The sequence below is a fragment of the Impatiens glandulifera genome, chromosome 9 (genome assembly GCF_907164915.1).
Source record: "Impatiens glandulifera chromosome 9, dImpGla2.1, whole genome shotgun sequence".
NCBI lineage: Eukaryota > Viridiplantae > Streptophyta > Magnoliopsida > Ericales > Balsaminaceae > Impatiens > Impatiens glandulifera.
Genome location: NC_061870.1, coordinates 33550826 through 33661443, shown reverse-complemented (window position 1 = coordinate 33661443; position 110618 = coordinate 33550826). Strand labels below are relative to the sequence as shown.

Genomic DNA, 110618 nt, shown 5'->3' with positions numbered 1-110618 from the left:
TTATTTATTACTTTAATAATATATGGAGTAAAAAAATATACTTTTCTTTTCCCATTTGTAAAAGTTTTTACCCATTTTGTCCTTCACCGCCATTGATATGATAGCTAGGTGATGTTAATGTTTTTTAATTAAATTGATTTCATAATATTATTGGAGAAGATAAATGTTGATCCTATTAAATAAAAAAAAAAAAGTAAAAAACAAAGCATGTCAGCTTTTAAATAAAATGATTGAGTAATATATATTTCCATTATTTAATTATTATATAGAAGTAGTTACATATTAAATTATATATTAATAATTTCTTATTTCCAAACGGACATAATTATTCTTCATGATAAAGTAGTTGTGAATTGTGATTAAAACTCTCTTTCTTTCTCTCTCCCCATAATTGAAAATGGAATGAATAAGAAGGGGAACTCGAGTTCGGACAGTCGGTGCAGATAAAACTACGGCTCCGGTGATATCTCCGGTGAATCTCCGGCGACATTCCTTCCACCGTCATCTCTTCCGGTAACAATGGCCGCTACTCATAAAGTCATATATTACTGACTCATTTGCCCCTTCACCATTCAATCATTACCAATCAACTTCTCTCACTACAATTTCCTTAGTTTCTCCGTGAAGTCGCCATTACTATGAGATGATAGCTGGAGGAATCAAACTTTACTCTCTAATTCTGCTCGCCTTTTAACTCTTACTTTGCCTTTTTCCTGTTTCGTCCTTTTTATCTCTCCGATCTCGTTTTTCAAGGTAATATGGAATCTGATCCTCTCTATCTCTTCTCTTCTCTCTGTATACCGAATAACTTTACTTCTGCTAACTGCTGTAGTGTACAGGCTTTGCAAATTGCAAGTAACTTATCTTTGAAGTTCGGTTCATCGTCTTGTTGATTTGTTATCATTTTACACGATTTCTCGTTTGAGCTCTACCAAATTTACCTAAAATAAGAGATGAACATCCTGATTGATTTACGAGGCTATGATTAGTCTTTACTGTCCGAGATGATAGAGTAATTCAATGTTATTTGGCTCATTGTGAGTAATTGATCTGAACTTTCATGTGAACATGCTTTAGTTTCCCCTGCAAAGCATTTTCCCTTGCGTCTATTTCTTTTTCTTTTAACCAATGGATCGTTGCACTGCTTTCTCTCTCCATTTCCATTCCTCTTCCTTTTTCTTCTCATTTTGTCTTGTACTGGCGAAAAAGTTTCTTCACGGGGTGTCTTGTACACGTTATTTGCTTCTTTTTTCATGTTTTGCTGCGTTAAACGCAGGCTAGACTGGCTAGTTATAATACGTCATCCCAATTTCTACAAAAGTATCATATTCTTCTGTCATTCTAATTAGCTGGAGATGGGAATATAAATTGATTATTTGGATGACTATATATCTCTCCTATGCGCGCAGAGATGAGTGAATATTTGAACAAGCAAACCAGAAACTCCGAGAAACCATTTCCAGGATGCTTGAGGAGAATGGTTAATCTGTTTGATTTGAGCACAGCTGCTGGAAATAGGCTTCTCACAGACAAAGCTCATCGCGATGGTAATTCCTTGTTAGCTATTATTATTATTCATTTATTTTAAATAGGGCAATATTTGAAAGCCATTGTTAGCACCTTGAGAGGGATTATCATGAAATCTTACTACATGTATAACATTTAATATCTCTACTCATCTGTAGCAGTTGATTCTGCCTGCATTCTAGCAGACTGTATCCTTTAAAGAAAGTTCGGATGAAGCAGATGTATTGAATATTGTCAGCGAAAGTTATTACTAGGCTAAACGCAATTAAAATTGAGGATTCATACAATTCACGCAGTTTTTGACTTAACCCACATTGTGATCATTTATTTGTTTTGAACCTGTGATTCATTGTTCTTACTAGACAAGTTAATACGAGTCCATTTTGCATTTAAATGCTATTCAATGTGATATTTCACACAATCAATCATTTTTTACAAGAATGTGTTGTTTTTTTTACCAGCACAGTGTATCTAACCTGGTTCGAGGCTTAAGCATGCTATACCAACCTTAGATATCCTGTAATTTAGTTATTCAATTTGTATTTTATTGTTTTCTTCTTTTGTTTCTCAAAATCTTGATTGCAGCTGGTTAGTAGAATTGGGAAATTAAAGCTTGTGAGTAATATTGCTCTAGATTCCAAAATTTAATTCAAATCTCGCTTGTTGAAACAGGTCATCAGATATCCAGGAGTCAATTAGGTGCTGCGGTTAGGACAAGCCCTTTGGAAGATCAAATGGTAAAAACTATATTGACAAATAAAATTATTGAATATTTGAGCATTTTGTTTCCTATTCAGAATTAGTAACTATCATTATTATGCATACTCTCATCCAGATTTACTGTTTGTATGGATTGCAGATAATGACTGATCCAAGGAGGAACCCTTCCTGCAGGAAGTTAAATGCGACTCCAGTGAAGATGCTCATAGCTGAAGAAATGTCTAAAGAAGCTGAGACAATGATTAAATCACCTTGTCTAGTTGCTAAGTTGATGGGGCTTGATGCACTCCCACAGTCTCAACTCGATTCCAGTGCCCAAATTACACATTCAAGAGGTCACTCAAGGAGTTATTCTGCAAATTCCTTGGGATCTTGGCAGCAAGACAATGGGTACTTCCCAGAACATGTTAAATACAAAGACGCAGGTGACACTTGGAAGCCATTCCAAAAAAGTTTTAGAAGAGATAAATCACCAGAAAAAGACAAGCATAATGAGGGTGTAGACGAGAGAAAGATGGCTCTTGTTCGCCAGAAGTTCCAAGAGGCGAAAAGCTTAGCTACAGATGAAAGACTTCGCCAAACCAAGCAGTTTCAAGATGCACTAGATGTTCTAAGTTCAAACAAAGATTTATTACTCAAGTTTCTGCAAGAACCTAGTTCTCCATTCTCTCAACATCTCTATGATAGGCAGTCTGTCCATCCGTCTACTGAAACTAAGCGTATTACTGTTCTTAGACCAGCTAAGATGGTGGAAAGTAACATATCTGATGGCTTTGGCAAGAAAAATGAGGCTGTGGTTTCAAGGTGGGATAAAGCCACTGAGTTAGCGCCTCCAGTTACATGGAAAGAAGATAATTATCAACCCACCAGAATTGTGGTGCTAAAACCTAGCCATGTTATGGCTCATGACATAAAGGCTGATGTTTCTTCTCTTTGCTCGTCTCCTAGGGTATTGCAGAATAACAAGGAATTCTATGATGAACCAGCTGAAGAGATCACCAAGAAGATGCGTGGAAACCAGAGTGGGAATAGAAGAGATGAAACCTTACTCACTTCTGCCTTTTCAAATGGATATATTGCTGATGAAAGTTCGTTTACCAAGTCAGAAAGTGGATATTCAATGGGGAATCTCAGTGATTCAGAAGTTATTTCACCTACTTCTTCTAGGCATTCATGGGACTATATAAATAAGTATAGCAATCCTTATTCGTCTTCTTCCTTCAGCCGTGCATCTTATTCTCCTGAATCATCGGTATGTAAGGAAGCAAAGAAGCGATTGTCTGAAAGATGGGCCATGATGGCTTCTAATGGAAATTTTCAGGACCAAAAACATGTGCGAAGAAGTTCTAGTACGTTGGGTGAGATGCTTGCCCTTTCTGGTTCTAGAAGGTCTGAAAAATACCTGACAGAAAGTAGTGGTAAAGGATCAACTTCAAAGTTGGATGATGATAACAGTGATGGCTCTCCAAGGAAACTTTTGAGGTCCAGATCGGTTCCAGTCTCATCCAATGATTTTGGAACAAGGCTCATTGTTGATGCTCAAGAGCAAGTGAGTGATAAAGTGGATGCCCCAAAGGAGAGGAAGAGTAATAATGTAAAATCAACCTTTAGAGGAAAAGTTTCAAGTCTCTTTTTTTCGAGAACAAAAAAATCTCACAAAGAAACTTGCATTGCATCCCAAACCACTGAAAAATCAACAGAATCTGATGAAATACATTCTCCGGTCTCGTCGCTATGCACTATGAGCACAAGAATTCAGGATGGCTCTTCACCTAATCTGGTTTTCGCTGGATTGGGACCTAAATCAGGCGTGACATCTGAGGTATGCCACTATATTCTTTCATTTTTCTTCTCTTTGATGAGGGTTTATTCATGTATGCCACTATACTCTTGATCATGGTTTAGATTTTCTTGTATAATTAGGGATTGTTCTATTATCAATCATGATATGTTATCTATAAGCATTGTCTTAGCTCTAATTTGTGTACAAACATGTTTGTAAGGGTTTCTTTAAATTTAGCTTCCAGTTTGTTGCAACTGAAACAAACTAGCCACTGCATACTTGGTGAGGGTTTTAAATTGTTCATCACTCTAATCTATCGGACCATAATTCAGTTAGTACACCTACAATTGCTTGCGTTCATCACTAAGAGCTTTTTTTTTTAACATTAGGGAAAAAAAGGACGAAAGTGTATTATTTGTGTTAAATCTCTAAAATATCCTTGGTATTTATTATTTTAAAATGTTATCTGTATTCATTATGCTTTTTTTATATATATATATTTATATATATATATATATATATAATTTGTTTTGGTAAAGATGAAGAAGGGTTGATTCCTGTTTTCAAATATTATTGTGTGCAGGTTGACCCCTTTGCAACAAAGTCTGGAAATACAGGAGAGAATCATAGCCAGCCCAGTCCAATATCAGTTTTGGAACCACCATTTGAAGATGATGATAGTGGAACTGCCGAATCTTCTTGCAATGTCAAGTTTCAAAGTCTGGGTATGCTATCTGCTTTGTCTTCTTTCGCCATTGATTTTCATTTTTTATTCTTTTTGCTACAATTTCTCGATTGATTTGGGGTTGGTTTGATGTATGTTTTCTGAAACACTCCGATTTTTATTTAATTTAAAATGACAAAACTATGCTTTTATTTAATATTTGTTATAGAAAATAAATCGAGGGTATTTTAATTAACGATTTGAATTGTCAACATAACAACAACAGGGGAGCATAGGCCAGTTCATGCCAACAGATCCAACCTCGTAGACAAATCACCACCCATTGGATCGATTGCCCGGACACTGTCATGGGATGATTCCCGTGGAGAAACAGTGTCAACTAATCAACCTACAAGAGAAGAAGAAGAAGGAGAATGGCTCTTATTTGTCAAAACATTATTATCACAATCAGAAACATGCTTTCCCAAATGGCACTCACCGGAAAGCCCATTGGATCCATCCTTGAGAGACAACTACATTGACACAAACGACAAGATGGTTTTCGAGGCAAGAAGGAGGCAGAAAAGATCGGGTCGTAAGCTTGTATTCGATTATGTAAATGCGACTCTATCGGAGATGACAGGGTATGGTCCTGAGACGAGCCTGTGGGCGGCTGTATTATACGGTGGTGGTAGGCCTATGAACAAGTCAACCTGCCAATTGGTGCAAGATGAGGTATGGGACCGGATGAAAGAGCAGGAGTGGTTCTCAAGTAAGAGGACAGAAGATAGTGGGGACAGAAGCAGTATGGTGGTGGATAAGGCGGTGACTAAGGAAATTGCTGGAAAGGGTTGGTCAGAACAAATGGGATTGGAAATCGATAATATTGGACGCGAAATTGAAGCGAATTTGCTTGACGAACTAGTTCGAGAGTCTGTGATTGAGTTTACGAATGATAAAAATATTGCGATCGAGTCTTCTTCTTTATGATTGTGTGTGCGTGTTTTTGGGTGGTGATTGTGTTTATTACTTTCATCTAGTTGTAGTAAGTACGTAGATATTTAGGGAGATGAATCTGAGGTTCTTGTATTTTTCATGTTTACTACCAATCCAACACCACGGGAATGTATGTATAAATGGTGTCTTTGTTGATCCTTTTAGCCTTAATTATTATTATTATTATATTATTGTTTATACCAACCATTAGCTTAATGATGGACACCTAATTACTTAATTTACAAACAATAATGATCACACTTAAAGCCACCGGAATTAATTATATCCAGCAAACGACGACGTTGATGGCATCCTTTAATTTGTCTTTACCCTCCCTCCCTTGGGTCATATTTATTTATGACCAAATATTGTGTGTTTTGGTGGCCTGCCTTTGTCATGATCAAGTTTAAGGCTTTATTGTTTGGTTACAACTAATTAATCATCTTGTTCTTGAATTTAATGTCTTTCTTTAACTCATCCTCTTAACAAACATATTATGACGAGACATTCAACCAACCATCCAACCAAATATTTATTTGAGTTCAGTTAAATTGGTCTTTTCATCAGTTAATTCTGAGTCTAACTAAAATAATAGTTCAGAAATTAAATAAAATTGCCTGCCAAAATATTTAACAATTAAATATAAGAAGAATGTCTCCTTTTTTAAAAATAAGGATTATGTTAATTGAAAAGTATTTGCTTAAATATAATGACAAATATATAATACCCATCCTGTGAAAAATAGAATTTTGCTGTGAAAAAATTATATAATGTTGTTTCTTCTTTGCTTAAATTATAATAATATTTTATAAATCAATAAAATATATAATTATTATATATAAAATGAACATCTATCCATATACATTATACATAGAGTTCTAATTTATAATTACTTAGAGCTGTAATCCATGATTAAGAATCTTACAAAATTCAACAACATTATGAATATTTTAGAATCTTTCTAATAAAATAAAACCTAATAAGTCTTGGCTTATATGAATTCTTGGACAATTTAAGAATTGATATTTTATTTTTATTGAATTTTACTATATATTCTCAAATTACTCTGTAATAAATTATTTATGGTATTATTTCGTCTTCTAGTATAGTCAAAACAAAAGTTAAATATTCTCAGACTTCTCAGGTTATAAGTAATAAATTTAAGTTTAGCTTATCATATTAATTGGTTAAATGTGTTTGCGAGCTATGTGCTTAACTCTTAATATGAAATAAAAGTGAAACCTAACCTTTAAAAAAAAAATCATTTATAATATCTATTAAGAAAATCACATAAAACAAAAAAAAAAATCTTAAATATATAAATTAAAATCTGTTTTGTTGGAAAAAATGATCTTTCCTCCTAATGAGTAAGTCCACGTGTCATCTTTATAAAAGCCTAAGCTATTAGTAATAAAAAAAATAAAAATACATGCATATGCCATTTCCAGTTACACACCAAACTCTCTCCACATTCTCTTTCTACTCACTGTCTCACAGCTCCACTCCAAGCCTCCGCCATCATCATTTCCTGCCATAGCAATCATCAAATTGATCATATCTTCTTCCATTCGATCCCGTTAGGATCCATTCCATCCATACTATCCATATCTGAACTCTACTAACTAATCGAATGGAGGAAGCGATAGAGATGGCGCGGGCAAAGGACAAGAAGGAGAGAACGGCAGGCGTGGAACGACTCCATCAATTTCTCGAGTCTTCCATAAAGAGTCTCTCCTCTTCAGAGGTTACATTACTCGTTGATTGCTGCCTGGATCTCATGAAGGATACCAACTTTAGGGTCTCTCAGGGGGCTTTACAGTCTCTCGATTCCGCTGCCGTGCTTTCCGGCGATCACCTGAAGATTCATTTCAATGCAATAGTTCCTTCTGTTGTTGAGAGGTTAGGCGATGGAAAACAGCCTGTGCGCGATGCGGCGAGGCGGTTATTGCTAACTCTTATGGAGGTATAAGATGTAGATTGGCTGGACTTACTTTATCTTCCTTTTTTACAATAGGTCAGAGTTGATAGATTATAGAGATGGATTTTAATTTCTTTAGCAGAATTAAGTTCACTATAAAACAGAAGTACAATCTCCAACAATCATTAGCATGTATATGGAATATGGATGAAGCATGAAATATATATGGACTAAAAAATAATAGAATCTATGGACAGGTTTCATCTCCAACAATCATTGTTGAGCGAGCAGGTTGTTATGCATGGGCACATAAAAGTTGGAGAGTGCGAGAAGAGTTTGCCCGTACCATGGCATCAGCAATTGCTCTTTTTGCATCTACTGAGCTTCCTCTTCAGCGTGCTATTCTTCCTTCTGTATGTCCTTTAATATGCACTGAAATTTGCTTGACCCTTTGAATATGTTTGTCTTCTTATCTTCTGCAAAGGAGATTCATTGACTTTCCTATTTTTCTTTGGTTGTTACTAGATTCTGCAGATGTTGAATGATTTCAATCATGCTGTGAGGGAAGCAGCTCTACTATGCATTGAGGTTTGTGAAGCTAATTTTTCTCTATGCCGTAGCTCTAAGTGTTGTGCTGCCTCCTTAGAACAACGTTGCTTAAACTATCAAACTTAATTTCTCACAGGTTTGCCTTTGATATTTTTATTTCTTATAAAACCATATGGTGTTTTACTACCCAATTATCCTTAATGACTTAGAGAATCAAGGGAATAGTGCTAGTGGAGACCTAGTTAAGTCATTTCTAAGTTTGTCATCCGTCAAGTTTTGTAGTCCCAAGCATATCAGCACACTTGTTGACACAAACATTTTATAGTTTATTTGCTTGGAAAGTACAAATACGAGCACATCACATTTACTTTATGGATGATATTGCACAAAAACTCCAAAATCTCAAGCTTTAAGGAAAACTATTTCCTTTCTAGAGGATGAGGGGAAAAAAAGGACACATTAGCATGCACAAGTAGCGTATAAGCTTAACTTGCTTATTACACAATTGCACCAATTAACTATGCAGCTGACATTTTACTTTTGCCTATTAAAAAAGAAGATAGTTTGCACCCTAGATTATTAACATAATCTAGCATGTGTAACTATCTATAAACTACCATATTGACAAAATGAGCTCATAATGTGTTTCTACAATATGACAACTTACATGTTGTCTCAAACATTGTATGATCATTAACGGTGAGTGTTGTGGATGCATTTATGAAAACAACCCAGTTAATACTCATTTAATGTGCAAATTCCATGTCACTTTCTGTGTCAAGGGATATTGTAAGAAGTTTTTCTAGAAGTTACTTAAATTGCTCAAAAGAGATCACCATACAACATGTGAAGGAAGCCTTAGCATGATAGATATGCTAGGTTTTGTGCAAAATTTAAGCACCTGTCATTTATTTCCTGGTTATTTAAAATGTTATCAGTTCTGTGCTTTGTGCTCAATCATGTGTCATGGCCACCTTCATGGGACCATGGTTTGAAGAGAATATTTTTAGGGCTGCCTAGGGCACATAATTTTGATAAAACAGGCCTAATGTATTAGCTGGTGACTGATAGGTGAAGTCAACCTCTTAGATCTGATTATTATTATTATTATTATTATTATTATTATTATTTTTTGCTAGGATCTTAGATGTGATTCACATCTGAAGCTCATTGATTTTTAAGTCTTAATACTGTAAATTTCTTCTAACCTTATATGTCCAAAAACACTGTTGTTTTCTTTCTTTGCTTAAATGTAAGCCTATGATAATGTGATTAATCAACCAAAACTGAGATAGACAAGGTGCGGCTCAAGAGCTTTTCTTTTAGTATTCTAGCAACCTAACTTTATATTTCCTTCAGGAAATGTATACTCAATTGGGACATCAGTTCCATGATGAACTTCAACGTTACCATCTTCCCGCATCAATGGTAAGTATTGGATGTAAGGAGTGATTGTTATGCTGTTACTACAACTTTTCATTTTCAGGAATTACAGGAGGTTGAAATGTTTGGATGTGCAAAGAAACTTAAAGATTTATTCAGTTGATATAATCATCTACTGCAGTTAAAAGATATAAATGCCAGACTAGAGAGAATTGAACCAAGAAATCACTCTTTAGATGGACTTGCGAGAAATCATATTGTTATTGATGTTAAGCCGGCCAGTCTCAACCCCAAAAAGAGCAGTCCTAAGGCCAAGAACTCCAACCGTGAAGTGTCTCTTTTGGGAGGTTTGTCTTTAATTCTTTATTACCCATAGATTTGATATTTTTTAATGGATTTGTTTGATTTCCAAACTACATGTGATTCTCAATCTGATCAAATCAATTATGTTAAGTAGAGAAAGGTTTATCGTTCCATAACAAAAGTTGAAGCAGAAGCTGATAAAAAAGTGCCGACAGGAAAGTCCAATTTTTCCTGCAAACATTTTTTCTTAATAAGAGAAGCAAAAATTGATATGAAAGATTGTTTTAAGGATGCCAGAAGTCCTGAAACAAAAACAAAAATAATACAGGGGTTGGGTTGGCTTTCCAGAGAACTTACATCCACGCACTAGCATCTTGTATTTTATTTATGTTTGGAGTGTTGTGTGTTCTGGATACCGGAATTCTTTGGTGGATGTTGCATTGATGCATTTATTTTCATGTTTACCTTCAACCTCAGTATTTCTTTAAAAGTCCATTGGACAACTACTTTACTTCTTTCTTCTTTATCGGCGTTTTGAGTGTAACTAAGTTTAATGTTCAGTGATTTTTAACGTGTATGGGTAACAAAAGAAGGTGTGTAATCGAGTGCTGGGTTACACGTGAAACAGCCATTCTTTTCACTTCTTCTATTTGGTAATGCTAATATGCATAAGGAAGACATTTCTTCCACTTGTTACTCTAGGGTCTTGGAACATGCACTTTCTGGCATTTGTAATTGGTTAATTATAATAGGTTACATTTAATGAAAAGTTGACTTTCTTAAAGAAAAGAAAAAATTATAATAGGTTACTGAGTGTTTGTACCTATTAGTGGTTATTGACAAATGACTCCCTTATAGTTGTTGCTTGTGACAATATTCAGTTCGGAATGGGTGAATTCTTTTATTGACAAATTTAAATCCCACCATAATTCTAGTGCAAATGCACCTTAGCTGTCATAATGATTGTCTTGCATGTATTGTCCTGAAAATCTTCATGAAAAATATAAATTCCAGTGACAGTTACCATTAAGCTTTGTATCTATTTTCTTTGACAATAATATGTTATGCGTACTTTCATATTAAGATCAAGTGAATCATTATTGGTAATGCTTTAGTTTCTCTGCAGGAGATGATGCCACTGGAAAGCAAATTGAGCCAGTCAAAGTTTACTCAGAGAAGGAACTAATTAGAGAATTCGAGAAGATTGTATCAACATTTGTTCCAGAAAAGGACTGGTCCATCCGTATTGTTTCTTTGCAGAGACTTGAAGGTCTTATTATTGGAGGTTTGGTCTTTATTAATTCTGTATCTTTCATGTTCCGCACATATTTTATAGTCATGTTCTACCCCACTGTTGTATCTTAATCTGCCTAGTCTTGTTTCTTGTACAGGACTTGTACTTGATCATGGTACTTGTTCATTTTTTTTTTTACATTTTCATCCATTTTTTCATACCAGGTGCAGCTAATTACCCTTGTTTTCTTGGCCTTTTGAAGCAACTCATTGGTCCATTAAGCACTCAATTATCTGATAGAAGATCCAGCATAGTAAAACAGGTGAGGACGCCATTTCCTGAATGTGTAACATTAGTTTAGATTCTACTTACCCTTCTTTTATCAGGAGGCAATTGTTACATTTCTTTGGAGCCAAAGTTCTCTTATATAATGTGATTGTGTTCTTGCCTTCATTTTCTTAACTTTCTCACTGTCTGCTGTTATTGGACATTTCACCCATCTTTTTCTGCTAGGCATGCCATTTGCTGAACTTTTTATCCAAAGAATTACTGGGAGATTTTGAAGCATGCGCCGAAATGTTCATCCCAGTAAGTAAATTATTGTTTTTCTGATTGTTTGGTTCAAAACATCCCCAAAATATTCTAATTATGATCTCATATAGGTCCTTTTCAAGCTAGTGGTGATAACTGTCCTTGTGATTGCAGAGTCAGCAGATAATTGCATAAAAACAGTATGTGGTTTGTTTTGTGTATACTTGTGATTATAACTTTTTTAGTATATGAATCTTCACTTAACATTTGACTTTCCAGATGCTGCGTAACTGCAAAGTTGCTCGAATTCTTCCTCGCATAGTTGATTCTGGAAAGACCGACCGCAGCGCTATACTTCGTGCCAAGTACACTTCTGCTTCTTTACTCTTCCATTTTCTATGAATGCCAACAAATCTATAATTCCACTGCAGGTGTTGTGAGTATGCTCTTTTGGTACTAGAATGTTGGGCTGATGCACCTGAAATACACCGTGCTGCTGATCTTTATGAAGCTCTTATAAAGTGCTGTGTTGGAGATGCAATGAGTGAGGTATTGATATTCTGCAGATAATTCCGTATTCTTATTATGCCTAGCTGGAACGATAGTACCTATATTTTAGATTTTACATGTATCAATTACCGTATTTTAATGAAAACCTGGTTATATGGAATATTGGTGAACATGCTTCACGAAGGAGGTTATGCTGTGCATCATGTATATGAATTAGTGAAATGAAAATGTTGCAGCAGAAAATATGTTTGACGGTCTTATGAGATAGTTACTGATGTATGGTCAGATATCCCTTCTTTGACAGTGCTGACAGTAAAGCATTATATGATTCAGGATCAAACATGTTAATGACTAAAATTTGATATTATCTGATGGAGATGTTTGCTAATAGGATGTTATTTCGTTTTGGTTGTCGTCCACCTTTTTATCATTTAAGGAAGGTTTTTACAAGTCAATATTTTTTTATGGTCAGTTAATGTATTGAGTATAAATTATGTTCTTGTTGAGACTGTGTTCAAGCAAATTACTTTTGACAAAATTGAACAGGTCCGTGCAACTGCTAGAGCTTGCTACAGATTATTTGCTAAGACTTGGCCAGCACGTTCTCACAGGCTGTTTCTTTCTTTTGACCCTGTTATTCAAAGGGTATTCTCTCGACAAAAGTGTCTTATTTTCTCATTCCAATATTTTGCTATCCTAAATATCTTACTCATTCCATTTATGCAGCTCATAAATGAAGAGGATGGGGGGATTCATAAAAGATATGTTTCTGATGTTCATGATATAGGTTCGCAAATGTCTTTTACCCCTCAAGTATCTGGTTCTTCAAATCTTCACGGATATGGTACTTCAGCTGTTCCTGCTAAGAACAAAAGTTCAAGTTTGTCAACTGGTGCATCCATGTCTTCAGAGTTGCTTTTGACTCAAGAAGTCTTTTCCCGTAAAGATTCTGAACGAAGTCTGGAAAGTGTTCTTCATTCAAGCAACCAAAAGGTTTCAGCTATCGAAAGCATGCTTCGAGGTTTGAGTCCTTCAGATAAGAATGGTACATCAACTTTCCACTCAGCAAGTTCAAATCTTGGTAAATACTACTTTTAATTGTTGTGTCTGCAATCTATCTTTTCCTTATTGATAGCAACCATGCATTACAAACTAACTTTTGGTTATTATTGTTCCGCAAAATTTAGTATTTGCCATTAACTCTACATTGAACCTTTTCCATTTTGTCCCTAGAGCAGTTGACCCTCCATCTTCTCGTGATCCACCCTTCCCACCTGCAGTTCCTGCTTCAGACAGTCTCCCAAACTCAACACTAATTCAATCTACCAAATTCACTATGCCTGATATCTTTTCCATACCAAATGGAGGTTTGGTTGTATCTGACGTTATTTACCAACTCCAGGCTTCCAAAGACCAAAATAAATCATCTTATTGCAGTGGTGACGGAACAGATTCTTTATTTTCCTTCTCATCTTACTCAACTAGAAGATCTTACCAGAAAATACATGACAGAGGCTACACTGAGGAGGTTGGTGATTCTAGGGAGGACAGACAATTTATGAATTTGCATCTTGATAGACAACATATGGACACCACTTATAGAGATGCACATTTCATGGATTCACATGAAAACTATGTACCAAATTTTCAGAAACCTCTTTCGAGAAAACATATAGGTGGACGTGTAACTGCACGTCGAAGGAGTGTTGAAGAAAGCCACCTAACCATTAGAGAAGTGTCCAACTGCAAAGAAGGCCCGACTTCTCTTATTGACGCTTTGAGCGAAGGACTTAATCAAAGTTCAGACTGGAATGTGAGGGTTGCTGCATTTAGTTTCATCCATTCTTTGCTGCAACAAGGGCCAAGAGGCGTTCAAGAAGTTACACATAATTTTGAGAAGGTAATAAAGTTGTTTTTCCAGCACCTTGATGATCCCCACCATAAAATTGCTCAGGCAGCTCTCTCCACCCTTGCTGATATTATTCAGGCTTGTAAAAAGCCTTTTGAAAGTTACATGGAGAGGATATTACCTCATGTTTTTCCACGCTTACTTGATCCAAAGGAGTCCGTGAGGCAACCATCCTCCACGATTTTGGAGATTGTTGGAAAAACTTACTGCACAGATTCTTTATTACCTGCTTTGCTTAGATCATTGGATGAACAGCGATCACCAAAGGCAAAACTGGCTGTCATTGACTTTGCTATATTAACATTCAATAAGCACATACAGAGCTCAGAAGGATCCACTAACAGTGGCATTTTAAAACTATGGCTGGCCAAATTAACACCATTGATCCATGATAAGAGTACAAAACTGAAGGAAGCAGCTGTTACCTGCATCATATCTGTATATTCCCACTTTGACTCGGTAGGAGTACTAAATTTCATTATTAGTTTATCCGTGAATGAGCAAAATTCCCTAAGGCGAGTTGTGAAGCAATATACTCCACGTATAGAAGTAGACTTGATGAACTTTCTGCAGAGCAAGAAAGAGCGGCAACGATCTAAGTCCATGTATGATCAATCAGATGTCATGGGAACTTCCTTTGACAATGGTTGTGTTGGAGTCTCAAAGAAGAGCTATTTCCAAGGATACTCATCTGGTTCTGGGGATAGTTCTGGGAATACATTGCAAGAAATTCAAGTTATTGACTCTGTTGGTTTAGGTGCATCTAATGAAACTCAAGAGTATCTTTATCAAAATTTTGCATCTGGAGCAAATAGTGAGGTCCTGATTTCCAAGAGTATGGATCTGAACTACATGGTTAATATTGAGAACAGCGACACTGAAGCTTCATACACACCCCGTCTGGATCTGAATGAACTCGAGAGGTCTGACCACAGTGATATCAAATCAGTTTTGGGGCTCAATAGTCAAACTCCATTGGAATCAGAATGTACAAAACATGCTGCAGTGAAAGTCAACTCTGATCTTGATGCAGGTCTAAGTATTTCTCAGATTCTCCATCTGGTGAGTCCTTTTGAAAGCAAAATTCTTTGTATTGCTATTAACTTCCATATACTGAAGGGGTTGTTACCTGCATCTAACTGACTAGTTTGGTGGTCAAAATTCTTGCTTCCCCTCTAACTTTAGATATCCAATGGCTATGATGGAAGTTCTATTGGTAGCAAGTGTGATGCACTTCAGCAGTTAGCTGAAGCTTCTATGACTAATGATCATTCTATTTGGACCAAGGTATTATAATTTTCATTCTCATTGTTCTTAAGCTTTGGTTTATGTATCATTGTTGTGTTAATTCAGTTGGTCTAGAATTTGTTGGTCCCTGATTTACCTTTGAAGCCATTTTCCAATTTGTGAAGGATGACTTTGATTTTACCTTTAGCTGCATGTTTGCTGCATTATGTTATCAGACAGTTAGTTACATGTAACATGTTGATATCCCTTTTTGGGAGATCTCAACATCATCAAGTAGATATACTATGAGGATAAAGGATAGACCCTAGTAAAGAAGTTGAGAGAATAATTAAGAGGCACTTAATTGAAGGAGGGACTTAAGAACAGTTTCCCCAGAAAGGGAAATCTGGTCTGTTGATAGGATTACACCAGAAAAGATCAAACTGGAAGTCAAACTTTTTTTTTTGGGAAAATAGACTGGAAGTCAAACTTGGTGGAGGAAGAAAATAGAATTATGCATAGGAATTTGTAAAAATAACTGTACTTGGAACATAAGGCCAATATCTTGTTAGACTTAAAGTTCTGTGGTATGTTCAAATTGAGATCTATAGTGTTAGCCGTTTAGCTCAGTGGTAGAGTGCAAGGGTCATGGTCAGAAGGTCGTGGGTTCAAGCCTTCATGACCCTTTTCAAAAAAAATTTAAGCCATTTTATAAATTACTCAAAGTTTACGTTGTGTGATAAATTAACTCAAAAAGTTTAATGAGATGTTCATATGCAGATACAAAGTCGGTCAGTATTTTTTAATTAGGTTATGATTAACTGTGGTTCTTAATGATATTAAAATACTTAAACTAGCACGACTATCAAATTTTAATAGGACCTCAAGCTGTGAGAGATTCAAATTTAGACCTAAAATTTATTTGAATTCACACTAAGGCTTAAGATTTTTAAAATTTATGTCTCAATTTTATTTCTTCTTGCAATTGATTTAAAGATTTTACAAAATTTGAGGTCTCATTTTGGATTTTCAGCGTCTCATTTGATCAGAGTTAATATTCCGTAAAAAAAAACTCAATTTAAACATTTATAAAGTTTGAGTTTTATTTCAAACCTAAATAAACTTTAAGTGCCAATTTAATATCTTGTCAAATTTGATATCTCAATATTTGTTTTGGTTAATAACAATTAGTGTTGAGGATTGTTAGGACTAGGCGAATTGGTCCATGAATAGGTTGTGGTTAATAAAGTGTTGAAATTCTTAAATGGAAACAGTGTGAACAGCATCAACATAGCGTATTGCTAAATTGATGTGATCTTACAATGTGAATTCCACTTTAGCCTTGGTTTTCTGAACATGGTGGAGAATTCTTCAAATTTGAAGCTTATTTAGCTTGGTTGGTGGGAGTTTAGGTATCTATAGTAAAGGCCTTAGCCTACACATTTTATGTAGGGGTTGATAGTAGCACCTTTATTCCTTATTTTTCTTGAGGTAAGAGTGATATTGAATTCGGATAATTTGCTCATGCGGGATAGTGACATTGAATTCGGATAATTTAGCCTACAAATTTATGCATTCTCATGTTAATTAATTATGTCTGTATTCTGTACTACGTTTGTTTTTTCCTTAGTTTTGAGAATTGTTTTTTGTGGCAGTATTTCAACCAGATTTTATCTGTAGTTCTTGAGGTATTAGATGATTCTGAGCTATCTGTTCGAGAACAAAGTCTAACGCTCATGAGAGAAATGCTGAAGAATCAGGTTCATTTTACGTTTTTAGCCCATCTTCTTTTCTTTTTGCTTACTTTTAAGAAAAAATACTCCTTTTATCAATGTCAAAAACACTCCTATGAATTGGATGTTTTCCCGAGGCTGTTTTTCTTTTGAATCCCCTTTCATTTGTCAACTGATGTTGTTTGGACTTTTCCCCCCAGAAAGATACTATGGAAGATTCTGTTGGACTTGTAGTTGAGAAGTTGCTCTTTGTTACCAAAAGTGATACGCCTAAGGTGCCTACCTACTTTTTCAGGATGACTTCATTTGCATATATCATTTTTTTTCTTGCTTTCTCTCGGTTAATTCCTGGTATGGAACTCCTGTTTCAGGTTGCAAATGAAGCAGAGAACTGTCTTTCCATTGTTCTGTCTCAGTATGATCCCATCCGATGTCTAAGTGTGAGAGTCACTAACTCTGTTAATGCATTATTCTCATGGGCACTGCTCTTTTATGGTCTTTCATTGCTATACTTGTTATGCAACACTTCATGGAATACAGGTTATTGTCCCCCTGTTGGTTACTGAAGATGAGAAAGCTCTTGTTACTTGCATAAATTGTTTGATGAAGGTTAGTGTGTCTTTTTAATTTGTTCAACATGGCTTATTACATCTTTTACTTTTATATCCTTTAGATGATGAAATTTGCATATATGTTAGTAAATAGAACTTCAATTAAATTACTCTGGGCATCCTGCTTGTTAATTTGGGACCTAAATTATTCTTGGTATTAAGACTTGCTCATAGGAATCTTGTATAATAAGAGAATGTAATGCTTGTTTGATTGAGGTGATTTACTTAAAAAACAGATTTAAAAAAATAGGAAGTTTGATAAGATATGAGATAAATTTAGTACTTTAGTTGGTGATTTGAATGGTTTGGTTGATGAAGTGATCGGTGATGGAATAAGGTGTTATTTCCAAATAACTTATAATCATCAAAGAAGGCCCAAGAGTATCTGCAAAGGTCTATTAATGCTTCACATGAAATTATATGGTTTTTGGTGTTTGGTTGCTTAGGATCTTTTAGGAGTTTCAGTTAATTAGATTGGTGAAGAAGACATTGTGGTCAGCATATTTTGCTTCTAGTTATGGGACTTTTGCTCCTATTCCATATAATTGATCTTAAGATACTTTCTTTGTTTATCTTTAATATATATATATTATATTTCTTTAATATACACATATGTTTAATTTATTCTCCCTTCCTCTCATGTATTGAGTCTCCTATTCTTCTTCTGGAAATTTGGTTCCCATGAAGATAACTACTTTTATTATTAGTTATAAGATGACATATAAAAGCTTCTGCAATTTTGTATTCAGTCTACTGTGAAATATTTAAAGCCAACTGTTCAATAAATTGAAAGAATAACTCCCCTGCTTCGCCTTGCGTATTGACAGAAAATTTGAGGATTTCCTGCATTGCATAGATATATATTTTCATATAGTGAATGAAATGAAACAGTTTTAACATCTACTTGTATTTATCTCTCTTAATTGTGCCATGTCCTCTACTGGATCAGCTTGTGGGTAGACTAAATAAAGAAGAACTGATGGCCCAGTTACCTTCTTTTTTGCCTGCTCTCTTTGATGCGTTCGGAAACCAAAGTGCTGATGTTCGCAAGGTAAATTTACAAGATTCCTTCTGTTATCGTGATTTCAATTAAATTTAAAAAAATACAAAAGCACACTAGTAATGGCTTGAGTTTAATTATTGATATCCATGTAGCTAAATTGAAGTTTATTATTGATTTAAGTAACATGGTTTTGGTGTTGTTGACACATGACAGAGTGTTGTTTTCTGTTTGGTGGACATTTATATTATGGTTGGGAAAGCATTTCTGCCTTACTTGGAGGGTCTCAATAGCACACAACTGAGATTGGTGACCATCTATGCTAACCGAATCTCACAAGCGAGAACTGGTACCCCAATAGATGCTACCTAACTCTACTCTACTCTACTCTACTCTTTCGGAATGGAAATTATTATGCTTGATCAGTATTAAATCATCAGCCTTTGAATAAAGACCATGTTTTATGTGGCATGGTGTGTGGGTTTCTTTTGGAGTCATTCATTGCTGTCTCTTCTGTAAATGTCTTTTTAAAATGTGAATTTGTTTCAAGGGTTTTTTACCTTATTTTGTAATGTTTTGCATCAAATATAGTAACTACAGTTGTATAATTTTCTATATATATCTATATATATATATATATATATATATATATATATATATATATATATATATTGACGTCAATTGATAGAGACAATTTTTTTTTTTTGTTTTAGAATTGATAAAGACAGGGAGTAATTAGTTTATAGAATGGAATATGGAATGGTAGTAAAGCTGTCAAAATCTCGAGTTGACTCTTAAAATCTTACGATTTTACGATTTCACATTAGGCTAACGAGTCTGATTTTAAGTAAACTCTTAAATAGGTAAACTCTTACGATTTTAAATTTACGATAATAAGATTTTACGATTTTACGAGTTTATAAATAATTTCGATTTTACGATTCTATACGATTTTACTATAAAAAAAATAAATTTATATTTAAAAATTTAAAAATAAAATTATTATTTATTTAAATAAATTAATTAATATAATTATTTTGTAAGTATAAATATTTATAGTGTTATTTGTTTATTATTAATTTTTAATTAATCTTATATTAAAATATATAATTTTTTAAAATTGGTTAAGTATAAAATACTTAATTATAAATATAAATAATAATAATATATAACTATTATTTTTTTAAATGAAACTCTTACGATTGAATGTAAACTCTAGATTTTACGAGTTTATAATTAGATAACGATTCGACGTAAACTCTCGATTTTGACAACCTTGAATGGTACATTAACCTAATGTAATGTTATGTTATGCCTCAATTAGAGGAGGAAGAAGATCATGGGCCGAGAGCCCACAATCCGTATCAAGAATATGGGCAACTAACAATAAGGGGAACCATTTGGGCCCCATTTTGGACATCTCTACCTAGGGCTCCCAAATTTGTCGGATATCGGGAAAGCATATCGCATTGGGTAATTGCCACGTCATCAAGTGCAACATTTGCCACGTGTAATTTCCCAATGTTGGGTTAATACCTTAAGTTTGTTTTTGTGTTTGGGATCCATTTTGATCATCTGATGGGTTTTGGTTACTAACGCCAAAGTCTTTCACGTGATCAATTATTCATAATTACATGCATCACTCCATAGTCTCCACCTCAATCTAAACCCTACATCTTAGGCCTCCTCTCTTCTATCAAGGTTATTTAAAAATAATTTTGGATGAGAGTGAATTTTTGTTTGGTAAAAATTATGATAAAATAAAAAATATATATATTTTAAATATAATATATTTTAGTTAATGAACTAATATAACTAATAAAGATGTCTATCTTAATTGAAGCTTGTTGAATAATTCCTAAATGACATGTCCAATATATTTTTGTATCGTTGCGGTCTCTTTCTAACCACAAAATAATTAGTACTCTTATTGTGATTTTCATTACATGAGTAAAAATAGGGACAAAGAGCCATATAAATTTCATAAAGCTCCGACTATCGAGCATTTATTAAGGGCGGTCTTTTATCCACCCAGCGCTTAGGAACTTGTTGTATGAAGGCGGAATAGAGTTTCTTGTTGAAATTATGACTTTTGGTGTGGTCAATCTTCAAGTTCAATGATAGAATGCTTAAATAATCTCAATTCAAACAAAGTAAAAAATAATTATTAGAGATCCAAATAAAACAGTTGTTTTGTTGAATCATAACTAATTTAAAAATTGTTGAATACTTCAATTATTAAGATTGAAAGAAAATTTTACTTAATTATTTATAATTAATTATGCTTGATTTAAGAATTTCAATATTATTTATAATATATTATTTGGCTATTCATATGCATAGAGCCCACATGTTGCAAGGCCGCCTGCGCAACTATGAATGCACCACCATTCGTCTTTTTCCGCACATTTATGGCTAGTTTAATTATGATTATTCTTTATTAGTTAAACAATAAAATATTTATTTTATTATTTTACTTTATATTATTTGGCTTATTAGTATATTTTTTATTTTATTTAAACAACTTACAATCAAACTAGTCCTTGAGAGAGAGAGCGCGGGAGAGAGAACGTTATATTTATTTTCAATGCTTTCGTAAACTGCAATAATAAAGTGATCCGTAGAGAAAGATTAGTGTGTGAACTTGGATCGATCATCGCACCGGAAATAAAGAATCTGTAATATACAATCTGTAGCTAAACTCTTTGATTCATCCAGATTCCGTTCTGGTAAGTATAATATAGTATAGATTCTCTTTGGACTTTGATCGATAAACAAGTGAGGTTTCTATCTTTATAATCTCCTGAATTTGAAGAAACAAATCTAATCTCTCGTTTTGAAGTGATTTCTCAATTAGTATATGTGTTAATTAATAGTAATTGTTTAGAACAGGCGATAATTGATGATCATGGAGTCCCGTAATACATACGGTTATATGGATGAAGATCGTATGAATATTCCGTCATCTTCAGGTCTAGTTCGGCCGAAGGAAGCATTAACACAAGCCTCAGTGTTCGTTTCTCTCTCTCTCTCTCTCGATGTTTTAAGTTATTCTGTTTGCATGTGTAACTGATTTTCATTGAACAGGGCCGGGGAAGAAGAGTTGGCGGAGTTATTAGTTACTCGGAGCCAAAACGAAAGGTCATTAACGAAAACTGCCATTGATGAAGATGAAGATGAAGTAGCAACGTGGCTACACTCTCTTCCTTTGGATTATTGTTCAGATCTGTACTCTGATATAGTGTATCCGCAGCAGCCGTACGCCGCCGTCCTGGCAACGAGTTCAAAGGTTGTCTCCGATGCTCCGATAGCCGAATTCAATAATCCGATGCAGCCATCAGGGGAACGTCCGCCTATTCCTTCCTCTTGGCGACAAAAATTGGAAGTCTCAAGGCACAGAGGGAGGATCTGGAAGGAGGCAGGAACGTCAGGTTTGAACGAGCCGGTGAAAGAATTTAATGTATTTGAGTCCAGTAAGACGCATGCTGCCGCTGTGGCGACGAAATATAGGGCTCCAAGTGGCGGCATCCGCCGTAGGGTGAGAACATCAACTGTGGTGGCGACATCTTTAGCTGCTGCAGATATTATAGAGGCGAACGACTTGACCGGCTCGGGACCAAATGTGAGTGCAGCCGATTCCGATCCGGTGCTGCTGAGGCCGTCTATGATGGCGATGGATCTAAAGCGCAAGGGAAGACAAATCGAAGACTCGGATAATAGCGAGGCAAGTAAAACACAATTTCAATTTCTTCTATTACTTAATTAGTTTGACTGATTCAAACTGGCAGGTTATTGCCGCCCTTGAATCTCTTGATCTACAAAATAAAGCAAGTAGTAAATCATCATCATCTTCTTCCAAGAAATCTCGGTGTGCAGAGGTCCACAGTCTCTCAGAAAAGGTTTGTTCTTCTTTTAACTTCAAACTATAAGTATATTGCCTTCAAATAAATCTCTATCTCATTCAGAAACGTAGAGAAAGGATAAATGAGAGGATGAAGGTTCTACAAGAACTTATACCTCGAAGCAACAAGGTTATAAATTACTCTTTTACGATCTGGTTTCAAATTTTTGGTTCCAATTCTTCTATTAACATGTTCAAAACCCTTGAATTGTAGTTAGATAAAGCTTCTTTATTGGACGAGGCTATTGAGTATTTGAAATCACTTCAATTACAAGTGCAGGTATGTAAATGCTATTCATCTTCTGGTTTCCAAGATATGAAGTATTTCTTGCTGCATTCATTCACACCCACATATGACTTGTATGAACACAATCCGAAAATGCCATAGTCTCTAGTTCCTTAAAACTAACAGATTCACCACCTTTGCATACATTCTAGGACTGAGAACACAATCTGCGAGTTCAAGGTCATTTATGTACGAGAAAACTAACAGAGTAACGAGTGACAGTACCATATCTATATATGTCTTTAATAACATTAATCCATGATGCTTGCTTAATCCATATGGCCTTTTTTTATCAATCTAATCTGAGTGATATGAATATTATGCAGATCATGTCAATGGGGTATAGTATAGCCCCTATAATGTTTCCAGGAATTCAACAACTATACACACCAATGACGACGACGACTCCTCCATTGATGTCATTTCCTCAAGTTGTTCCTGGTTTGAATTTGCTAAATCCCGCTCAATTGGGTCCAAGTTTCCCTTTACCAGCAGCAGCCTTCCAAATTCCACCCAGGATGAACACCACCACTATGTCAGTTCACTCTCATCAACAACATTATGGTATTGGTCAGACACCAAATACATCAAGACCTGATCAGGTATTTGAGAATATTATATTTTTTATTCATTTATTTATTGTTAATGTACTTGGCTATAAGATTATGATTTTTTTTCTCATTGATTAGCCTAATTAAAATATTCTATAGGATCAGCAGACCAACACAAACAATGGGAAAGAATTTTGATCCTTAACAACAAATAAGCAACCAATCGGTAAGATAATAGAGATGTATCTATGTTCAAATTAATAAATATATTAACTGGTGAGTATGGTTTTTTTAGGATGTTCTGAATTTTTTTATTAAATAATATTCAATTCAAAAGAGCATACATATTAATTTATTTTAAATAATTAACCTGTTTTAATAAAACTTCCAAATTTAATTTATTTGTAGCAATTATAATTTTGATTTCATAATAAAAATTTTAAAACATTTCAAATAAAAGTTTATTATAATAACTTGTAAAGATTTTGAAAATAAAAGAAAAGATATTTAATTTATTAGTAATATTTCTTAATTATTTAATTTTTAATTTAAGAAAAAAAATTAGTTAAAGTTAATTCAAATAAAAAGTTATATATAAAAAAAATTATATTGTAAAATAACATTAGTAAAATCAAAACAACTAAACAAAAATTTAAATATGAAAAATTTATATGATTCAACATTTTTTTTTTAAAGTGTCTCCAAACATTTGTAACGTTTAAAGTAAGTTAAATAAATCAATTAAACAGTATGAAAATCTCAACCAAATATTGGTAATAATAGGAGAATACATGTAAGAGAAACTCTAATTAAAATATCTAATTAAAAAAATATCATCAAGGCAGTTGAGGAGGGTGAGAACGAAATTATAATAGACTAAATAAAATATCACACCAAACAAAAACACAACACTAAATTAAAAATGAGTGATAGAAAATAAAAATAAAATATCATTTATTGCTAAAATATGAAAGAAATAAGAAAAAATAAAAAGTTAAATGCTGAATAGTCCCTGAAGGTTTGGATATTAGACTATTTGGTCTCTAAACCAAAATAATAGAACCCGTTAGTCCCTGCCGTCCAAAACGGTTAGTCAAAAGCCTTTTGACTGTTAAATAATGACCATTTTGCCCTTACCTTTATTTAAAATTAAAAATAAATTAAATTAAAACTTAACCTAAATCTAATCGGGAAATTTGATCAAATGACCCTCAAAAGAGGGGTCATTCCCATTTTTAACCTCAAAAAATCAATTTTTATTTTTAACCTTTTTTTAAATTTTTTTCTATTTTTACCCTTACGAACCTTTTTTTTCTTTTTCTTTTTCTTCTTCCTTTTCCTTTTCCTTTTCATTTTCCCCCATTTCTCCTTCCCTTTTTCTCTTTTCTCCCCATCTCTTCCCCGGCGACTCCTCAGGCGACATTGCTCCAGCCCCAGTCAGCCATAGCCGTCGTCCCCCTATCTTCCCCGGCGACCTTGCTCTATCCCCAACCTCCGTTGCTCCTTAGAATCACAAACAGGCCGACTCCCGACGATCGCCAAGCCCCGGAGACGCTGAGCCCGACGTTCGCCCAGCATCACTGAGGTTAGTAATGCTTAGTTAGTTCTACTCTCCAATGATTTTTCCATTTTTTGCATGTTGAGTATGAAGTTTTAGGGTTTTAGGGTTTTAGTTTAGGATTTAATTAGGGTTTAAGGTTGAAATGCTTAGTTAGTTCTATTGTTTTGGTTTGAAATGCTTTGATCCGAGAAATGTAGTTTAATCTGAATGGTTTGTGAATGGGGCGTGGATCGTGGGGGTGAGGCGTGGGGTAGTGTGTGGGCGTGGGCGTGGGCGTGGGCGTGGGCGTGGGCGTGGGCGTGGGCGTGGGCGTGGACTTGGGCTTGGGCTTGGGCTTGGGCTTGGGCTTGGGCGTGGGCGTGGGCGTGGGCGTGGGCTTGGGTTGGGCGTGGAGCGTGGGTAGGGTGTGGATTTAATTGCAATTCAATTGCGTACCACGCAATATGTAAAATGAATTTAATAAATTTATTAATAAGCGGGGATAACTTAGTTGGGAGAGCGTTAGACTGAAGATCTGAAGGTTAGGTGTTTGATCCATCTTCACCGCAATTTTTTTTTCTATTGGAAATTTTAAACAAACAATGTAACATCCCTGGTAAAACAGAGTTGTTATGCTGTAATGGATTCCTTATCTAAAACTGCAGATATTGAGACTGGTGTTAGTGGGTGTATTAGTGAGGAAGAAGATGAAGAAGAAGAACAAATGGCTGTTTATTCCAAGACTTGTTGCAGGTCTCTGGTAAGAACTGATGGATCCACTGAAACAACTATGAACAGCAATAGCAACGTTCATGTTTTGGATGATGTGAAATTGTTTGAGACAAGAACTAAAGTAGTTAAGGAGAAAAAAATGTCTAAAAAACCTTCAAGGCCTCCTCGATCTTCAAAACCTTTCTCAATTGATGTTGCTGATCAGAAGCTAATCATAGAGATTTCTCAACTTATAATCTTGAAACGGGCTAGAGTTGAGAGAATCAAAGCACTCAAGGTTAAATCTGCCAAAGCTGCTTCAACATCGGTTAATGGCAATCTCTTTGCCATGATATGCACAATCCTCTTCTGTGTCGTCCTCATCTTCTAGGGTCTGTAAAATTGGTTGCTTTCCTTTCAATTTATTTCCTTCTTCAATATGTACTACATAAACAAAATCATCATACGTGATTATCCTTTTACTTCACAGGAGTTTCCTTTGGAAGAAGGATCGATACGACGACGCGCTTTCAGAGTTCTCGGGTATCGTCTGAAATTGTCAGTTATGAGTTGCCAATTCCACCACTAAATTATGACAGTATGAAACCCAAGGTTGAAGAAGATGCAGATGCTACAAGTTGTTTTATGTGTTTTAAATAGGGAGTGTATTTTTTTCTCATTTTGTTCATTGATTGTCCAGTCAAAATTGCAGTATATATTATTTCAAGCTCTCTTGGTGATCCATAATCTATTCTTGTGATGATAATAATTTGTTGGAGATTCCACTCCGACTAACATTTGAACTCTTTTAAACAGAGAGTCTTGTGCTTTAATTTATCGGAATATATAGATCCACAAATACAAATTCTAAGCAATTTTTTAAAAAAAAAGTAGAGAATACAAATGACAGTGAAATTGAAAACTGGATAAGAGTGTGCTTGCTCATTCATTCTTCTGCAGCACTGGCTGCACTTAGATCCACACTAATATCTAAGACCTGCAATGAACTAAATCAGAAGCAGAGTTTTAGTATAACCTACATTCTTTGCTAACTAACTACACTATTTTAAGAAATTAAACTTAACCAAGAACCATATTACTTGTATTATTTGAATTCAGAAAAGGAAAAAAAACACACTTGACATGTGCAGTTTTCATGCATCTTAATTATGGGATGCATAACAACTCTGTTTTACCAGGATGTCACATGGTTTGTTTAAAATTTTCAATAGAAAAAAAAAATCGGTGAATGTGGAACGAAGCTCTCCCAACTAAGCTATCCCCACTTATTAATAAATTTATTAAATTTCTTTTACATATTGCGTGGTACGCAATTGAATTGCAATTAAATCCACGCCCCACCCACGCCCAAGCCCACGCCCAAGACCACGTCCAAGCCCACGCCCAAGCCCACACACCACGCCCAAGCCCACGCCCAAGCCCACGCCCCACCCACACACTACCCCACGCCGCACAACACCCACGCCCCACCCCCACGATCCATGCCCCATTCACAAACCATTCAGATTAAACTACATTTCTCGGATCAAAGCATTTCAAACTAAAACAATAAAACTAACTAAGCATTTCAACCTTAAACCCTAACTAAAGCCTAAATCCTAAACTAAAACCCTAAAACCCTAAAACTTCATACTCAACATGCAAAAAACGGAAAAATTATTGGGGAGTAGAAATAACTAAGCATTACTAACCTCAGTAATGTTGGGCGAACGTCGGGCTCAGCGTCTCCAGGGCTTGGCGATCGTCGGGAGTCGGCCTGTTTGTGATTCTAGGGAGCAACGACAACTGGAGTTGGAGCAAGGTCGTCGGGGAAGATAGGGGTACGGCGGCTGTGGCTGGCTGGGGCTGGAGCAATGTCGCCTGAGGAGTCGCCGAGGAAGAGAGAGGCAGAAAAGAGAAAACGGGAAGGAGAAATGGGGAAAAGGAAAAGGAAGAAGAAGAAGAAGAAAAAAAGGACAAAGGTTAGTAAGGGTAAAAAGGGAATTTTTTTATAAAAAAGGTTAAAAATAAAATTTGATATTTTTGAGGTTAAATATGAGAATTCACCAATCTAATCTAATCTAACCTAAATCCATAGTCGAAGAGATCTCCCGTCGAAGCCAATCGAACCCCTTCTCCCAAATCGGGATTTAAAGACGAATCCACAGTGCAAGCGATTGACGACGACCTGGGCAACCTCGACTGGGCGACTGAGGCGAGCGACGGAATCCACAGTGGTGCAGGCGGCGAGCGAATGAACACATGGACGAAATCGAACAAATAACGACGTGCTTTACCCCCAAGCCAATTAAGTTCTTAGAGTTTACCCAGACGTTTACGATTGAGTTGCAGTGGAAAGAACGGAAGACGGTGGTATATGATGTCGATGGAGATAAAGTTAGCTTACTAGATTTGCACAATTGGGCTTATCAGCGATTATTAGTAAGTTCTTCAACACTTATTCGGTTTAGAACTGTAAGTGGGTTGAAAATAGTTAGTGACTGTGACTTACTAGATGTACTATTCATTGTTGAGGGGAAAGAATTTCTGAAAATATTGGTAGAGGAAGAAGTGTTGGTTCCTCTATGTTACATTTCATGTGTTGACATTGAGGTCAATGAACAAACTGATGGTGATTCTGTTCAGGATGATGCAAATGTGGGGCTAGATGAGGCTGTTGGGCAGGTGAATGTTGGACTGGATGAGGATATTGGGCTGGAAGATGGTGTTGGGCTGTAGGGTGGTGTTAGGATAGAAGAGGCTATTGGTGAGGAAACTGATAGTGAGGATGATGATGATTGTGGTGAGGAAACTGATAGTGGTGATGTTGGGCTGGAAGAAGGGGTTGTCACTGATAGTGAGGATGATGATTACATCTTCGGAGAGGAAGATGTAGAAGAAGATCTAGATGAGGAGGATGACAAGTGGTCTGATATCAGTAGTGGGATTGAGTCATCAATGCAGGAGAAAGATCGGGTTGAATTTCCAAAGAAGAGAAAGAGGACCGATGTGGATGGAGTTCCTTTTCATGTCAATGGTGATGAGGAAATTGAATTTGAAGTTGGGCACATGTTTGATGGGCAAGAAGAATTTAAGGCTGATTTGAAAGACTATAGCATCCAAGGTGGCTACAAGCTTAAGTTCTTGAAGAATGATCGTGCACGTGTGACAGTAGTATGTAGTAACGGTTGTCCCTGGCGAATTCATGCTTCAGAGGTTGGTGAACAGGTGACATTCACGGTGAAAACTTTAAAGAAAGAACACACATGCTTAAGATTGAGTAACAATAAGACAACAACTTCTAAATGGATTACTACTCAACTTGGGGACTTACTTGAAGCTAATCCTGATCTGGATAATGCAACAATGAGAGCATTCTTGGATAAGTGGGGAGTGGAACCTCAAATTTGAAAGATGCAGCGGGCTAGAAGAATGGCCAGGGAAAAATACTAGGGCAGTTTTCAAGAGTCCTATGGAAAATTGCACACATATTGTACTTTACTTTTAGAATTGAACCCTAGGAGCACGGTTAAGCTACAAGCAATGGACAGTCAGGACCCGGACGAGAAGAAGAGATTCTGGAGAGTATTTGTGTGTCTAAATGCAAACAAAGAAGAATTCCTAAATGGTTGTAGACCTTGGATTGGAATTGACGGATGCAATTTGAATGGCCCATTTGGAGGGACTTTGCTGGCTGCAGTTGCACTTGATGGGAACAACAAGGACCTTCGAGTTAGATGTTAGTTTTTGGGTAGTGGTGAAGGCTCTTCTTTTTGGGGTTTTGTGTAGTGGTGAAGGCTCTTCTTTTTGGGTTTTTGGCACTTGTGGGTACAACTGTTAGTTTTTGGGTTGGGTCTTCATTCCCCCTTCACTTGCAAAACATGCATACTGTAATGGAATTAGTCCCACTTCTGATTGATCTCTTTCAAACTAATAGACCATGCTTTATAATTAATTGCTGAACATAATCCTTAGGTCACTTAGACATAAACCATAACAGATCATGCTTTATAATTAATTGCTGAAATAGAATGTCACATACAATCCTTAGGTCACTTAGACATAAACCATAACAGACCATGCTTTATAATTAATTTCTGAAATAGAATGTCACGTACAATCCTTAGGTCACTTAGACATAAACCATAACAGACCATACTTTATAATTAATTGCTGAAATAGAATGTCACATACAATTCTTAGGTCACTTAGACATAAACCATAACACTTAAATAGATAATTGTCGATTACATTGTGAAATAAACACATAGAACTATAAATACATTGCAAACTATCAAAACCATGGTGATTTCCTTCCTTGTTGTCACCATTTTCTCCTTAGCTTTCACATCGACTTCCAATGACATGTTCACGATCTTAAATCTCTCTAATTCTTTCTCCAGGTTAGCTACCTTCAACTGCTTCCCTTCAACAAAGTGTTCATCTTGGTTTCTTGAATCCGACCTAAGGGTCATAGGAATTGCAGATTCTTTGGACGCGCACCATCCTAGCCATGAACAACTATTGTATACACAGCTATAGTACAACTTACCTTTATTTTTCTCACTTTCCGATATCTTCACAGCAGCTCTTTTTTTGGGGAAAACAGCTTAGTGCGATTTCATTAAAAAAACCCAAAGTAGGGAAAAAAAATACAAAAGCTTAAGATCAAATCTAGACAATTTTTAGATTTGACAATGAAACAATAATTGAATTACAGACAATAACAATAATCAATTAGCGTCTAGAATATTAATAACAAAACAAAATTAATAATTAATTTTGATTTAAAATGATCATAATTAATTAAAAAATTTAATTAAAAAATTTTAAAAATTATTTATAAATATTAAAAAATAAAAATAGATTTATAAGTTACATTTTAATTATTAAAATAAAAAAAAATAAAAAAAATTATATTAATAAATTAAAAACAATAATATTTAAATTACAATTAATATTATAATTAAATATGACTTTTAATAAATATATTTGATAAAAAATACATTTTTCTTTATTTAAGTTTATAAAAATATTTAATTATTAATAATAAAAAAATAAAAATAAAAAATAATCAATTAGAAAATTAAATATTAGTTTAAAAATAATATTTGTATATTAAAAACTGAAAAATAATATATATTATATGATAAATTTAAAATATAAAAATAAATAATTATTTTTATCTTTCATATATATATATTATATTTAAAAAACATATAATACAGTGTATTTTAAATATAAATATATTAAAAATGAGGAATATTTTTTTTTGTTGAAAAATAAAATAAACAAATATTTTAGTTATTGTGTTTTCTAACATTACATATTATAACTAATATTTTTTATATAAAATATGTGTTCTGTTTAAAAATATATTAAAAAAATTTAATAAATATATTTATAAAAACATTTAATAAATTAAAAAGAGATATATTAAGTTTAAATAATAATATTTTTATAAGAAAATTTATTATTATAAAATAAAAATATTTTTTTATTTTTTTATTTATTATTATTTCAAAATTTTATTTAATTAAAGTTTTTTTTATATTATAAAGGTTTCTCAATATTATTAAACAATGTTTTCTGTTTTTTCATATTACATAAAGAAATATGTGAGCAAATTTTTAAAAAATATATATATTTATACTAAAAAAAGTTAATTAATTTTTAAAATAAAATAAAATTATATTATAATTTGTATTTTAATATTTGTGAAATATAAATTAATAACATTATATTTATTTTTGATAATTAATTTTGATTTAAAAGGTTAATAATTAATTAAAAACATTAATTATAAAATTGAAAAAATAAATTTATAAGTTATAAATAATAATTTATTAATAAATTAAAACAATTATATTTAAATTAACAAAAAAATCCTTAATTACAATAAGTTTTAAAATTATTTAATTATTAATAAAAAAATGACATTATATATATATTTATTATAAATTCATGAAATATGATTTTAAAAATAATATTTATATATTAAAAAGTGAAAAGTAATATATATTATATGATATATTTAAAATATATTAAAAAGTGAAAAGTAATATTTTTATCTTTTGATATATATTATATATATATATATATATATATAATAAAATGTAAATTAAATATAAATATTAAAAATGAGGAATAATTTTTTTTGTTAAAAATAAAATAAACAAATATTATAGTTATTATGTTTATTAACATTACATATTATTAACTAATTATTTTTTATAAAAATATGTGTTTTATTTTAAAATATTTTTTAATTTGAAAATTTTAAATCTAAAATACTGTTTTTAAATATAAATATGTATATATTTATATTAAAATATTTAATGAATTTAAGTAATAAATTTATAATAAAATTTAATGAACTAATAAAACTAAATATATTTAGTTTAAATAATATTTTTATAATCAATTTATTTTTAAAAAAATTGTATCATAAAATAAAATTTATGTATTGATATTAAATAAATTTTATAATTTTATTAATTAATTTTTATATTATATATTTTTATTTTTATTATTATTTCAAATTTTAACTAATTAAAGTTGTTTTTTAATACTATTTATAATTATTAATTAAAAAATTATACTTATTTTATTATAATTTAATATTGTTTTTAGTTAAATTAAAATAACATTAAATTATTTTTATTAGATAGTGATAGTGTGTTGAATTAGTGTTTCACCGATAGATAAAAAAATATTTTATTTTATTTTAATTTTTTTTTATTAATTTTCATTTAAAATTTTATTAATTCTTATTAAAAATATATATTTATTAATAATATATAATATTAATAAAATCTTCAAAAATATATAAACATATATATCTAATTAAAATTAATTAGATATATATGTTTATATTAAAATATTAATATAATTTTCAAAAATATATATTTATAATAAAATTAATTTATTTTTAAAATATAATTATATTATAATTTGTATTTTAATATTTTTTGAAATATAAATTAATAATGTATATATTTTTTAGTAAACATATTTTAAATTAAATTACAAATTCAAAGATTAATTTAAATAATAAAAACATATTTAATTATGAAAATATTATTTAAATAAATATTTTAAGAGTAATTTTATTATTTTAAGAAATTGAAATAATTGTTATTATTTAAAAAATTGAAATAATAATTATTATTTAAAAGTAATAAAAAAATATATAAAAAAATTGAAATAATAATTAATATTTAAAAAAAATTATAAATTTTATAAATTTTATTTATATAATAATTTTATTAATAAAATTTTAATATTTAAAAAATATATTTTTAATAATAACCATAATTTCAATAAATGATATATATAAAAGTTACAAAATAAAATATAAAATTTAGATCAATAGATTATTTAATTACAAAATAAAAAAATAGTAATATATTATTCAATAATATAAATGTTCTTTAACAAGAATTATATGTTTAATATTTAAATTTAAAATATAGTAATGTTTTATTGTAATATGCTTTTATAATAAGAAATAAGTATTTAATTTATTTTAAATCTAATATGAAACTTTAAAAAAAATTTATTAATATTAAACTAACTAATAATTTTATTTTAAATTTTATTATTTTTTATATATAAAAGTGAAGTTAATATATGTACTCATATTATATTCAGAATAATCAACTTCTAGGTGAAACTATAGTATAAATTTTTAGAGAAATTAGAGAGTGAAAAATAATTCTGCTCTCTATTATATATTTCCCTTTAAAAATATATATATAATTTTATTAGAACTTTAATATATATATATATATAAATTTTTTAAAATATTCATAATAAATATAACTTTTTTTTAAATAAATTTGATATATAATTATATTATTTAGAGTGAAAATATGATAGAAGTGGTTAAAAAACGAGTTAAATATTAACATTTTTTAATTTATATTATCAAAATCATATATTCCTTTTTCTTTTCTTTTGAACTACTACCTTAGTAATATTAAGGGATTGAACCTGTCATATATTCATCAGCTTAGATAAGAATTCTAATGCAACAACATTTGCAGCAGAAGTTTTAATTCTCCATTGAAAACATAACTTAAAAAGGATGAAATAATTAAACCAAGAATGGAGTCATTAAGTAGCAGCAGTACACTGAAACTAAGTTTCTTCTTCTTCTCTCCAACCAACCAAGAAAACAGAACATATAATAAATCTCAGAAACTATGAAACATAAGAAGAAGCATCCAACAGCCGTTGTTTGTCGTCTTCACATGTAGAGTCCTTCAGGAACACCCTCTTTCTTCTTGAACATTACCTTGTCCTTGGCCTTTTTAAAGTCCCCATGCGTAACCTTACAATATATATAGCATATTTAACTTCAATTAAAAGGTGATTTTAAAGCAAGGAATTTGATCCTGGGTAATGAAACAAGTATAGTGGGGGCGCAAAAGAAAATCTGTATATAATAAGATTGACCTACCTTCATACGTCGCTCCCTTAAAGCAAGCAAACCAGCTTCGGTACATATTGCCTTTATATCAGCTCCCGAAAACTCATCCTTTGTCATAACAAATTCTTCTAAGTTTACGTCGTCAGCTAGCGTCATCCTTGATGTGTGTATCTGAATTTAATTTAATTGTTATCCCAATGGAATCAAAGTGAAACAACAGATTCCCCAATCATAATCATAATAATAATAATAATAAATGAACACGCACCGTGAAAATTCTCCTCCTTGTCTTGATATCTGGAAGAGGAAATTCTATTTTCCTATCAATTCTACCAGGACGGAGTAGGGCAGGATCAAGGCTTTCAATTTTGTTTGTAGCAAGAATCACTTTAACATCCCCTCTTGAATCAAATCCATCTAGCTGATTAAGCAATTCCAACATAGTCCTCTGAATTTCTCGCTCACCACCAGAATGAGCATCATATCTGCATAATAGCAACTTCAATCGTTATTTTACAATAACAATTTTAAAAACATCAATAATTTCTTTAACAGATACTTTGGAGCTTACCTTTTAGTACCAACAGCGTCAATTTCATCAATGAAAACAATTGAAGGTGACAAGTCATCAGCAACACGGAAAAGTTCCCTAACGAGTTTTGGACCATCGCCAAGATATTTTTGAATCAGTTCACTTCCAACAACACGTAAGAAAGTGGCTGATGTAGAGTTTGCCACTGCCTAAAAGATGGAGGAGATTAACAAATTAAAGAAAGCATCAAGTTACTTCAGCCTACAAAATACAACAAAGGCCTTGTTTAATTATTGTGGGTTATTTGAGATTACTTTTAGATAACCTACATTCCAATCATTCAAATCAAAATACCCAAATATCTTCTATTTTTTTCTTCTAAAAAACAATATATATTCATTCAAATCAAAATACCAAATATCCTCTACTTTTTCTCTTCTAAAATACAATATATATTTATACCCCTAATGTCTTTTTACCCAAACAAAAATATTTGGAAATAACCACTTGAATATTCAAATTACCCAAGATCAAACAAAGCCTAAATCATACAACTAAATAACTGTTTCAAACAAATATGAGCCATCTAAATCTCGAAGATGTTTGATATTTATGAAAACTTGCTGTATGAGCACAATCCAGCTGTAAGTGATCAAATAGAGCATGTGAATCAAAGTAATAATGGCATATTGAAAGTTAAGAAGGGATTAGAAATGATCAAATACCTTGGCAAGCAAGGTTTTTCCAGTTCCAGGTTCCCCATAGAGTATGACACCTTTAGGAGGTTTAATACCTATGTCTTCATACAACTCGGGATGTGTCAGTGGAAGCTCAACTGCTTCCTTAATTTCTTGTATCTGTGCGTCTAATCCGCCTATGTCTGCATATGATTCTAAAGGAGCCTTCTCAACTTTCATTACAGACACCATTGGATCCACTTCATCTTGTAGAAGACCAACGACAGACAAAACCTGGGAAGTAAAGTAACAGAATTATAGAACTTATGGAGCAGGGAGGCGGTGGATGATATCGATATGAACTCAATACATTTCCTAAATATTTTATGTTGATATAGGTCTATTAGTAACTGATATAATAGTTACACATGAATTAATATTGACAGCAAAAAGCTATTGGTTCCTCTCATTCCTGGCACATACTTAGCTAATACACATTTCCAAAGTGATGAATTCATTTCCCTCTCTCTGACTTACAAATCGGATCGATTATGAGAAGAAATCTGAAAGATGCTTCACTTCAGCATGAACTTCAAGTTGTAATCAAATAAATTCTTCTAATTAGGGCAATTTCAAAGTAGCAATTCGCTAAGACACTGGAAAATTGGCAAAACAAATCTAAAAAACGAAAGAATCTAAAACCCTAAAACATCACATTGTATACCGATTCCAATGAAATGAAAACCCTAAGACAACATAATCACCAGTAAGCAATCATAAAGAGAATACGCACGCACCTTATTGTGCATCAGAATGGAACAACCGGGCTCGAGTTGATCTTTGTCAACGAACGACATAATCCCGACATAATATTCCGGCCCTACAGAAGACGAAACAATAGCGTGATTCTCATCGATGAGCTCCTCGAGATTTCCTACACTCATAGGAGAACCTCGGAGATCGTCGACCTTGGATCTATCTTCTTCAGTTTTTTCCTCCTGCGGTTTCAGCCTTTCTTGATTGGTGACAAATTCTTCTTCCATTAGAAGGTAATCCTTGATTCGATCGAGCTTCAAGAGCCTGAGCTTGCACTTAGTCAACGGAGTAACAGTCGGAAGCCTCGAGGCGGCCTCCGATCCCTTCTGCTTCCGTTGCTTCCGACCAACTCTTGCTGGTGGCGCTGCCGGCTCGAACTTCTTCTCTTTCTTATCACCTTCATTCTTCCGATCACCTCCCTGGCCTTGCCTGTTCAAACCACCGGGAGTTCCCTGACCCATTATTTACTTGCAAGTAAAGACTAGAGTTGAGAGAGAGAAGAGACAGACAATCGAAGGGGATGAGGGATTGATTTGGGAAATGAGATTTGTACTGTTTTCTAGGGCCTAATTGGGCCTTTCTCTTGGACTAACGTAAGATGGGCTTAATGTTATAGGGAATATGAGACTTATGAATTAAGATAATAATTGATATACATTATATAATTTTAAAACTGGTAAAATCCAGATATTATATACTATTATTATTATTATATATATATATATATATAATTGAATATTTTATACATTATAATTTTAAAAAATATATATTTAAATATAAAATTAATAATAAGTAAATTATATCATAAAAATATATATTTATAAAATTAATTATATTAATTTATTTATTTAGATAAATAATATTTTTTTATCTATAAATATAAAATTGTTTTTTTTAATGTAAAATTGTATAAAATAGTAAAATTTAACTCATTTATAGTAAAATCTTATAATCTTAAATTTCAAATGATAAAAGTTAAACTTTTTATGAATTTACTAAAATCAAACTAGTTAAATAAAAATTAATAGTCAATTCTAGATTTTAATATTTGAATTCTTTTAAATCATTGTTATTATCCATCTACTATTTTAGTTGTTTAGATTAAGTTTTTTTTTTAATTCTTGTCTCCCAATTAATCTTTATTAAAATTTTCTTATTCTCTAATACAAAATTTAATTATAAGAAATAAATAATTTATGAATTTTTTATTAGTTAATCGTTCTCTAATTAAATTATTGAAAGTCTTATATTTATTAGATTGTAAAGATCAAATAATAAGAAAGAAAAACTGAATCATATTAAAAATTAATTCTGTTTTAATCTAATCATATATTAATTAATAATTATCACGTGACTTTTAGAAGGTAACTCTAATCATAAAATTATATAAGGGAGTTTCATTAATATTCATAACCTTTAAATTGAAAAATCTTCTTGTCTCTAGCTAATTGATTAATCAATCAATCACAAGAAAGAGGGAGTAAATCTATCAGAAATTTTCGAATTACATGTTTTCACTTATTAAATGAAAAAAAAGCCCTTGTCTAGATAAGTTTTGAGAAATCTGGTTAATTTATCATACAACAAAATTTCTCCAAATTTAAAATAAATAAATAACTCCTGAAATTACTAGCTAGTGTAAGCATATATAGCAAGTTTCCCATGATTTTCAATAATGTTGACATCAATAAGTAGTCATCTATTATACATAATTACAAACATATTTGGTGACATAGATTACAAGATAGATCAAGGTATTTTGATAATGGAAACAATATATATCTATATAGTTATCTACAAAGATATAATAATTATAAAAAATACACTTGTATAGTAAAATTATAGAAAATGGACAATAGAAAACAAGACCTTGATTTACTTTCTCATCAATTTATGTATTCTTTTCTAAGACCGACAGTGCGGGAGTCAAGTAGTTGTTTGCTTTGTCGGGTAAATGCGCTACCTGCAACAATAACGAGTTAAAACTTGCGCTGTTAATTAAGTTAAACTTAAAAGTCATTATGGATGAAACTGCATACCAGTTCATAGAGTTCCTTTCCTGGTTCAGCCACATATTCATAACAAACCTACACGAAAAATAAAACAAACTTAAGAAGGCATTCGATCGAATTACATTGACAAGTTTGCGCTTTAAAAGGTTTAACCAACATCAAAACTCTTGTTCCTTGCAGTTGAATCATGCAATGCCTTAACACAGATATCAGCCACATCTGCACAGCTAATGCCCTGCAGTTATTTTGGTAATTAGATATTTAATGAAGGAATTTATTTAGTATATATGGATTTTAGTCTAACAATATCTTATTGGTTTCGCACCTGGGATATTCTGTTTCCCTGATCAAATATTAGAGCTCGCTGTCCACCAGGTTCTTCCTGAAATTTATATAAAAAAAGGATGATTTAGTTTGCAAATTCATAGTATTAATCAAGAATATATCGGGTTTTTTACCTGCAAGGGACCAGGACGAATTATTGTATATCCAATTCCTGATCTTCTCAATGAATCCTCCCCCGACTAGATAAATACGAGAGTTAAAAAAAAAAGATCCATCTTTGTAGAAAAGAAAAAAGTTATGACTGCTAACCTTCTTGGCTCTTAGAACTTGCTCCCTTCTTGAAGGTTCTATTCCTAGTCCCGTGCATGAAACTAGGATGAAGTCTGTCTCTTGTCCAGTCTGAAAATACCCATTATCGAAACCAGGCAGTTATTTTTAAATAAATCTGTTCGAGGTAGGTTATAAGAAATCAGACTATCTTGGGTTATAATATTAATATATAATGAATAAATAATTTAAGGGCATATTGATATTTTTTATTGGTGATTTGAATGATTTGATTAATGAGTATATTGTTGATTAGATAGTTGATTATTTTGATAAAAAAAAATTGCAAAATGGTAGATATAGGATTACTTACTGGCAAGGCCTTTACGTATTCCATAATAAGTTTAAAGCTTCTCAAATCTTGATTTACTCCATCAGCTCCTTCGATAGGCCTCTAGCAGAATCCAGTGAGATTCAAATAATCAGAAACAAAGAGTCATTTAAACATGGTCATTCAGTCTCAACGAGAGCTAAATTTTATTTTGAAAATCGAGAAAAGGATGAAGAGACATGCAGCTAAAGTTACAATTGCTCAAGTAAACCCCACAAATAAACAAAAGGAGAAAACATAAAGATAAATTGAAGGAAACCTGTCTTCTCGGCTCAAAACGAATGGTCATAGTGTGTACAAGAAATGGGTCTAATGGAGGATCATCTGGCTGCACTGATCTAAAGGAGGAAAACGGTACTCTTACCTGTTCAAAAACAAGTATGAGAAGTTTTAAAATCTACACTTTATGACATGTATAAATTAAGAACAAACAAAATGTAAATTCATTAACATACCCTGCAAAACCCCACTTTTGTGTTAAATCGAGCAAAGTACATTTTACTTTGTGTTATATCGCCAGAAGGTCCAGCTTCAAGAATCAAGACATATGATCTTCCATTCCCGCCAACTGAAAGTACAAGACCTTCATACCTATATTATATAACAAGGTCCAATATTACTTGCACCGATGAGAAAGATAGAAAAAGACCCACAAATTTATCAACGTGTAAACATGCCTGTCAAGGGTATAACCCAAAGGAAGAGAAAGCCTTTTTGATAACTCCACATAACCTCCTCTAGTGAAAACATATCCTGAGAACGGACAAGTATGCAATTTGAATTACCTGTTTCTTATGGAGTTGCAAAAGTCAGCTAATGAAATAAAGGAATATGTCTTACCTGAGAAAACAGCTTTACCATCCTCAGTGAACTCAAATTTGGCATCCATTCCTCCATCGTACTTGGCGGTCATCCCATCCTGGAAATAAGTTCCTTCCCGAACCTCCCAACCATCCAGTGACTCGGCTGTCTGGAATTTAGCAAGTAAAAGCTTGCTTTTGCTGCTTTTTCCAGCTCGCAGTTGTGCAAGTTTATTGTTATAGTCCTGCACATATATGAAGCCATAAGCATCTATGCTGACAGATATTAAAAATGCTAAAATGCCAGTTCCCATAAAGCCCACAAAAGAGAGCGTTCTAGAGGACCTGTAATTTAGTGACTTGTGATGCATTATCCAAAAGGCATATTCTGCGAGCTAATAGATTTTTCGAGGAAAAAGCTATATTCGATTTCATATTTTTAACATGACATTTTGGAGAAGAAATGCATACGGGTGATGAGACACCTGGAATGCTTTTGTTACGTTGTAGACGCCCTGGTTGTCAACTCTGTTCAGGTCCACAGTGACAGAAGAACGAGCAGTGGCGCAATAGATAATCTTACTGCAACCTTCAATTGCGTTATTCAAGCTGGATGGATCACCAACATCCCCAATAACCAGTTTTACAGACGTAGGCAGCATGTTTACAACATCTTCATCATCCTTCCTAACCAATGCCTGGTAAAGAAATCAATCAGAAGGAGATAAAAGAACAAAATCAATTGCAGATTCAATGGCTGGCCCCTGCCTGGATTCAAGTTAGTAAAAAATTGTAAATGCAAATCGAAAGTTTGCGGTTATCCTAAGTTGAGAAAAGTTTAACGTGATTAACACCAAACAGCTGAGAGATCATCTAAATGTAAATAGAGAGTTTGCAGTTAACAACTGAGAATAGATTAGAGTTGTATAGAGAATAGAAAGAATGAAAAAGAAGAAGAAGAAAACCTTGACGGTGTAGCCTCTGAGCATGAGTTTCCGAACTACTATACGGCCAACACGACTGGTAGCGCCGACGACCAAGACGGTAGTGTTCTGAGCACCTGGAATAGCGAATTCGCACATCGGTCCTCCTTCGCGTATTAGAAGTTCGACCTCGTCATCGGAACGATTTGTCCTGGAGATCTGCCCCAATCCGGAGAACTTACGCCATACCTCGTCGAATATCTGCCTAGACCGCCTCCCTAGCCCTACCGGATTGACGTCGTCCAAACTAATCATCGGCTGCTGCGTTTGTTGTTGATTATCGATTTCGGCAATATTGCTATTATCAACAACCTCACTGACGCTTTCCTCCCCTTCCTTTTCCTTCACTTCATCATCATCGTCAATCTTCTTCTTCCTCTTCGAATTCCGAGTCTTCTTACCCTTCTTAGGTGTCTCGGCGGTAGAAGAATCGGCGGATTTCAACGTGGAGGCAAGTGATAGGTCCGAACCGGACCGTCCGCGACGTCGATGAAGTGCGGACACAAGATGATCGTGAACATTGCTTGCCCCAACGGAACTGGAGGTGAAGGCAGCGTAGGTGGAATGTCGCCGGAGAGGTATCAGGCCGAGGCGAAACTCCGGGGATGGCTTGGATATCAATGTTTGGACGCACGGTTGGCAGCTACGGCCAATCGCGGCAGTTGTTGTCTGAGATGCCATAGACTATAGTAGTGCAGGTATGAGTGAAAAGTTAACTCAATTGAACCATTTCTCTCTCTCTATGTGATGTATGTATGTATGTATGAAAAGTCTGATTCTCTATAATTGTTGTGGATAATGAGTTAGTGACAGATGCTAGTTTGGACCTCAAGCTTCAGGTCCCTGGAGGAGAAAGCTCTTCCATTCCATTTTCTCTCGTCTCTTACAAAAAAATATAAAAAAAAAATAACCATTATAACTACTTACCTTGCTAAAGCTAAGTAATTTCACCATATTTAGCATAAATAAATAAACTAACTTCGTAATATAACAGTTAAAAAGTAATATAATTATTATTCCCGGGCTAAATAGGCAGGCAGTCCAAATCCAAACTGCTATAGAGAGAGAAAGAGAAAGATGATTCCACAACCACACAAACGATTCCGCCTCAGGAAGTTCAGATGTTGCCACGTAGAAACTTTCACTCCTCTTATCTAAATGTGACTTCTTTTTATTTATTTTTTTCAAGACCATATTTGATTTTGTTTTTTTATGGATTTTTTATTTTTGTCTGAAAACAAGTAAGTTATTTATATTTTATTTAATTACTAAAATATATATTTATAAAATAAAAATAATAAAAAATATATATTAAATTAGGTCCAAATAGTAAAATAATTAAGTTTTTTTTTATTTAAATATAAAAAAATTGTTTAAACACAACGATAAAATCATGATATGAAAAAAAAAAATTATGTACAAAATGATTACATTAGAATAATTAATTGACTCGGAGATCTTCAAGAAAGAAAATAAGATCTCCGCACGAATTCATAGTTTTTCCGGATCTAATCTATGACATCGTCATGATAATAGCATTTGAATAATCATTAACGGCCTATTTTCGTTGTTAAAAGTTCTCCGATTTCTTTCTAACCAGATAATCTACCAGAAAATTATAGGGATAGAGACTCATCTTCTAAGTCTCGCATTTTTAGTCGCCCCATTCCATGCCTCCCAATTGCCACTAACAGTTTTCGGCATATCACATTGTATTTTTAGTCAAATTCCACAAAATACTTCGTATATACTTATAACAATGTGACAATGCAAAAGTAGATGAGAAACTGTCTAAATCTCTTTATAACACATACGACAACGACTCACAATAATCATGTTTTTTTCCATACATTTATCGTCAGTGAGAATTTCGCCGTGAATAACACTCCAACCAAAAAAAATCTTAGTAGGCATCTTAAACTCTCATAAATTTCCCCAACAAAGATCAATCGGGCTAACAAAGTGTAACAATGTCCCACATGAAACTTATTTAGATCACGACACCGCATAGAATCTCGAGAAGATAAATTTAACTCTTTATTTTTAACCATTAACAAAAGTCTATGATGGAACATGTTTACTCCTTTTTCAATCTTCTTCTATATATTATATAATTAGAAATAATTAAGTTATATATATATTTCTATATTTTGTATAGAAAACTAATTTGATTCATAGTCGATTTTCATTTATATATATATATATATATATATATATATATATATATATATATATATATATATATATATATATATATATATATATATATGTTGATTTTCAAATTTCTTAATTTCCAAATAAAATTAAGTACCCAAGGATATAAAATTAGATTTTTGGCTTAATCATACTCGATGCAGATTTTTGTTAGATTAAAATTCACCCAATATTGCTCATTAATTACTCATTAATTTTTATTTATTTTTAAAATTTAATTCACTATTTATTTCTCTAATTCATATAAAAAAATATACCTTTATTTACTCTTTCATTCATAATTTTGTTTTGTTATATATTTAAACCTACTCAAAACTTTGTTTGATGTCTTACTTAAGTAATATCTTCTTATCTATCCAACTATTGTTTTAGAACTTAAAATAAAAAAAAAAGTTAAATACTTACAACTAGTTATCATTATAATTATTATAATTTTATTTTATAGTTATTATAATTATTTGTTATTGTAATTTTTTTTTTATTATTTAAAATATAACATAAAGTTATTTAATTTTTGTTATTTAAATAACTAAACAAAAAATCACTCTCATTTCCCTTTTTTATGAGAAATGATTAGGTGAGAGAATTTGGTGAGGGAATGACGTGGCATAATTTTATTCACTGAAAAAATCAAATAATTTCTCTTTTTTCTCTCTTTCCTCCTACTTTTACATTTTCAAACTATTGAAGGTGATGCCACGTCATTCCCTCACCAAATTCCCTCACTAAATTCCCTCACTCTATCACTCCTCCTTTTTTATATATTAATTCATTAATTAAAATACTTTTTATTTAAAATTATTATTTTTTATTTTATTATTATATATTAATATTGTTCAAAAAAAAATTATCAAAAAAATCTCCACCTTTTTTAAAATCATTACTTTTTAATTCAACTATAATTAATTTCTTTCACTCATTAATTTCATACTTGATTTATTAATTAAAATATTAAAATACTTTATATGTCTTAAAATATATATATATATATATTCACATTTTAAATATAACTTATTAAAATCAGCCCCTTAATAAACATTTCTGAAATAATGCAAGAATTCTTTAAAATATCTTTATATAAACAATCTCTTATTTTCTGAAATAAGTTTGTTCTAAACTCAATAGTCACTCAGAGTGTAAGTCAAATAAATCGAAACCAAAGGATTAAGATTTTCTAAAAAACTAATACGTTTGATTCAGTATTTAAATGTATAAACTGCCTTAAATTACACCCTTAACACTTATAGTCATGTTTCAAGTTAAGAATAAAACTTTTGAGATATTTAATATTTTAGATAATCTCTATATATAAATACTTAATTTTAAAGGGTTTGAATTACTGGGGTGAGAGTTATGCTTAATTTATATATATATATATATTTATTTATTGATATTTGGGTCGGATTGTGAATTTATCCGGTACATAAATTTAAATCGGTTAAAAATAAAATAAAAAATGATATAGTTTTGTTTCGAACTTGCAACCTAACAAAAATAAGTACAACTCTTTAACAGAGTTTTTAACAGAGTGTGATTGAGATGTGGTTTGTCAAGGAATAATAAGCTGATATTAATTGAAAGTGGTTAAAAAATATGAATCAAATATTTGATTGATAAGGTCACGACTCAAATATGAATCAAATATTTGATTAATCAAAGTGAAAGTGTAATTAAAAATTAAAAATATTTAATATATATTATTATTTTTATTTTTATTAAATTTATTTTATTTATATTTTTTATCGAGCTTGCGTCACTCTAAAATTAGGATAGTATTTTTTAATAACTAAAGAAAAATAATTGGTTTGTACTGTACTATGCTGCTAAAAAGAGAAAAAAAAAAAATTTGTTATGGATAATATAATATATATTTGCTGCTATCCGGTCTAAACCTATATATCAGGATTGGCTGAAATATAAAGCTCTTGGGGACTAAAATCCTGCCATGACATTGAGAGAAAAACAGCAACTCACTCGTAGATTCATTCATGTGCAAACACACTCAAAGAAGTCGCAGATAATAATATATAGGAGGCGGACCTGAAAGAAAGATGACTTCTTCATTAATCACTCGAACTCTTCTTTCTGGCGGCTATGGCCAGAAACAACCAGCTCTATCTCACAACCCTTGTCGCTTTATTTCTTCAAACTCTCATTTAGGGCTAAAGCTGCACTCTCCGCCTTCTATCACCATACTCAAGAAGAAGAAGAAGAAGAATCTGAGAACAACTCACATTGCCATTCGTCCTGTTCTCGCTGCCCAATCCAATTTCTTTAAAGGTATTTCTATATATATATATTTCTGTATCACTAACTTCAGAAAATAACCAGGACTTGATTGTCTGCTTTGCTTTAGATTATTCTCAATACAAATTGGTTCTAGCATTTGGAATTCGGTAGTAAAATTAGATTAGGATCAGATTGGAAATGACTGGATTTTCTATTAGATTATGAACTAATTTTACACATGATGATGTGAAAATAGTTGTGCAAAGGGTATTGAAAGTAGGGAAGGATGGAGTTGAAGCTGGAACCAACCTGGTGCCTGTGAGTTCAAACTATTTCTCTCTTTTATTATTCTTTTGGGGAAATTGAAATTGAGACTTATTTACAATGGGTGGGTGAGGGGCAGAATTCTGTTCCCAGACCAATTGCTCGAATATCTGTAGCCGTTGTTGCGGGTACCCTTGCATTGTTCGTGTTTAAGTCCATCTTATCTACAGCATTCTTTACACTGGTAAGTGTGTGTTTTCCGCAGCTGGGATTCCGATTCCAATTCCAGTTTCATCATGGATTATGGTAATAAATAACTTGTTTGGTTTTGGAACAGGCAATGATGGGACTAATATACTTCACATATATAGCTTTGAACAAGGATGAAGGTGGTGGTGGTCCAAAAGGAGGTGGAAAGCGGCCTCAGTCCACCGACGATGCTCTCGATGAAGCAAAACGAATCATGGACAAGTACAAATAATAATAATGAACTTACTTCAACAATGTAAGGTTTTGAAGGAAATACAGCTTCTTCTTTTGTTGTTGAACAACCTTAAATCAGGCTTGTTTGTTTGATAAGTTGCAGGCAGAGCTGTAGCATGAAAATTGTTCACAAAATATTAATTAAAATAGTTTTTTGAGTTGGCTCATTTGTGTAAGAAATCTCTAAATTGGTAATATTGATACTATAAAAGATCCCAAAATAAAACTTGAATAGAGACATAGTATAAACATGATGGTAGTACTGTAAAAAGGTCAATAAAAAGAATGGATATTCACACTATTTTCTTCTTTTAGTTCAAGTATACAAAAAAAAAAAATACACAGACAACAAGGGTTGAAGAAACCATGGATGCAAGACAAATGAAAATGGGGCACAATGGTCGGAGATACAAAATAATAACCTAATCACTATGGACATAAAGATGGATTATCCTCTCGCGAAAAATTACTATGAACAACCGAAACAATTCCAAAACGAGAAGGGACTGGAGGATGGAGATGTCGGTTGTGGTGGTGGTGGTGGTGGCGGGTCCTGGTCCTCTTCTGTCTTTTTACGGGGAAGCTGCTTGAAGAAGGCATTAACTGCACCAGTTACACCATCTTCCTTCTCCATCTTCTTAGCAAGTTCTAAAGCACGTTCTTTAACCTGCACCAATATAAAGAATATTGCAAAAAGAACATTTTTTTTTTTGTATCTGTAGACAAAAGTAGGAAATAATATTATTAACAGAAAACTATGTTACCTTTGGATCTAGCATATATGTTATTGCGTCAACTAACTTTTGAAGCGAGAACTCCTCAACTGGTATGGGTGGAGGACCGACTCCTCTTGCATGAACTCGCTCCCCCCAAAAGGGCTGGTCACCAAAGAATGGCACAATAGTAGTGGGGCACTGTATTTAAGACACCAATGATTGGTTTAGTAAGGATTAGGTCCTGGTTTGATTTAACAGGCAGCTTTTGATTTCAGATCAAGTTCTCTTCTATATTAACAATTCAAATTCCAACATTATCAAAGCTAATTACCGCAGCTTTAAGACCAGCAGCAGTTGTTCCAGCACCACCATGATGCACCTGGGACCAAAGTATTATTAATTGCAATAGCTAAACCCCAACTGAAAGTGTTGGAACAAGATTTCAGTAATTTTTGTCCCAAGCTTTTATGTTTGTAAATTGAAAAAGGTAGAGATTTGCTTCTCATGATCACCATGTACAGACCACTCATAGCTATGAAATGATTTCACTGTTTCAAACATCTGGCTTGAACAAGTATTGAAGCTAACTTAAGAAAAATACTCTGGCCTTGTTTGATAAAACCTTATCTGGATTTCATCCTTATTTCCCTTGCTTTTTTTTCACCTTTTATTTCTTCCAAAAAATGTTTTTTTTTTTTTTTTAAAACTACATCCAACATGGTCTAAATACACAAAAGCTATATTGTTTAACATAACACTGTCAAAAAAAAAAATCTTAAAGTGATGTAAGGCCTTACAACAGCTGCACATTGAAGGAACAACCAGTCATGAGGGACGTTGTCAAGCGTGTACACAAAATCCTTAGGTTCCTTCACTGGAGATAGATTTAAGCATAAGAAATTAGAATGAACCATTTCTTAGGAGAACTAGAAGAACAGAGAAACATAACTTACAGTCACCAAGGCCTCCCCATCCCTTATTAATAATACCCCTTTGGCCAGTGATTTCTAATGCTTGCACAATAATTTGTGTCATTTTCTCTGGTCCTTGAACTGGCTATTCCAAAGTAAACAGTAAACAGTAAACAATATAAGAATTGAGCAACAAACTTCCTACTTCCTAATCGAATGAATAAAATTACAAGTAGAAAATATAAGGGAACTCACAAGGCTTCCAAACCCAATATAAATAGGCTTTGACCCAGTTTTCAGCCAGTCTACAAGTGGTTGAGGAGGCTCATAATTTGAAGCAAGATCAAGGAAACAAAAACCTACAACATCAACTTTAGGGCCCCAATCTGCACAAAGTATAAGAGCAGCAGTGCTGAGGTTATTATTCAATTCACGCAAAGAGACACTGCGAGCAAGTACTATGAGACTATAAAACACACAGCTAGAGGCTTCCTAAATTCATGATACAAAGTTATTTATCGACAGGCCTCCATCCAAGGAAAGATTCCGGACCAATTTTTTAGGCTTTTGCAGTACTCAAAGAATAATTCAGAACTGTTAAATCCCCAAACAGGAAGATTTAAACGCACAAGGTACTGGCGTGTTTTATACTGTAGCTTTTCTTAGGAAACTCATCATTGCTATATTTTGTTAAATTACACGTGAATTTAATTAACAAGGTGCAAAATCAACTGTTTGTTAAATTTAATGCAATTTATAAATGTAAACCACCATGAATTTGCCTCAATTCCTAGAAGAAGAGGGACAGTGAGGCAAGAGGTTACGGAGATTGGTAAACGGAATCGTTATCTACGTTAAATAACGATTATTTTTGCACCTTAATAATAAGTTCACGTGTAACTTTTTTTCTTTTTCTTTCTTTTTTTCCCCTCTCCATCTTTCTGTAATGTTTGAACGCAACTTGTGTTCTTTTTAATGAAAAGTTGACCTTTTAAAAAATAATAAATAAGTAGATATTTTAGCCTAATTAAAAATTTCATGTGTAACTTAATCATTTTTTCCTTCAGACAAATACTGAGCTATAACAAATGAATAGATAAATAAACAAATGACAACAGATAATATCTATTATTAAATATGGACAATCTGGTGACCAATAAACATATTGAAACAGCTGTAACAAGGAAGGATCATTTTTTTTTTTGAAACAGCTGTAGCTACATCATAATGTGAGTAACACCCAACCTACAATATATGTAGATAAAAAATATTTTTCAAGGAGAACGCCAAAGATCTTTGCCTGGCTAACACCCTTATACTTTTCTCCAACAGGATTATTGACACTAGCATTTTTTTAAGTCAATTAAGGCAGCAAAAATCATTTGATTTGGAGTTATTGTCAATAAAAAAATCTGCAGACTTGTGAAAAGCAATTGTTAGAGTATTTTAGTTAAAGAGCATGCACAAGAATGCTAGCTTTCAAGTTAACTGTCAGACCAAATTAATAAAATCTAACCAGAAACAGATAAATTTAAGCACCCACCTTTTGGTTTTGGAACAAGATCAGGACTCCAAATGTATCCATGTGGGGCATTACTCTCCGAGCCTTGTGAACCACTTAAATAGGTAACTGGTCGTAATTTCAACTTCTTTTTTCTGAGGTCGTTTATCATGTCTCTTATACCCAGCCATATCAAAGAGTCAACAATTTGATATGAGAGCTGCAAAATTCATAAATATAGATGAAGTATTAAAATATCATAAGCTTGAAAAACAAGTTTTACCAAAAAATGGCGCAGAATTTCAAACATTCACAGGACTTACCCTGTACCCTGCTGGTTGTCTAACACGGGACAAAGGATGTGGAAATTCACTGGTTGGTCTGGCCACAAAAAGAGAAAAGTTATTTAAGAGAAAAGCTATTTTCACACTTTCATTTCTTCTAAGAAGCAGCAAATATAAACCAAAACACACTTAAGAACAAGGGAAACAATAAAAGTATGATGTAAAATTTAACAGGTGTACAAATCTGATTACTAAAATAACTTACGTCCATGGCATTGTAAAAAATACATGAAGCGGAATCTTCAAAGCCTCTGCAACATGTACATGCCCTGAGAAAATAAAAATAACAGTGAGGACAGAGTAGCAACATTGAAAATAAAAAGCTAATTGTGTTCCTGCCAAGTGATAATGAAATATACACAAAATGATTATTCAGTAGATAATATCCAATATGATCTACTGCTGCCCCCTAAAGTTATCCATACACAAAACAGTTTTCTGGCATTGCCCTAAAGTTATCCAATATGTATTCATCTCAAAGCAGATCAGTAATCCTCGAAGGAGGGGTAATGGATGGGATCTACATATTTTTGTAGGCGTGTGCAAGAGAAAGAGAGAACAAGGAGGGCGCAGATAGAATCAACAGAGTAGTCAATCCGACAAATATTAAATTACATAGAGGATTCAAAGCTTGTTAAATTGCAGGTCACAGGTACTTCTAGGAGCCATTTTTCTTCAATTTGAAAAGACATTTTCACAAATAGCTTTTGGGAACACATTTATACTCTTTCCAAGTTTTCTAATGTAAACTGACTGTTAGAAAAATAGATTGTTCTAGAACAATGAATTGCAAAAGAAAAATGTAAACAAGCGTAACTTGAATCTCATTATCTTCATTATGTCTAAGAATACAAAGAAAATGGGCATAGCATCTTTAATCGGGATATTGCTGCTCTTCAAACCCAAATAATTTGATGAAAGAGATAATGAAGATATAGATGCACAACCACATGTAAATATTAGATACCAGTAACTAAAGCTAACCATATGCTGGAGGATTGGCAATAATTGCATCTGCTTTGAAAGGGATGCCAGTAGCTGGGTCAGGTTCTTTACAGGCAGAGGGTAAAGAGAAAATAATCTCCTTTAATTGATGTCGCTGCACAGGTATTTCTGAAGGTCCTGATGGAAGGAATCCTTTGTTTTTAACCATATCTGCAACCATAGAAATGAGGAATTAATAACCTTCTAACATTTACTATGTTGCTTGACCAGTTTGACCATTAATCTATATGCTGAATTGCTCTTTCAATAACAATTCCAGCTTATTTGTAATGTAAGAGAAACAAGATGAGATAGAGGATAGAAAAAACCATCTTATTTTTAATGCAAGCATGGATTATGAGTGGCAGTGGCAAATGGACTAGACAAGAAGGGCCTATAATCTCTAATATTATGCTCAATGGATCATGCAGTTCCAACACAAGTACACATCACAGTTGTTTTCAGTATCACAAATTTAAGATACCACCAATGCTAAGATGTCTAGAGTATGTTCCACCTGTCACACTAGAATAATGGTAGTTGAAGTGGTATGTTCATTTTTTTTACCAATACGCTCCCTCCCAGTACTTACTGACGTGGAAAAAGATCTTTACAAGAATCTTTGCACATAATGGATTTGACCACAATGCTTTGTAAAAGCAGCTACAGCCATAGGTAAAGACAAACACTCTCAAGAGAGAAGGATTCGTAAATATACATACATTCTGCAAGAACCTTGGGATCTCCTCCTAATGGATAAAACTCCAGTCCAGCAATCAATACAAAATCCTTAAAATTCGCATGTGTAGCCAGTCTAACACGGTGACCATAGTCCTGTATCACAAACACAACATAGTTCAGCCATCACAGATTCAAGCAAAAATCTTTATGTATTTGATACAATGTTTTTATTATCTCCCTTCCCCAATCTTCACCTTTATAAACAAAGAATGATAAATTCATGAGAAACCATGAGATAACATGAAAAACAGAGACATAAAAAATAAATTGGATTGGTAAGTGAAACACAATGAGATGTTGGTCATTGTAACACAACGGAAGCAACAACAGCATAGACGAACAAAAACATAAATGGATAACTAATAATAATGTATGATCAATGAGAGACAAAAATAAAATTAAATGTAGTAGATGAGGCAACAATAACTCCACCATGAAGATAGTTTTTCACCTCAATTAAAAAAAAAAAAATGTGAAAAATAAGCTTGGATTAGATGCTGGTAATTACCAAAAATCTGGGATTACTGTAAGTGCAAGCCTGTGAGCATTTGAATAGTTTGACCATGAAAATAAATTCACATAAAAACAGTGAGCATCCTGAAACAGGAGGTTTAATTCCATATAGTTAACATGGCTATCTATACCACGATTCTATGACATACTCTTACACATTAATAGGCTCATAGGAACAAAAGATATAGAAAAAGCAGTGTCACTTTCAGGAAGAGAGATCTATCTAATGAAATGGTATCATTTAGCTATATAGCAGCTAGGTAAGCAACATTAATTTAATTTCACATAGAGCTCATGTATACCAGGACACAAGTCTGACATAGATGAAATGAAAAAATTTATATGTTCCGTAAATAACAGGTCCAAAGTCACAAAATAATCTCAGAAGGTTAAAAAACAAGAGTTAATAGTTAAGCAAAGAAGGAAATAGATGAAGTAATGCAAGAGACCTGTAAGCGCTTGCCTATTGCAATAAATGGTTGCACATCGCCACGTGTTCCAACAATAAGAATCACAATTTGCATAGGCGGTATACACTGAAGTTCATTTGAGTCAATAGGTTCAATGTCTGCTTCATTGTAAACGATATCAGGTCCTCCCCCAAGTACATGAGGTTCAAGATCTGGTGGAACTTCAAATACTACACTTCCATCATGTTTCACAGTGGCTATTCTGTTCAACAATTTAAGCTGCAATTTTTATATGTCCGGAAAAATGTCTCAGTGTTTTAATTACATTAGCAATGAGGAGGCTATAGCTGAAAAAAGAAAAGAAGCAGACTGACTCGGTCTTCAGTAATAGTAGGCTAGATGATTTGTTTAGATAAATGACTCTTTTACTGAATTGATACATGTCAAAATGACAGGAGAACTTGTTTTACTAATCTTCAGTTACTTTAAATTAAAAGGCATTCGGTTGTGTTAAGAGTGGTACATAATAAATAATGGCTCTTGAATCAGGAATAAATCATCAAATAAATAGAAATGTAAAAAGGAAATATACCTTTTGTTGCAGAGGAATCTTGTTATCAAAAATCATGGCTGCATCTTCAGGATGAATGTTATTGTGTCCCTGCCTTTCGGTTTTTGATCTTTCCAGTTTAATCCTGCTTGATGGCGCCTCCAATTTCTCAGAATCTGAAATCTCAATTGGCATAGTAGAAACTCTCGAGAACCTGCCAGCACCGCCTGCAATTTGATTCAATCCAAATAGGGAACCTATAAATATCGTTAAGATACTGGGTTTGACAAACAGCAACTGATGATGTGAAATATATTATCCAAACATGATCTTGACTGAAAAAGAAAGCGCCGCACTACCATTGTACACCTCAACCATAGGAGTCAACAAACTAATGTTTGACCTAGTTTAATGAGCAGTACTGTGGTAACCATGAAGCAGTTCATAAGAACAGAATGCCTGAAGTAAAAATATATGATTTCCTGGTAGAGAATAATGCAGTTTAGTGAACCAGATGGCCAATGACTCCAGGGACCGAACTCTATTATAGAACAATTCAGCAACATTAGCGGATTGATCAAACTTCTAATATATCAAATTTAATTTTGTTGCATCCTATTAGTGTATCCTTCGGAAAGAGAAACAAAGGAAGAAAAATTACTTTACTTAAGAATAATAGTTCGTCAAGCAAACAAATTAACAGTCAAAGCACATTCAAACAAGTCTCCCTGTACAAGTATGATCGCACAATTATGAAACAGTACAAACCTAAAGAGATATTACCGTTGTTTGGTAGGGAAGGAGCAACAGCAGTCTCACCCCTATCCAATTGCCTTTTAACAGTAACTTCTTCATCCGACTTCAACTGAACTTCAACAGAAGACTCCGAAGAGCTTGCGCCTCCATTTTGGTTGTCCTCCATTAGATTTAGATGCAATATGATTATAATGAACTCTGTTTATTTTCAATCCAGATCGGAAGAATCATCCATGAAAACTTCTCTACAATTATATAAGCAAGTATACAAAAAAAACTATGTCAAGATTACACTGTTGAGCTAAACTTGTGAATCAAAAAATCATTGTCTGGCAAGGCGGAAAGAATGATCTGACCACGTTCAGAGAAGAGATTGGGGGCTATGGAAATGTGCTCGGACGGAGCACGCTACCCAAAACCGCCACCAAAAGGTAGGAGGAGAACCAACGTGTTTATTTTCAAGCTTCAACCACGTGGATCGAGCGGTAATTATATTATAATAATATATATATATTATCATTATTATTAATGAAAGAAGCCTAAAGTAAGTCACTACAACGCATCTGAGTTGTCGCAAGCAAATAGTACTATAGATAAAGTTTTTTTTATTATTATTAAAAAAAAAAAAATTGTTGAAACTGAATTATTTTATTAACAAAAAGTTATGATATCAAAAAATTAACAAATTTATCAAATATACTATGCATTCAAACCTATAACTGATTAAAAAAAACAAATCAATTATATACCCTGTATATAGATATTTATAATTTTCTAAACATTTGGTTAATATATTAATGTAATAATTTTAATTTTGTTATTTTTTATAGTGATTATATTTTTTAAGAAAATAAATATCATAAATTTAATTTTTATTTAAAACTCTTAAATAAAAAAGAGAGTTATGATAGATTTCCTTATTAAAAAAAATAGAAATAGAATAAAATAAATTTTATTAAGTATTTACATAAACTCACCCAACATTGATAATAAATATTTAAATTTATGTATCATGTATTGAACTTGGATTAAATTTATTATTAAAAAGAAAAAAGAAAAAAAAAACTAATGTAGTTAATATGCTGTACTAAGGTAGGTTAAACTGGAATTCTCAAGAAAGCCGGCTACCAGCATTTAACAATTGTGTTAGACATGTACTTTATTTTTTAAATTATATTATTTATTAATATTATATAATTTTAAAAATTCAATATGATTTCACATTTATATTAATATTATTTTATATATATTAAAAATAGATATCTAACATAATATAGACTATAGCTGGCCAAATGAAAATTTGGAGAACTTAAATCGTTTTATCAAAACATAGCTCAATTTTTTAATATCAGATTCGAACTTTAAATTTTTTAATGATATTATTTTTTTTTACTTTAACATAATACTTTTCTTTAATTAATTATCACATTAAAAAAAACAAAATAACAATAAATTTTTTTAAAATTTTCAAATTATTTTCAAACATTACCTATCTTTTAAAACATTCAAAGACCATACATAAAATTATGTCATTATAATATTTTATTCAAATTTTCTCAAATCTTTCTTATTAGATTATACCTTGTTTTACTCATTGAAATCAACTTTGACCATTTAGAAGGTATAAATCCTAAAAACATTACACAAGTATTAAAAATACGCTAAAAACGTCTTTAAATATCATTTTATTTAAAACGTGACAAATTAATTAAAAAATTTAAAATTATACATTAAAATAATTTGACGAACTTATTATATATGTGAGAATAAATGAATATTTGCATCGGATTATGAGTTGATCCGTTATAAACTTAAAACTGGTTAAAAATAAAATTAAAAATGTTATAGGTATGTTTCAAACTTGCAACCTAACAAAAATAAGTGCAACTTTTTAACCAAATGTGATTGAGATATAGTTTGTCGGGATAATAGATCGGTAATAATTGAAAATGGTTGAAAAATATGAATAAAAAGATTAGAGGTTCATTGAAAAAAAAAATATGGTGACATATGTGAGAAGATGAGTTATTTTAACTGAAGTGAATAAAATGTGAATTAAAAGTGTTTATTTTTTATTTTAATATATTATCGGTGTTTATTAAGAATTTTAAATATTATAATAATTTTTTTTATATATATTTATATCCATGTATATCTCTAGAATTTCCTAATAATATATTCTTATATTACATATTAAGCACAAAATTAAAGTATATATAATTTATAATAATTATTATATTTTAAATAAAACAGTATATTTATCATCTATGTAAATAGCTTGTAATATTTGAAGTTCTCTCATCCGGGTACCAGAAATTCGGAAAATGGCGTTTCTCCACTCATGCTACCATCTCTCGCCTCCTTCTCCAGCTTCTCGCTTGTACACTTTCAGAAAATCGACCTTCAATTTCCTCCTTCCTTCATCTCCACACCTCTGCAGCCTCCCGCTGAGCCGCCGTCTATCATCTACCTTAACCGCCAGCCTTGCAGTTCAACATCCGGCCGCTCCCGGCACTGTCGGAAGCGATGATTCTCCCAAGCTTTTGCTTGAGGTCAAAGACCTATCTGCCGTAATTGTGGAGTCAAGGCAGCCGATTCTCAAGGGTGTAAACCTTGTCATCTATGAAGGGGAGGTCTCTTTCTAACTTCAATGAAATGCTTATACATATTGTTCCTATACATCTTTAACTGTGTCGTTTCTTGTAAATGTATGTAGGTTCATTTTGAACATGTTTCATTTCCGATTTACTGAAAATGCATAATTTATTGTTGCTGCTCAATTTGTTCCATTCTAGTAGGTTCATGCAATAATGGGAAAAAATGGTTCGGGGAAGAGCACTTTTGCCAAGGTTGGTAATTTATATCTTCATGAATCCATGTCCATTCCTCTTTTGAAGTTTCTAACTGTAGCCCAAATTATTGTAGGTGCTTGTTGGCCATCCTGACTATGAAGTTACAGGCGGCAGTGCTGTCTTTAGAGGTGAGAATTTGCTTGAGATGGATCCAGAGGAAAGGTCCTTAACTGGACTTTTTATGAGTTTCCAGTCCCCAGCTGAAATCCCTGGTGTAAACAACATTGACTTCCTAAATATGGCATACAATGCACGGAAAAGAAAACTCGGTCTTCCAGAACTAGGACCAATTGAGGTGTTATTATCTAGCCTACAGTTCTATGATTGCTGGTTTTCTGTCTGTTTCTAATATAGTTATGAACGGTGCATTTATGCAGTTCTATGGGTACATCTCTCCCAAGCTTGAAATGGTGAATATGAAAATTGACTTCTTAAACAGAAATGTAAATGAAGGTTTTAGTGGTGGTGAGAGGAAGCGCAATGAGATTTTCCAGCTTGCGGTATGGTTTTAATTATTTAATTTTTCAACTGTAAATCAATATGAATCCTGCTTTGGAGTATTTTTTGCTTTGGCTGTTACACTAGGAGGAAATGAAGCTTTCATCTCAAATAGAAGGCTCTCCTTTCCAGAATTAGAAAGGGATTTCAAAACAACTAGGTTTGGGAGTTTGTATATGAAATATGAGGATCTGTTTAATCCTTGACCAGATTCTGGAGTGAACATGTCATGAATAGATATTGGTGTCTCTTGGAGAACATTCTTAAATTAGTGGAGGCTTATATTGGTTGGTCAAGATAATTGTTGAAATATAAGGGAATCCTGATCTGGATCGTGAACTTCTGCACCTCCATCTCTTTTACAAGAAAAAGGGAAAATGATATAAGCTCATTTAACTTTCCCAAACTTGTATCAAAAGCTTGGTTTGCGAAAGGAAAATGTTCATTTGATAATTTATCATGAATTGTTACAGGTTTTGGGTGCAAAGTTGGGCTCTGTTGGATGAAATTGATTCTGGGTTAGATGTTGATGCTCTTCAAGATGTCGCTAAAGCAGTGAATGTGCTACTGACATTAAAGAATTCGGTTTTGATGATTACTCATTATCATCGGCTATTAGAATTCATTAAACCCAATTATGTTCATATTATGGTGAGCATTTTTTTTAATCAGACTTGTGGATACTTCAATCTAATGTACATATCTGATTATAGTTGACAGGTTTTCTCAGAATTATTTTTCTAAATGATTGATTATTTATTTCAGGAGGATGGTAAAATAGTAGAAAAAGGAGATGCATCTATAGCAAGACGTGTTGAGAAAGATGGATACAAAACAACTTCATCATCTGTGTAGTAAAAGTTTCTGGTTTTCAGGTACTTTTTAATTTTCCCCGAAGGAATTTTTGTCAGTTCGAGCTTTCTGTTTCAGAATATTTTTATGCTTTTGCCAGGAAATACAATGAGAGAATAAACTTAGACGGCAACACATTATGATTTCCTTGACAAAGACCATTAAGTGTGCATTATTGGTTCGAGAAAGAGTAATCCAAAACGACCAGTTACTTCCTAGGCAAAACCCTTTTGTTGTGTTTTTGTTATGTGTGAAGAAATTGTATGGAGTGAAATGATCAGCCAAATTAGTAAATTTTTGGTATTTTATTTTCATCTTTACCAGTTCAAGAGTATACATGTATATTTTATATTCATAACCTGAAGAGGACCAATAAACAGTGAAGGATAGCAAAGATATTTACAAGGTTCTTCTTCTTTATTGTACTTTTGAAAACAGAATAAAACAGATCATGCTGAGTAATGTCATTAAATTTTTTAAAAAAGTAAAGAAAATATTATCACAAAATAGACATGGTAAAATTTCAGGTATCAAATTGGTCCCGAAAATAGGGTATTAAACTACCCAAACCGAATAGGTTGATACTTGATTCAAACTCGTTTAACAATATTTTTACTTGTTTATATTGATTTGATCAATTTATCGTTTTTTACCTTATGTTAAAAGGCTAAAACAATAGTGAATACATACATAAAACAATAGTCTACTCAATACATACACAAATTTAATATTTCATTACTTATGTACTTATGATAAAAGGTTGTTAATAACAAATTTTATGAAGATCCATCAATAAAACAAGTCAATGCATACATAAATTATGTTTAACAAAAACAACAATATGTATGGTGGGTTATGAGTATATTCTTAATTAATTAATATTCACATATAAAACAAAATGAATGGAATAAAAATAATGCATATGCAATGATACCACACATATCGGTTATTGTTATTCATGGGTTGTTAAATGTGAAGAGGGTAGGTTCATACACACACCTAACAAGTAAATATAGGAGAAATTAAGACAGACAGGTTCGGCTGGAGCACTTCTTAATTACAAAATACCTACCTCATTTTTTACCACATAATTATTTTAGTGAAAAATAAGATCTCAATGGTATATATCTAAACTCAATTGAATACAAATTCATTTAAGAGTTATATTTATTTAACTTATGATGATGGATGTTTGTGTTAATGATAATTATACAAATAAAGATAATTTGAAATTTGTGTAATAAAAAGGGACTTGAATAAATTAAATATTGTGACGATAAACAGTAATTTTTAACAACCATCTTTATAGGTGAAAAGTAGATTTAAAGAAGGTGATTTTTTAACCACAATTTTTTGCCAAATAATTTATTTTCATATTTTTGTGTGTGTATGTAATAAAAATGTGTTTCCAAAATAATAATTGACTCCAGTCAAAATATAAAAAGTTCATTTTCATTATTAAAATTCATAAAAATAAAATAAAATATAAACTAATGATAAAAATATATTTGGTGGAACAGAAATGTCAATTTTTTTTAAAAAAAAATGTAATAATTTTTTTTAACATAATTTAAAATTTTATCAAAAAAACAACTTTATTATTCTATTCGATTTTTATCTAATTCTATATATATATATTGATAATTTAATGTCACTTTATTATTAAAATCAAATAAAAATACTTCCTCTTTTTATTTTGATACTTTTAAAAAGTTTGATAAAATAAGACTTTTGAATAAGAGCTCATTAATTAACATAAAGAAAGAAGAAGACTGAAGAGAAGACCCTCGTCTGAATTTCTTCGTTGATACTACGTACTTTCCGTCAGTGGACCGGACCGAACCGGACCGGTGGTTATATATATATATATATTTACTACATGCATTATTACTCTCTCTGTATCGTCACTAATCGAGAGAGATAACCAGACAGAGAGAAAATGGAGGCAGCGAATTACAGGCAGAGAATCCTTCTCAATCATCTTCAACCTTCTTCGCCTTACTCTAATCAACGAAGCGACGAATCATCCCTCTCTGTATGTTATATTAATCAATCATTATTTTCGTAGATCTTTACTTCTGAACTGATTCGCTTCTTCTACTTATGCCTTAATTTGCTGATTTCATTTGTACGATTCGTAATCTAGTCAATCCTTCTGTAGTCTATACTTATAACTAGATATCTAGCTTACTGATTTAATAATAACTCGTCGTCTGTAATCTGTACTAGTACGAGACAAGCATTTTGCTCTTTGCTGCATGATTTAGTCGAGGTTCATTCTCATTTGAAAACGTTGACCTGACGTATGTGTGATTGTTTGTCATTATCAATAAATTTCCATTTCTTGCAAGCCATGTCGCGATTAAATTGGTTTTCCAGGCATATTACGAACTGAAACTCATTGATTCTCCAATTTATGCACTCAAAGCTTGACTTATAATGCAAGAACACCTGTCTAAAGTTTTTTAACACTCTGTTACATCATCTATGTCCATGTTCTTAACTAGGCTTCCATCTGTCTGGCTGGGGACAATACTGCTTATAATCGGCAAGCTGATTTTGGAGATGATGTAGTGATAGTAGCGTAAGTTGCATCTTCTGTGAAAAAGAAACAAAACACTTTTATTGCCCTGCTGTTTTGGATGTATTTTCTATATTTGATTCATGTACTCAATTTTTTAATGTTTGTTTTGCACATGTTACTCCAAACAGTGCATATAGGACAGCATTATGCAAAGCTAAACGTGGGGGTTTCAAGGATACACCTGCAGATGATCTTCTTGCTGCTGTTCTCAAGGTGGATTATACTGATTTATGAATCCATGGAATGTTAATTTTACTTGTTGAGATTTGTTTTCCAAACTTATACTTGTGTTTATTAACTGGTTTTGTAGGCAGTCATAGAGAAAACCAATCTTAACCCAAATGAAGTGGATGATATAATTGTTGGTAGTGTTTTACCTCCAGGTTCTCAGAGAGCCATTGAATGCCGAATGGCTTCCTTTTATGCCGGCTTCCCTGGTAATTTTACAATTTAGTGACAAAAGATCAAAACAAGATTTTTGGTTTCTTAACTCTACGTGGTCTTACATCTACAGAAACTGTGCCCATCAGAACTGTTAATCGGCAATGTTCGTCTGGCCTCCAGGCTGTTGCTGATGTGGCTGCTTTTATAAAAGCAGGGTTTTATGATATAGGTGAAACCAAATCCCAGCTATTCCACCAAAAAAATCATTTATTCTGTCCACGTCCATATAACTTATTCCCTGTCTTTGCAAACAGGCATTGGCGCTGGATTAGAGACCATGACAATAGACCAGATTCAAGAAACACGATCAGTTAATCGAAGAGTATGTCGAAAATTATAATATTTTGGTCGGATTTTCCTCAAAATTGTTTACAAGTTCTATAAGATATTGAACAGGTTGAGATTTTTTCTCAAGCCCGTGATTGTCTTCTACCCATGGGGATGACATCAGAAAATGTTGCCATTCGTTATGGTGTTACAAGGGAAGAGCAAGATCATGCTGCTGTGAGCACATACTATTTTGTCTTGTTTATTTAGTTCTTTAACACTAAAAGCAAACTTCTCTTTGTTTGAGTGAAGAGTTAACCTTCTAATATATGTGATAGGTTTTATCTCATAAACGGGCTGCTGCAGCAACTGCATCTGGAAAATTCAAAGATGAGATAATTCCAGTCTCCACTAAGGTAAAAAACTGGGAAATCTTTTGACATTAAATAATGTATATTTTCTTATTGTTCACTTATAGTCCTTTTTTCCGAAGATTGTTGACCCAAAGACAGGTCAGGAGACATCTATTATTGTTTCTGTGGATGATGGTATTCGACCAAACACAAATTTGGCAGATCTAGCAAAACTGAAGCCTGCATTTAAAAAGGATGGCACTACAACTGCTGGTACTAATAGAGCTATATCCACATTTATTGATTTGTAAATTGAGAGAAGTCATATTTGAGATTGAAAAGTATTTATAAGAGAATCTTAATTACCTGGATTTAGGGAATGCTAGCCAAGTGAGTGATGGAGCTGGAGCAGTTTTGCTTATGAAGAGAAGTGTGGCTATGCAGAAAGGACTCCCAATTCTCGGTGTTTTCAGGTACATATTTTGTTTTACAATGTTTGATAAGAAAAATAATGTGGGAGGGATCAAAATAAGGATTGATTTTGTACCTTAATTGGCCATGCTTCATATATTGCACAAATGGGTTGTAAATTACAGTTGGTTTGCTCTGAGGAAGGAAGGTGTGTTTAAAGTTTAAACTTGCCTAGTTAAGTTAATCCATCGCCTGTATACCTGCAGGAGTTTTGTGGCAACTGGAGTAGATCCATCTGTTATGGGAATCGGTCCAGCAGTTGCAATTCCAGCTGCAGTTAAAGCTGCTGGCCTCAACCTAGATGACATTGACCTCTATGAAATTAACGAGGTATCGTCTGTTCATTGTATGCTGAATTATAAATCCATCTTACAGCTGAAATATAATTTTATTCTTTTTCTATGCAGGCATTTGCATCCCAATTTGTATATTGCTGTAAGAAACTGAATCTTGATCCCGAAAAAGTCAATGTCAATGGTGGTGCATTGGCTCTAGGTCATCCCTTGGGTGCTACAGGTAATAATTTGTTTCAAAAATTACCTGCCAGTAATTTATATTTTACAAAGTCCTTTCTGCTCTAAACTGGTTCCTTCAGGAGCTCGTTGTGTGGCAACTTTACTGAATGAAATGAAACGGCGTGGCAAGGACTGTCGGTTTGGTGTGATCTCTATGTGCATAGGTCTGTTGCCCATGAAATGAAATGAAACTTTTGTTTTGTGGACATTTATACATTTGAGTAGAAACTAATCCCGCTTATAAAACTGCAGGATCAGGAATGGGTGCTGCAGCTGTTTTTGAAAGAGGGGATTCTGTGGATGATTTGTGCAATGCACGGGTTTGTAGCGACAAGTAAGAATCAACTAATCCGGTTCTGGCAGTTCTTAATAATATATATGGCGCAGTAGAATTCTGCCAGTCATTTTTTATTTATGTACAACGTTTAAAAGACAAAGACTCTTAAAGTGAGATAATAAAGTTTGACTATTGTATTTGGTTTAAACATTGTCTTATATTTGAGCATCATCTAGTATGATCACAAATCCAAATGCAACATAAAAAAAAACTATCTGCCAATATAGGGTTGTTCTTAAACATCCTTATACAACAACTGGAACCTGGGAATTCGTTGAGGAGGCAAGGGACATGGAACTATCAGCTTACCTTTCATAGCCCCTCTGAAGATTGCCTGCAAGAATCAAGCAAATGCAATATACTTTTAGCTTGTTAGGGCATTCCAAATTTCAAAACTACATTTCTGTTTAATTGACTTTTGATGAGATCTCGAAAGGGAGTTTATTACGACACTACTATATAACAACCTCATAAATGAGTAGATACGAACCTCAACAACATCAATGAAGTCTTGTTTTTTGTAGAATGAACCAATCCATTTGGTATGATCTGCACTCCTGTAAAAGACGACGAATTATTAAGTATGGAATGACTTGAAGCTCTCTCTGCAGCTGATACTAAGGTGATATTATTTCGAAATAACTCATTATCCAATCAACACCTCATATATATTATTCAAATCATCAACCAAAATACTATATATATTTATTCTCTTTTAATCTAAATAACCTACATTAAGGGTTAATTGAATAAGATAAATGTACCCTGAATCCATCTTCATGTGATGGGCATTGAAGAAGAAGACAGTGGAGGGAATCAGGGTAATGTCAAAGTAGTTGACGTAGACTTGAATATCTTCAGAATCAATATCTACTAGAGCCACATGAGAGAACTTGGACACCTCCCTCGATGATTTAGAAAGCTATCCTTCACAATGAAGAAATTAATTCATCAGAGATGTTAATTGATAGAGAGGAGGAAAGAAAGAAAGAAAGAAAGAAAGAAAGAAGGAAGGAAGGAATGTTACAATATCGTCGAGTTGTAGACAGATAGCGTCTTCGGCTCTACCGAAGCGGAGAACGAGAACTTTGTCAATCGTATTTCTGATAATGGAATCGACCTCTGCCTTCTTCGTCAGCATCGGCAATAAGTAACTCATCTCGTCTTCTTCTACGCTTTCGTTTTACAAACTCAGGAAACAGAGGATTCTTTAAGAAAGAGTTTCTAGTCGGAAGCTTCGACTTCGCTGGAGGACGATGGTGGCTGCGATCTGCGCAGGGAAAGGATATTCGATAACAAAAAAAAAGAAAGAGGGATGGAGAAGGAGCCAATGATAAAGCAAATAAAAATAAATTTACAGGGTTAATAAATAAATAAAATAGTTTTCACGAATAAAAAATAAATAAAACAGTGCACAACTGTTAATTTGAATTATATTCAATTTCAGAAAACAAATATTATTCAAAGTTTATGTTTAGAATAATATATTGTTACCAACAAAAATCAAATAAAATATCCCCTAAAATTTCAGGGAAATTTGACGAAAAGGGTTATTTCCAAATTTAGTATAAATTAGATAATTTTTTCAAATTTAACTTTTTGCCCATTAAAAAATACTCTTTTGCCCCTCAATTAAAAAATAATATTTTTTTTTCTTTCCCTTTCTGTTTTCCCTCTCTCTCCTCTTTTCATATTTCCAAAACAAAGTAACCACCATCTTCTTCTTCTCCTCTCCCCCGACGACGAAGCTGAAGGAACCAACGAAGCCACCATCATCATCTTCTTCTTCTTCTTCTCCTCTCCCCCGACGACGAAGCCGAAAGAACCAACGAAGCAACTCAGAACGAAGTCACCATCATCATCTTCTTCTTCTTCTCCTCTCCCCCAACGACTATCCGGCCCCCGACGACGGAAAAAAGCAGAACGAACGAAGGTTGAGGTTGAGGTTGAGGGTGAGTTTTCTCCGAAGCAACGAGCTCCGAGGTTGAGCCCCCGATCCTGTCGCAGACGAATGCACATCTGTCGCAGACGAATGCGCATCTGCGACACAGCCTGCAATAACCTTCGACATATGAATTTTAAACCCAAAACGATTCAGTCAACCAATAAACCTAAACCTAAACAATAAACACTAAAACCCTAAACCTTCGTTCTAGTCGTTCGTTTTGCTTGGACAGTCGTTCGTTGTCTTGGATCGTCGCTCGGTTAGTCGTCGGGGGCTCAGATAGTCGTCGGAGAGGTGGGGTTTGGGGGGTTGGATCGTGTCGTCGTCGTCGGGGGTTTCGGGAAAGAGAAAGAAAATGAAGGCGGTTTGGAAATATGAAAAGAGGAGAGGGAGAGAAGAAACTGAAAGGCAAAAAGTCTCTTTTTTATTTTTTTATTTGAGGGTAAAAAGGTCTTTTACCATAGGCAAAAAGTTATATTTAAAAAAATTATTTGGCCTATGTTAAATGTGGAAATAGTCCTATTAGGAGGGTTATTTCGTTAAATTTCCCAAATTTCATGAATTGAAAAATCAAACTTGTAAAAGGGATTTTATTAATAGAAGATAAATCTAAAATTAAAATTGATTGGTCATAAAATTTTAAAATAAGATTATAACAAAATCCATTATTTTGTATATTTTAATTTAAATTAAAAATTATAGTTTGTCAAGATATAAAATTCATCATAGAATTAATGAATTGAAAAAACAAACTTTTTAAATATAACTTTTGTTCTATAAATAATTATCCAATAAACTAACAAAAACGAGGATGAAAATGGACGGTTCGGAGTCGGGGAATATATTTATCATCCCTGTCCCGTTTTAATTTCGGGGATTTTTTTAATACCATCCCCGTCCCGTTCGGATTTTTTCGATTTCGGAGAATCCCGCAGGGCACCTTTAATAATTTTTAAAAATAAATAAATAAAAATTATACAATAAAATTATATAAACAAATTTTTTAATATAATATATATTGTAATATATTAAAATTTTATATTATTATATATAAATAATTTTACTACTCTTATAAAATATAATGAATAAATAGATATATTGGTGATTTAATATATTTAATTATGTTCGGGATGAAATCGGGGCGGGGCACATATACCATCCTCGTCCCATCCTTGTTCGGTTTCAGAGAAAATCCGTCCCAAATGGGACAATTCGGTTCGATTTTCGCGGGACGATTTCAAATTGTTATTTTATGAGAGACCAGTACTATCTATTAACATTAACTCATAATTAATTGCTATGGATTATTCTATATAATTTTTGCACCAGGATAATTTTTTTAAATCTCGTTCTTTGATGGAGCATTATTCAAGATGTAATTCTTACGGATGATATTTGCATAAAAAAATGTTATATTATAACTAGTCAATGTCGTATGTGCCACAAAGAGGTTAAATCGATAACTCACTTACTTTTACATTGTCGATGGGTGACTAATATTTTTAGAGTCTTTTGTTATTTAGAGTTTTGTGAAATATTACTAAGATTCAATAGGTGATTTCCGAGTCTTTGAGTAGTTATTAGGAAATTTGGATTAATGAGGCTACATAGCAAGCCTACATATTTAGTTTATCATCCCAATTATTTTGTGGTGACTATCTAGTTAGAAAGATCGTTGAATTTTCATCAATTGTTCGTCCGATGCGTATAGTTAATATTTTTTCTCGAGAAATTACGAACTCGATAATTTATTGAGTTCTGATAATTTATTGAGTATTGTTTATTTATTTATTTATTTATTTTTATGTTACTTCTTATTTTGTGCTTAAACAATATTTTTTTATTAATTTTAATATATAGATGGCCAAAAAACTTGTATGAAATATGACTAAATTTATTTGGATATGACTAAGTTTATTTGAATAAAATGAGTTTTGGGACAATTAATCTCGCAGTTGTTAAAAATTACGTGGCGTGTCACTAAATACAAAAGTACTGGATGTGATTTAATAATTTAAATTGATAAAGGTAAAATAATATTTAAATAGAGAAAAAAAAAACTAAATTTAATCCCAACAAAAAAAAATAAATAATAAAAAAAATCATCTAAGACAGGCCCAAATCATTTAGGACTTTCTTCAAATTCAGAAAAGAGAAAAAATAAGATTGATTCTAAGTTTAATTCTAAATAATAAAATAAAAATATAAGAAAGAAAAATCTGAAATTACATGAATAGATATAATTTTCATAAAAGTTATTTCAAAACTAATATTTTACCATAAATAAAACTACTTTTTAAATTTGATAAAGTAAAAAATAAAAATAATTTTGTTTTTATTTAATATAAAAGATGTAATGAATCTTTTTAAATGTAAAGTAAATGAAAACATATTTTTAATAAATTTTTAGATCAAATTAAAATTAATAAAATTTTGATATATTTATTTATTTTAAATCTTTTTATCTTCTTTTCCACTTTAATTAAAGGTTTTATTATAAAATATAACTAATAATTAAGGGTGAGTGTCAAAATAGAAGAATACTTGAAGGACTTATTTATTAATTTACTCTGTATCTCCAACCAGTTAAGTTTACAGTTGTCATATTGTTATAGATTTGTTGTTCAGTTATCATCGCATAAGTGGTAGAAACGAAATTCCATTTATGCCCTTCTCCTTTATTTTCAATATAATTTCCTCTGTATCGTCTCTGCTGAGAGGTTTAACATGCAAAAAGGGTTTTGGTGATTCTCTCTCTAAATCGTTCCTTATTTCTCATCTCTTTTGTCATGGATCGCTATCAGAAAGTTCAGAAACCGATACAATGTTCGCCTATAAACGATAATGAAATCCGAATCACCGCTCGTGGTTTGATCAGGAACTACATCAGCTATGCTACAAGGCTTCTTCAGGTACCTTCATTTGCTGAAACTCACGCTATCTAACTTGATTGTTCTTTCGCATGTCTAATTTTGTAGGTCGTTTGCTTTCTTGGACGATTCTTTTATGAATTATTACTGTTTGCTTATCTTGCTTCTAGCTTTACACGATTCATGATGTTTCTATCATTTTAAGTATCGTAGAGTATAGAATCATAGAAATGTGGTAATTGTATTGATGTATCGATGATCGATCATCGATCCTTAGTGCGATGTCTTCATTGGATCTTGTCCTTGAGTGGAATTATATTCTCAAGGGGAGTACTGATGGAATCTTGATGGATTTAGAAGTTTAATTTGGATTTTCTGAGTCAGTTTCACAATGTTACCATATTATGATTACTTACTTTAATGAATCTTGGATGAAGGAAAATGAAGGAAGAGAAATTGTGTTAAAAGCTATGGGGCAAGCAATTAGCAAGACAGTTGCTGTTGCAGAGATCTTAAAGGTGTTGAAAACAAAAATGATTCTATTTGAAATTCCTTTTGGCTGAGATCTTAAACCTTATTTTCTTCTTTGTCCTGAAACAGAGGAGATTTCCTTGGCTGTACCAGGATAGCACCATCAGCTCAGTAAGCGTTACTGATGTGTTTGAACCCATTGAAGAAGGGCTTCAAATGTAATAAACAACATTCAATCTCTCCTATGTTCTACATATTGCTGTTATTGTTACTTGAATGATATATATAATCTGAACTTTGATATGTTTTCTGATGAATTCAGTGTGGAGCAGACTCGAAATGTCTCAATGATTTCCATCACTTTGTCTTGTAAAGAGCTAGATGCCAACTCCCCAGGGTAATTAATTAATCTTTTATATATATTCTGTTGTCCAAGAAAAATATGATTTCAATCTTAGTAATATAACATGTATATGAATGAATATGATCTTATTAGGTATCAAATGCCAATCTCAAACAAAAACCCGGGAAAAGAATTATCAGTAGCAGTAGCATCTACTACCCAGACAAGCTTGTGCCCCTGTTAATGATGATGGTGAGTCTGATCAGGAGAACAAAAATGAAGCTAACATTTGTCTTGTTTGTTTGAAATATCTTGAACATGTTCACTAGTGTTTGTAATCTCTCTCTTGAAGAAGAAGAATCTCTTTTGTTGCTTATATCTGATTTCTCAACTCTTTAGGACTTGTGCTTTGCCTCCCCCTTCATACTATGAACTGTTTCTGTCAATAATTTTTCAATTTCAGTTTCATATCATAATTGTTCTAAAATGTTTACAGGGTTTTGTTGGTTGGTTTGAGTTGGGTTACAAATGTTTCATTCTGATTTAGGGTTTATGGTTAACATCTTTTTTGCTAAATTAAGGTTTTTGTTTTGTTAAGTAAGGTTTTCGGTTATTTATAAATAACCTTGTTATGGTTGATATGTAGGTTGGGTTATATATTAACAAACAAGATGGTTTGTTTAAAAATATAAATGGTATTTTGATGGGAAATTTAAATGATGCGACTTTTTACCTATTAATAAGAGAATGGATGATAAATTATTTGATATTAAACACAAAACAGGAAACATGGCATAAAATTTTTGCTAAGAATTTTTATTGGTATTCAAAATTTATAAAATATTAGAATACATGAAAGTGAATAGAATGATTGTTATCTTGTTTATTGATGGTGGATATGATGTAGACGTGTCTGGGTAATGGCCATTATATCCAACGTTAATGGTAGATTATTGCCAAAGATCACTGATGCTAGAATAATAGTTATTGAAACATTTAAAAATTTATAGTTATTGAAACAAATTGATAAAAAAAAACAAACAAATGGTAAATAATACAGATTGGATTTTTATAGATAGATCTGGTAAAATCTTGAATCCCTTCATTTTCCATTGATTGGTCGTGAGTTGGGAATAAAACTGTGGCTTATTTCAATAATCTAATAAATATTGCTTTAGGATTGGAAGGTGCCACCTCTTTATATTAACTAATATGAAATTGATTAAAATATTTAAGTGTATACAATCATAACTTTGTTTGCTGATTTACACGTCCTTAATGGTAAAATACAGATTGTCGTTGGATTTGTCGATTAATCATAAAAGGAAATAGCTTATCCAATGATGTTTATCTCGATCCAAGATTCTAACGCATCTTATTAGGACATTAAGCAAACTTCTATGAATAGAGGTTTGATTAAGTAGTCTCATACAACTTGTATAGCTAGAAGATTTATAAATTTATTAGAATACATATTAAACTAATTATTTAATTAATTCAACTTACCTGTTAAATACTAAATTATCTATTAAACTTGTTAGATTAGATTATAGTTTTAGTGAATAAATTTTGGTGGGATGAGTTCATTTTAGTACAATATAGTTTTAGTATTTTCAACAAGTACTATATGGTTTAAAATTATGTTTACAATTCTCACATTGTTATTTGGTTTAAAATTAGTTTTCCCGTAATATTTGGTTGCCAACTATTATATTACTTTTTAAAATAATAAATTATTTTAATTTAATAATTAATTTTAAATTATATATAATATTAAAATTAATTTTAGATAATATATAAAAATTAAATTATATATAATTTTAAAAAATTAAAAGAATACTAATAATGAAATAGACCGACTTTTTTCAGTTAATTATTCTAGAATTTACAAATTTTATTTCTAATAACATGTTATAAGTATTTTCTTAAAATTGATTTAGATACAGAAAATGAAATAAATATATTTGACTGAATATATAAATGGTTAAAATTGTGAGATGCACTACAATTAAAGAATAATAAAATAATGAATTAATGACAGAAGCTAAATCATTTGGGTAAAAATAACAAGAGATGAACACAAAATAATAGTTTGTATATGATATGAAATGCGTCCAGATTCATCACCATATATATATATGCAGACAGATAGACGGTAGTAGATAGTATGAGAGAACTCAAACCGGGAGCGGCGCATATAGATTCATGATATGTTGTAAAAAATTATTTTAGCACATAATCTTATTATTTTATTATTATTTTTAATCTTTGGCTAACAAAATTTCATTTGATTTAAAAGTTAAAAGTTTTAGCACATAATCTTTAAAAGTTAAAAGTTTGAGTGCCTTTTATATTTATAGGTTAAATCAGTGTTTTATAGTTATCTGAAGAAAAATAAATCATTTGATTTTATACATTTATGATAAAATTGACAAATAGAGAAGATTGACATTACTTATATAGGAAGGTTGTGGTCACTAAATAGAGTGAAAAGAACATTTTATTAATTCCAAAGAATGAAAATCATTAATTCCACAAAAGTTGACTCCTCAAGTTAGGCCGAAATGATGATTAATTGAGAGACCCCTATTGTAGTAGCATATATAGAGAAAAAAAAATTGTTAAAATTGACCCAATGTGAACAATTTATGAATTAATAATGGTCAGTTTGAATATAAATATACTTGAAGGTTCTAATTTAAACATGTGATAAAAGTTAGAGTTTGAATTAAATTTTGTATACATATAGATAGAACTTAGAAGTCTATCAATATGACAAAATCATTTAATTATGATTCCACTAATATTATTATTACCACTCAGTAGATGTACCAAGACGTGTTCATATAGAGGGATAGAGGACGGAAACACATCCAGATTCATTCCTTTATTGTTTCTTTATTCATTGATCTAGACACTTGTTATTGCCTTTATTTATATATATTCAAGAACATAGTCCCTCTCTCAAAAAAGTAGAATAAGGAATCTTTAAAGAAGAAGAAGAAGATGGACAGTCCTACTAAAGGGAATCATGAGTGTGTGTTTCATATTATCCACAAAGTACCCTCTGGAGATGGTCCTTATGTTAAGGCCAAACATGCTCAAGTATGTATTTATCTTTTTATATATATATATATAAATGAAATGGGTATGATTGATTTTGATTGTATTTTGTAGCTGGTGGAGAAGGATTTGGAAGGAGCAATAGTATGGTTTTGGAAGGCAATCAATTTAGGAGACAGAGTTGATAGTGCACTCAAAGACATGGCTGTTGTCATGAAACAATTGGATCGATCTGAAGAAGCAATTCAAGCTGTTAAGTCCTTTAGAGTTCTTTGCCCTAAACAATCTCAGGATTCTCTTGACAATATCCTCATTGACCTGTACAAGGTATATATACATATAACCCTAAACCTTAAATCATAATTCTCTTGACAATCAATACCCTAATTGTGTTCATTGCATGTGGCAGAAATGTGGGAAAGTGGATGAGCAGATAGTCTTGTTGAAGCAGAAGCTAAGAATGATATACAATGGTGAAGTTTTCAATGGAAAACCCACTAAAACTGCTAGATCTCATGGCAAGAAATTTCAGGTTTCTGTTCAGCAAGAGACTTCAAGATTATTGGTATGTATATTTGTAATTTTGTTTAATAATTCCTATTTTTAGTTTTAATTTTAATTAAATTAAATTAATTAATTCAGGGAAATCTGGGTTGGGCCTACATGCAAAAGGGTACTTACATGGCTGCTGAGGTTGTATACAAGAAGGCTCAAATGATTGATCCTGATTCCAACAAGGCCTGCAATTTAGCCCATTGCCTAATCAAGCAAACTCGCTATGAAGAAGCCCAGTCCATTCTTGAACACGTCATTCATGGAAGGCTGCCCGGTAGCGAATTCATCAAGGCCAGAAATCGGGCAGAAGAGTTGTTGTTCGAGCTCTTGTCCCTCCAAGAACCACCACCTACAATGACATTGTTCACACCGCAAGAAGGCGATGATCTTGTTGATGGGCTCGACCTCGAACTCGAACGTTTGATCAATAAATTGGCCCGTTTCAGGTCCAGACGCCTTCCTATTTTCGAGGAGATATCATCGTTAAGAGATCAATTGGCTTGCTGAATGAAAATTTTTTCGTTTTTTCCCTTGTCATGAGTGATTTGTTGGTAACATGTGGAAATAAATAATGGGGTTCATGTAAATATGTATGAATAACCTTTACTAATGAATCAAGTTATGAAATGAATGTAAAATGACCATATGAAAGTACAAAATGTGTAGCATCATTCATTTTACAATAAAAAAAACACTTGCTATGTATAAGAGTTTCACAAGTACCAAAATATATCAATGGCACTTGAAACCGCCACAAACTGATAAAACTATGATCAAGATCAGTGCGATGATGATGGCTAGAACTATCAGTTTTATCTTCATGTTTTGCAACCACATTTTTCTTCTCATTTTAGTCCCTTCTGTCCTAAAATCCTGTGCCTGCAAATTAGTAAAATGATTAAGGATTCTCAATACAGTTTACTTCTTTCTATGTTGGCTTCAGTGGGAAGATACATGACAATGTTCAATATGCCTGGATGGTGTTCATTTCAAATATGATGCCTAACTTAGAAGATTGGATACTAATCCAGTTACTGACCTGAGAACGAAGGTTCTCTGTTTTGTCAACTAGAAGTTCAATCTTCTCCCCTCGATCAAGAACCTGAAAATGTAAGATATGAGAAAACCAACCATTGCGTAGGAACAAACTAACAGAGAAAATAGGCCGTTTTTTTAAGAAGTACCTTCTCAATGTTTTCCATCATTACTCCTTTAACTTCAGAAACCTGAGCTTTTACTTTTGCAAGCTTGCTGACCTCCTCCGGGTGATCCACACAGTATTGCATCTGCTCCTTGATCTTCGGACTGTTGTTACATACAAATTAGTATTGGTTTCAAGATGACAGGTTTCAATGCAATTCAGAAGAAAACATGTGAATTGAAAGGATATTTTTACCCAAATTCCCTGTTCAAGCTTTTAGCATCAGCTGTTGAAGCTTTTCCACCGCCATATCTCTTGACAAACTCCTCTTTAATCCGTTCAAGGAAGGCCATGGGAATCTGTCTACCAGCAGATTCGATAGCAACAATGCAATAAGCTGGAAATATTCAGATGACAACACCAGTATTAGAGGATCACATCAACCAAAAAGGAAAATGGATGCAGTTTTAAATAAGTGACATTAAGGGATTTGAATAAACGGAAAAGAGGGTCATATGAATCACAATATGCTATGAATATGACAAGTTAAAAGACTTCTTTATATAAGAATGTGAAAAAACCTACAGGCTACAGCCAATTATGTCATTACATAACCCGCATTGTACAGAAACAATCCTTGTTTAGTGTCATCGTCAATCAATTCTTCCATCGATTCCTCCACTAAACTACCAACATACTATTACTTTATCTTGTATAACATTTACAAATATTAACTCTTTCATCAAACAATATTTTTTGCCTAACTAGAGATCTCCTGTTGGAAAAGAAATACCACCTCAATCTAGATTCTAGCAAATATGCAAGAGATGAACATGAAGACATATTCCACTTCTTTGTTTGCATTAACTGCACCATCTCAAGCAAAAATAATGAACCAATTCCCCAAACAAACAATACACTAATAGATCCCAAATACAATCAACTAATGAAAACTATAGATCAGAAATGAGAGGCCTATACTCTTACTAACATTAACCGAGCAGTTCGATTGGATACGAAATGTGTAGATCCAGCATAATGCCAAAATTTCACAAAAGGAATATCCATCGTCCTTTAAAGACAAACTTTAGAGTAGAACAAGTTCAATGAACACTACTAATCAAAATTCTCATAAAAATAAAAACGCTAACCGCTCACGTCGTAATCCATAACCACATAACCATGACCTATCGAAAACAGGACACGACTATCAGTAACCAAAGAGTGATTACAAAGGCTAGTTAAATTAGGTATAGCACGAAGATTGTAATAGAGTATCACAGCGTCAAAAATCAAATCAAGGCACAAACTGACTGATCACAAAGCTATGGAAACCAACCGTAAATATGAAAGTAACCAGAACTATAAACGATATGAAATGAATAAAAACAACAAACAGTGACCAAACGCGAACGAGATTGAAGAAGAGAGACTAACTGTAGCCATCTTCAACTAGGTAGTTGAAGGTGTGGTCGTCGCAGTTGTACGTGAATCGGTTGTTGGTGGCGGGAAGTTTCTGGAGACACTGCGATGCTATGCCGGTGAAGTTTCCGGTGAACTCGGTGAACTCGGCGAGAATAACCGTTCCCCGGGCAATAAAGCCGTAGATCAGCGATTGTTGCCCCATCTAACAAACCCTAAACACCTCTCTAGAGAGAGAGAGAAGAAGCAAAGAGGAAGCGTGATGAGATAGAAAAGTATACCACCAAATAGTTTGAATTTCAAGGTCCATTAGATTTTGGAAAGTCTTATTTGAAAATAAAATAAACTATTATTATTATTATTCAAACTTCTATGGTTCTTAAATTTTTTTATTTTTAATTCGCCCCTTAAGCTTTAAATACTTTCAATTTTTGATAACTGAATTTCTCTAGGATTGGGTTTTTGGGAAAAAACTATTATTTTTAATTGACATTTATTTATAGATTATAAAATTAAATTAAATATTTAGACAATCTTTGACTGATCAATTTAATAATAATTTTTTTTGGTCTTGGTAATAAAATTGACCATTATTAGAAAAATAATAAATTTAATTTGAAGTCATGTTATTTAATAAGAATTTTCGTTTTATTATTATGAATTGAATTTTGGTTATAATTACGCGTCATATCTACATTATCTTTGATTTTTATTTGGTTTAGTATTATTTGAATTCAAATTTGTGGACAAATCTTGAATTTTTTTTAATTACCCGTCTATTCATTAGAATAATAAGAGTATCTTGTGAAACTAGCTAGGCATAACAAAACAAAAATTGTGAATAAAGAAATTATCGAATACGGACATGAAGTCTATAATAATGACATGAATCATTGTAAATAATATCGTTGGATGATACGCATTACTTGGCATATAAGATAACTCAAAGTACCCCGATTGTTTCATTTCAAATCAGATAGTCTACTGGCACACATTTATTTATTTTTAAAATTGTACTTATAATGGATCTTAAATCTTATGCACAAATAAAAAAGTAGGGAATTGTGGACTTGATAAGGAGCTATAGTTGGAAACTAACAAATCTTTCAAGGTACCTTTGAGATTATAAACCATATGTATATAAGTGTATAGCTTTTTCTATTTTTAAGGAACTTATTCCATTGTTGATGATACTGTGCTGCAAACATTAAGGAAAAGTCTGATATGGAGGTGATCATATATATATGACACATGCATGGTCTCTAAAGACTCTAATTTTCCTTCTTTATGTGAAATTATATATATGCTATATTTTCTTATTTTCATGATCTTGGAACCTAAAATCCATCTTTTCCCCTTTTGAAACATGATCATATGCTATCTGTAAATCATTTTCTGTTCATCTACTGTGAATAAATGTAAAGTTTTTGAGATTATTTTTCAGGTTTCTCTACAATCTGAGATATGGTGGTCTTATTTTGCCCCTTTGATTGAGGGGGTGTTTTTGTGATCAGTTTTATTTAATGAGCCACTCTTGTACCTTTGTATTGTATGGGGTATTCCTTTTTTGACCAAAAAGTTACACCACTAAGACAAATTACAAAGATATTTCCATGATAAAAAAGGAAAAGGGCTCAACAATGTCATATCATGCCTTTTGGGGGCATTATTTTGTGAGAGTGGTAGCTAAAGTTTCTTAATGGATCTGATGACCGTAGCATCAATTCATCCATTGATTTGGCATGCATGTTCATCTGTCCTCTAGTGTTCGATCTTTAGTTGGGGTTGTCTTTTTGATGTCGGTCGAGTTCTTACTACTTCCTACGATTCATTAAACCTGTCTGGAATTAAGCAACTATATTTAACACTATGATTTGCTTGGATCTTGATATAAATGACCACTTTTAGGTCAATTTTCAATTATCATTAGAATCATGTAGTTGTAGTAACAAATTATAGTAAATATTATTATTGTATAGGAAGTTATATATAGGTGGTTATAATAAATAAGTACTTAGAGGTAGTTATGTCAGTTATTAATAGTAGTGTGTAATATTATTGTCTTCCTTTCTTAGGGTTTCTTCTCTTTACTCCCTTAAATGGAATTTTTACTATGGAAACTGATGCATTTTCTCAGTTGTCAATTTTTTGGTGCAAGAAAAGCTAAGTAGCAGATAAGCTCATTTTTTATGTAGGCATGCAGATAAATGTGGAAAACAATACTGCAAAAGGAAAAGTGGATTTCAAAAGCAGCTGAATCCTAATTGTGCCCTACCCACATCTTTTAAATTATAAACTGTTTATCTTTTTATTACCCTATTTTAATTTAATGCGTTAAATTTTAAACAAGATTATTGACACTTCAGTTATCATATTATGTTAGAACATGGGTAAAAGAAATATGTTGGTTTTCTATTTATAATATTAGGGTTTGAATACTGCATGAATTTAGTGTTTGAACCCAATAAGTTAATCTCTGTCTGAAAATATTAGGGTTCTTGATGGAGTAAATTAACTTAATATTTGAATGATGGGTATATGTTAATTTATAATCTTCTCTTAATCTTTAGGGACACAAAAGTATAATCTAATATTGCAGGTCCCATTTTAGCTAACAAATAGGTGTAGAAATTAGATAGGTGCATTTATTAAAGTTGATTAGATGGGTATTGTTTGTTCCCTTTGTCCCTTTTAATATGTTTTAATGATGACTTTTATCTTAAATTTTAGAATTATGCTCACTTTAATTGTTTAATCAGGGTGCGAAAAGATATTGATGTTATATGAAAACGATTTAGATTGAAGTAGGAATATGTCTAATTAATTAAGTTATTAGAGAAAGTGCAAATTAAATCATGTTTATATATGTCTAGCTTCTCAAGTTTGTATGGGTTTTTATGAGTGAATTTTATTTTTTTGAGTTTTTATAAAGTAAAAGTGACATATAGTAAAATAATAATAAAAAAATCAAGGTACTAAAGGAATAAAAGTCTGAGCATATATAGTGTGTAACATACATGTAGGACATGCAGCGGCTTGAAGGTTGAGCTAGATGCATGTCTCATGAGAATTAATTAATTAATTAATTAAAAGCTCAATTAACTATGTTTTACAGTCATGATTAATTTTTCTGAGCAAAAAGAAATAAAATATATATATAATATAAGCTTATGATAAAGCATATTGCATCATGAGACTCTCATTTCAATATCAATAATGAAAACAAATAAAATAAATAATGATAAGCCAGACAACCAAAATTACTTAAATGACCCCCTCCTTCGTATTCTACCCTTGTGTTTTCAATTTTCATATCAATATATAATGAAAGAAAACAAGAGTATAACATTATGATTTGATTAATAAGATATATATATATTAGAATGATTGAAATAATTAAATAATCCGTACAAGGCATATAAGTCTTATTAATCAAACAGCTGGTAACAAGAAAAAAAGAAAAAGCCTCTTCTCTCCCATATTGCTTTTTCTCTTCTTTTTTACTCTGCCCGTCGTCTCTTTTTCTTTTAAGATATGCTTTTTTATAAGTGCTCATTTACTTTATTGCCCCTCATATGAGTCATATTCTAGACTTTTATTAATCAATATATTGGCCACATCACATATGATATGAAAGAAGAAAAACCTAGGGACAAATACGTAAATTGAGTAGCTGAATCCGCTGGTGCTGGTTTTTTCAAGTTTTTCAAAAAATTCCTTGACAAATGTGTATTCCATTATTATTCATTCACAACCGCTCCTTCTTCAGCTTTCACCTTTGCAGAAACTCGAATTCTTTCTCTCTCTATCTTCTTCATCATCATCATATTCATCTTCATCATCATATTATTCGATCTGATTGGTTCATGGATATTGATTCCCTCTGGAATTCTGGGGGGTGGTTTCTTTTAGTTGTTGTTGTTCTTGTTCTTGTTCTTGATATAACTTATAATAATAAATCTGTTCTTGCATGGCAACATCAATATCAAACCCTCAAAACCCATTAAACAATCTGGCACTTTTGATCTTCTTCTTAATTCTCCTCCTTATTGGTGATCATCATCACTCCATGGATATCAATCCACCACCTGATCATGATTCTTCCGTTGCTTCATTGTCGCAGAAGAAGATGAGTTTACATCGAAAAACCGCGGGGCGGATTACTTCGTCGAATCGAAGAGTGTTTGAGGTTGGAGCTCATGAGGTTCCAAGTGGACCAAATCCAATTTCAAACTAGCTAGCTATATGTATATTGTTATTATTATTATAGGTAAGTTAATTTCTGTTAATTTCTCTTTAATTAATTAATATAATTAATTGTGTGAATCTATGAACAATATATATATATATGAAAGAGATTTGAGTTTGGTATATGCAATATTTCTAATTAATACTCTAGAGTTAGTGTCAATTAGCTTCTTTTGATTATATATATATATATATATATATATATATATATATATATATATATCATGAAGAATTAATTAATTGTTCTTGTATATATTGATGATTCATCTTGTCTTCAATTAACTCTACTTCTCTTTCTCACTCACACATACAAAGAATAAAAAAAAGTGGGATTCTTGAGAGATTTTGACATGTGATTGACTCAAAAATAAAAAAATGCTCATAACTTTTAAGTGTTAATTAACAATGTTATTTGTTTCATTTTCAAACAAATTAAAATATAAGACATACTAGGGTGTTGAGTTCCATTTGGATGATCCTTGTTGATGTGCAATTAGGAGCTTTTTAGATTTTTTTTTTTTAATTTTTAGCGAAAAAATTATGATACAATCAACATTTACTTCCACTTAAAGACGTTTTAATAGAATTGAATTTTTAATTTGTCATTTATTTGGTTTTTCTTATTTCTCGTATATTTGTCTATTTAAAATTTTTGTTGGAATTTTCTTTTTCATCTCAAACTACCATCGTTTCTTAAATTTTTTTTTACAATTTCATCATTTTTAAAACAACGAAGTGAATAAGTTGTTTATCTTATTATAATAAGCTGTAAGAAGAAACAAACTTAATCAAAGCCTACATTTATTTAATAAATACTAAAATAAATAGATGGAAGTAATGAATCTTATCAAACACAAGTCCAAACAAAAAGATTCAAATAAGTTTTAGGTTACCAAAAGCAATACAACCATCACCAAATAATTAGTTCAACCAAATTGTCATAATGAGGTTTTTCTACAATAAAAATATGAGTTATCATGTTAAAATTATTTAAATTAAATTATTCAAATTTAATAAAAAAAGAAAATTAAGTAAAGATAAATTAATATTTTTAGTTAATAAATTAATTAGCTATCAAAACCGAAAAGTAAAATTAAAATACAGAAAATTGGCTATACATGTTGATTGTTGACCAAATTTGCATGGGAGGATGTCTTTTCGGTTGTCAGTATCTGTCCTGGGTGGGATTGGGATGATGAAAGCGATATAAAATTTAAGGGCTTGTTTGATGTGATTTTTTTAGATTAAATTTAAATAATTAATACTAATTCTTTTATCATTAAAATATTAACACTCTTAATTAAGAATATGTTTTATTACATATTGATTCTCATGTATAATTATAGATAACTGATTGTTCAATCTGTCAAACAATTGCCTATCCATTAATAATTAATCATCTCTGTCACATACATACACATGTAACACATTCATGATCCATCCCTTCCGCTTCTCCCTTCCCTCCATTTTTACCTAAAAAAACTGTCAAAATATCTCTGTGGAATGTCTTGTTTCATTAGTTAAGGAAATAATTGTCTGTCTTTAACTGTCTTGATTTTTGTATTTCTCTCTCATGTTCTTGGTTCCATTCTTTTTTTGTCTCAAGTAATCAACATCATCTCCCTTGGTGGGTATTGGCATTCCAAATTGATTATATGCAGGATCAAAAGCTTCCATTTTTATGAATTAATTGCAGATTCTTGTTAATTGTTCTTCATCATCCACCAACCCATTTTGTTAATAAATCTTTATATATATATATAATATCATCGATCGAAAAACAGTGATTTGGTCTTGGACGACAATATATAATTACAATGAGTTGTTTCTCTTGTTTCTCCTCCCACCATAAGAAATCATCGTCCAAGAGACACAGCCATAGGAAAGGATCCGCCTCTTTCCATTATCGAGAACCCTCCCCTGTTCCCTCCACCACCGGCAATGGTATCGAGTCAATCCTTCTACTTTATTAGGGGTTTTTTTAAAGATAATTAGTTGGTTTTGTTGATATGATTAATTTCTGCATGCATGCATGCAGATAATGTAACAGGAAAGGTATCGGTGGAAGTTACAAACAAAAATGATCATCCTCCTCCTCAGAAAGAAGGAAACACAAATATTGCAGCTCAAACATTCACTTTCCGTGAATTGGCTGTAGCTACAAAGAACTTTAGACAGGATTGTCTTGTTGGAGAAGGAGGATTCGGAAGAGTTTACAAAGGCCAACTCGAAAAGACCGGCCAGATCGTAGCTGTGAAACAACTAGACCGCAATGGATTGCAAGGAAACAGAGAATTCCTTGTCGAGGTGTTAATGTTAAGCCTTTTGCACCATCAAAGTTTGGTTAATCTTATTGGATATTGTGCTGATGGTGATCAAAGGCTTCTTGTTTACGAATTCATGTCTATGGGTTCTTTGGAAGACCATCTATTAGGTATTTATATTCATTCATTCATTCATTCCCAAGCTCCTAAAACTAAATAAATCATCTTTAATTAATTTGCAGATCTTCCTCCTAGACAAGTTCCATTGGATTGGACGAAGAGGATGAAAATCGCACTAGATGCAGCCAGGGGTCTCGAATATTTGCATGACAAAGCCAATCCTCCCGTTATTTATCGCGATTTGAAGTCGTCGAATATTTTGTTAGACGACGACTACAACGCCAAGCTATCTGATTTCGGGTTGGCAAAGCTAGGTCCTGTCGGGGACAAAACACATGTTTCTTCAAGGGTGATGGGAACTTACGGTTATTGTGCCCCGGAGTATCAAAGAACCGGGAAACTAACTGTTATGTCGGATGTATACAGTTTTGGTGTCCTTCTTCTAGAGCTCATCACCGGTCGAAGGGCAATAGATAACATGAGACGGATTCATGAACAAACTTTAGTGTCTTGGGTATGTATTACATATATATATGTATACAAGTTTTATGTTGGATTGTTTTTTTGAAAAGAAAAATTGTGTGGTGTAGGCATTGCCAATAATCAAAGAACAAAACAGGCATATAGAGTTGGCAGATCCATTGCTTGGACACAACTTTCCTATTAAGAGTTTAAACCAAGCTGTTGCGGTGGCGGCCATGTGTATACAAGAAGATGGGGCAATTCGGCCAATGATGAGTGATGTTGTCACGGCTCTTAGTTACCTAGGGGATATGCCGAATGCTTCCGAAAACGTTGAGAAAACTAATTTGTCATTCGACGACGGGGAATTTGGGAATGAAAATGAAGAGGAAGACGAAGAAGAGGCAGAGAAAATGGAGCGAAAAAGAGCTGTCGAAGAGGCTATAGCTTGGGGATCAAATTCAAGGGAACAACATATGAGATTACAAGAAGAAAATGTTTAGTTTTAAATTTATCAAAGCATCAATTTACTTTCCTTGTATATATATATATATTAAAGTTTTTTATGTCTTAATATTTAATATTGAACATAATTTTACTTAATATAATTCCATTGTCGCACCCAGGAGACCGGAAAGAACATGAACATATATATCTACATGAATGATTGATCATATCCAGATAAAAAAAGTGTTTACAAAGAATGGGTTGAATACAATAATGTATATAAAACAGTATTAGGCTTCTTAGAGATTGATCTATCACATGAAGATTAAAACAATATTAAATTTAAATTTCTTTAAACCAAACAAGATTCTTCAATGATGCATTACATTACCAATGAAAGAGACATTCATTCATGACTAGCTAGCTATATTAGAATCAGTCAGCTGTCATGAATAATAGCACAAAGTCACAGTCTTAGCAAGTAGTAGATAAGAAATGAAAGTCATAAAAAGAATTATGTATGTAGCCCTAGCCCTAGCTTTGGACAACATTTGAGTTGCTATATCTAGACATGACCCTCCTAGTTGCCAAAGCCGCAGCCTCGCTAGCACGTAAAGTCCCACTCGCCATAATCGCAGCAAACTCCTCCATAATTTCCTCTTGCACCTTGTTCCTTGCATTCCCAAGGGGATCCCCCACTTTGTTCTTCTCCTTCTCAGAATTGTCTTCATCTTCCTTGGTAGCAGACTTTACAGGTTTCTCTTCATTTGCAACAACATTTTTATCCTTTGCATCAGATGACTTCACGGTGCTGGCACTGCTTGTCGTTGTTGTTGTTGTTCGCATAGCCACTGCAGACGGCTGGAATTGAGGAGTCTGAGGAACTGCACCCGATCTCAATGTTGTCTCCAATTGCTGTATCATTGGCACTGCAACACAAATTTTCATTAATCATATATATGATAACAGCAACACTCTAGAGTGCCTGCCTTGTGAGCAAAAAAACTTACTGATCAAGGCACCCATCGGACTATTCATAACTTCACTAGGAAGGTTCAAGATGTACTCTGGTATGGTAGCACCAACTAAAAATTGAGTAACCTCATTGCTGAAGTTGTTACAGTTATGGGTTAGCAAACTGTAAGTTTCTGCCGTATAGCGAGGACTAATCTCCTGCAAATACATTTCGAAAACATCCTTGGGAACGTGAGTAACACCTAACTCTACAACATTAACTGGATTCCCATATGGTGTTGTCCCTGCACTACAATGCTGTATGCCACCTCCAAAATAGTATTCATTGCCATAGACCACAATTCCAGTATGCCTGTTCAAAATCACAATAGAAACTATCCAGCTTTATTTCGAGTCCTTCACAATTATCTTAGACAACAATAATAGTAGCATACAAAGTTACTTTACCAAATTCCTTCAATGGCCTTCCCCAAAAATGTTGTCGAGAGTTGACGTGCTAGACCCTGGCTTAGGTCATATACATTCAATGTGACCTTGTAACTTTCCTGCAATAATCCAATTACAGAAATATTAAACCAGTCAATAAGAACTGTTAACTCATTGATAATAACACTATTAGTTAGATTGATAAAAACAATACCTCAGCCATAATCCGAATAAATTAAGAATTTGAATAAATGAATGTGATTAGTTAATCTTCAACAGAATTCAAGCAGGCCTGCACAACAATCATATCTATAAGACTCAAAGTCTATATGTAATAGAAATCAGGCAAAAACAAACTACAAACGAGAAAACAATGATATAGCAGTCATGATGTCAACATAGAATAGCTTCCACAAATAACATATTTCAAGAAAATGTTGATACAGCTTCATTGATAACACAATCAGACAATTCAATCCAAATAAGATGAAACAGAATCAAAAGATAGACATTTGGGCACAATGATCCTGGAATAACCGAGATAAACTTAGGAAAGATGACTAGCAACAAACGTGGATGGAAAACATGTTTTTCCTAACATTGTGACAATGTGAATTTGAGTTGATCCATGTATAAATAAAGACAAATGTAATGTGGAACCATTAGACCTTTGTACCTAAGAATCATACCGTTTACAAACACTATGATCTCATAAATTACATTCAAATTATGATTCATAAGATACCGAAATTACAATTATAAGTCAAAATTTTCTTCATATATATGATTGTTCTCCAAGTTTCCCTAGAGAAACTCCGTAGGATTGCGTTATCGGCATTGAGAAATTTCAATGAATCAGTTAATCCAATCTATAGAACCCTTCAGATCTAATTCGAGAAAACCGAGAAATCATATATTTGATTTCAGAATCATATAAACATTATACAAATTGACAGAACAAGCATTAAACAAACACAAACACGCGATGAGAGGATAATACCTGGTAGAACGATAATGGACAAGAGAAGAAACGGCAAGAACGTAGAGAGATGAATGCTCAAGATTTTAGACCGCGGGATTTGGAGAAGGTTTTGAATATTATATAGCTGTGGAACAAGAAGAAGAAGATTCTCCAAAGGCGTCCCAATTCTACGACCGATGGATTCAAGCTCTCTAGCCCCTTCAACAAAGTTCTAGAAAGTACCAACCACTCAAATTTGGACACGTACTCATATATGCCTGCAATTTGGGTTTCCTATTATTAGGCGGGTTCGTTTTGGCCCATTAATTCTCTCCTATTTTATAAATTATTTAATTATTATATTAACTAAATATTTTTTTTTTGATTCTTATGAAAAAATATTGTATTAAATATTAAATTTTATATAATAAAATTTAATTTTACAAAAATTAAAATTATTATTTTTTCCTTGAATTGGTTACTTTTAATAAGAATTAAAACATAGATCTTTAAAATAATAAATTCATGAGGTTACATAATTTGTTTTTAAGTAAAAATAAAATTCATTTTATGATATTTATACTAATAAAAAAAATATTATATATATATATATATGATGAGAGAAAAAAAATATATATTAAAAGATAAAATATATTTATATAAAATCAACGATTAAAAATAATATAATATATATATAAGGTAACTATATTTAATATATATATATATATATTATATATATAAATTATTGATAAAAAATATATTATTTATATAATTAGTGAGAATATATATTTTTAATTCCAAAACATTCAAACTTAAATTTTAAAAAAGTATTATTAACTATAATATAAATATATTTTATATTATATTTTTTACTTGCCTAACTTATTTTTTCTCGTTTTATATATATATATATATAATTCGAATAGGTTTTTAAGTATAAAATGTAGACACTTTGTGAATTTGATAAAAAAAAAAATTATAATTTTATATATAGGAGAGATAAAATAATTATTAGAAAAAGAAATAATGACATTAATTATTGTGATAACTTGTTTAATGATCATTATTATTATTATTATTATATATATATTATAAAACTATCAAATTGAGACTCTTCTTAATTTGAATCAACTGTGATTTTAAATTTCTTAAAATCTTTAATAAATTTTTTATTTGTTAAAATTATACCAACTAAAATTTATCGGTTTAAAAAGTCGTTAATTTATTATTTACGTAACATTTATAAATAAATAAAATATTTTTATCATTCATTTAGTTACCAAATTTTAATGAATTAAGAATTTTAATTAACGAATTTAAAAGAATTAATGGTCAAAAACTATCCTTTGGTAATTAAAATTAGTGATACAAATATATATATATATAAATATATATATATAAATAAACAGAGCATTAATTTGACAATTTAATATTTAATTAATTTATAAAAATAATATTGATCATAATAATAATTTATAATTAAACCAAAAATAAAACACACCTACTTTCTATATCTATTATCTTTAATTAATTAAAAAGATTCAAAACATAATTTAACCTAGGATAAGGGTTAATATTTTAAATTGATAACACTAATGTGAAAAACCATTTGCCATTAAAAGTAATTTAGGTATTTAATACTATTATTTAATTTGATGGACGTCTTATCTAAATGGAGAAAAGCCCTTAAAAAAGAGAAAAAGTGAAAGGGGCTATAGTGGAATATGAAAAAATAAGGGTTAAAATTGGTCCCCACCCCCAGCTGGACCATCCTTTCTTCGCATGTTTTTTGTTTTTCTTATTCAGCTAGTGGGACAACCGAACCTGTTAAATTTCGAACATGACGATTTCCCCACGTCCCTCTGGCTTCGTCCCCGCGTCGTACGGATTTCGCTAATTTTATTTATCTCAATAATCAATATATTACTCCTTAATAACTTTCTTTCTTATAATATATATACATTATATATGATTTTGGCTTAAATGCTCGTCCCTTAAATTAAATCAAGTAGTAATTAAAAAATGATTAAAAATAATTGAAGCCGAACCGAGATGTCCGAAGCTGTTAAACATCGAACATTTGACCCAAACCAAATCTACCCGAAGCTGCTTTCTCCCTCTCCTGACATTATTAAGTTTCTTTCCAATTAAATTAGACTTGCCCTTTTCTGATATTTCCCGTAGCTCCCATTCATCTCTCTCTTCAAGCTGAAGCTTTGATTCCTTTGTCCATGTCAGGGAGAAATCTGTTCTACACAGATTCACTCAAGTTCATCATCTGAGCTTCTTTAAGTTAAAGAATTAACTAATTGTAGGAGTTCCATCGTTCTAGGGAGTCTGAGATGTTGACAGCCAGTGATCCAGTTATGTTTCTAGTCTACACTGGTGAGAAATCACTTCAATTCGTAATTCCTTTCTCTCTCTCGAACAATCTGATATTATTCTCGCCTAAAACAAGCTCGGATTGCTGTAAAATTGAACTCACTGCTCTATTGCTTATCAATTTTTGTTTAACATTTCATTTCTTGTTCTTTGCTGGTTGATAGCAGTTTAAGAGACGATCCTGTGCTATCTCCTGAGAGGTTTTTGTCTCGAGCAGTTTGTGGTGGTGATTTTGTTTGAATTAGGGTTTATGCGGTGAGATCCGATTCGGATAAGCAAATGTGAGTTTTGATCTGTTTAAGTGTTAGTATACTTGATTTTGGTAAATGAAGTACTGAGCACGCAACTTGTTTCTGCCATTAGTTTGTCCTCTTACCAGGCAGAAGTTGATTTAGGCAAGTAACCTTTAATCATGGCGCAGAGCAATTGGGAAGCTGATAAGATGTAAGTTCCAGATATCCCTTTTCCGATGATGTTCATCATGCGAACTTTCTTTTATTTTAATTAACTGACGTTTGCTTTAGATTGATGTTTCCTTTTAACACTCGTAATTAGCTTAGAAGGATATCACTTTCTCTCTTAATTTTCATTTTTTCTTACTTCTAACAGGCTGGATGTTTACATACATGATTACCTGCTTAAGAGAAAATTGCATAATTCTGCCAAGGCTTTTATGTCTGAGGGAAAGGTGGCCACAGATCCAGTAGGTAAAGCTTTCCATCTCAACTTTGCTGGAGTTTGGTTACTTACAGTTAGTTAGTCTAATTATCTTCATCTGTGGAATGTTTTCCCTGTCCAACTAAGTTCATTGTTACTATTGTAATGGAGTAAAAGTATTGAGTTTAGGGGTTAATGAGATGCTATTTGAACTTACAGCTATTGATGCACCTGGCGGATTCCTTTTCGAATGGTGGTCTGTCTTCTGGGACATCTTCATTGCAAGAACAAATGAAAAACATTCTGAGCCTGCAGCAGCTTATATAGAGGTAGATGATCATCCCTTTTCTTTTATTCCTGTTTGAGGACTAGGTATGGTTATGTGATGCCAAAATATTGAAAATTACTTTGTTATTCTCCTCTCTCAAAATGAAAACCAGTCACAACAAATGAAAGCTAGAGAACAACTGCAAATGCAGCAGTTACAACTCATGCAACAACACAATGCCCAACTGCAAAGGAGAGATCCTAATCATCCTCCCCTCGGTGGCCCCATAAATGCAATAAACTCTGAAGGAATGATTGGCCAGCCATCAGCGAGTGTGTTGGCTATGAAATTATACGAGGAAAAAATGAAACAGTCACATTCAATGGATTCAGATGCATCTCCTGCTCTTATTGATGCTAATAGGATGGCCCTCCTCAAATCAGCTACTAATCAGGGGTAAGTTGTTCTGAATCTGTGATTAAAGAATTTTTACTTTTACACTTCCGATTACATACATTGACATCCATTCTTTTTATTGCATCAACCCAGACAATTGCCCCAAGGCAATTCTGCAAGCATGCCTGCTGCATTGCAGCAGATGCAGGGACGAAATCAGCTTAATAATGTAACTTCTTTGATTATGTCATATACACATTTTATCTTGATGGTTTTCTTCTTAAACAATAATTATTTTTAAATTTGTAGGACATCAAACCGGAAGTTAATGTAGGCGCACCCCAAAAATCTTTACCGATGGATCCTACATCAATTTATGGTCAAGCAATATTGCAATCCAAGTCTGGATTAAGTGGTGCTGGTAGGGACATGAGGCCCCTTGGGGATGCTTTGTTTTGTGAATATGCTTCTCTTGGTTATTTATAGGGTTGGCTTTGAATGTTACATATCTTATTGGAAGATGCATTATATGTTTTGTTGGATACCTATATTTTAGTATGGTATTGATATAACTATCCTACTAATGACTCCATGTATTCCAATAATTTCGGAGCTAATGACTGTGCTTGTTTATCAGTTCAAAAGAGAACATATACATAGCATAAGTCAGATTGGAGCATTGTCATAGCTTGCAACCTATTAAATTTGTAAAATCAATATAAGAAGATTCATTTAGTTGGTCCTATAATATTCTTGTATCATGGATATGAACAAATAAGATATAAAGAATGCTGAAATGTGAAGGGTTTTCAGACATGCATGCAAGAATTGTAGGGTAAATTTGGTCTCACGGTAGTTAGCTTGTTTAGCAATGATCTTAGGACCTTACTGAGTTTAAATCACATGGAAGGGATGAAGATCCATTTTTAGGGAGAAGAGGATGTTGCTTTCCAAACTTATCGTCTGTATACTTGTAAAAAATCCAGCACAAGTTCTCCTTCGTAGTCAAGACTTCTATTTTATTCTCTATTTTTCCCCTTATCTTTGATAATGACACTGGCCAATGTTATTCCCCCCCTCTCTATCAATTAATCACATTGTTTATTTCTGGTGGCTGTTAATTTTGTTCTCCCTTTTATTAGATGCAGCAGTTTTGGTTATTATGTCCATTCTTATAATGTGGTTATTATGAAATACATAAAAGTTGCCATTGTCTTCCTCCTTTCCAGTTATTAATAACTCGCTTATTATTTTTGCTTCCTAGGCTTGAATCAAGGTGTCACTGGTCTTCCATTGAGGGGATGGCCTCTCACAGTGAGTCATGCATGGTTTCCTACTTCCATATTATTGTTTATGCCTTCTTTTGGTCACTATGGCATTGGAGAATGATTTGTTTTGTTGCTGCGGTGTAGGGAATTGATCCAATGCGCTCAAATTTAGGCCTACAAGTACAGAAGTCCAATCTGCAGCAGAATCAGTTTCTGTTAGCATCTCAACATCAGGCTCTGGCGCAAGCTCAAGCGCAAGGCAGTATAGGAAGCTCCCCCAACTTTGGATTTTCTGGAATGCCAAGGAGTGCCTTGAATGCAAAAGATGGTCAAACAATGAGAAATGATGGTTCCATTTGCTCACCAGCGCAATCAAACTCACCTAAGGTCTGGTTATCTTTTTTAACATGCTTAATCGCTTGTGGTGTGCCAGATTCGTGAATGAGGGGATATTTGATACTCTCTGTTCGTAATTTACCAAATCAGAGATGTAATGATGCATTTGCTTTGCATATCAGTTAAGAATAGATGGAGAATCATTGGGATCTCCACAAAATTCAATTCAATGTTTGAAAGAAAACCAAGGGAAAGTTAGTGTGCCATTTTACCAAAATTACATTGCTATTTTCAGTCTATGGTGTTTGATGTTATGCAAGTTACTCAAACATGAGAATTATTGTGTGGCCTTAAAACTTCTGAAAAGGATGATAGCTTACTGGTTTATGCCTCTATCATCTTCATCACAATGTTATAAATGGATAGAAACTGCCAGATCTTTATCACACAGGCATAGCTGCAATGAGCTTTTGCTAGCTTGTACTGCTGTCCAGTAAATACATGCCATTCTATCTAAATATTTTCTGGGTGTTCATTGAGAACTTGTTTTTTGCTGTGTAGTCACTTGTACCATCTTAATATGCTTCTTACCTTTTTGGCACCTGTTGTAGACTTTTCTTTACTATACCACGTGTTCTGTGCCTGCAGATGAAAATGAATCAGATGCAACAATCTTCCTCACAGCAGCAAGACCAGATTCAGCAACAACAATTACAACAGGTGGTACTTATTGTCCAGCCTTCTGAAAAATAAAGTCTGATCATGGAATTCTGTGTTAAAATATATATGGCAATGACATAAATTTCCGGGTGGATCATGATTCGCATTCCTGCTAACCAAATGATTTTTATTTATGATGAATCAGAATAACAGAAAAAGGAAACAACACTCTTCTTCTGGACCTGCTAATAGCACCGGTACTGGAAATACAGTTGGTCCATCACCCAGTTCACCACAATCAACTCACACCACCCCTGGTGATGGAATAACACCAGCAAGTAGTGTGCAACATGTCAACAGTGTGCCAAAAGGCTTGATGATGTACAACACTGATGGGACAGGACTTGCATCATCTACAAATCAGCTGGTACGTCATTTTGTTGTTTATTTGGTTAATATATTTCTCAATCCTGACACTGCATAACACTTTCTTTTTTTCTTTCTAAAACATATGTATTTAGATTATAGGTTGCTTGCTATTATAATCCTCAAATAATGATATCATTTTCAGTCAATATTCTGAATTTATTTTAGATTTGACTTTTTTCCTTAAATGGAATTTATTTTAGATTTGACTGTTAATATATTCTTCAAGCTCATTTGGAGTACTCATATGGTACCAACATGTAACATGTCTTATTAGGGTTAGGTATAATAGAGGGGAATAGTTCTTGAAGGTAGAATATGCAAGATAGTCCCTTTAAGTTTTTTTTCTTAAAAAAAATAAAAATTAAGGGAGAGAAATAAAGCACACAAGTTAGTTAGGGATACAATTGGTGGTATTCTTGATTAATGATGTGTATAGATAGATGGCAGTATAGGACTTATGCATGCAAAAATATGGAATGGAAAGTTAGCCTAGACCCTCACATCCCCAATTATCTCTAATTCTATCCCTTGTTGAATCGTAACGCATACATTTGAAAAGAGATACACTTTTCAATTTGGTATAGGTGAATGAAACCAACACTTTGGTGATTGTGGCTCGAGCTCATGTGAAGTGAGACTTATATAATGGTTTCTGTGACATTGTTCTGTTAACAGGATGACATAGAGAATTTTGGAGATGTTGGCTCATTGGATGATAACGTGGAGTCGTTTCTATCTCATGATGGAGAAGGGAGAGATATATATGGAACCCTGAAATCAAGTCTTACAGAGCACAAAGCAGAGCCTTCCAAGAGTAAAGATTGTTTATATGTGGTATGTCATATTGGAGTTTTCTGCTATATCCCTTGATTATGGCTTATTTTACTTTCAGGTTTCTCATTTGGCGAGGTCGGCTGTATAAGAACAAGAAGTAAAGTGACTTGCTGCCACTTTTCTTCAGATGGAAAGTTGCTTGCTAGTGGTGGACATGATAAGAAGGTAAACCATGTAGCTTATGTAATGTCTCATTGGTGAGTACTGAAATTGGTTAAGTCAGTCCCTCATTGATCAAATAGTTTATTAGATTTTTTAATGTTTTTCTATTCTCTTGTTATGATTTATCAAAACTATATTTCTATTGTAATATAAAAATTCAAATTCAGTTTATGTTCATGAAAGGAAGACTTTGTTGAGATTGAGTCTCATGTTTTTATTTTTAGTGTTATAATCTTCATTCTTGGTGGTTATATCGCCTAATGTTGAGGCTTTTAAACTTTCCCTTTATTTATTTTTTTGAGACAAGGTTTTTTTTCCTAGAGTAGGCTAGCACAACATCTGATTCCCAGCTTCAGTGAAGGTGCTTTAGTGGGGAATCGAACTTGAGACCTCAAATCTCACGTTCACTCTTTCCACTTAAGCTACTTTGGGAAAGACATCATCCCTTTCCCTTTTTTTCTTCTTCTTTTTTTATTGAAACGTGGTTTGTATCTGCAAGAAGTTTATTTTCGTGATACTTTACTAATACAAACTATAACTTAGAAAATATATATTTATAAGTGTACATCAGCTTCTTATGATGGAATCTGTGCCTACATAGTAATATAGGATCTGGAAATAAATAATTTACCCATTTTTAAATGCAAACTTCATGGCCAGAATTGTCATAGAAGGATCATAGATCAATTTATCTGTGGAGACGTACCTGATTTTTCGGAAGAACTAATAGGATAAGATCTTTCCTTTCTCAGAAGAATGCAGAAATTTTTTATATGTAATCAAATGACACATATTAGTTAGTATCTCAAGATATGCGCATTCTTTCACATGCTCTAAATAGATTCTTAAACTACACAAATATAAAGAGTAGACTTGGATAACACATTATATAGATTCAACCCATTTCCTAGTCCACCAGATACTTTGAATTATAAAGGGTATTATTATATATGTTGCACCTTAATCTTGTGATATGCGGTATGCACTTCTTTTTTGTGCACTCTAGCAAAGTCTATGCTTGTCTTGTGTTATCTCTTTGGCTTGATTGTATATTAGCTCCTTCTCTGATTGCGTAATATACAATGTTATTGTATCAGATAAATGATATTCTACATTTTCATTTCCTCTAGGCTGTTCTATGGAATATGGATACACTGCAAAATGAGACAACACCAGAGGAACACCAGCATGTGATTACTGATATTCGCTTCAGACCTAACTCAACTCAGCTGGCTACAGCATCATATGACAAGTCTGTGAGACTGTGGGATGCAGCCAATGTAAATTCTGTCTTTTCTCTGTTCTGTGCATTAACCATTTTATTCTTTTAGAGTTTTTAGTTCTGTTCTATATTCAGTCTCTAATTCAAGCTAATTTTTGCAGCCAAGCTACTGTTTGCATGCTTACACTAGCCATCCCTCTCACGTTATGTCCCTAGATTTCCACCCAAAGAAGAATGATCTTTTCTGTTTTTGTGATAGTAACTACGAAATTTGCTATTGGAGTATTAACCCATTCACGCGTACTCGTGTCTCTAAGGTTGGATTGTCGTGTGTCCTATCATACTCAAATATTCTGCATATAACGTCTTTCACATTTGAATCGCTAAGTATGTCTTATCTTTCATGCAGCAAAAAGGAAATGCACAAGTGAGGTTCCAACCAATTATGGGACAGCTGCTGGCTGCGACATCAGATAAGGTTGTGACCGTCTTTGATGTGGAGACAGACCGCCTAGTTCATTCATTTACGGTATCTCCTGCTATGATGTTCTCTTAATTTTAATTGGGCTTGAGATATAATAATATATATGATTTCATGAATTTATCTTTGTTCGTCTCCATCAGGGACATTCCAGTCTGGTAAACTACCTATGCTGGGATCTTAGTGGAGAGTACTTGGCATCCGTGAGCCAGGAAACTGTCAAAGTTTGGTCATTAACATCTGGGGATTGTATTCACGAGTTTAATTCTAATGGGAATCATTTTCACTCTTGTGTCTTTCACCCAAAATACTCCACTTTGCTGGTAATAGGTGGGCTAAGGGTACGTTCTTTCTTCTCTTCATTAACTGACTTGGTGTTCTTTTTTCTACTGTTTCTGTTTTCCGAACTATAATGATAAAATAAATCGTTTCCTACTTTTGTTTTTCAGTTTTCTTTTTTTGCAAGCAATTTCCTTGTCAATTTCAGAAATTGGCAGTAAAAAAACATGCCATACCTTCCAAAGAGGGTAATTGGTAGTCTGAGTAGTAATTTTATGATATTTGCCGTACATGCTTTTAGTTTTTGTGTTTTCAAAGAGAAGGAAAAGAACCAGAAAATTGTTAAACAGACTACCAAACAAGAAATAAACTTCACCCATCATAGTACTATTGTTTGTTGTAAGATATGTTTCTTAGGCCTTGTTGGATGTTGGGGTTTTTGAATAACCAAGTGGTAGTAGAGTGTATTTTAGTTAATGATTTGAATGTCATGATTGTTGATGAAATACTCCGTTATCTCTTACTTTCTATCAAATTTGGTTTAAATTCGACTGGTTGCAGTCTCTGGAACTATGGAACATGGTTGATAACAAGAGCATGACGATCCCAGGCCACGAGAACATAATTTCGGCTTTAGCACAATCGCCTGTCACAGGAACTGTTGCCTCTGCAAGCCATGACAGCTCCGTCAAGTTGTGGAAATGATCCTCTACCAGCCGCCCCATCTTACAAATTTGCCAAATAATTAGCTGATCTTCTTTAAGAAAGTGGAGTAAGTTCCCTTTCCTTACTGGAATGTATTTTGGAATATATGTGTGTTTTTGTTCTACTTGTTCAAAAAAAGGGCATTATCTCTAGGATCGCCAAGCGTCCTATTTGGGCTATATGGGCATTATTAACTCATCTGTCTTTCTCTTACAAAAATGATATGGTTTGACTAAATTTCTTCTTGTAGATCAAGAAAATGGTTTAAAAAGTTAGTTATGGTGGATTTTATATTATCAAATTAATACTCTTTCAAATGTATATTCTTGAAAAAGAGTGTTGTTACTACAACTTATAGAACTCCATCACCCCTAGGTTATGAAAATTGCAAACAACTCTAGAATCTGCAAATCCAGCTCCCGTCGCTAGCCTTTCATATTCTTTTTCCGTCCTTTCCTTCCCTCCTGGATGGTTCAACACCATCATGCTCACATCCATCCGCAATATTCCCTGGGAAACAATTTCGTTTCTTGGCGTCTCTGGAAGTATGGACTCGACCATTATGACTTTTCCAGTCTCCGGAAGCGCACTCCAGCAGTTTTTCAACAGTTTCAAGCACCGATCGTCGCTCCAATCATGAAGAATGTACTAACAAAATTAGCAAACTTTTAAATATGATAGTTGTTAACAGTTAATAAGGAGTTGAAGTAAAGGAACAAGTAATTAACCTTCATGAAGATGACATCCCCTTTTGGAACATTTTCAAACATGTCTCCTCCAACATGTTCAACCCCTAACACAGGCGCCAACAAACATTCAAAGCCAGAATCATGCCTAAATAGTGCACACAAACTTCCATTTTTCTTTACCAAGATAAAAACATGTATTTTTATTAGACAACAATAATCATGTGATGTAAGTCCCGTTTGGGAACTAAATTTAGATATTCAAACATTTATTAATACATAATCAACAAGTATTTCTAATTTTATCAAGAACCCTTTCCCTTTTTCATTGTTCTTGATATGGAAAGAATATCAAATAGACCATTGGACATGTAATAAAAGATTAAAAAAAAAAGTTTCCTAATATTTTGAAATGTTATACAAGTCTTTAAACTTGTTTGATGAAAAGGGGGGTCATTATATAAGTTAGTATAATTTGAAAAGGGGGTCTTTCTTTTTTTAAAAATAAATAAACATAGAATTATGATTACCTACCTGGCCAAGATGGAGCGTCACTAAGAACCTGAGGGAGGTCAAAATTGATGGCTTTAATGGTAGGATATTTAGAAACGACAGAAGCTAAAGTTGCTCCAGATCCACCACCAACATCAACAACTACAACTTGATGTAGAGAATCAAAACCCTTGTACACTTGAAGGAATCTCTGCATAGTAAAGGAGGCAAGATTGCACATGGCTTGATGAAAAACCTCACTGAATCTGTCGTCTTTAGCCAAGTAATCAAATAAACCCATTCCATGCGCCTTTTCAACTGGATTTCCGCCATTGAGGATCGCATCCTTCAAGTGGTACCAAGAATTGATGATGACTTGGTCCTGAATCATGACCAAAATAGGAGCCAAAGAAAACCCATCTCGATTACGAACGAAGTATTTGCATATGGGCGATAAAGCGTACAGTCTTTTGGTTTCGGTTTCGTCTGAGCACCTGATGATCAGGATGATGTTATATGTTAGTTCCTAATTCATTCATTCATTCTTTTGAGTGAGACACACAAACATATGAGATACCTGAGGATGTCGGAGCTGGCAAGAAACTGTAACATCCTTTCAAGCATGTATGGGGCTTGAGGGTTGTTCTTGGTGGGAAGATGAGAACATATCTGGGCGGCGGAGAGGTAGGCATCTTGGCCGGATTTGGCCATTATTTCGAACAAATCGAGCTCTATTGCGGCCCTTAAGGTCATTGGGAGAATTGAATCACTGGCTAGATGCATAGCCCTTAAGAATTCTTCATCTGGGTTTGAATTTGCTGATGTTTCACCATTCATTTCCATCTAATTAAGCTGATGAAGTTGTCACTTGTTATACAAACAGAGACACTTTAATAACAACAACAAAAAAAAAAAAAAAAAAATATTAATAGTGGGGTGCTCCACTTTACCAGCAACAGAAAAAAAAATGCGTCAAAATGTTGAGACTGACGTCACAAGGCGCACCATTTTAAATGTCTAATTCACTATGCGACAAATAATGAATTGACTCCTTTGATACGGGATTTGTTTAAAACTTTTATAAGATTTAAAATTTTGACTTTTTGGGTTATATTATTAGGAAAATATTATATTTATATTCTATTATAAAATAAAATAAAAACAAGTTAATTTAATCATTTGATTCATAAAATAATTTGAAGATTCAAATTAAATTATTTAAATTAAACCCAAATAACTTAACCAACTCTATCCTTATGATTAGCTTATTCTTATGGGTGTTTGATATTATTTCAGTATTTAAAGTTATGTTTAATTAACAATGATAGATAGCGATAATTTAGTGTTATGAACCGTTTGAAATGATGTGCCACGTGATTATAACTAATATTTAAAAAAATATATAAATATTTTATTTTCTAAATTCAATCACTTGTTTTCACATCATTCTCCCGACATCAATCATGACACTAAATTCTCGTTTTCTGACGTCTGTCATTAATTACTCTTGTTTAATATGTTTCAACCCTTAATTTTTTTTATAATAATAATTAATAATATATTATATTTAAAAAAAGTATTAATTATTCTTACCAAAATATTATGATTTTTTCATTCTAAAAATAAAATAAAAAATAAAAGTTCAACCATGCTCTTCATTAGTTTATTTTTATGCTTATTTAGTACTAAGGATTGTCTCGTTTTTCTTTATATATTCATCGTGAATTTTTATAATTCTAATAATATTTTTATTTGTTGGTATGTCGTTTGTTACTTGTATCATCGGATTGTCTTTGTCATAATTTTCTCGAGTCCATGTTCCTTCTCTTATTAAAAACAAAAGAAAAAAATTTAACATATCAAATATATTAGTTGGTAGCTTTCTTACCTGTATCATATCACATTATTTAGATGTGTCTACCATTTTATTGACCATGATAATCAATTACCATTTAGCTTAGCTAAATATTTGATGACTCTTGATTACCCACCTTTGATAATTTTTAAGATTAAAATATTTGACAGTGATTTTTCCCATTTGATTGGTTGGTTCATTTACTTTACTTCATTATTTTCATTAAAATTTTAATTATAATAAGTTTGTGATATCTAAATTTTTGTTTAGATGTTTTGATTTTAATTATGTTATTTTGTAAAATAAATTATATGTATTTTATTTTAATTAATAATATTTTTTTATAAATCATCAATAAATATATAAATCTACTTAATTATATATTTATAAGTTTACTATTTTTTATTTGAAATAATCTAAATTTTTGATTAACTTAATTAGTTAATTTTAAATATTAATAAATTACTTAAATTATAAAATAATTTATTTTAACGTTTACTCAACAACAACAAGGCTATTATTATGTGATAGGGGAAGCCTTTTTTTGAAAAATTGGTGGAAAAAATAGGATGAACTTATTTATTCTCTTGACTCTAATTTGATGACTCTAATTTGATGTCAGGTTGGTTAGTTACTGAAAATGTTTTGCTTATATTTTTTTTATTGTTCTTATTTAAATTATTAATCTTGTTGTATTTTAGATATGAAAGTGTTTTAGTGATATTTTGAAAATTTTCATTTTATAATATTTTTATATTTATGCTTTAACCACCTTAAGTTATATCCTGTTACATTATTTTTTTTTATAGGAATAAATCAGTTTTTATAAGTGTTTATTAATACATAAAATTTAATTAAAATAAATAATTATACAAGTAAATTAAAAATAATTATTATTAACAGAAATATACTTAAGAATAATGAATATGAAATAAATATTCATATATTTTGTTGGTGTATGGTGTGTTTGTGTCTATAAGAAGAAGAAAATGATATATAAGTTTAAATTTATGTTTATTATTATTATAATTTTATATAATTAATTAATTTAATAAATATATATATAATTAAATAAATGTATGTATAAAAATTAGAGAGAAATAAAAAAGAAAAAAGATGAGAGAAAAAAAAAAAGAAAAAAATTGTTAAGATTAAGATAGATAAAAAATTACATTTTAAATCGTAAAATATATTTAGAAAGTATTATAATATATTATTACCCCAACGCTGTTTATTTCAGCTTATAAGCTGGATCAAAATAACCCTAACCCTAAACCCTTATACCCGGAACCGGTTTCACAGCTTCTAGGTCAAAGAGAAGGAGGAAGAAGGGTTTATGAATAGAAAAGGAAGAGAGGCAGTGAAGAAGTTCATGCTCTCTTCTCTCCTTCAAAAATAATCGGCAAATTACTTCATATCTCCAGCAGCGACACAGAGCAATCCCTTTCTCCGTAACTATACAGAAGAGGCAGCCGCTTTTGAAGATTTTGATGAAAATAAAACCTTCGATTCCACATCACTAGGACGTTCGGCATCATTCCCGTTAGGTATCATGTTTCCTTGAGTCTCTCCCTCTATTCGTTGCTTTCTTTTCTGTTAACAAATTTAGATGCCAACAAAGAACAGAATACTGGGTTTTCAACAAAGTCCCGGTCTGTTAATTTCAAACTAGGAATGTGACCGAGTTTGCATAATTTAACAATATTTCTAGTCAGACTAAATAAAATTGCATCTTTCTGCATTGTTTTTTGGCTAGCAGTTCAAATTCAAAGTTAAGTTTCTACTCGTGAAGAATGGCTATAGAGCAGTCTCACAAGTCACATAGGACGCGGCAATCTGGGCCGTCATCCAAAAAGGCTAAATTGAGCAAGAATTCAAACAAAGATGCTGACAACTTGGATGATAATAAGCAAAAGAATCCCAAGGTTAATTGACCCTCTCTCTCTCTCTCATTTGCTATGCTTGTATGTGATTATCCATAACGCATGTGTTGCTATGTAGGCATTTGCTTTTAGTTCAAAGGTTAAAGCCAAGCGCTTGCAATCTCGAGCCACTGAGAAAGAGCAACGGAGGCTTCGTGTGCCACAAATCGATCGCGCTATTGGAGAGCCTCCACCATATGTTGTAGTCGTTCAAGGCCCGCCAAAGGTAATCTTGAAATCTTGTTGTTGTTTATGCTATGTGGGCAACTACTTATCTCAACAGTTTGGATTTTTTTTTCTCTGTTGACATTTTATAGGTGGGGAAGTCTCTTCTTATTAAGTCTCTTGTCAAGCACTACACTAAGCATAACCTACCCGATGTTCGCGGCCCAATCACAATTGTGTCAGGTCTCACACACTCTTAGTTTTATTGTGTTGGAAGCCCTTGATTTAAGCTCTTCCTAAAAATGGTTTATAATTACAGGAAAGCAGAGGAGGGTGCAATTTGTTGAATGCCCAAATGATATTAATGGCATGCTCGATGCAGCTAAGTATGCTGATCTTGCATTGCTGCTTGTTGACGGAAGCTATGGGTTTGAAATGGTAACATTCTGTTATTTTCAGCGTCTTTAACAAACCTGTTTATCAGTCTACAACTTGTATCTGGTCTTCTTCTTCTTATTTTCCTCAAAAGGTGAATTCAAATATATGACTTGTCTGATTTTTCAGGAATCATTTGAGTTCCTTAATATGTTGCAAGTGCATGGTTTTCCCAAGGTAATGGGAGTTCTAACGCATCTTGACCAGTTTAAAGATGTGACTAAACTTAAGAAAACAAAAAAGCGTCTCAAGCACAGGTTCTGGACTGAGATCTACGATGGAGCGAAACTGTTCTACCTGTCTGGGCTTATTCATGGGAAGTAAGTGACAATCTTCATCTGAGCTTGTATTCAATCTTATGCTCTGAAGTAATTGCTATTTGGAGTTAATACTAATGTTGTGTTTTGCCTCCTGCTTCAAAAGGTATCATAAACGTGAGATACACAATCTTGCAAGATTTATCTCCGTTATGAAGTTTCCACCTCTGTCTTGGAGAACTGTCCATCCTTACATATTAGTGGACCGATTCGAAGATGTTACACCTCCAGAGAGGGTGGAAATGAATAGCAAATGTGATAGAAATGTCACCTTGTATGGTTATTTGCGAGGTTGTAATCTGAAGAAAGGAACTAAGGCATGTTACTTGATCTAGATTGTGATTTTGATTTTTAAAGTGGATTGTAGAAAAGTACCTCTTAACAATCTCATACAATTGATACCAGGTGCACATTGCTGGTGTGGGTGACCATGCCTTAACTGGTGTTGCAAGCTTACCTGATCCTTGTCCACTTCCTTCTGCTGCTAAAAAGAAAGGTCTGAGAGACAAAGAAAAACTTTTTTATGCTCCTATGTCTGGACTGGGGGATCTCCTATACGACAAGGATGCGGTCTATATTAACATTAATGACCATTTTGTCCAGTTCTCTAAATTGGATGGGGAAAATGGACCAGCAGCTAAAAACGGTATGTAATCTATTTCAGTTTCCTTGGTAATATTTTCGTAAGCACGTCTCTGTCACAAACATTCTTAGTTGTCATTGGTTTTCTTTTCTTACATGCTTCTCCCATGATTTGTGTTTTTGAATTGTTTGTTATGTGTTAGTTTTAACTGGGCATCAAGAGTGCCTGGTGTCTTTTACATTGGCATTATAAGAGCTTATTTGATGTAGGGTTATTTGAGAAAAATATAGTTTGATGAAAAGTTAGATTATTTGGGTTAAATTACTAAAATACCCTTACGATATTAGAATCAAATCCACTAGAAAGAAATATATTTAGCAGAGAAAACTTTGTCTGAAATAATTCACTTTTTTTTCAAGATACTTAAAAAAAACCCAGTAGAGATGTTTGAGATATATTTAGAAAATTGTAATAGAATGATAATATTGAAGCACTGGAGGAGTTGGGACCTTTTCTTTGGTTTGGGTAGTGGAGTAAAATGTTGATTCAACACCTTTTTGCTGAACCATCCTGTGTCATTTATTTCCTCGTCATTGTATTTATTAATCACTTTGTTGTTTGGTTTCCCAGGGAATGACAGAGATGTAGGCGAGGTTTTAGTGAAGTCACTTCAGAGTGCAAAATCTACTATTGACGAGAAGTTAGCTAATAGCTTCGTCACTCTTTTCAGCAAGAATCCTAATAGCTTATCAACTCTTAAGGACACTGAAAATGGACACAGTTCTGGTCAATCTGGAAAAGAAATAGAGTCTGGGAACTCCAGTAGTGAAAGTGATATGGAAGACTCAGATGGAAAAGAATATGCACATGTCAGTGGTGATGATGAACATTTGAATAAGGAGGATTCGTCACACATAAAGCAGCAATCCGAGTTCTCTGATGGAAGAATTAGGAGAAAGGCTGTATTCAGAGATGACAATGATAAAAATGATCTGGAGGTAAATATGCTATTCTTTTGTATTTTTAATTTCTTATATGCTTTTGCTAAACGGGAATATTTTTTTCTTTTTGTTGAATCCTAGGTGAGTTTTAATTTGACAGATTCTTTTGGATTCTATAAGTACCCAAAATTAAATATATTAGCCTCACAGTGAATTTACTTATACTTATGCTAAATATTTCTTATCTTCAAATTAATCTGTACAGGATGTAGGTGAAGGTGATGATGATGAAGATGGTGATGCATCCTCGGATCCTGGTTCTGAGGATGAAGAGGATCAGAGTAATGATGGTATGCTTTTTATGTAGTAGTCGTCCTTTAGACAGTAATGTGTGATTAGGTCATTGTAAAAAATGAACATAAAAGAGACTTTTAACAGACATAGCAGGTGTACTCCTCCCCTATTTTTCTTAAATGAAAAAGAACATTCAACTAAGCATCATTGACTTTATCGGCTCCTTCACATTGCTCAAGGTCTTTCACATTTACTCTGAATATTCAACCCAATACATTCTGACAAATATATTTTTGAAGATATCTGGACATTTGAAGCAGTATGCGGAGCCAATAGAAGTGAATATATAATTGTTTTTATAACTAAATTATCCTGTCAGGTAGCTTATATTATTTAAATGCTATGCATAGTAAGTATATGTACAACAACTTACAAAGCTTAATTAGTTACTACATTCTTATAGATGTGACCTAATTGATTGATGTGTTTGAACTTCACAAATTTCACCCAACCATCTAAAGTGTGAAAAGATATGAAGCATTTCAAACATCCAATTTGATGTTCCTAAAAATTTCAACACTCATTTTAGAAGAGACTAATGTTTTCAATTTATTTTTGCTGCAGAAGATGATGGTGATGCATCTTCTGATCCTGGTTCTGAGGATGAAGAGGATCAGGGTAATGATGGTATGAATAAAATCTTCATTATCGATTCTACGAGAGGTCTTATGAAAACCTTCCATTTGAATCTATTTGATGGAAGTTTTATTTTCCCTGAGTGTATCTTAATTCTTGGCCTAATTCTTCTTCTGATTCAACTCCCGATAAAAAAATAAATACCTCGGTTTTATTTAATTTCTTCAACAAGTTTAGTAATGATTATAATGTCCCTATATTTCCAATGAGAGAACTTATCATTAGCTTTTCCGGAATTTCAATTAAATCTTTCAATTCTTATTTTACTAAACGTCCAATTTAATTGATTTTTCTGAAATTTTGATTCTGATATTTGCTGCAGAAGATGATGAGATGGGAGAAGCTTCCAAATGGAAACAATTCCTTGCTGAAAAGACATCTTCGAAGAAAAAGGCCAATCTGATGCAACTTGTATATGGGAAATCTTCAGCAAGTTCTGATGCTTCATTGAATCAGACTGAAGCTGAAAGTGAGGATGAAGGAGAAGACAACGATTTTTTCAGGCCAAAAGGAACAGAAAAGAAGGTATGCCTCTTAGCATAGACATACAGTCCTGAGCACGAGCCTCTTATTTAGTTGTCTGAATTGATGTTTCTATCTACAGAGGAAGCCTGGTGAAGAACTACTGTATGTTGATAATTTTGACATTGAGGATTCCTCGAAATTAATAAATCAATCTAGTGATAAGGACTGGAAAGATGAAGCTTTGGTTCAAAGCATCCGTGATCGCTTTGTCACCGGAGACTGGTCGAAGGCTGCTAGGAGGAATCAAGAGCCAAAGGAAGCCAACTCTGATGCTGATGAGGACGTTTATGGAGATTTTGAGGACTTGGAAACAGGTGAGAAGCATGGTGGACAAGAGACTGCTAGTGCTGGTGATAATGCCCAAGATGAACAACGGAGACTCAAGAAGCTTGCACTTCGTGCAAAATTTGATGCTCAATATCCTTCAATTGAATGAACATCTGTCATTCATTACTTGCCACATTAGCTTTTGCGTAATCCACTTCTAACCGTGCCTGGCCCCATTTCGAAACACTTGTTGTTTCTATACCCGGATCCAACCCCAAATACAAAATCAATTTTTTTTAATTCGTCTTTGACTAAATTTAATTTGCAACCATTTATATACCTAGAAACGGATCCAGATATAGAAACAATAAGGGTTTCCAATTTGGGCCACTTCCAAAATGCTAATGAATTACAAAAAACCTTTTATCTGCATATATTAGATGTTATAGTTTCTTCTTAACTTGTAAATACATATAAGGACACTGAACCACTTGATGAGAATGCTGATGAAAAGCAACCTAGTAAGGCGCTTCATAGAGATGAAGCTAATGAAAGCGCCTACTTTGATAAGGTAAAACTTTTCTTTCTTTGTCCAGCAGATTGCAAAGAATGATAGTGCTCTCCCTTGATTTTAACTTACAGTTTCTTTTAATATTGTCCTGCAGTTGAAGGAAGATATTGAACTGAGAAAACAGATCAACATAGCTGAACTGGACGATATTGATGAATCAACTAGAGCGGACATAGAAGGGTACAGAACAGGGACATACCTGCGTTTGGAAATTCATAACGTGCCATTTGAGATGGTTGAACATTTTGACCCTTACCATCCAGTTCTGGTGGGTGGGATTGCACTTGGAGAGGAAAGTGTTGGATGTATGCAGGTTCGTCTTAAGAGGCATAGATGGCACAAAAAGGTTCTAAAGACTAGAGATCCCATCATTGTTTCTATAGGATGGAGACGCTACCAAACTAACCCTCTGTATGCCATTGAGGACATTAATGGGCGCAATCGTATGCTCAAGTATACTCCTGAACATATGCATTGCCTTGCTATGTTTTGGGGTCCTCTTGCCCCACCACATACAGGAGTAGTTGCTGTCCAAAATTTATCAAATAATCAGGTTTATTTCTTTTTTGTTTTCTAGATGTGAATTGACTAACTAGATAGGGTTATTTTCCAATAATGTCTGCCTTTTCTTTAACTTTTAATATAATGTTTAGAAAATAAACTCAAGTCAGATTTATAAATTTATTATATTGGCTATGCAGGCGACCTTCAGGATAACCGCAACTGCAACTGTATTGGAATTTAACCATGAAGCCAAAATAGTAAAGAAAATCAAGCTAGTTGGTTATCCATGTAAGATCTTCAAGAAGACTGCTCTAATTAGAGACATGTTTACTTCTGACCTCGAGATAGCAAGGTTTGAAGGTGCGGCTATACGAACTGTTAGTGGCATCCGTGGTCAAGTGAAAAAAGTGAGTTTTTCTTAGTACAGCTTGACTATATGTTTTTGGCGTATAATTTATTTAACAACCTTGTATGAATTTGGAAATGAAATTGGCAGGCTGCAAAAGAAGAAATCGGCAACCAACCAAAGAAGAAGGGAGGTGTTCCGAAAGAAGGAATTGCAAGGTGTACGTTTGAGGATAAAATTTTGATGAGTGACATTGTTTTCCTGCGTGCATGGACCCAAGTGGAGATACCTCGCTTCTTCAACCCCTTGACCACTGCTCTGCAACCTCGAAACAATACTTGGCAGGGAATGAGGACCGTTTCAGAATTAAGAAGAGATAATAATTTGCCCATTCCTGTTAATAAAGATTCTCTCTACAAGGTAATAATAATAATAAGACAAAATACAATTCTTCTCCTTTGGTGTTGTGTTTGTTGGTCTGGTTGTTTTTCTCATTAGTTGTGCATTTTTCCCACACAGACAATAGAGAGAAAGCCAAGAAAGTTCAACCCTTTAGTTATTCCAAAGTCTTTAGAATCAGCTTTGCCATTTTCATCGAAACCAAAGAATATAGCCAAGCGAAAGACGCCTCTTCTTGAAAACCGTAGGGCTGTTGTTATGGAGCCCCACGAGAAGAGAGTACACGTTCTTGTTCAGCACCTCCAGTTGATGAGGCATGAGAAGGTAAAGTTTGTTTATTTGTTTTTTTTTTACAGTTAGTTATTCAATTTTTGTCGGAGAGTTTTAATGTATATTGTTTGTTGCTGCTGCTTTGCAGATGAAGAAGAAGAAGTTGAAGGATACTGAGAAGAGGAAAGTGCATGAAGCAGAGAAGGCAAAACAAGAGGAAGTTTCAAAGAAACGTCAGCGAGAAGAGCGTCGGGGAAGGTATCGTGAACAAGACAAGCAAAACAAAAGAGTGCGGAAAAACGATGATTGATAGGTGATGTTATTTTTTGTCTGGGAATTTTGGTGGGTCTGTCCCAACTTTGTTATCAACTGTTTTAAGATATGTAACGTTAGAATTATATGTATGATTAATTAATCAGTCTGAAATTACTAAATTATGGGAATTGGTATTATTACATTTGAATTCTTGGGAATTATAGTTGATTTTCTTTTATTCTAGTCTCTTGCTTTCTTGATAAAAAAAAATTTTAATCTGTGATCACAAGCGTCAATTGTAGGAAATAGATCAGTAAATTGACCAACCTAAATACATGTATTATTTTTTTCTTTTCTGAATTTAAGATATTTTCAATTTAATTTAAAATATTTGGAATGGAAATCAAACTTTTGAATTTTTTATTTTATGAGATACTCTTGTCACTATATCTTTCTAAGTAAACATTATATATACATATACTCTTAATAATTTTTTATTTATTAAATTGAATAATAGTTGTTTCATCACATATATAATATTAAGCTACATTATATATTCCAACCCACCTAATTGGAATATAGTTTTAAAAAACAATAATTTATTATTAGAATATGTTTTTCATACCAAATGTACAAATATCAAATTTATTTTTTATTTGAATAATTTAAAATTTAATTGTAAATATGATGATAATTATAACACAAAAACATTTCTAAAAAAGTTATAAAAAAGAACATTTCATTTACTTTATTATTTTAGCTTCAAGTTATACCTAAAAATACAATGATAGTTCAACTCGAAGGAATAAAAGATATTTAACAAAAATATTTAACAATTTTAATAAAAAAATATGTTATGGGTCATTATAGTTAGACCAAGACAAACTATTGGCTAGACAACTCATTTTTCAGTGCAACTCATTTATTAAAAATAATAAGATATTTAATTAAATATAATTGTAATTTTAAACCTAAACATGTTGGATTATAGTAGTTCTAGATAAAAATTTAAAACTTTTATATAGTTCTGAGTTCAATTTATTTTGAATTTTTTTTTTTTTTTTAAACAACCAAAGAAATACCAGACTTATTTTTTACAAAGGATGGAACAGCCCAAAACTCGAGCCCAAAATTCGAAGTCGGCTTTTATGTTAGTCAATAGATTAAATTCTAATCACATAAATATATATATATATATATATATATATATATATATATATATATATATATATATTTATCACATAAATAATATTTTTGTTCATTTGTATTAAGAAAGTATATTAATTTATATATATATATAAAAAAGAGTTAAACTTAAATAGTATGAATGTAGGGTAGTAGTTCTATTTAGGTAGTATGTATCGAATGGGCGCCAAAACAGAGTACGGCGTCACCTATTATAACCCTAACTTTCTCTCTCTCTCTCTCACACACATGAATTCGTAGCGATTTTCCTTCCAAAAAGAAAAACAAAAACAGAGGAGCCTTTCAAGATGGGAAAGTACATGAGGAAAGCCAAAATCTCCGGCGACGTCACGGTAATGGACCTCGCCCAGCCTTCCTTTGGTGTCCGAACCAGGGCTAAAACCCTAGCCCTTCAAAAACTCCAATCACCCCCCGAATCCACCTATCTTCAGCTCCGAAGCCGACGCCTCGAAAAGCTTCTCCCTTCTGTCGATGATTCCAAGAAGCTGCACCTGAGAAAGCAACAGGATATCAAACATCTTGATTCTTCTACTACCCAAAACCCTAGCTCCAGGCTAAGTCCGAAGGAGCTCAATTCCGTTTCTGTCGAGAGCTGTTCCAAGGGTAGAAAAGAGAAAACGAATGATGGGTTTATCTCGAGAGGGGGAGGAGGAGATGAAAAGAATAATAATGATTTTGGTGTCGAGACTTCCTCTGGAGAGAACCATCCTTCTGGTTTTAGAAGACGAGAAAGGTATTATTTAATACTTGTTGTTTGAACATTATTCATTTTCCATTCTTACTTCAAAAAAGGAACTTCTTACTTAACCAGTAATATATTTATCAAAGAAAGAAAGAAAGAAAGAAAGAAAGTGTGCTTTTGATCACTTTTCAGTTTTCAGTACTTGATTAGATCATCTCATTTTATGATTATTGAGCTAAATAAGTAGTAATTGCTCTTTTAGAATGTTCCAACTTCATTCCAGAAAAAGACAATCCTTTCTCTTTTGTTTCCTTTTATGCTCTTTAACAGCTTTGTTAATTTCTGTCCAGGAGAAGAAATTGTGAAATGACTGACCATGATTCCTTCTTATCCCCATAAGGACCTGAAACAAATTTCTTCTTCTGTAATACTTTTTTTATAGGTTAGAGTATTATTAGCTTAAGATGCTGTTCAAACAACAACTACTAACTTATGTTGTCCATTTTTTTACAAAGTGAAACTCCCTTGAGTTGTCCACATCTCTAGCTTGCATTTATTTAGACATTGACCATTATTTTTGATATTTTCTAGCTGCAATTTCATGTATAATAAGCTGAAGAGTTAGAATCAAATGCTTGGACCAGTTTCAATCAGTAGTCAGGAAATAGGACTCATTGATAGAAGTTTTTTTCAGGATCCTAAGAATGTGTTTTTATTCTGACTGACCTGACTACTCATGAAGCTAAATCCTGAAAAGGAGAAGTCTCTATTAGTTATTTATTATAGTAATATATTTATTATGAAAGTTTTTTTCTTCCTACTTTGTGCACATGATCCTCTTATTTGTGTGGTCAACACCAGTCTTAAGATGTGGGGTATATAATATATAATAAATATCATATCCTAGTCTTTCTACCCCATAATCATTTCTCTGTCAAAATTAAAGCTCTTTCTCTCTACCAATTGTCGAACTAACTAGTGAAACGATGCACTAGTTCAGTTTTTGTTTATATGGTCCACTTCAATTGCTTTCATGCACAAAGTGAAACTAACTAGCTATGAAAATGGGTAGAGATATGGTCCCTCACTAGCATTTACTTCAAATATGATTGTTTTTTTTACATGGGATGGTTTTAAGTCTCAGTTCATGCATATATTTAAATGGGTTTTACAAGGTTTGAGTTAGAACATAGAACCTTATGTTTATTCATCCTTTACTCATTTTATAACTGAACTGAACTGAACTGAACTGAACCCATGGAAAGATGTAATTCTGTCTGGTTTTGATTCTGCTAAAAACAGGATGATTGAGGGATCATCTGATGCATCACTTTGTTCAACCACAAGGTTGAGGCTATTGGAAAGGAATCATCATGTGGTGACAACATGGGAAATGGATGAGTTCTTTTCTGGTTCAGAAGAGCTGGAACAAAAGCAATTCAGTGACAAGTATGTATATTATGATAGTTTTTTTTTTTTGTTTTTGGAATGATGTAACTTAACTTATAGTAAATTTTGGTTTCAGGTACAATTTTGATGTTGTGAATGATATGCCCCTGCCAGGTCGATTCGAATGGGTGAGAGTGGAACCATGAAGTGTGGTGTGGTGTGTGTTTGTTGTAGACATGAATACTTGAAAGAGAGAGTGTGCAGAGAAAGGTGTTGGTTGATTTGCAAGATGAGAGACAATTGAAAGTGAAGAAATTTAGGTTAGGTTGTTGTAGTTAAGTAAGTGGAGATATGTCATTAATGTTGTAGTAGCTATAGGGACCGTTTGGTATTTTAATTGTCTATAACTACTGTCTGTATGTAAGCAGATGGTACTGACTTGGACCTGATGAATTAAATTAGATTATCAACTATATTTATATGCATGCTTTTGACTATTACTAAATGTAATTCTTCTTTTCTTCCATTTCTATTTGTTTTTATGGTAATAGTTTACATTATTAAATAAATTATAGAAAAAGAAGAAGAAGAAGAAGAAGAAGAAGAAGAAAGGTTGGTTCTTGGTCTAATAATTTTTTGTTTGTTTGTGATTAGGCCATTTTTGGAAGGAGATATAGAGCTAGTTTGATTTGACATATGTTGCCATTGCTTAATAAAAAGGTATTTAATTAAAATTAAATATACCTGAATAGAAAAGTAAGAAGGTGGATAACACTTGACTAAAATATATAAACATTCTAAGTACAAAATACTTCTTATGTGTGTGGGGTTGATCTTTCGTAACTTTGATGTGAGAGGTAGATTTTAGATATGTATGAGTTTGTTTAACCTCTCAAACAACGAATGACGTACAATCAAGAAATTTGTGTTAATCAAAACGAAAATTGTGACTTTTACTCAAACGTGCTCAAATGCTTTTTTGCCATAATTACTTTTCAAATATGGACGGAAAAAAATGCAAAGGTCTTCACGAGGATTCGAATAACTATGGATCAAGTCTGGAGGGATGTGATCAATGATGGTAACTCACTCATTCATTCATAGTGGAGGCAAATCCTCATTACTCAACAAAATTTGACCCTTTGTCAAAATTGAAATATCCGATAGGATGAAATTACGAAAACAACTATCTTTAAATTCTGATAGCTCTCTTCTGGGTTCAAACTCTTGTATTCCTCCCAGTTTGGATGTCTTTATTATTTCCCAAAAAAATCATTATTTACTTTAAATTTTAAAAATATAACTTTTCATTTAATAATAACATTTTTATGTCATTCTATCAATTTTTTTTAATAATTACCTTAAAATTCACTATGGAAACATAGTTATTTAAATGAACTAAATATCCTTGTTTGTAGTCTAGATTTGTTTACATTTTTTGAGAAAAAAATGA

General features: G+C 32.6%; 18 protein-coding genes, 1 long non-coding RNA gene and 1 pseudogene across 31 annotated transcripts; 13 read left to right on the top strand and 7 right to left on the bottom strand.

Moving 5' to 3' along the window:
* The first annotated feature begins 378 nt into the window (after positions 1-378).
* Positions 379-5877, top strand: LOC124913692. Its single transcript, XM_047454106.1, has 6 exons — positions 379-753; positions 1410-1547; positions 2200-2264; positions 2387-4069; positions 4614-4755; positions 4981-5877. Exons 2-6 carry the CDS (start codon positions 1412-1414, stop codon positions 5682-5684), a joined length of 2730 nt encoding a protein of 909 aa, XP_047310062.1. The 5' UTR covers positions 379-753; positions 1410-1411; the 3' UTR covers positions 5685-5877.
* Positions 5878-7124: 1247 nt separating this feature from the next.
* Positions 7125-19205, top strand: LOC124913636 (CLIP-associated protein-like). 3 transcript variants are annotated; one of them, XM_047454043.1, is made up of 22 exons: positions 7125-7653; positions 7866-8021; positions 8134-8196; positions 9517-9585; positions 9722-9887; positions 10970-11128; positions 11302-11399; positions 11591-11665; positions 11740-11808; positions 11888-11973; positions 12040-12157; positions 12665-12763; positions 12845-12905; positions 13029-13199; positions 13357-15089; positions 15213-15314; positions 16910-17014; positions 17188-17262; positions 17359-17427; positions 17528-17596; positions 18548-18649; positions 18815-19205. In XM_047454043.1, exons 1-22 carry the CDS (start codon positions 7321-7323, stop codon positions 18968-18970), a joined length of 4134 nt encoding a protein of 1377 aa, XP_047309999.1. In that variant the 5' UTR covers positions 7125-7320; the 3' UTR covers positions 18971-19205. The 3 variants fall into 3 exon arrangements, 2 of the variants coding, with proteins under 2 accessions (XP_047309999.1, XP_047309998.1); XM_047454042.1 differs by having other exon boundaries at positions 12845-13199; XR_007096760.1 differs by lacking the exons at positions 18548-18649; positions 18815-19205 and having other exon boundaries at positions 12845-13199; positions 17192-17262.
* Positions 19206-21506: 2301 nt separating this feature from the next.
* LOC124916306 (transcription factor PIF1-like) lies at positions 21507-22527 on the top strand. Its single transcript, XM_047457031.1, has 3 exons — positions 21507-21610; positions 21686-22322; positions 22387-22527. The coding sequence occupies exons 1-3, from the start codon at positions 21507-21509 to the stop codon at positions 22525-22527; spliced, it is 882 nt and encodes a 293-aa protein (XP_047312987.1).
* An 11109-nt stretch (positions 22528-33636) lies between these two features.
* On the bottom strand, positions 33637-36566 carry LOC124914667 (26S proteasome regulatory subunit 4 homolog A). The gene is made up of 6 exons (XM_047455253.1): positions 36028-36566; positions 35279-35524; positions 34593-34762; positions 34290-34506; positions 34052-34192; positions 33637-33922 (listed from the first exon to the last, which is right to left on the bottom strand). The coding sequence occupies exons 1-6, from the start codon at positions 36505-36507 to the stop codon at positions 33839-33841; spliced, it is 1338 nt and encodes a 445-aa protein (XP_047311209.1). The 5' UTR covers positions 36508-36566; the 3' UTR covers positions 33637-33838.
* A 1036-nt stretch (positions 36567-37602) lies between these two features.
* On the bottom strand, positions 37603-41625 carry LOC124914665 (protein HIGH CHLOROPHYLL FLUORESCENCE PHENOTYPE 173, chloroplastic). Its single transcript, XM_047455252.1, has 13 exons — positions 40767-41625; positions 40287-40499; positions 39842-40046; positions 39679-39754; positions 39457-39592; positions 39261-39365; positions 38984-39064; positions 38653-38742; positions 38517-38582; positions 38384-38440; positions 38216-38293; positions 38086-38133; positions 37603-38009 (listed from the first exon to the last, which is right to left on the bottom strand). The coding sequence occupies exons 1-13, from the start codon at positions 41463-41465 to the stop codon at positions 37938-37940; spliced, it is 1926 nt and encodes a 641-aa protein (XP_047311208.1). The 5' UTR covers positions 41466-41625; the 3' UTR covers positions 37603-37937.
* A 3277-nt stretch (positions 41626-44902) lies between these two features.
* LOC124914464 lies at positions 44903-46150 on the top strand. The gene is made up of 4 exons (XM_047455020.1): positions 44903-45278; positions 45484-45545; positions 45631-45735; positions 45829-46150. The coding sequence occupies exons 1-4, from the start codon at positions 45050-45052 to the stop codon at positions 45970-45972; spliced, it is 540 nt and encodes a 179-aa protein (XP_047310976.1). The 5' UTR covers positions 44903-45049; the 3' UTR covers positions 45973-46150.
* Positions 46151-46234: 84 nt separating this feature from the next.
* LOC124914463 (sterol 3-beta-glucosyltransferase UGT80A2-like) lies at positions 46235-53854 on the bottom strand. Of its 2 annotated transcripts, XM_047455018.1 has the most exons (15): positions 53757-53854; positions 53428-53645; positions 52687-52871; positions 52134-52373; positions 51153-51264; positions 50431-50601; positions 49652-49715; positions 49426-49483; positions 49145-49322; positions 47857-47987; positions 47644-47746; positions 47488-47564; positions 47022-47069; positions 46739-46888; positions 46235-46641 (listed from the first exon to the last, which is right to left on the bottom strand). In XM_047455018.1, exons 2-15 carry the CDS (start codon positions 53564-53566, stop codon positions 46444-46446), a joined length of 1854 nt encoding a protein of 617 aa, XP_047310974.1. In that variant the 5' UTR covers positions 53567-53645; positions 53757-53854; the 3' UTR covers positions 46235-46443. The 2 variants fall into 2 exon arrangements, with proteins under 2 accessions (XP_047310974.1, XP_047310975.1); XM_047455019.1 differs by having other exon boundaries at positions 53464-53768.
* A 1843-nt stretch (positions 53855-55697) lies between these two features.
* On the top strand, positions 55698-57927 carry LOC124914636 (annotated as a pseudogene).
* Positions 57928-59485: 1558 nt separating this feature from the next.
* LOC124914969 (3-ketoacyl CoA thiolase 1, peroxisomal-like) lies at positions 59486-62744 on the top strand. Its single transcript, XM_047455605.1, has 14 exons — positions 59486-59637; positions 60110-60186; positions 60315-60399; positions 60497-60623; positions 60701-60799; positions 60885-60952; positions 61027-61134; positions 61236-61313; positions 61391-61523; positions 61627-61723; positions 61928-62051; positions 62129-62237; positions 62317-62400; positions 62489-62744. Exons 1-14 carry the CDS (start codon positions 59542-59544, stop codon positions 62572-62574), a joined length of 1371 nt encoding a protein of 456 aa, XP_047311561.1. The 5' UTR covers positions 59486-59541; the 3' UTR covers positions 62575-62744.
* LOC124914971 (thioredoxin-like protein 4B) lies at positions 62616-63872 on the bottom strand. The gene is made up of 4 exons (XM_047455606.1): positions 63601-63872; positions 63338-63495; positions 63064-63130; positions 62616-62907 (listed from the first exon to the last, which is right to left on the bottom strand). The coding sequence occupies exons 1-4, from the start codon at positions 63730-63732 to the stop codon at positions 62809-62811; spliced, it is 456 nt and encodes a 151-aa protein (XP_047311562.1). The 5' UTR covers positions 63733-63872; the 3' UTR covers positions 62616-62808.
* Positions 63873-68182: 4310 nt separating this feature from the next.
* Positions 68183-68670, top strand: LOC124913875. The gene is made up of 2 exons (XR_007096786.1): positions 68183-68256; positions 68356-68670. It is a non-coding gene; the product is annotated as an uncharacterized LOC124913875 (long non-coding RNA).
* Positions 68671-69122: 452 nt separating this feature from the next.
* On the top strand, positions 69123-72461 carry LOC124916305 (protein SULFUR DEFICIENCY-INDUCED 1-like). The gene is made up of 5 exons (XM_047457030.1): positions 69123-69185; positions 71179-71307; positions 71380-71592; positions 71675-71830; positions 71908-72461. The coding sequence occupies exons 1-5, from the start codon at positions 69123-69125 to the stop codon at positions 72325-72327; spliced, it is 981 nt and encodes a 326-aa protein (XP_047312986.1). The 3' UTR covers positions 72328-72461.
* Positions 72443-74663, bottom strand: LOC124915227 (vesicle-associated membrane protein 721). Its single transcript, XM_047455905.1, has 5 exons — positions 74399-74663; positions 73217-73358; positions 73005-73125; positions 72860-72922; positions 72443-72699 (listed from the first exon to the last, which is right to left on the bottom strand). Exons 1-5 carry the CDS (start codon positions 74586-74588, stop codon positions 72553-72555), a joined length of 663 nt encoding a protein of 220 aa, XP_047311861.1. The 5' UTR covers positions 74589-74663; the 3' UTR covers positions 72443-72552.
* Positions 74664-78353: 3690 nt separating this feature from the next.
* Positions 78354-78620, top strand: LOC124916304 (CLAVATA3/ESR (CLE)-related protein TDIF-like). Its single transcript, XM_047457029.1, has one exon. It carries the CDS (start codon positions 78354-78356, stop codon positions 78618-78620), a length of 267 nt encoding a protein of 88 aa, XP_047312985.1.
* A 1828-nt stretch (positions 78621-80448) lies between these two features.
* On the top strand, positions 80449-81980 carry LOC124916303 (probable serine/threonine-protein kinase PBL25). The gene is made up of 4 exons (XM_047457028.1): positions 80449-80575; positions 80670-81065; positions 81138-81529; positions 81606-81980. Exons 1-4 carry the CDS (start codon positions 80449-80451, stop codon positions 81978-81980), a joined length of 1290 nt encoding a protein of 429 aa, XP_047312984.1.
* A 263-nt stretch (positions 81981-82243) lies between these two features.
* LOC124916619 (desumoylating isopeptidase 1-like) lies at positions 82244-84491 on the bottom strand. Its single transcript, XM_047457358.1, has 5 exons — positions 84326-84491; positions 83540-83617; positions 83347-83444; positions 82935-83251; positions 82244-82853 (listed from the first exon to the last, which is right to left on the bottom strand). Exons 2-5 carry the CDS (start codon positions 83546-83548, stop codon positions 82459-82461), a joined length of 819 nt encoding a protein of 272 aa, XP_047313314.1. The 5' UTR covers positions 83549-83617; positions 84326-84491; the 3' UTR covers positions 82244-82458.
* Positions 84492-86448: 1957 nt separating this feature from the next.
* LOC124915525 (transcriptional corepressor LEUNIG_HOMOLOG) lies at positions 86449-94602 on the top strand. 5 transcript variants are annotated; one of them, XM_047456255.1, is made up of 19 exons: positions 86449-86671; positions 86836-86949; positions 87032-87112; positions 87278-87375; positions 87545-87654; positions 87763-88049; positions 88143-88218; positions 88299-88410; positions 89254-89303; positions 89402-89644; positions 90242-90313; positions 90459-90680; positions 91355-91496; positions 91575-91681; positions 92809-92958; positions 93062-93217; positions 93310-93429; positions 93525-93722; positions 94222-94602. In XM_047456255.1, exons 3-19 carry the CDS (start codon positions 87081-87083, stop codon positions 94363-94365), a joined length of 2319 nt encoding a protein of 772 aa, XP_047312211.1. In that variant the 5' UTR covers positions 86449-86671; positions 86836-86949; positions 87032-87080; the 3' UTR covers positions 94366-94602. The 5 variants fall into 5 exon arrangements, with proteins under 5 accessions (XP_047312211.1, XP_047312212.1, XP_047312215.1 ...); XM_047456256.1 differs by having other exon boundaries at positions 86833-86949; XM_047456259.1 differs by having other exon boundaries at positions 86450-86671; positions 87766-88049.
* A 10-nt stretch (positions 94603-94612) lies between these two features.
* Positions 94613-96411, bottom strand: LOC124915526 (caffeic acid 3-O-methyltransferase-like). The gene is made up of 4 exons (XM_047456261.1): positions 96121-96411; positions 95586-96037; positions 95094-95158; positions 94613-95013 (listed from the first exon to the last, which is right to left on the bottom strand). Exons 1-4 carry the CDS (start codon positions 96384-96386, stop codon positions 94711-94713), a joined length of 1086 nt encoding a protein of 361 aa, XP_047312217.1. The 5' UTR covers positions 96387-96411; the 3' UTR covers positions 94613-94710.
* Positions 96412-98740: 2329 nt separating this feature from the next.
* LOC124915468 (ribosome biogenesis protein BMS1 homolog) lies at positions 98741-106131 on the top strand. Of its 6 annotated transcripts, none has more exons than XM_047456187.1 (19): positions 98741-98945; positions 99158-99323; positions 99400-99546; positions 99638-99728; positions 99805-99923; positions 100050-100240; positions 100344-100554; positions 100643-100883; positions 101451-101818; positions 102027-102111; positions 102683-102742; positions 103077-103276; positions 103356-103693; positions 104015-104114; positions 104209-104667; positions 104816-105025; positions 105115-105384; positions 105484-105687; positions 105782-106131. In XM_047456187.1, the coding sequence occupies exons 2-19, from the start codon at positions 99192-99194 to the stop codon at positions 105941-105943; spliced, it is 3588 nt and encodes a 1195-aa protein (XP_047312143.1). In that variant the 5' UTR covers positions 98741-98945; positions 99158-99191; the 3' UTR covers positions 105944-106131. The 6 variants fall into 6 exon arrangements, with proteins under 6 accessions (XP_047312143.1, XP_047312142.1, XP_047312141.1 ...); XM_047456186.1 differs by having other exon boundaries at positions 103074-103276; XM_047456185.1 differs by having other exon boundaries at positions 102680-102742.
* Positions 106132-107264: 1133 nt separating this feature from the next.
* Positions 107265-109691, top strand: LOC124915469 (cyclin-dependent kinase inhibitor 3). The gene is made up of 3 exons (XM_047456190.1): positions 107265-107827; positions 109079-109225; positions 109302-109691. Exons 1-3 carry the CDS (start codon positions 107382-107384, stop codon positions 109369-109371), a joined length of 663 nt encoding a protein of 220 aa, XP_047312146.1. The 5' UTR covers positions 107265-107381; the 3' UTR covers positions 109372-109691.
* The last annotated feature ends 927 nt before the right edge of the window (positions 109692-110618 follow it).

What these genes read in the sequence shown, in the direction of transcription:
- LOC124914969 (XM_047455605.1), top strand. Translation starts at nt 59,542, where the DNA reads ATGGAGGCAGCGAATTACAGGCAGAGAATCCTTCTCAATCATCTTCAA. An exon ending in TAATTCCAGTCTCCACTAAG is followed by an intron (nt 61,314 to 61,390) that starts GTAAAAAACTGG and finishes TTTTTTCCGAAG; the next exon opens with ATTGTTGACCCAAAGACAGG. An exon ending in CCAATTCTCGGTGTTTTCAG is followed by an intron (nt 61,724 to 61,927) that starts GTACATATTTTG and finishes GTATACCTGCAG; the next exon opens with GAGTTTTGTGGCAACTGGAG.
- LOC124914665 (XM_047455252.1), bottom strand. Translation starts at nt 41,465, where the DNA reads ATGGCATCTCAGACAACAACTGCCGCGATTGGCCGTAGCTGCCAACCG. An exon ending in CAAAAGTGGGGTTTTGCAGG is followed by an intron (nt 39,366 to 39,456) that starts GTATGTTAATGA and finishes GTTTTTGAACAG; the next exon opens with GTAAGAGTACCGTTTTCCTC. An exon ending in AGGGAAACAGAATATCCCAG is followed by an intron (nt 38,294 to 38,383) that starts GTGCGAAACCAA and finishes AAATAACTGCAG; the next exon opens with GGCATTAGCTGTGCAGATGT.
- LOC124916305 (XM_047457030.1), top strand. Translation starts at nt 69,123, where the DNA reads ATGGCCATTATATCCAACGTTAATGGTAGATTATTGCCAAAGATCACT. An exon ending in TTAAGGCCAAACATGCTCAA is followed by an intron (nt 71,308 to 71,379) that starts GTATGTATTTAT and finishes TGTATTTTGTAG; the next exon opens with CTGGTGGAGAAGGATTTGGA. An exon ending in AAGAGACTTCAAGATTATTG is followed by an intron (nt 71,831 to 71,907) that starts GTATGTATATTT and finishes TAATTAATTCAG; the next exon opens with GGAAATCTGGGTTGGGCCTA.
- LOC124916306 (XM_047457031.1), top strand. Translation starts at nt 21,507, where the DNA reads ATGGAGTCCCGTAATACATACGGTTATATGGATGAAGATCGTATGAAT. An exon ending in GCATTAACACAAGCCTCAGT is followed by an intron (nt 21,611 to 21,685) that starts GTTCGTTTCTCT and finishes TTCATTGAACAG; the next exon opens with GGCCGGGGAAGAAGAGTTGG. An exon ending in AAGACTCGGATAATAGCGAG is followed by an intron (nt 22,323 to 22,386) that starts GCAAGTAAAACA and finishes TCAAACTGGCAG; the next exon opens with GTTATTGCCGCCCTTGAATC.
- LOC124913636 (XM_047454042.1), top strand. Translation starts at nt 7,321, where the DNA reads ATGGAGGAAGCGATAGAGATGGCGCGGGCAAAGGACAAGAAGGAGAGA. An exon ending in TGAAGGTCTTATTATTGGAG is followed by an intron (nt 11,129 to 11,301) that starts GTTTGGTCTTTA and finishes TTTTCATACCAG; the next exon opens with GTGCAGCTAATTACCCTTGT. An exon ending in GATCCAGCATAGTAAAACAG is followed by an intron (nt 11,400 to 11,590) that starts GTGAGGACGCCA and finishes TTTTTCTGCTAG; the next exon opens with GCATGCCATTTGCTGAACTT.
- LOC124915469 (XM_047456190.1), top strand. Translation starts at nt 107,382, where the DNA reads ATGGGAAAGTACATGAGGAAAGCCAAAATCTCCGGCGACGTCACGGTA. An exon ending in GGTTTTAGAAGACGAGAAAG is followed by an intron (nt 107,828 to 109,078) that starts GTATTATTTAAT and finishes TGCTAAAAACAG; the next exon opens with GATGATTGAGGGATCATCTG. An exon ending in CAAAAGCAATTCAGTGACAA is followed by an intron (nt 109,226 to 109,301) that starts GTATGTATATTA and finishes TTTTGGTTTCAG; the next exon opens with GTACAATTTTGATGTTGTGA.
- LOC124915227 (XM_047455905.1), bottom strand. Translation starts at nt 74,588, where the DNA reads ATGGGGCAACAATCGCTGATCTACGGCTTTATTGCCCGGGGAACGGTT. An exon ending in CCTAGTTGAAGATGGCTACA is followed by an intron (nt 73,359 to 74,398) that starts GTTAGTCTCTCT and finishes GAATATTTCCAG; the next exon opens with CTTATTGCATTGTTGCTATC. An exon ending in AGCTTGAACAGGGAATTTGG is followed by an intron (nt 73,126 to 73,216) that starts GTAAAAATATCC and finishes ATGTAACAACAG; the next exon opens with TCCGAAGATCAAGGAGCAGA.
- LOC124914971 (XM_047455606.1), bottom strand. Translation starts at nt 63,732, where the DNA reads ATGAGTTACTTATTGCCGATGCTGACGAAGAAGGCAGAGGTCGATTCC. An exon ending in CACATGAAGATGGATTCAGG is followed by an intron (nt 63,131 to 63,337) that starts GTACATTTATCT and finishes CGTCTTTTACAG; the next exon opens with GAGTGCAGATCATACCAAAT. An exon ending in ACTTCATTGATGTTGTTGAG is followed by an intron (nt 62,908 to 63,063) that starts GTTCGTATCTAC and finishes TGATTCTTGCAG; the next exon opens with GCAATCTTCAGAGGGGCTAT.
- LOC124916619 (XM_047457358.1), bottom strand. An exon ending in AAGGCCATTGAAGGAATTTG is followed by an intron (nt 83,252 to 83,346) that starts GTAAAGTAACTT and finishes GATTTTGAACAG; the next exon opens with GCATACTGGAATTGTGGTCT. An exon ending in TCCGATGGGTGCCTTGATCA is followed by an intron (nt 82,854 to 82,934) that starts GTAAGTTTTTTT and finishes TTTGTGTTGCAG; the next exon opens with TGCCAATGATACAGCAATTG.
- LOC124915525 (XM_047456255.1), top strand. Translation starts at nt 87,081, where the DNA reads ATGGCGCAGAGCAATTGGGAAGCTGATAAGAT. An exon ending in AGCAACAACAATTACAACAG is followed by an intron (nt 90,314 to 90,458) that starts GTGGTACTTATT and finishes ATGATGAATCAG; the next exon opens with AATAACAGAAAAAGGAAACA. An exon ending in GTGGTGGACATGATAAGAAG is followed by an intron (nt 91,682 to 92,808) that starts GTAAACCATGTA and finishes CATTTCCTCTAG; the next exon opens with GCTGTTCTATGGAATATGGA.
- LOC124915526 (XM_047456261.1), bottom strand. Translation starts at nt 96,386, where the DNA reads ATGGAAATGAATGGTGAAACATCAGCAAATTCAAACCCAGATGAAGAA. An exon ending in TGACGCTCCATCTTGGCCAG is followed by an intron (nt 95,159 to 95,585) that starts GTAGGTAATCAT and finishes CGCCTGTGTTAG; the next exon opens with GGGTTGAACATGTTGGAGGA. An exon ending in GGGATGTCATCTTCATGAAG is followed by an intron (nt 95,014 to 95,093) that starts GTTAATTACTTG and finishes TAATTTTGTTAG; the next exon opens with TACATTCTTCATGATTGGAG.
- LOC124914464 (XM_047455020.1), top strand. Translation starts at nt 45,050, where the DNA reads ATGACTTCTTCATTAATCACTCGAACTCTTCTTTCTGGCGGCTATGGC. An exon ending in CCAATCCAATTTCTTTAAAG is followed by an intron (nt 45,279 to 45,483) that starts GTATTTCTATAT and finishes ATGTGAAAATAG; the next exon opens with TTGTGCAAAGGGTATTGAAA. An exon ending in CTACAGCATTCTTTACACTG is followed by an intron (nt 45,736 to 45,828) that starts GTAAGTGTGTGT and finishes GTTTTGGAACAG; the next exon opens with GCAATGATGGGACTAATATA.
- LOC124914667 (XM_047455253.1), bottom strand. Translation starts at nt 36,507, where the DNA reads ATGGGTCAGGGAACTCCCGGTGGTTTGAACAGGCAAGGCCAGGGAGGT. An exon ending in CCATTCTGATGCACAATAAG is followed by an intron (nt 35,525 to 36,027) that starts GTGCGTGCGTAT and finishes TTTACTTCCCAG; the next exon opens with GTTTTGTCTGTCGTTGGTCT. An exon ending in CAAGGAGGAGAATTTTCACG is followed by an intron (nt 34,193 to 34,289) that starts GTGCGTGTTCAT and finishes AATTAAATTCAG; the next exon opens with ATACACACATCAAGGATGAC.
- LOC124916303 (XM_047457028.1), top strand. Translation starts at nt 80,449, where the DNA reads ATGAGTTGTTTCTCTTGTTTCTCCTCCCACCATAAGAAATCATCGTCC. An exon ending in TCCCTCCACCACCGGCAATG is followed by an intron (nt 80,576 to 80,669) that starts GTATCGAGTCAA and finishes GCATGCATGCAG; the next exon opens with ATAATGTAACAGGAAAGGTA. An exon ending in TTTGGAAGACCATCTATTAG is followed by an intron (nt 81,066 to 81,137) that starts GTATTTATATTC and finishes ATTAATTTGCAG; the next exon opens with ATCTTCCTCCTAGACAAGTT.
- LOC124913692 (XM_047454106.1), top strand. Translation starts at nt 1,412, where the DNA reads ATGAGTGAATATTTGAACAAGCAAACCAGAAACTCCGAGAAACCATTT. An exon ending in AGACAAAGCTCATCGCGATG is followed by an intron (nt 1,548 to 2,199) that starts GTAATTCCTTGT and finishes TTGTTGAAACAG; the next exon opens with GTCATCAGATATCCAGGAGT. An exon ending in TGTCAAGTTTCAAAGTCTGG is followed by an intron (nt 4,756 to 4,980) that starts GTATGCTATCTG and finishes TAACAACAACAG; the next exon opens with GGGAGCATAGGCCAGTTCAT.
- LOC124915468 (XM_047456183.1), top strand. Translation starts at nt 99,192, where the DNA reads ATGGCTATAGAGCAGTCTCACAAGTCACATAGGACGCGGCAATCTGGG. An exon ending in CCCAATCACAATTGTGTCAG is followed by an intron (nt 99,729 to 99,804) that starts GTCTCACACACT and finishes TTATAATTACAG; the next exon opens with GAAAGCAGAGGAGGGTGCAA. An exon ending in AAAGCGCCTACTTTGATAAG is followed by an intron (nt 104,115 to 104,208) that starts GTAAAACTTTTC and finishes ATTGTCCTGCAG; the next exon opens with TTGAAGGAAGATATTGAACT.
- LOC124916304 (XM_047457029.1), top strand. Translation starts at nt 78,354, where the DNA reads ATGGCAACATCAATATCAAACCCTCAAAACCCATTAAACAATCTGGCA.
- LOC124914463 (XM_047455018.1), bottom strand. Translation starts at nt 53,566, where the DNA reads ATGGAGGACAACCAAAATGGAGGCGCAAGCTCTTCGGAGTCTTCTGTT. An exon ending in TCCTTCCCTACCAAACAACG is followed by an intron (nt 52,872 to 53,427) that starts GTAATATCTCTT and finishes ATCAAATTGCAG; the next exon opens with GCGGTGCTGGCAGGTTCTCG. An exon ending in TCTTGTTCCAAAACCAAAAG is followed by an intron (nt 47,988 to 49,144) that starts GTGGGTGCTTAA and finishes TACTTTGTGCAG; the next exon opens with ATTGGGGCCCTAAAGTTGAT.